Below are 140,257 nucleotides of genomic sequence, written 5' to 3' on the forward strand. Positions count from 1 at the left end.
CCCAGTCTGGAGAGCGCGGGGTGATCCCCCGGCCTCCGGCCCACTCGGGAGAATGGGGGAAGGAACGATCGGTGCGGAATGAATGGGGCGCAGCTGGCGTCCGGCCACGGTGGGGCTGCGGCGAGGCCCCTCGAGGCTCAATCTGCCTGGCAGGCTCTCACTTCGGGCGGCTGCGGCCTCCCCCGGCCCCTCCCGCCAAAGAGAGACCGCGGCCTGTCCCTTGCGGATACCGGGGAGCAGCCATCGCTTCGCGGGTCTCAACGGATCGCTGCAAAATCACCACTGCTTTATTGTTTTATCCGAGAGAGGTCTGGAGAAGCCTTCGCTGAGAAACGTCTTTGACCCAATAATAAAGCAAGAAGCACATTTCCCCACAGCCTCGCTATCCTGCTTTTGTAACACTCACTGTGCTTGTCTTGCACCTTGGAATAAAATCGATTGTTTCTCTTTCTGAATGTAAGGTCTTCATCTTACCAGCAGTCACCCTATGGAAATAGCCGATCTTAGCCAAGAAGTAGGGGTAATGAAGTGCTTTAATGACGACCCACAAGTCCCTGTGTACATATACATGCTGCTTATGTAACTTACTTTCAAGGTCATCATTTCCCTTCTAATTCATAGAAGTCTCAAAAAAATAAACATTTGGTGGCAAATTATACAGGAATATGGTGTAAAATATCAAAGGAGAATACCTGGAGTCAATAGTATACTTGCTACAAACTGCATTTAGATTTTCATGATGCTGAAATACTACCTTATTAAATTTGCAGGCCATGGCACCATGATTTGAACAATCTCCCGTTTTTATTTACCTCAAGAAAAGCCTTACCTGTAGTGTAATTTTAAACAACTCTCCCCAGAGCCCAGAGGACCTGGAGAAGCCATGGGTGAATCAGGACACATTATCTGTTTGTTTTTTTTTTCTGTGCCTCCCTTGCTTTGGCACCGGTGCTCAGAGAGGTCAGTGGAGGTGTGAAATCCACGGTCAAAGCCCAGAGATAAGGGAGGGACACAAGATGCATGTCCGATGCCCAGACCCAGGGCATTCTGCCTGTTCAGCTGGGCCAGGGAGCCAGAGCCTGTTGCAGAGGAAACAAACTGCCTAGAAATACATTTCTCTGCATGCCTGCAGACAAAGCAACTTTATTTTTTGCCTTTCGGGTTGTGGTGACATTTATTACAGCAACAGTGTTAACCAGTGTGGATATACTGGGCCACAGTATTGCAGCACACATCCCAAGGTCACATTTTAAGAGGGCATTGCCTCCCATACCATACTACAAGCCCTCTACCAGGGATCTCCAGAGCAGCCCCAGCCCCCCGCAGCGATTTAGCCCCCAGGTGCTTTACACTCTCTCCTGTTACAGAGTACGAAGGTGAGATCTGGGCCAAGTTTACTGCAGTTCTCGACAATTACACCTGACGCAGACACCTGGTGAACCTGTCATGACGCGCTTTCTGCGAGTACTGCCGTCAAACCTGCAATTTCCCATTTTTACCTTACTTCCCTTTCTTTTGGCCCCACTCCAACCCCGCCCCCAGTTTGCCCCATCCGTACGCCGAGGGAGACACGGCCTCAGGACCCGCCGCCGCCCCTCAGGCGGTGTGGGACCGGGCGGCCCCACGCTGCGGACGGATCCCGCGCGGAGCACGGCGGCCGCGACGCCGGCGCGCCTGATTGGCTGCCGCGCGCCTGGCTCCACATCGGCCCAGAGCCCGCTCTCCTCACGGCTGAGCTGACGACGGAAGAGCTGACACCAGGGTAGGCCAATTGGTGCAGAGTTTTCTCAAACGCTCTTATCTATCGACCAATGAGCGGCCGGACCAGAAGGAGGTGTGCCCAGTCAGAGGAGAGCTCTCATTCTGCTCAGCGGGAGGGGTGAGGTCTCGCTGTGATTCCCCTCAGTGCTGAGGCGACGGTTCCGGGGTACCTCGGCAAAGCCGAAATTACCCGATCTAAGATAAAAAAAAACCAGCATCAGAACAGCAGCCTTCCTCCAGCCAAAGCAACTTGTGCATCTAAAGTAAAATGCGCAGCCAAATCACCTGAGGAGGGACCCAAAAATTCTCTGAGTTGAAAAAAGGCATAATTTAAAACGAACTGAGCCGTTTACTGTGGAAGGGATGCGCTGGGAATTTGGAAATAAAACTCGGGCTTCAAGGAAAGCCTGACAGGGCTTCTCATTTAGCAACAACAGTTTTACTGTTGCATCCTTAGAGTGGGTGATGCCTTCACATTCCTTACTCTCCTTCCAGTTTTGCCTTATCCAAACTTGGTTTTCCTTCTTTCAAACGTGACTACACAAAATGGGAAGAAAAGGAATGGAAACGGCTATTAAAAGGATTATAGTGACTACTAAAAATAGTTTGCAGACTAGATTAGACTAGCTGGAGCAAAATAGCCTAAACAAGATTAACTGGAACTGACCATTTTCAAATCTTTTTAAGCTGTGCTTTATACCTAGTAATTGTAATAATAGATTCCAAATTAAATCACGTTTTCTGCTTTAGATTAGGCTAGGAGGCCTTCAAAAGATGCTTCAGAACCAATTAACAGTAATAATGATAACGATAGCACTACGTTGTTTGTGGTCTGTGAGGTAACAGCGGTCAGTGTGTGAAACTGAGTGATGAAATGCATGGACCTATGAGATGTTTCGTAACACCACCTCATGGCAATCTGTGCAGTGTGCTGAGATCACACCATTGATTCCACATCTAGATTAGGAAATCTTAAAGATTCTGGAAAGCTTTTTAAAAATCTTATGTTTAGAGTGGCCATCACTTGGTTAATGAGTCTGTATACCAACATGAAACCTCTGGCTCCCTTGCCATCTGTGACCTCTGCAATCCATACATGGAGGCAGGAGAATAAGTAGCCAGAATTAAAAGGAATGGAGAAAAGAAAGAAAGCAAGTAAGAAAGCAGGAAAGCAAGAGAGAAAGCAAGAAAGAAAGAAGAAAAAGGAAGGAGAAAGGGAACGACAAGGGGAAAGTGGAAGAGGAAGGGGAAGAAAGTAGAAAAGGAGCAGTTACACATTGCAACAAAAGCCTCACAGAGCTAGCAGCAAAACATGAAAAGGCCTAAAATTACAAGAGGTCATAATGCTATCAGCTGTGACAAATTGAGGTTGTGAGATGAAGCAAAGACAGAAAAATAAGGGTCACTGAGATTAAAGACTGGTCCACAATCAGACCAGCTGACTTTCTTTAAAGCTGTTGCATTTTTTTTTCAGAATAGAAATTATTTAGAAAAATAGACCCATATGATCTGCTAAAATTGTGACATGTAGAAGATCTCAATTTATTCTAAACATTGTTCAGATTGTTGTTAAATCTCTGTATCTGAGTAAAACATCTTGCAGAGTTTCTCATGCAGATCAGGAAACAGGGAAATACACTTCTGCTTCTTTTGTACAATAAGACCTTCATCAGAGGATCATTCTAGAAAACTCAGAGTTATTCCAATTAAAAAGTTCATTGTGGCTGAGATCAATATTTCATGCCATAATGCACTGTATTCTTTGAGCTGATGCAATTTCATCTGTTTAAACAAGTGTGAAATCCTGTATAATTTCATAAGAGCTGTGGATTTGGAGAGATTCATGTACCTGAAATAAACTCATTGAGACAGGTTAGGAAATCAATTAAGTATCAGGGAAGATTCCCAAATTATCCTGACCTCATAGAGGGGACAAACCTGAGCACAGACTTTTAAAGGTAGCCACTAAAAGAGGCCTCTGCACCTCTGTTAAGAATGTGTGGAAAGAAACAACAAGCACTTTGAAGAAGTGATTTTGAGGGGATGCCATGATGGAAACTCACTTAGAGAAAAAGGAAACATCCCCAAATTCACAGAAACAAGACACATCAGACCAGAAACACCTCGAGTGGACCCAGATAGGGCTATGCCAACTGGAAGCAAATTGAGAAATTATGAATGACACAGAAGGAAACCACTCACAGGAGCTAATTACATTACTGTTTTGTTTTTTACTGCAAGGTTGTATCAATGCAAGAAGTGCCCCAGAAGCTGACACTCTTGAGTGCTGGGAATCTAGGTACGACACAGCACGGAGGGCAGATAACCAGAAACTCTGTTAGAACCTCAGAAATATCTGTCGCAGCTGTCATCAGCTACTCTTCCATTTTGGAAAAGCATTAAATGGACTTCAGGATATACACAGGTATTAACATATTGGCAATTTCAGCATCATCTTAAAAAGAGAATGAAAACACCATTTATAAATATATAAAGAATCTATCTGCTACTGAAATCAAGTGAGATCCTAAGTACCTTCTTGGATCTGGGCCCAGCCCTTTCAGGGCCAAATATAAATAAATGCTAAAAGGTCTAGGCTATTCTGCTAAATGGGAAGATAAGTGGTTTGGCCAGATTAAAACAGGGAAAAAGGCCATAACCAAGATGTCTACATTCTAGATGTCTACTCAACTCATCAGCAACCAGGCTTTGGCCAAGCCATGAGCTTTAAATATCAAGGACACAGGGTATAAAATCAGGAGATACTTTGGGTTATTCCAGTGTCTGGGTGAGTTGTGAGCTGTACCCCTGACTCTGTGGGAACTCTCCAGGAAGGGGCAGGTAAAAGCAGAGCTCTGCCCTGTAATTTTCAGAGCAGAATTCCTGAACAGTGCACAGACATGGACATAGGCTGCCCACACCTTCCCAAGCACGAGAAGCTCTGGGGAGGGTGTCAGGATTCCCCATGCCTTAAAGTTACTGTTGAGCAATTTAGCAAACATTTTCTACCCCAGCTCACGTCATCACTATACTACAAACCTGTGGGTCTGGTTTTATATTGCCATTGCTGTGTCCCTACCTTGTCTAACTCAGGCTCCTGTCAACTAATGATGAATCGGAACGTGCTCTGAAAGCAATAAAATCTCCCAGGGATTTTTACTTCACTTTGCTAACAAACTGGTTGGGTTTCACTGCCCAGCAGGAGCTGATAACATTGTCTTGTCTGCACGTAGCCTATCTCTGGGGTTCAGCTACAGCAGCTGCATCACCACATGATCCCTCTCCAGCAGAGAGGGAGAACTGGGAAAAGATAAGACCTGTGGGTTAAAATGAAAACTGATTTAATGAGACAGCTAAACTAATACCAATGCAAATATGTATTATACAACATCAGCCTAGGAAATGTATGGTGGTCACAATAAAAGGGAACGCAGCCATTTGGAGCAAAAAAAAAGAAGAGTAGCAGGGTCAAGAGGAGCAACAGGCCCATCCTCAGCAAAATTCCCTGTACTGTACATTCATGGTCTGAGATACACCTGTAGCCAACAACCTGTAGCTGCCCTGGCTGACTCCAAATTGCTAATGGCCTGCATCCCATGGCTGGCCAAGGATTCTGTCCCAGCAAAACCAGGACATGTCTTATTTATACTTCCCAAGTGGTGTCCTGTTGACCTGGTTACTCAGGAGAGGTCAACATAAAACCTGTCAGGAGAGGGAGTCACACCATAAAGTGAGCTGAATTTCAGCATATTCATCTGAGTCAGAGTTTCTCAAGGGTAAAGGACAGAAGAGTCCTTCAGAATCCCTCAACCTGAAGTTGACAGTGCACTGAAAAGGTAGATGTCATTTTTTAATGTTAGACTTCTATACTCCCTTTGCCATTTGCAGATTGCTCCTGGGAATCTCCTTAGAGAGGGATACCCACATGGGAAAGGCAGCTCGCTATATTCTCTGTAAAGATTGTGATGAGTCTTGAAAGCCCAAACAGCTAAATCATTTAAAAGCTCTGCAGGAGAGGATCTGGTGGCCAAGAAAGTTAATCATGAGTTGGCAATGCACCCTTGCAGCAGAGAAGCCAAACAGCATCCTGGCCTGCATTAATAAGACCGGGTTGAGGGACAGGATCCTTCCCCTCAGTTTGGCACTTCTGAGACCATGTCTGGAGCAGTGTGCCCAGATTTGGGGTCCACACTGCCAGATGGATATTGACACTGGAGTGAGTCCAGACAAGGCTGCTGAGAGAGACAAGGAGCTGGAATGCAAGGAGTCTGGGAGGGCTTGGAGAGGGCAAATGCAAGACTTTTTCTCTGTTACACAAACCTAAGTGGAGAATATAGGGAAAATGGAGCCAAACCTTCCTGAAGGTCTTTGCTGACAGCAGGAGAGCTATGACCTTCCACTGGGAGATGGGAAATCCTGATTAGATAGTAGGGAAGAAACCTTTCCAGGAAGATTATTAAATACAAAATTGAATCTGGATCAGGATGAATCTGTGACAGGTCGAGTACTGGAAGAGGTTAAACATTGGGACAGGTCACAGAATGGGACAAGCTGAACACCAGGGCAGCATGCTCGGACGCCGGACACAGCAATACACCTTGAACAGTCCATTTTGGCTGGGGAGAAGCTGCTCAGGAAGACTTTCAGCTGGCCCAGTCCACCCTCACTCCCTATGTTGTGATCCTAACCACCCCATCGCTTTAAGGAGGGAGGGGGGGGGAAGGTGGGGTCCGGCCCCTTTGCGAATGCCCCGCCTCGGCCCGCCCCCGAACGTTGAAGGATTTCGCGACGCGGCCTCTAGACGGCGCCACAAGCGTGGCGCTGCCTGGCGCGGGCGGCCATGGCGGCGGGGCGGCTGCCGGCGCTGCTGTTGCTCCTCGCCCTGCTGCTGGCCGGCATGGCGGGACCCGGCGCTCGGGCGGCGCGGAGCCGCGGCGCCGAGAAGCAAAACAGCCTCCGCCGCGCCGCCAGCGGCCTCTACCAGGGCATCAGCAGCATCTTCGGCGAGGACAACGTGCGGGCCCTGCAGAAGGTGAGGCGCCGGCCGCTTCCCACCTCCCCTCCCCATAACCCATTCGCTTCCTTTCCCTTCGCGCCCTTTCTCCGCGCCGTAGCCCCTGGAGGTGACCGGGCGGCATTGTGAGGCACAGCCCTGCAGCTGGCCGCTCTACGTCCACTTACCGATTCTCCGGCCCGGTCCTCGGTGCTGGAACTGCCGGCGGCCTCGTCTGCTGGGCGAGCCCGGCTGTGGGTGAGGCGGGGAGAACGGTTGGAGCGTTGCAGGAGGTGAGGCTTGACACGAGCAAGCTGCAAACAATATCAATAAAATGAATATCTAAATACAGAATATTTTAGGTAGGGAAGGCGGCTAGGGCAAACCGGTGTCGATGGGGAGCCCTCCAACTGAAGTAAGGTCCATCTGCATCAGCAGAGCATCCTGTGTTTGCAGGGCCACACAGGAACTTGCAGATCAGTCATGCGAGCAGAGGGACCTGAACATTCTTCTGTTCCTTCTTTCTTCAGCCAGTAGGCAGAAATAATACTGTCAGATGGACCTGTAAATGCATTTGAGATATTTGGGTGTGATGCTGGAGACACCCCTCAGTTGCTCGATAAAACTAAATATCTGGTTTGCTTTACCAGTGTTCATTGCTAGTAGTAAACGTTTTCTTCAAACTTCAGAACAAAGATAAAGCTAATAAAGCACATTTTAAAATACTACCGATGTACATATATATGCCAAAATACCTGGACTAAGGGCAATTCTAATAAGCAAATTCATAACTCACAGAGTTAAAACCAATTTACAGTTACTTTTTTTTTTCCTTGGGGACTTCAAAGTAGCCCACCATTCTTGTTGAATATAAAGTGTGTTGAACGAATTGAGGGTTTTTTTTTTTTCATTAATTTTCAGTTTTGTTTCTCAGTTTTTTTCAAGGTTGACAGAGAGGTTTGTGAATGGGGTGGATGTATTAATGGACACATTCTGGAGAATATGGACCGATTTGTTAGATGTTCTTGGAATTGACGGTAAGTGTGATACATGTTAAATCTTGAACTATATCAGCCTGTATCAATATTTACAAGCATAGGCCGAGTGGGAAAATAATTACATTGTATTCACACTGCATTGCACATCCATCAGTGGTATCTCTATCTGCATTGCATGACTGATTTTTCTGTAAGTATCTTCAAATGAGAAGAACTAAAATCAGACATTCCATTTCTGTGTGGGTATGTACAGGGTGTCTATAGAATGCTTTACAAGTTACGGCAGGTATTGGTGTCATTATTAAATGGATATACACAGCCAGACACAGTGCAGAGAAGTAAAAGAGGACTAGAAGAAGGAAAGGTGCAATTAAGAGCCTTGAGAACATAACTTTTACAGAGCACCATCTTCAGTCTCTGTATGAACTTCTACCTTAGGCCCTGTGGTAATTTATCTTTGAAGAACCTTCAGCACCTCTAACGTAATTAGTTCAGCTGGATCATTGGAGCTGAGCCAACTATCTGCAAAAAAGGTCCATCCAGAAAAGGATGAACGAGCTTTACCTATGACTTCACAAAGCAGAGCTGTGACCCTGCTGCATGACCCTCTAAAGCTCTGTTTGCGTTTTTTCCCTTGCCACTTGGGCATTAATATTCTGTAAATTTTCCTTTGTTTTTCAGCCTCCAACTTGACTCATTATTTCAGCCCAGCTGCAATTGCCAACAACCCAACCCGTGCTCTTCTGCTGATTGGTGCCATTTTACTTGCCTATTGGTTTTTATCTCTCTTCCTTGGATTCTTCTTCTATCTCCTGCACATGCTGTTTGGCCGCTTTTTCTGGATCGCGAGGGTTGCCCTTTTCACTCTCTCATGTGTATACATCCTCCAGAAGTACGAAGGTGACCCGGAACACGCAGTCCTGCCTCTCTGCTTTGTTGTAGCAGTCTACTTTATGACAGGGCCAGTTGGATTTTACTGGAGAAGAAACAGCAACAGCAGCCTCGAGGAGAAGATGGACCACCTCGACAGTCAGATCAGACTTCTGAACATACGTCTTTCCAGGGTGATTGAAAACCTGGACAGGGGCAGTGACCAATGAACCAGCTCCTACAGACCACTGTACACCAGCTCTAGAAAATAAGTTCCTAAGCACTGTCTCATTGAAAGTTACAAAGCAACAAAACATCACATGGTAAAAAGTGTGGAGAGTTATAACTTTTCATCATGTGTAAGACTAATTTATCTAGATTATACACTCAGCCATTATACTTGTAGGAAAGAAAGAAACAAACAAAAAACCAACAAACATTTAAAGAATCAGCTGTATATTCAGAGAGTTTTATCCAGTACTAGAATTTTCTCAGTAGATAAACGCTTACTTTTACAAGCATTTAAAAACATCTTTTCTAAAGTTTTTATAAAAGCAAATTGAGTAGTCTTTCAACTATTGAAACTGAGCTAAACATATGCAAATTTGACACTTAAAAAGGAAAAAAAAAATCTCAAGCTACCAAACGCTTCCATGGAGAAGTAACTGCTGTGGGTCCACTTTTTTTTTTTTTTTATTTCTGAAGTGGTGAATGTTTTTGTTCTAATGTTTGCTTATATCATTGCCTTGAAGTTGCCTTTCATAGAGTATCAGATGAGGAATTTTCTGGTATCCAGGCCAAAAAATTCACACCATGGCTTTTAACAGGAGGTGGGGAATAAGGGAGATGGAAGATTTCATGCATTTGAAGTCCTTAAAAGCCAGTCCAGTGTGAGAAATTGAGAAGTGCACGAGTGGCGTCATTTCATTGCATTTCATCCTGAGAGCTCTAATTTGGTGTCTGAAAGGAAATCTGATTTAATGAGTTGACACAGAAGAGATTGTAGCGTGGCAAATTGAAACTTGTATTCATTCCTCACAGTGAAGCATTTTCCAAGCGTAACTGCATAGAATAAAACATGATTTCTGATCTCAGGACCCATGTACCTTCTCAAAAAAGGCAGCAGTGAAAACATTTGCAGATGTATTGTTGTTTAAAGCTTTCTCAGGACCAATAAGCGGCAATAAATTCTCTTCAGGAAGATCTGGATTTTTTTCTAAAGTTGTAATAGTTTTATAGGAGCTTTTTGCTTGAAGTCTGTTCTTGCCATGTTGGGTTTGGGGGAGTCACCTTATGAGAAGGGTGGATTAAACATTTGTGTTTCAAAGTAATACAGGAACTTTGAAGCAATTTTAATTTAAAGGATTCTGTGTATTTGTAACCTTGAGAATTAACTAGCTGGGTAGAGTACCACTGGCTTTGTACAGTGTGCTGAAATGCATTGAAACAGAGGTAAGCTCAGGGAAGGAAGTCCAAGAGGCTTAACTTTGTAACTTGGAGCATTAAGGCTATGAACAGGGGGCAGGAGGAGAAGTATCTGAACCATAGCAATGAGCACACCATGAATACTGTTGAGAGGTGAAATGGACCACAGCTGAATAACTACATAGTCCATAATATCAAAATAAACAAGTACAGTAAAAAATGCACCAAAATTGGGCCTATGATAGGGACTGGCTGAGAAGGCAGGGAAAGAAGTGTAGGTGCTGTGTGTGCTGTGCTTTGCCTGCCAGTGCTGGCTCCAGTGGGACTGGCCTGGAGTGGCTGAGCGCAGCTTGGCTTCTTGTTTTGTTGGGTAGGGCTTCTGTTGGATGTGACGCCTAACTGAATGTAACTGTGGGGTGAATTTATTTTTCCTCTTTATGCTGAAGTTTAATACTCTTCTTAAAGTGTCTGTTACTTGCCTGGCCCCTTTTGGGCTGTCTGTAACATTTACATGACGGATTATTTTTAAATCCATGTTAATGGCCTTTATCCTAACTGTGATCACTTCAGTTCAACACGGTTGAAGTTCATATGCACTTGGCACTGTTGTAACCCGCTTTAGTTTTCTGTCTCACCTGTAAATTCACCTGCACCCTGTTTCCTCGAGAAATGTACATTTAGAGTTACAAAGTAACTGCTTTCCATAACTTGCAATCTTTCCCTTGAACAGGAAAGTACTGTGGCAACAGAGAGCCTGCTTCATGGAGCTGGAAATGTAAATGACAGTATACTCCTTTTTACAGCTCATTTTCCATAGTATTACAGAGTCTTCCCTGTAAACGGTTTTCCCTATGGTTGTGCACAGAGGACTGGGATAAACCATCAACCTGGAGACGAGGAATTGGTTAGCAAAGCTTGTCAGGTCTTCATATGTTTGCTGAATTTGAGGCCTGAGGACCAAAGTCTGCAAACCTCACTTGTGTAAGCGTCTCCATCAGCTTCTGTGGGACGATGAGCACGGGTCGGGTTTGCATAGATTGTATTTTGTGTAATCCGTATTTAATGTTGAAGTTAAAAATATGGAGTTGTTTCTATATGAAGAGTTGTCTATGAGAAAGGTTTCTTTTACAATACTATATAAAAGTTAATTTGGATTATAGTTTCTTCCTGTCTCGCTCTAATAATTTACCTTAGTTTCGTAAAATCAGCCCTCCTATATTAATACTCTTTAATTTTGACCACCTTGCTGCTTGAGAAAATGTATTTTTGTATTTACTGGCATCCCATGTATAGCAAAATGTTATGTGAAAAGCTTATATATATGAAATTGGATATTTTTAATCAGTATTTTTCCCAGCGCTCAGTTTTCATGTTAAGTCAAATTCAGAAGTGAAGATTTTTTTTTTAAAGCACAATCTAATCTTATATATATATATATACACACGCGCACACACACACACACACACTTTAAAAATGCCTGTATTTTTAAACATGCACTGTAGTGAAAGCGCTTTTGGGACATGACTGTGGTATTGTATTTCATCTTCTTTAGCTTCTGTAAATACCTTTTCCCAGTATTTTCCATACCAAGCCATCTTGCTGATCCAATGAGGCTTGTGCTCTCTTTTCAGCACGTTCGTTGCGCCACTCTGGTATTGCATTGTAGAACTATCTCATACGAGTTTGCAGAGGTGTGCAGGTGTCACTGTGTTGCCAACTGATAAACCAAGACATAGAATTTGACAAGCTTGCCCCAGTTGGTGGCATAAATGAGAATAAAACTTGTCTCCCACAGCTCTCAGCATTTTGCCCTGACTGCTGAAAGATGGGTGGCACCTTTAACATCCTGCTTCCCGTGGTGTCCAAGCTGGCATGAGCTTCCATGCATCCTTGCCTGTAAGGGCCGCTCCTCCAGAACAGATCTGATTTACTGTCCTTGACAGAACACCCTGTGAGAGCAGCTGGTGTAACAGTTTTTAAGATGGTCCTCAGACTGTCCAGTGTCAGAAACTCCAGTGAGTTCCGAAGGGTTTTATACTTTGTACTTCCAAGACCTACCATTTCAAACTCCTGTTGTATTTTCGCATACATACACATTTTTGCAAAGCTAACTTGGGCAGCAGTGTCTTTGGGAGCCCACACCTCACCTCTAGATAACTGATCTGTTGTATTTGGAATGTAAACGCTTTTAACAGTGGTTTTGGGTGTCAGAGTACAACGTATACAACCTGGTGTAATTCAGTGCTGTACTTAATAGTGCGTCCTGCAAATTGTGATCTGCTTTTAGAGACTTGTTTGCTCGTTAGTATGGAAAATAGACCAGTATCAGTCTTAGCTCTTCGATGGTGTAGAAGTTTCTAAGTGTGATTTGCCTCACGTACTGATCTGTATTTGGCAGCTAATGACGTAAATGACCATAAGTTCTCTTTGTCTGGGTTGGAAAATAAGAGGTTTTGTTGTACCCGCATGTATTTTAAACTTTTGGATAATTCCATCGACTTGTGATGACAGCACATTTAAAAACTGATCTTTTCCTTTCTTTGCTGTAGTAGCACTTGTTATCAGCACTGATGTTAGTGACTTCACCTCCTGTTTTGTACATCAGATTCCAGGATTATAGTGTTTAAGTTTGTACACTTGTGTTTATCTAGAAAATAATTTGATCTGAAGAGAAAATGTATGTAACTTTTGCCATATGATCCATAGGGGAATCATAGATTCTACTGATAATACTGTTAAGTAGTTACAAATGTATCAAGACTTATTTTTTACAGAGCTATACATGCCTTTATTTATGACTTATCTGACCACCCAATCACTGTACTATGTAGTTAAATATTTGTAGACCAATTTCACAAATCAACTATGGTATTGTGACAAAGCTTAAAATAAATGTTTACTGAAACTTTGCACTGAGAAATGAATTGCATTCAAGACTTTGCTTTGCTGGACGTCTCCCGGGAGGGGAGGGCTGCAGCCCGGACTGCTGTTGTGAAACAGCCGGGCGGCTCCGCTCGGGGAGGCCGGGAGCACGGCTGGCGGCGCTCGGTTCGGGCAGGCCCTGGGACAAGCCGGCGGTGCCCGCGCTCGCGCTCAACGTCAGCGCGCTCCCGCACAGCTCCACCCCCGAGGAGGGAACCTCCATCCCAGGCCTGCGCACGAGCCGCACACCGCCCCTTCCCGCCAGCCCGCGCGCCCCCGGAAGTGGCGGCCGCCGGTAGCCGCACGTGTGGCCTGCCTGGGTTCTTCGCACCGCTCCCGCCGCCGCCATGGGCCGAGCTCGCCGTAGGCACAACTGGAAGGCGCGGCTGCAGCAGGGCACCACAGAGCCCCCGCCCACCGCCGAGCCGCTGGAGCTGCCGCTGGAGCTGGGAGGTGCGGTGGGCCCCGGTCTGGATGCTGTGTAGCGGCCGTCCGTCCTGGTCCCGTCCCGTTCGGTTCTCCTCTTTCTTGAGTAGTTTGGGTTAGGAGGGACCTCTAAAGGTCATCTAATCAAACCCCCAGGTTTTGTGATAATTCTTGCTATTGGGAAATAGCAACCACCAAAAGCAGTGTAGAGTCCGGGGAGACCTGGCAGCTCCAGGAGAGCTGGAGAGGGAATTCTGCAGAGGCATGTAGTGACAGGACGAGCGATAATGGCTTCAAACTGGAAGAAGATGGATGATATTAGACATGAGGAAGAAAATCTTTCCCGTGAGGGTGGTGAGGCACTGGAACAGGTTGCCCAGAGAAGTTGTGGAGGCTCCAATCCTGGAATCATTCAAGAATTTGTCTCTGCCCATGGCATGGGGGTTGGAGCTTAGATGGTCTTTAAGGTCGCTTCCAACCCAAACCATTCTGTGATTCCCAGGCGTTTATGTTTGTTCTTGTGCACTTGAGATCTTGATGTTGCTCAAGTGACAGTAGAGCTGCTGAGAGTTATTGTCACATCCTTACTGTGGTTTTATTATACTTGTATTGGAAGCATTAAAATTAAAAGTATTTTACAGGCTTTGCATTAAGAGCTCTTAAAGCAATGATTGTATCCCAGCAATTCTTTACTAACACAATTATAAAAAACATGTTTAGCATTCACATTCTCCAATGTTCCTTTAAATCCCCCACATTTATGAGACCATTTTTTTAATTCAAACTTTAGTAGTACCAGTTTTTAGTATTAAAAATGACTGATGTCAGGGAGAGGCAGGAGGCAGTAGGGTCACCTCAAGGCACGCTGTGTCCTGAGCCATGTCCTGGGCTGCCCCCTGACCCTTTGGGAATGAAATAGGCAAATATTTCATTAGTGCTGTTACATAAGTCAAGGAAAATTGCCCTTCTGGCTGTAGTGAGCACAGGAGTATCTAGTGCCCAGTTTCGTGGTCTTTTGCCCTTGCTGAATACGTGGGATTTATTTTTTGGCTGGGGATAAGAGCTGTGTTTGTCTAAACCAGATGAATGTGGTATGGTTTGTGATAAGACTGTTAAGCAGTGTGCTGAAAATAATCCACCTGGCACAGGTGAATAATCAAACACATGCTTTCAGATGGAGCAACGCTGAAGGGAATTGATGACAGTAATGCCCTGGTCCTGCCAGCAAAAAAAGCAAAGAAGAAAAAAGTAGCATGTGTTGTGCAACATCCAAAGAAGCCCCTGAGCAAGAAACAGAAGAAAAACCTGCAGAAAATTTTAGAGCAGAAGGAAAAGAAAAAAGAGGTATGTGGCTGCTTGCTGATACCTCCAGCTCTGTGACTCACGTTAAAAGGATAAACGAGAAGAGTACGGAGAAGGCTGATGCCAATAAGCAGCTGTCGAGGTTTCCCTTGTGCTGACACTGGCAGTCCCCAATGTGTAGTGCAATTGCATTGCTGTTGTGACCAACCAGAGGTGGGGTGACTGCACTGCACTGCCAGCAAGCAGTGTTGGGATGTGATCTGTCCAGGGCATCTCAAGGACATGGAGATGCTGAAGTTTTAGAGTTCATGTTGCAGCAGCATTAGTCATTCCTTTGCTGGGTGCTCTGGCAAAGCCATTGGACTCTTGAGTCTGACTCTGAAAGCATTCCTCTCCCTCTCCATGGATCAGGTGTTGCAGGACTACATCATTGCTGAGTCCTGGTTCCCATTTTCTCTTTGACCAGGTAGATGCATGTTGTGAAGTATGTCACTAGCAGAGTAACTGATGTTCCATTTTGAAAGTGTTCTGTGGAACAGGTTGTATGAGAAGCTTTGTCCTGCTGCAAAATACCAAGCTTGATGCACCCCAAACTCTGCCACTGCCCATACACAAGATTTCCAGCTCTTGTGTATTTTCTGTATGCAAATAGAGCTTTTCTGCCTCAGTAGAAGCTTTCCAGGCAAAAATTCTGATCATTTTTTTAGTGTCTGAATAATGTTTTTGACAAACTAATTCTGGTTTTGGAGCTTGTTTAAAACTACAGCTGTCTGACCTGCCAGTGCTGTGTGTCACATGATGGAGTTGAAGGGAAGCTTCCATTGCTCCAGCCCTCCAATATTTGAGCTTAAATCCATTTTCTGTGCCACTGTTTGAAGGGTGCTGCTGAGCTTTTTGTGGCTGCCATGAGAGGTCAAGTCTGCCTTTCTGGTTTTGGTCTTGTGCAGGGCTGAAGTCTTCATTGAGGGGTGAGTGACCACAGAGCAGCAGTAGTAAACATCTTTACAGCTTGACAGCAAGAGCTGCCAGGGCACAGCCTTTAGAACTGAAGCACAAATCTTGAAATGACATTATTTCCTGGTGGCAATTAGCACTGGTTTTGGTTGTTCTTCCCAAACAGCGAGCTGAGTTGCTAAGCAAGCTGAATGAAGTCCAAGCTTCTGAGGCAGAAATGAAACTTCTCTACACTACTTCCAAACTGGGTGTCGGGGAGCGCATGTATCAGACCAAAAGGTAAAGTGTTTTTTTTTTGGAGAGAACCATTCTGCTTTATTACTCTGGTTGAAATCTTGGCAACTTTCTTGACTTTGGTGGTTTTTTTTCTCTTGATTTATATTTTTTTATTCTTATTGCATACTGCATACATTCTTCAGAATGGATGAGTTAAATAAGTTATTTTTAACTGATAATATAGTTATTGTCTTGTTTGACTGATGTCACCTTCAGAAGATGTTAAAGTAACTTGGTCTTCCCTGTCAGAATGGTTGGCAGAGGGTGGACTAGATGACCTCTAGAGGTCCCTTCCAACCTAGTGCATTCTATGATCTTGAAGGTCTTTTCCAACCTTTTTCCAACCTAAACAATTCTGGTTCATAAGGGATGAGGTGGGTGACAATTAAACCTGCATACTCTTACAAATTATGCTAAACTACATGATGGATGGATTTACTTTGTGGCTGTATTGAAAAACATCAAGTGATGCAGTCCATCCTTACTGGATTTACCAAGAGCTGCATTTTATCAGGTGTTGAAATAAATTAAACTGCAGAGATACCTTCTGAAGAAAGTGTGCTTAGGGACGAATCCAGCAGTGGGGTCAGCTGGAGCTTTACCTAGCAGAGTTGTGAAAACCTTCAAGAATGGAATTCTTGGAGAACTGGGTTAACATGTCTGGGTAGCATCTTGTTCTGCACAGCACCCAAGATGTGGAAGCTTTCCCTATCTGAGTGACAGCTGGGTTCAGACTCAGGCAGTGACTTTGGATGATGTGACTTTTTGCGTGGAAGACGTGTCTGGCTTGAGGTCCTGGAGAACACTGACCACAGCACATTTCACATAGCAATGTTTTGTTTTAGGGTGATGCAGGAGCCAGAAACTACTGTACCTGAAAAGCTCAGGAGCATTAGCGGTGCAAACAAGAGGAGACACAGCTCAGATTCAGAGTCGGAGCCTGAGGAAGAACCCAGTAGCTTTAAGGAGGAGGAGGAGGAAGAGCAGAAACAAGAAATTGAGAAGTCCTCATCCAGTGATTTGAATAGTACTGAAAAGCCAGAGGAAGGTGTGAAGAAGGCAGTGGCTAACCAGCAGCCAGCAGGTCCTAGTGTGCCACTTTGCCAGGCAGCCTCCAACAAACCAGGCTGCAAGCCTGCAGTTTTCATTCCAGTGGACAGGTCTCCTGAGATTCAGGTGAGGCTCTCTGAACAGTGAACTGCTTATCACAGGGGCTGGAAATGATGGTGTCCTCCATCAGATTAGGTCACTGCAGACACTGTAGCATTATCTCATGCCTCTTGCTAATGCTGCATGGCAGCAGTGTGCGCGTAGGGTCCTTGTTCTGGGACATCGTACATGTCCAGGTCTGTACATGTACAGGTCTCTGGTTTTAAAAACAGACTCTATTAGCAGTCTTCTTTGCTGGCAAATCTTGTGAAGTCCCTTTTATTTCTGCATTTTGCTGTATCTTAGGCAGGGTAGTTCATTCCATTTGCTGTAGATAGGGTGTCCTGTAAAACAGGGAAAGGCTCTGCACAGACCAGCCAGTTGTGAAAGGAGTTTTGCCTTGAAGTGCTATAATTATAAACTCAGGAGCTCTGAAGTTTCACCAGCTAAAGTGCAGGGCTCACCAGCTGCTTTCTGGGAAGCTGCTCTGATGACTCTAGCTTTTGGACGTAATGGTGTGAGATTAGCTGGTTTAGAGCTTTTTGAGCCACAGAGCTGACAGAATTCGTTTTGTGGCTTTTATAATCTGAGGAAGGTAACAAGTTTTCAGTCCTGGGGAAAACAAAAAGGGAACAAGAGGCAAAACAATATATGTTTTATATTCTTCAGGAGGCAAGGCTGAAGCTTCCAATCCTTGCAGAAGAGCAAGTCATCATGGAAGCCATTAATGAGAATCCCATTGTGATCATATGTGGAGAGACAGGAAGTGGTAAAACCACACAAGTACCTCAGTTTCTCTATGAAGCTGGCTATGCCAGGTATGAGGCTTCTTCTATATGCAGCAAACAACTGGAAAAATTCAAGCTGAGCTCAGTCACTTCTGATTTCATTTCTTCTGCTATGGCTGAACTGAACCTGGTCTTTTCTGTGCAGTGGTAGTGGCCACACTAAAAGAGCTTTTCGAAAATCTATAGGGAATGAGACTGACCTGCTAAAGTCTCTCCACATAATCTCTTGAAACTTCTTACGTAAAAATTTCCTTCCAAGCCACTAGCCTGTTTTTTTCCATTTTTCTGTCCATCTCACATAGCCTAACCTCTGCTTTCAGAGGTTTGTTTTTACCTTTGCAACAAAATGTGCCTGTTTCTTAGGAACTTCTTTAAAAAATAGCTGTGGCTCACCTGGAACTATTCATGAACTCGGGCACCTCATAAGGTGTTTCTTGCAAGCTACATCAAGGTGCACCCAGCTTCTGTGCTGCTGCTGCCCCAGCCTTAGTTTCCTTTGACATGGAGACCATTGTCAGAGGGTTGTCCAGGAGGACTGGAGTTCAAGGAGCTGGAATGCAGAGACAACAAGACATTTCTGTGATAGATGTATTTTCAGATCAATACATATATAAAAGAAAGGTAATCCCAGAGCTTCCTTTCTGTCTTTTTCTTATGACTAGACCTAAAATTGATGTTGTATGCTGCTACATTGTGCAGCAATCCTGTTGCCGTCTTCAAAACAAGCAGCCAAACAACCCCTCTTTTCCTCCACCCCTTTAGTTCGAATGGTGCTATTGGGATCACCGAGCCTCGGCGAGTGGCCGCAGTGTCCATGTCCCAGCGAGTCGCTAAGGAAATGAACTTGTCACACAGGTGAGGATAAAAAACCCTGAGACTTGCTATGAAGCTAGCTCTGAAATGTTCTCTACATATCATAGCCTGAAATCAAGACTTGTATATTGCTTGTTCGGTCTTTGGTGAAGAGCTGTGGGAAAGTGAGTTACAAACTCCTCTGTGGGGTTGTCTACCAAAAAAAACCAAACCCCATAAGCAGGATTGTGATGGTTGTAAGTTACTTTTTAGAGAGTGCTTTATGGAGATGGTGTGTGGGAAGTGGACCCAGCTTGTCTCCATCTGAGAAAGCATCCCATAACAGTGAAATAATTCAGAGTGATATGGCCATGTATCCCAGTTTCTAGCATTCTGTCTGTCCTAGGCTCTGGGGAACTGATGGTGTGCTTTGTGTCTTGTCTTGGCATTCAGACTTAATGTAGTTAGGCTGAGGGCTACCTTCTGTTCTGAATGTGAATTTTCAGTTTCTCCCCATGCTTTTTCTTGTGGCCACCTTGGTATTTCCTCAGAGTGGTTTCCTATCAAATCCGATATGAAGGCAACGTTTCAGATGAAACACAAATCAAGTTCATGACGGATGGTGTGTTGCTGAAAGAAATTCAGAAGGTAAGTTGCTGTCCTCAGTGTAATGAAAAGTAGGAAGAGAGGCCTTGGATTTGTTGTTGGATTTGTTGCCAACCTTGCAAAGCAAAATCCCTTTTAACACTTGGAGATGTATTTTATCTCAACCCTTTTTAGTCTTGGCCATGTCCCTAAACATTAGGTTACCTTACTGTGTGAAATGAGAGCAAGCAGGAGACTCAGGATCAAAGCTGCTTCATGTAGGGTAAACACATTAAACTGTGCTCAGATATGTGGGAGAGACTACAGCCATGAGGATGGGGGTCAGTGTTTGTGTAGCTGTAGGTTGTCTTGACTTAAAGATGTCCTTGGATGAGGCTTCATGCAGTGAAATGGATCTCTCTTCGCAGGACTTTCTGCTTTCCAAGTACAAAGTCATTATTATTGATGAAGCCCACGAAAGGAGCATGTACACAGATATCTTGATAGGCCTCTTGTCTCGCATCGTGCCTCTCCGTGCAAAGGTAAGAGAAGCAGTTGGATGCTGGTGAGCTGGGGAGGGGGTGTTAGAGTGAGGAGGCTCTCTGGGAGGAAGGACTTTCTCAGTTGGAAGTAGATGGAAATACTCCACTCTGGTGAGACCCCACCTGGAGTGCCACATCCAGTTCTGGAGCCCCTATTACAGGAAAGATCTGGACGTGCTGGAACGTGTCCATAGAAGGGCCACAACGACAATCAGAGGGCTGGAGCTCCTCTCCTATGAGGACAGACTGAAAGAGTTGGGGTTGTTCAGTCTGGAGAAGAGAAGGTTCCAGGGAGACCTTATTGTGGCCTTCCAGTATCTGAAGGGGGCCTACAAGAAAGCTGAGGAAGGACTTTTTAGGGTGTCAGGTAGTGATAGGACTAGGGAGAATGGGAAAAAAACAGAAATGGGTAGATTCAGATTGGATGTTAGGAAGAAATTCTTCACCATGAGGGTAGTGAGACACTGAAATAGGTTGCCAAGGGAGGTGGTAGAAGCCTCATCCCTGGAGGTTTTTAAGGCCAGGCTGGATGTGGCTCTGAGCAACCTGATCTAGTGTGAGGTGTCCCTGCCCATGGCAGGGGGGTTGGAACTGGATGATCCTTGAAGTCCCTTCCAACCCTAACAATTCTATGACTCTGTAATTCTGATGGAAACCAGGAAGTAAAGCTCAGCTAATGTGTTTGCCTTTTCAAGAAACAGAATGGGAAAATAATACCTAGCAGTACCAACAGATAACGGTTCAGCTAATATGCAAATAATTTTACACTTACAGTGTAAATAGTTAAACTTAGCAGCCTGCTAGAAAGCAAGATGTGTACTATTGCCCTGGAATAATCCATAAACAGCTGTAGTTAGCAGGAGACACTGAAACAAGACATCGTCAAGTGATTGCTCCTGACTGATGCTGGGGGCTGGTGGACTGCAGGAAGGTGCTTGGTATCTCTTTTTTGTTTTAATTGTAGATGGAGAGGATGGAGGTTCAGAGGCAGGTCACTGTCAGCATCGAGACTGCCTGTCTGGGGTTTTTTGTCTTTAAAGACACATTGCATGTGAAGCTGTGTACATCCTCTGTCTCTTGACACAGTGCTTTTGTTGTCTTAGATTTTGAGTGTTTTGCTGCTGAAACTTGTACCCAGACCTGCTTGTCTCTCTGGGTTTGTGTGCTGTGTAGCTTTACCTGCTGCCTGCTTTTAGGCACAGAGTAACACACTTTTGTCCCTGCAGAAAGGGCTGCCACTGAAGCTGATCATTATGTCAGCTACCCTTCGTGTGGAGGATTTCACCAGTAACAACAGGCTGTTTTCTGTCACACCTCCTGTCATTCAGGTATCCTCCTCCTCCCTGGGACCTAACGGCTGAAAAGTACAGGGAGGGCTTCCTTTATAAAACCAGTTAAGAAAATAGAGGCACTCTAATCTTTCCAGTTGGTGCTGAGATCTTTCAGATATCAATTTAAAAACAGTTACTTTGTGCAGGGTATTGTTTCTTTGGGGACTTGGTGTTTTCTTTTCTGCTTTTATCAGAAAACTGCCCTGACAGAATCTGATTATCTTGAAAACCTGTAAGTCAAAGTTCAGGAGGACTAGAAAGCCTCAGTCTGAATTGGTGATCTGAAAGAGAGAAAATTTTTGGTATCTAGCTTGGGTTTGTGGTGTTCAGCACAGACCACACGGATAACTTCTGTGGGTCTGGTGTTTCGTAGGTTACCAAACACAAAAACTGTACAGAAATACAGGGTGAGATTTTCTACTTCTTCCCTGCAAGCTGTGATAATTGTGGTGGAGTTACAACAGCAAACCAACCCTTTTCTTTGCATTTCCTCTCTAGGTAGATGCGAGGCAATTCCCTGTAACTGTCCACTTTAACAAGAAAACTCCCTTAGATGACTACAGTGGGGAGTGCTTCAGAAAGGTCTGCAAAATCCATCGAATGCTACCCTCAGGTAAGCTCACTGCCAAGAACCTCTCACATTCTTTACACTTAATATGCCTAAAGTTTTCTGGGTTGTGGGGTTTTTTGGGGAATTTTGTGTTGTTTAGTTTTGGGTTGAGGGTTTTTTTAAGATGAAGGTAGGACTGCAGTGATGTATTGTGTGCTTTGACTTAGAAGGGTTTTCTTGTGAAAATTACCCTTCAGTGAAGTTGTAGCTCCATTAGCATGTTTCTCAAGGCATTAGTGGAAGACAGATGCAGTCAAACACCCTGTTCCTCCTTGTTACTTCACAGTATATTCCACCTTTCTTTTATCAAGAATGAGACCTGAAGCTTTCCAAGGTGAAATTCCTTCTGAGGTTGAATGATGTCTTCTCTTGCAGGTGGGATTTTGGTGTTTTTAACAGGCCAGGCAGAAGTCCACTCGCTCTGTAGAAGGCTAAGAAAAGCCTTTCCATTCCAAAAAAACACCAACACTGCAGGTAATGCTGTAGAATAAGGGACTGGTAAGCTTTAAATTTATCCCACTGAGAAGTGAGCTTGCTTTGCACATAAAAAGAAGAGCGCTTTTGTTTAAAACAAAACAAACAAACAAACAAAACCAAAACAAACAAAAAACCCACAAAGCCAAAACAAAAAACCCAAACAAACAAAAACATCACCACACACACAAGAGAAAAAGAAATATTTGAGGAGTTGACTCTTTGTGGATGATTTTGATGACTGATTTAGTTTGGGGAAAGCGTTTGTGTTCTCCAGAACACGTTTCTTTTTTTTTTTACTTCTTGATTTACTCTGTTAGCTATGAATTAAAGTGGAAATGTTGCTCCTTGTGGGTACTGTTTATTTTCAGGACAATGGTACATCCCAAGATGACTTTAGAAAGTCAAATTTTAATCTGGCTCATCTAATCATCTCCTAAACCTCAAGACATACAGTTGCTGTGTGTTCTCCTGTTGATCCTCAGCATGATTCCTAAATGGAATTATAATTTTAAACATGCGTGTTGTCCCTGTCCCCTCTGCCTTCAATGTGACTATCTGCTTCATTCACTCTGTGACACTTCCATCCCCCAAAAGATGGGAGTGGGACCAGATTCCCCCCTCTTAGTTTTTCTGTGGGGGAGGCATGCTCAGCTAACAGCAATTCCAATGGCCTTTTTTGTAGGAGCAGATGGGGACAAAGAAGAGTCAGTGGAAGAAACCAGAAGATTTAAGAAATCGAGGAAGCGGAAGAAAACAATGGTAATGTGTGATGGGGGAGAGCTTGTCCAAGAAACAGGAAGGAGCAGGTACCTCCCTGCAAAACAGCACTCCTGTGTGGCTTTGTTTCTCACCAGGCTGCTCCAGACTTGCATGAAGCCTTGTAGCCTACATATGTCCCCTCAGGAAACCCAGTAATACTGCCCAGCCTGGTAACTGCTACATTATGAGCAGCGCAGTGCTGAAGTGTTTCCCTGGATATTATGGGCGGGAGATTAATTTCAGTTGAGTACTGACCACTAAAATTTTAATGGAAGGAGTTCCCGACATGATGGCTCCAGGGCTTCTCCTCACCTCACTGTTTCTTACCCAAAATTGGGACTGATGTATCTATGGCAAAGGGTAGTGTTTGGGTTCCACTCAAGTGCTATGTGTGCTTTGTTAGCAGGAGATCTTGATGTTAAGAGATATCCTCTCCACTGACACTGGATCCTGGTAGCTGAAGGGACCTGAAGTAAAGAGATTTTACTCTTCCCCACTGTCCTCCAAGTGAAGAAGCTTAGCTTGGCACAAAATGGTGTTTAAAGTACTTGGGTTACTCCTCCCTGACTCTCACAGTTCCCAAATGCTGAACCTCAGCCTTAAAATACCAATGAAATCTCTTAATCCCTCTATCACCTTCAGGTCAGCAGATGTTTGGAGTAAGAGCTCAGCTCTCCTTTCAAAGCAGTAAAAGGTGCTCCCTTAATGTGTCTCCCCTTAATGGTCTGTTGTTTTCGGGGTTTTTTTCTTCTTTATCTTTCTCAGACACTCCCCAAAATTGATCTGGACAATTACTCTGTTGTACCAGTGGATGAAGGAGATGAAGACAGAGATGCTGATACTGATGATGATATTGCAGGGTCTGATATTGACCTTGATTTAGGTGATGGAGACTCAGAAGAAGGTTTGACACTTTTGAAATAAAAATTCCCTTTCTCCTGTTACCTGTGAAGTGTGTGACATAAGTTAGTTGTCCTTGCAAAACTGATGTGATAACACCAGGGAAAAGCTACAGCTTTGCACCAAATACTTGGCTGGTTTTAAATGGAGTTGTGTTTGTGAGGATATCATTGGAACTTACCCTGAAAATTGGCTTGCTGTCTATTTAACAATATTGTTTTTTCTTTTCTACAGATGAGAAATCTGATTCATCCCTTCCACTCTATGTGCTCCCACTCTACTCTTTGCTAGCACCAGAGAAACAAGCAAAGGTAAGGGATTTATTGTCACAATGAGTAAACAATCCTTACAGATCTGTGGGATTGCTGTCTAAAGTCACCTGTGCTTTGTGTGTTAATGTTTCCATCTCAGACTGTCCAGCAGTAGGCAGGTTTGACTGACCCAGTGGGCCCCTTGCTTGGCCTGGGATCACTCTGATGTGCCAGTTCTGCAGGTTGGGAGAGATGAAAAGTGACAGTCCTGCAGCATGTTAAAATTCATCATGGCCCCAGGCCATGTCAAGATCTTGCTGCCAACAGGCAATTGATACAAACGCTTGCGTTCCCTCTTGGGCTTTGGAGGTGGCAGCAGTGTGTCTAAATATGGCTCAACACTGGTGTCTGCCCCACCTGGAGCTCCTGAGGGTGTTTCTGAGGGATTGACTGAGCTGGGTAGAGTTCCAGACAAAAGAGTTAAGTCTCTGGTCTTACTCTTGGGTAAGAGTGATGCCACGATGTGTTGTCATCCCTTCGCAACCCATCCAAGCTGCCTGCCTGTCGCTCTGCCGCTGTTGGCAATGCCTGTCCCTTGTCCATCTGTCTCTTGTAGGTATTCAGGGCTCCCCCTCCTGGCACCAGGCTGTGCGTTGTAGCCACCAACGTGGCCGAAACATCGCTGACCATCCCAGGCATCAAATACGTGGTGGACTGTGGAAAAGTGAAGAAGCGTTTCTATGACAGGATTACTGGGGTGTCCTCTTTCAGGGTCACCTGGATATCCCAGGCCTCCGCCAACCAGCGGGCAGGGCGGGCTGGCCGGACAGAACCAGGGCACTGTTACAGGTTAGCTACTTGCCGTGGAGAGGCTTCGGAGAACCGAAAGCCCGACATGTGTCAGTGTGAATCACAGCTTCCCTTGTCCTGCTGCCCCTGTCACAAGCACCTAGTGCTGCTTGAAATGCCTGGGCTTGTCTGCTCTTCATTCAGATAGGACAGGTGAAGCCTATCATGAACTGTCACTGTGATACTGGTTTGACAGCGTGGCTTCTGGAGGGCCTTTCTCTTGCTGAAGGCCCTTATTTGGGTGGCCAGATTGTCACAGAATCGTACATATTGTCTCTGTTGGAAAAGACCTCTTAACACCATCAAGTCCAACTGTCAGCCTAACACCACCATAGCTATTAAACCATGTCCCAAAGTGCCATGGCCACCTATGTCTTGATCAACCCTGGTGAAGGGAACTCCACTACCTCCCTGCTCCAATGCCTGACCATTCTTTGAGTAAAGAAAATTGTTCCTGATGCCCAATCTAAACCTCTCCTAGCCCAATTTCAGCCCATTAGCATGGATTCCACTCCAAGTCAGGTTTTTTTATGACTAAGGTGTTATGTCCCAGCCACATAAATCATTACGTAGTTACGCAAACAGCACCCACAGCTGCCTTTGTTTTAAATCTAATGTCAATTTTTCATGCATATCTTTTAAGTTACACTTCCTTTTAAGTCTGTAAGCAGTCTTTCTGGTCTGCTAGGTTATACTCTTCAGCAGTCTTCATGGACTTTGAGAAATTTTCTGCTCCAGAAATAACAAACCGACCAGTAGAAGACTTGATTCTGCAAATGAAAGCATTAAATATAGAAAAGGTGAGGTGTAAAATGGCTTTGTACTACAGCACCCATCAAAGTGGTGCCGCTAGGAGCCAGAAACAAACACAGGTGTCTTCTATCATCATTGCTTGAGCCTGTGCCTTGTGTTAGACGTCAGGATCCTGGGACTCGATTTTGGTTCTGCAGCTTGCAGAAGCTGCTATGAATTCCATCAGGCCTTAACAGACATGTTTGCTCAGATAATAAGAACTTTCTTATGTTCTTAATGGTGGAGAAAAAACTTGTCCAAACAGATATTGTGTTTTAGAGATAGCTGAGCACTTTCAGAAAGTGTAGCGCTTGAAGTTAGACTTTCCAGCAGCCTGCCCTAGGCGGTGCCTGAGGTCAGAGGCTGATGCTGGTATTCCTGTTTCCTAATGTTTTTGTTCTAAGTGTTTCCTCCCATTATTTGTCCTTTCCTCTCGCCCTTGGCAAACATCCTAAATGTTTTCCTTTGGTATATGTAACCAGTGGGGAAGGTTTTGCTCCTTTCCAGGACTTCTTAACTGTGTTCAGACTGTTCTTCACAGGGAGCTGTGTCAGTGATATACTGAGAGGCATTTTCTCTTGGTGTCCTTAGGTAATCAACTTCCCATTCCCAACACCACCTCCAGCAGAAACACTTGCAGCAGCTGAGGAGTTGCTGATAGCCCTGGGTGCCTTGAAGGAACCCCCTATGACGGGAAGGTAACATCTGTGGTGCCCCCAAAATTTCCTCTCGGCGCTGCTGCTCAGCCTTCACCTTCAAGGCAGCAGGCACTGCTGTCCTGCTTCCTGCTTCTCAAACTCAGCCCTCACATCTGAGGGTTTGCTTTTTTACAGAGACTGGCATTGTTTTAGCAGTCCCTGATTAAACCTGTGTCCTTTTGACTGGGCCTGGGGTGTTTGGGCAGGGAAAGACTCTACTAGGAGTGTGCTATACAGGGCAGGTGGGGAGCTGCATGAGGAAGGGGAATCCTTCCCCCAGCCTTTGGGACCAGCACATAACAAATTCTGAAGAAAACACATCATATGAATTGGGCTGCCCAAACCAGCACCACAAACTTGCTCTAATGCAGAAGTTGCTTCACTACATGACTTTTCTCTTCCTTCCTCAGGCTGAAGCAGCAGCTGGCCGCAAAGCTGAGTTGCCCTATTAGTCCCCTGGGCAGAATAATGGCCACTTTTCCTGTAGCCCCACGCTACGCAAAGATGTTGGCCCTAAGCAGGCAGCAGGACTGCCTGCCTTACACCATCACCATCGTGTCTGCCATGACTGTCCGGGAGCTCTTTGAAGAGTTTGACAGGTGAGTGAGTTAGCCTGACAGCTCCTTACAGGATGCATCACCTTCTCACAGCTAAGGCCTCTCTGCATCTAATCACAATGCTCACTGATAGTGTTTGATGTTTCTTTTAGGCCAGCAGTAAGTGAGGAAGAGACAGCAAAACTGAAGGGGAAGAAAGGAAGGCTTTTACAGATGCAGAAGATCTGGGCTGGACAGGGCCCTATGCAAAAACTTGGAGACCTCATGGTGATGTTAGGTATGGCAGGCAGCAGTTTCCCTCTACTGTTAACTTCCATTCCGTTCTCCTCACCATCACCCTGAGCTCTCAGCTTTACACAAGTAAAAGCATCCTCATGCTGTAGGGTTAAGCCCAGCACTGTATTTTCTAAGAGGTGATTTTGGGGGGCAGCCTGCCAAGTGTCCCAGGCTTATGATGAGTGGGAGCTGTGATATGCACAAAGGACTAAGGAATTCATTCTGCCCCTGTACTCAGCACAGGTCAGGCCACACCTTGAGTACTGTGTCCAGTTCTGGGCCCCTCAATTCAAGACATATGTTGAGTTGCTTGAACGTGTCCAGAGAAGGGCAGCAAAGCTGGTAAGGGGTCTGGAACATGCCCTATGAGGAGAGGCTGAGGGAGCTGGGGGGGTTTAGCCTGGAGAAGAGGAGGCTCAGAGGAGACTTTATTGCTGTCTACAACTACCTGAAGGGTGGTTGTAGCCAGATGGGGGTTGGTTCCTTTCTCCCAGGCAACCAGTGACAGAACAAGAGGACACAGTCTCAAGCTGCACAGGGGGAAGTTTAGGCTTGATCTTGAAAGAAATTCCTCACAGACATAGAGATTGCCCATTGGAATGGTCTGCACAGGGGGGCAGGGTCGACGTCACTGGAGGTGTTTACGAAGGGCCTGGATGAGGCACTTAGTGCCATGGTCTAGTTCATTAGATAGGGTTGGACTTGATCATCTTGGAGGTCTCTTCCAACCTGGTCGATTCTGTGACTAGGACACACAGACTAGGACTGTCCCACAGTTGGTTTAATTAGGAGAACTGATAGGCTAAGTGGTTTTCTCCCCCTGACTGTTGACTGCAGGAGCAGTGGGGGCCTGTGAGTATGCTGGGTGCAGCCGGCAGTTCTGTGAGGAAAACGGACTGCGATACAAAGCCATGCTGGAGGTCAGGCGCTTGAGAGGGCAGCTGACAACTGCAGGTCAGTGGCAGTTGCTGTGATTATTCTGCCTGGGGCAGGACACAAATCACCTGGCCTGCTTTCTGCAACCTTTTTTCCTATGGAATCTGAACTCACCCCTGTTTGTTCCCCACAGTGAACTCGGTTTGCGCTGACGCTGGTCTCTATGTTGATCCGAAGATGAAGCCTCCGACAGAAGCTCAAATAACATATTTGAGACAGATCGTGCTGGCAGGGCTGGGGGATCATGTTGCCCGAAGGGTTCAGGCAGAAGAGCTCCTGGATGAGAAGTGGAAAAATGCCTACAAGGTAAACAGCTTTTTTTGCCTGAGTTCTCCTTCTCTGTGGCAGAAGGACACTTGTGTGCAGAGCCCAGTCTCCTGGCTGGATGCACCATTGGGGCTGCATGTGATGGCTTTCCCCACAGAATTGAAGTGTCCAGCGTTGCAATTTCTCAGCTTTTATGTAGGAGTTGTTATGAAAGGGCTAAGAAGCATCATTAGTCCATCTTGCACAGTGCTTGATGTCTCCAGAGAAGATGAAGCAGAAAATGATGGGGTTATTAAAAACCTCCATCACTCAAGGAAACCATATAAATGTACAGCTGAGAGAGCCTGAAATTAAATGCAGTCAAGAAACTGGATTTCCAGTAACTCCTCTTACTCTGCTTCAATCTTCTGTGCTCTCTTAAGACTGCTCTCCTGGATGACCCCGTGTTCATCCATCCAAGCTCAGTCCTCTTCAAGCAACTCCCAGAGTTTGTGGTTTATCAAGAAATTGTTGAGACTACAAAGCTGTACATGAAAGGTGAGACTGCTGTGGTCCCTGCTCGTTCTGCAGGTGTGGTGAGGAGTTCAGAAATGCCTCAGCAGAATTGTCCCTGGGTGTGGTGGGTGAGCGTGCTCCTTACAGAGTGGTCATGCCTCCTGGGGTTTGGATTCTTGTGCTTTCTAATCTAGATCAGGGGAAATATTGGCCAGATTTTGTCTAGCAGGATTGGCTGCAGCTAAGTTTGGCTTCTGAAATAGCCACTCTGTACCAGCCCTGTCAGCAGCTTCTTCCTACTGCTGGTCTCTGAGCAGAAGAACATAAAAGTTGAGCTGAAAAATGAGATAGGAGTAAATCTGTGGCAATGAGATCCTGACCATGCTCTGAACCCATAGGCTGTTGGTGAGTGGCAGCCCTTGGCAGCAAGCCTGCATTCAGGCCTCTCTTTTTCCTTCCTAAGGTGTGTCTGCAGTTGAACCCGAGTGGATTCCTGTCCTGTTGCCACCATACTGCCACTTTGGGAAGCCTCTGGAAAATCCTCCTCCATCTTACTGCCCTGAAACAGGCCGAGTTCGATGTCACAGACCAAGTGTCTTTTGTAAGTGTCCTGAGGAGTGTGACTGGGTAGTTTTGTCCAAGAGCTCCTCTGCAGTTATTGTAATGCTGCTTTTACCAAGACTATCAGAAAAGTCAAGTTCAGCTTGGACTGTTTCAAGAGCTTCACAGTGGTCTAAGTAGCTCCAAGGGATTCATAGCATTTAAATATCAGCATCTTCCCATTGGCACAGGCATTCAGTGGCCATGTGCTTCCCCTGTAGCAGAGCAAGGCTGGGTGGTGGCAGTGTCCTCTCCACTTCTCATAGTGCCTGTGTTGTCCTATCTCCCCTGGAAATGTACCATCCTCTTGGAGCATTTAGGACACTTGGGGTCGTCTTCTCTTTCCAGATCGAGTTAGCTGGCAGCTGCCTGCTGTGGAAGTTGATTACCCAGAAGGTATTGATCGCTACAAATACTTTGCCAGGTTCCTGCTTGAAGGAAAGGTGAGTGTGCTCCAGCTTCCTTACTTCTTTAATGTTATTGCCTAGTTTTCAGATGAGGTGAGCCTTTTGGTTTCTTTGTGTGTGTGTGCCTGGTCCTCATAACTTGCTGGAGGAGCTGCTGCAATTGGTGGGGTGAAGACATCTTTAAAATATGAAGCAACTTGAAATCATCATTTTTATGAAAGACACCTCCAAAATTTAAGTCCTGTTTTTCAAAGGATAAAAGCTATAATTCATGCTTTTGTCCATTCTGAGAAGCAAGAGTCATGTAGCAAGCTAGTCAGGACAGGGTACAGGATGGGAGTCTGTTGAGGTCCAAGCTAATGGATGACTGTCTCCACAGAGCACTGAATTTCCCTTGCTTGTTTTACATTTGTTATAACAAATCTTTCAGGTCATTAAAAAGTTGAGTTCTTACAGCCAGTGTCTGCTGTCCAGCCCACTCATAATGCTGAAGACATGGTCCAAGTAAGTTGCTAAAAACAAACTGAGATTTGTTGTCCCCACCAAGCGCTTTTAGCTTCCTTTTAGATTAAAAAATTTCAATGCTGGGAAGGGTGCTCTAGATAGTGATCTTGGCCATAGCTGCAGGGAGAGGAAAATGAGTTTTCTTACCAAGAAAAATTGTGCCTCAAGAGAATTGGGCAGTGTGGAAGAGCCTGCTGGCCACACTGACCTCTGCAGGCTGCTTTGGACAAAGGAATCACTCATACCTGTGGGAAACTGTCAGATGAGAACCACTGCTTTCCTTGCTGTTCTTTGTAGTCTGGCCAATTGAACATGTTTCCAACAGACCTTATTTCTCTCCTGCTTTTGGTTACATTTACAGAACTGTGACCCTCACGGGGACTGTCGCTTGCTACCCTGCTGATGTCCTCTCCTGATGACCAAATAAACTTGCTCTGAGCCTTCTGTGAATTGTCATGGAGTTGAGAGAGGCAAAGTTTGTGAAGGACCTTGTTAAAGATGGCTGATGCTATCTGAAGTGTTTTCCTGTTTTAGTCAGTTCAGAGTTGAGCATGGGCCCTATGGATTCTCTTTTGCTTTACTATGTGCTGTGCAGCTGCATGGCAGACAGCTTTCATGTGGTCAGTAGAGCAACCTGCTGTTCTTTAGACAGCAAAAAGTGGTCGTACTTCTAGTGAAGTTTCCTGAGCCAGTGGCATGTCTCTGCATAGAGAGGTCATGTCTTTCCACATCTGTATTTAGCCTTTTAAAAGTATTGAGAGTATTGAATTCAGACAGGTAAGCTGAATGCTGTAACACAGATAAAGTATGCTAACGAACATTGTTTTATTGCACCATTTTGTTTTGGACTGATGTAGACTTCAGCCCAGGACAGAATCCCTCCTGCAGGCTCTAGTTGCTGAAAATTGTGATAATCGTGATGCTTTGCTGGCTGCGTGGAAGAAAAACCCTAAATGTAAGTTTTCTCCTTGCTTAATTATTAGTCATATCATCAGTGCAGACTTTGTAGTATACCTTGAGCACTGCTGAATTAGAATTTTAAAAAGGGATTCTTTCACTTGACAACCTCCAAATATTTGCTGTTTTCTTAGCAGAAACAAGAGTAATACTCCTGTTTAGTTCTTGTCAAGAACTGGAGTTCCCTGTACTTCCGAGAACAACATTTATTTGTATTTTCTGTACTTCTAACCACACTTGAAATGTTTGGCTTGGGCTTTTGAAAAATTAAACTATGGTGATGCTGTCAGTGGATACAGAAATATTTTTTTCCCTCTTTCCAGCAAAACTGCTCCACTCCCTGAGTCCTGTAGATGTCTAATTGCTCATCTCTTCCATTACAGATCTGCTCGCAGCCTACTGTCAGTGGATTCCCGAAGCTATGCATGATGATCTAGCCAAGAACTGGCCACCAGTAGCACTGTGAAGTGCCCAACTGTTCTTGGTGGACTACATTTCTCCAAGATGTCTGGAGAGCTTGGGTTTCCTTGGATGGAACTGCTAACTGTTAGCAGTACCTTTTTATACATGAACTGGGTGTTATTCTGATTTTCTGGGAAGCTTAGTGTGTTCCCAGAAGCCCTACCAGCTGCTTTGCTGGTATTCTGTAATATTCATGTTTGGATAATTTTATCCATTGTATTTTACAGATTGTTATTTTTATTGGAAGTTTCTCTTTGGACTATATTAGTCATATGAACTATAATAAATATGTATAGTTCTTAGTTTGCATGGCAGAGATGTTTTCGGTGTGGGATGCAGCAATAAGCAGAATTTCAGACCTGGGTGGACCCTTTCTGAGGCATGACTGCAGATCTAAAGGCAGGTTGAACCTTTGGTCCTTGTAACGTGCTGACCCTGGCCAGCAGCTCAGGAGTACCCAGCTGCTCACACATTCCCTGTCTGTCTGGCAGGACAGGAAGTACAAAAGTGAGAGAACTTTTGTGTTGAAATAAAGGTAGTTTAATTAGTCAAGGGGAGAAAAAGAAGAAGAAGAAGGAAAAGTCCAAATGATGCAGAGACAATCCCTCAACACTTCCCACACAATAACCACCTGGTATCTGAGCATGACATTGCATGTCCCACACTGTCCTTTTGGCCAGCTCAGGTCTGTTGTCCAAGCTGTTTTCCCTCTCAGTGTCTTTCACACCTTCAGCCTACTCATGGAGGAAGCAGAGCGGGGAAGAGGAGAAAGCCTTGACTTGTGCAAGTCCTGCTCAGTAACAGCTCAAACAGGGTATGTTACCAGCATTGGTGTAGTCAGAAATCCAAAACACAGCTGTCTGTGGCCTGCTATGGGGAAAGTGACACCAGCCCAGGCAGACCCAGTACAGTTGTATTCTTTTCCTATATCTAGAGGACATGAATTCAGACTATCAATTAATCCTGCTTCCAGTATTTTTTCTTCAAATCTTTCCTTACACTTGACCTGGTGCCGCAAGGGCTTAATTTCCTGCCACAGGGTTTGTCAGTTTTGTTCTGTGTTATCTGGTGTTCCAGAACCATCCTGCACCTCACGGGCTGGAGCATTTTTTGGAATGCTGCAGCTTTTAGGAAATGAGGCAAACTTTAACCACTCCATCTACTCATTCTGCAGCAATAAATTTTGGTAGTCCCAGAAGAAAATGCCCAGCTTGAGTTTACCTTCTCTTCTGCCTAATCTTTTTCCTCCTTGGCAAACCTTGCACTCGCGCTGTGTTAATGTGCTGGTGCTTGTGCCACCACAGTGTGAAGGTGTGGGCAGTGATCCTGCTGTCTCCATGCTCTGGACGAAGCTGAAGCAACCCAAGCACAGAAAGCGCTGGATGCCAGCATCCACTGCTCCAGGCCAGGACACAACTGAGTGTTAAAAATGTCTAATACTGATGAAACATCAGCTTTTGTGTTTGAGCGAGAAGGAAAATAGCTTGTTGAGGGTGAGTATTTATAATGTAGATGCCGCAGCACTGTAGTGTTTAGCATTGACCACAGGTAGGAGGTTGCTGGGAGCTCTTGGTTCCTTTCTCTCACAAGAATTACAGCAAACTGCCCTGTGATTAGGGGAGGGAATGGAAAAAGGGAAAATATCAGAGCCTACTTACCAATTAAGGCTTCTTTGTGAAACTGGGCAAGGTAAAGCAGTTTTCTCTCATGAAGTCACCTGTACTCTAAACAGATTTTTCCTGAGGAAGGGATGTGGAGAGGGAGGTGCTGAGCTCTTCTCCTTGGGATCCAGTGATAGGATGCATGGGAATGGTTCAAAGCTGAGCCAGGGGAGGTTTAGACCTGGATATTTGGAAGCATTTCTGTAGAGAGGGTGGTCAGACCCCAGAAGAGGCCTTCTGGAGAGGGGGTCAGTGCCCCAGGCCTGTCAGCATTGAACACTTCCACAACACACCTTAACTTTGGTGAGCCCTGTGTTGGTCAGGCAATTGGACTAGGTGGTCGTTGTAGACCCCTTTCAACTGAAATAGTCCATTCTACATAAAAACGATCGGCTTCAGAGGAAGGAAAGGAGCGGATCAAAAAAAGAGAGGAAAAGAAAACGAAGTGGAGATGCCGGGGATTGAACCCGGGGCCTCATACATGCAAAGCATGCGCTCTACCACTGAGCTACATCCCCTTGTTGAGAACGGTTGTCTTCGCAGCTCATACAGATCGACTGCAGGCCAGATGTCGCGTCCGGCGAATAGATTTCGTACGTCACCCCTCGCACCGCGCAGCTCTGCTCCGCGCCGTCTGGCCGACAGCAGCTGCGGGAGCTGCGCGGAGCGGAGGGGCAGCTCTGCTCAGAACTGGCAGCTCTGTCCAGGGAACGTCCCGCACTGCTGGAGGCGTCCACGCCTATATAGCAGAAGGCGGGAAAAGTGGTTTGTGTGCCAATCCTCGTTAGTATAGTGGTGAGTATCCCCGCCTGTCACGCGGGAGACCGGGGTTCGATTCCCCGACGGGGAGATTGGAAATTTTGTTTCCTGGAGCCTTTTCCCGCACAGGCCATGCCTGTGGAATCGCGGCGCCTGCGAACCAAAGGCTGTGTCACCCTCTCGCCACCCAGGACCTCCACACAGGAGCAGACAGTGCAGGGTGAGGGGAAGAGGGTTGAGCTGCTTTAGTATACCCTGGATGGGATGCAGGGTGCCCCTCTTTTCCCAGGGTACCCCGCTGCTGGTATTTAGGGGATGTCTGTGGTCCCGTGTCCGCCCTGCCGGAGGTGCAAACCAGAGTGGAGGAAGGGGAAGGGTCTCTTCCGGACGGCCCCAGAAAGCGGCTATTGCTTCAGCATGAGTGATGCTCGTATGGTGGTCTGGTGGGCACCCGGAGCCAAGGGTGTATTGGGCGGGGTCGTATGGAACGGTCAGAAACCCCATGCGCCGGAGCCGAAATAGCTCAGTTGGGAGAGCGTTAGACTGAAGATCTAAAGGTCCCTGGTTCGATCCCGGGTTTCGGCAATGGCTTTTTATGCTTTAGTACCGAATTTGGCGGCAGTGCCTTTTGCTGCGGAGTGCGGAGGGAGCAGGTTCTACGCCGGGAGGGGCAGGGTATCACCGCACCGTGCACACATGTAGGGTGTGTGCGGCGGTAATGGCTTCTTCGTGTAGCACTTTGCTGAGTTTATGCCCAGGTTGCTCTGCACGGGCATCGCCCGGACCGCTGAGATAAATGAGGCAAGCCGTCCTCGTTAGTATAGTGGTGAGTATCCCCGCCTGTCACGCGGGAGACCGGGGTTCGATTCCCCGACGGGGAGGTTGCATTGTGTTTTCAGTGCTATTTTTTTTTTTTTCTGCACAAATTTTTCTAATTCTGAAAGGTTTAAAAACCCCACAGTTTTGTGTGTGCCAACGGAGTGTTCAGTACACCTGAAAGTCTGTGACGTTCACAGCTAACGGCGTATACTGATGTATCCCGCTCACAGCCCAATAACAGGCTAGGGAGCACATGGATGCCGCTGTCCTTTTGCTGAGCGGGGTCTGTTCGCGCACTGGTACCCTCTGCCCTGCTCTGCCCGCTCGCTCACTCCCTCGCTACTCCCCCATTACCTCCGTGCAGATCCGCACGCCGGGGCAGCTACCTGGGCACCAGACAGATAACATACAGCGGGGCCGGGGGATGTAGCTCAGCGGTAGAGCGCATGCTTTGCATGTATGAGGTCCCGGGTTCAATCCCCGGCATCTCCATGAATGCCTCTCTTTTCTCCTTTTTCTCTCTTTTCTTTTAACCCCTTGACATGTATTGAATAGAAAACTGCTACCCAAAAAGGCCCACGGTGGCAGTGTCCTGGTGGCACAAAATGGCTCCTTTTTGATCACTTGGTTCTCCTGAGGACTATGACAAACACTATTGCTCTCTAAGACAACTGATGGGCTCTCTACAGCTCTCTGAAAGGAGGTTGCAGCCAGGTTGGGGTTAGTCTCTTCTCCCTAGTAACAAGCAATAGGATGAGAGGAAATAGCCTCAAATTGCACCAGGAGAGGTTTAGGTTGGATATTAAAAGAAATTTCTTCACTGGAGAGGTTCTCAAATACTGCAACAGGCTCCACAGGGAGATGGTTGAATCCGCATCCCTAGAGGGGTTTAAAAGAAGCACAGATGTGGTCCTGAGGAACATGGTTTAGCACCAGCTTTGGTAGAGTTGCATAATACTTGATGATCTTAAAGGTCTTTTCCAACCAAAATGATTCTATGATTCTCATGTCTCTGGGTCTTTCATTGCCCTGCAGTCTCAGAACAGCTTGATGAAGGAAGAGTCAAGCTCTGACGTGCAGGGGGGACACTGGCCTCGCAGCCCTGCCTGACACCTCCCCAACCCAGAACCAGCAGAGATTGCTACAGGAAAACCTGCAGTGAGCCCAGAGCTAGTTCAGGGTTCTTAAACCACACTCCCAGATCCAAACTGAAAGGCACAAAAGCCAGGACATCACAAGTGACTTGGTGGTTGCAATGGTGGTTGCAGTGGTGCAGAAACTTCCCTGGATTTGAGGTATCCACTTGCATCTGCTGTCCTGCTGCAACCAAATGCTCACAGGCAGCACCTTGGTTTCACTCAGAGCAGGTTGGGAACAGCTCTTGGGAAACAAGCTCCTTGCTTTGCTCTCCTTGGGTTGACCAGGCTCATACTGTTCTGCCTTGGCCAGGAAACTCTTCAGAACCTGCCTGAAATGCAGAGCACAAAGAGACCACAGCCCATGCAGAGCTTCAAACAGCTTTTATCTACACAGTTCAGTTACCAGCTGTTTTATCTCTGCTGCTGTCACCAGCAGTGCACCCAACTTGCTCTGATAGGGAGAGCTGTCTAGTGACAGATGGAAAATTACATTTCCTGCCACAGTGGTTAAAATGCAACTTGTGCTATTTATTTTACTCCAGTTGTTATTTTGAGCCAAGCATTTAGCTCTGGCACTGGTAAGCATGAAGATCCCCGTTGTAAATGGCTCCCTGGACAGCTTACTTCTGGAATACACCCTGTACAAGAATACCAGAAAGTGATGGTTCCTGACCCAGAGTTTGTAGTAACAGGCACAAACTAACAGACTTCTTGGCACAGAAAAGCTGGATTACATCAGTGTAATCAGTTATGGTCTGCTAGGACCAACTTCCTACTATTCACCAAGCTCGTCTTGAAATCGTAGCAAGGGATACTCCTACAGACAGAGCCTTGCTCACAGAAAGCCCCTCCCAGCTCAGCAAGGCACGGCTCTGCCATCCAGCCAGACCTATTTACAGGCTCAGTTGCACTAGAGCCTAAAATCTGCCTGGCAATCTGGATGTAACACAAACCTGCACCTTTAGGGGCGTTCTGCTCCATCATTTGATTCAGACATCAGGCACAAATTCACTCAGGGTGCTCAGCAGCTGGCTGCCTACCCTAATGACATAAGAACAGCACTATGTCATCTTAATTTCTTCCTGTTAAAAAATTCCACCTTATCAAGAAATATACTGTTGTGTCCTTTTCAACTACTTCCAGACCAGTCCTGAGCATTCTGTAAATGGAGCAGTACATTTAGCATAAGGATTCACTTTCTGATGAGGAAAGACCTAAATCTCAAAGGCTATTCCAATCTTTTATATTCATGCACCTCCATGTGCACATAGTTATTATAAGCCACTGAGCACAACTCTAACGTGAGAAAAAAACCAAAAGACTGTTGTAGATTTTTTTTTCCCCAGCTAAATGACCTGGATGCTTGAAATTATTATGGCTATTGCAATGCTGATTTTTAACACTTACACAGGACAGGCTGAGAAGCTCCCCACAGTATTCCTCTCCATGTGTCAGGCAAATGCAAGCCACTTTCCCTCAAACCAATCACAAAGCTGTTGCTGGGCTTCTGCTGCCCTCCTACTGGTGTGCAGCCCTGCATGTTATCTGTGTCCGTTTGGTAGGCGGCAGTGCCGGCAAAGGAAGGATTTTCGTGGGCAGTTCGAACCAAATGGTATCTTCTGAATCCTGCAAACAAAGCTCCATTTTGTTCGCATCTGTGCCCTTGTAGTTTGACTGGGATGGTACAGGGGGCAACAGATGTACCAAAGTGCTCTGCAAATGATAATAGAATACAAAAATAGATATTATTGTTTCCATTTCTGACTGATTTTACCCCAGTGGCAAGAGCCTTAGTCCAGCATTATAAACTCCATTGTACCTCAGATGCAAACTCCGTTTTACGTGTGCATGTATATAGTCACTGATTGTATGCCCTGCAGACAGACTGCCTGCAGGTCTTGGATCTCTTTGTGCAGCAGTCCCTCTTTGTCCCTCCCTATTCCTCTCGCCTTAGGGGGCTGCCTGACCTCCATCTGCTTCGCAGGAGTCTCCTTCTGCCTCTCTGCTCTGGTGTGGGCTCAGTCCTTCAGGCTGCTCTAGCCTCAGGCCCCAGCAGTATTATGGCAGCTGGACACCGACTTGCTTTGTGGTGCCTTTCTTGCTTCGCAGGCCATGAAGGCACAAAGGGCCTGACAAAAGCCTGCCTGCAGGCCTCACCCTTGTCGGTCGCAGCAGGCCTGGTTCTAGGTGAGGGAGACCACATTCCCCTACCACTTTTCTCGGTCAAGCATGCTGAAATCCATCCTGGATAGAAATACACGGTTTGCTTGGGAGTAAATCCCCAGTCCGTACCAGCACCTCAGGAACTGCCTCCCAGTAAGACCCACAGCAGAGCTGCCCCTCCCTCTGCCCCAGGGAGGAAAAGCAAGGAAGTGCTTTTGGAACAGGGACGCTGCGTCAGGGGTTTAAATCCCTTAGAAAAGTGTAAGGCTATTAAAAGAAGCTTTAGGTACAGAGGTTAACTCCACAGGCTCGGCTCGCTGAGGCACCCCAGACCCCCTCGCCCCGGTCCTGCGGGCCCTGGCTCCGCTCCGCGAGTGCCAACCCAGGATTTCCTGCGCGCTGCGCACTCACTGCTGCCCCCGCCCACCGTTTCGGACGAGCGACTCACGAGACACTTGACTCCTCCGCACTGCCGGGCCTCGTTTATTTTTACCCGCACAGTGATGCTGTAGCGAGCGCCGCAAGGAACATAGTGCTTGGCGGAGTGATCCTATCCGCGGAGGCGGGGCACAGAAGGCCATATAAAGGACGGGAAAGGAATGTGTGGCGCACTTGTGTAAGGTTAGGAGGGTGTGTTTGTGTCGGCTTGACCTGTGAGCCTCTCGGTAAGTGCGCCGCTGCTCGACCTCACCGCCTCTCCGCGGGGAAAGCGGAGGGTAGAGATAATTGTCGTGGAGGCGGCAGGGTTTAGACGCATGGTGGGCGGCCAGACGGGAGGTGTGTGTATGCTCAGGGAAAAGGGGATGTTGCCGAAGGAGATGGTGGGTTCTAAGCCGAGAAGTTCGCTTTTAGCGGCAGCATTGCGAGCCGGCGGCGGAGATAGGCTGAGAGGAGTCCGGGCAGCCTCCGACAAAATGGCGACCGCGCAAGCGCAACAGCCCCGCAAAATGGTGGCGCGCGCGCCCCCTGGGCGGGAAGAGGAAGGGGGTGGGTGGCCCCGCCCACTGATGTGTCCCACGGTGCTTCCGCTGTGACGTCACAGCGTGTGGCGCGGGGACAGGGAGCGCAGCCGAGGGGTGCTGGACTGCTGCTGGGGCTGTCATGGGAAAGAGTGGGAGGAGTGACTAAAGTACAGTGATTTTTTTCCAGGGAAAATGCAGATCTTCGTGAAGACCCTGACAGGCAAGACCATCACCCTGGAGGTAGAGCCCAGTGACACCATAGAGAATGTCAAGGCCAAGATCCAAGACAAGGAAGGCATTCCCCCTGATCAGCAGAGGCTGATCTTCGCTGGCAAGCAGCTGGAAGATGGACGCACCCTGTCTGACTACAACATCCAGAAGGAATCCACGCTGCACTTGGTGCTTCGCCTCAGAGGTGGCATGCAGATCTTCGTGAAGACCCTGACAGGCAAGACCATCACCTTGGAGGTAGAGCCCAGTGACACCATAGAGAATGTCAAGGCCAAGATCCAAGACAAGGAAGGCATTCCCCCTGATCAGCAGCGATTGATCTTCGCTGGCAAGCAGCTGGAAGATGGACGCACCCTGTCTGACTACAACATCCAGAAGGAATCCACGCTGCACTTGGTGCTTCGCCTCAGAGGTGGCATGCAGATCTTCGTGAAGACCCTGACAGGAAAGACCATCACCTTGGAGGTAGAGCCCAGTGACACCATAGAGAATGTCAAGGCCAAGATCCAAGACAAGGAAGGCATTCCCCCTGATCAGCAGCGATTGATCTTCGCTGGCAAGCAGCTGGAAGATGGACGCACCCTGTCTGACTACAACATCCAGAAGGAATCCACCCTACATCTTGTCCTGCGCCTGAGGGGTGGTAACTGAACTGGCCAGTTGCTACTTGTTTTCAAGTAAAAGTTTCTCTGCACTTAATCATTCTAATAAAGCTGTTGCATCCAGAAAAGCTCTCGTGTGAAGTTCTGTGAACAACTGTTTCCACCCTTAAGCAAGCATAGCTGTTTAATGAAGGGCAATAACAGGGTTCCATCTCCAGTAACTGTCTAGTACACATGAATGACATGGATTCGCCTCCAGTAGCAGTCTCATACACAGTAATGATAGGATTTCACTTCCAAAGGTGTTGCAAAACCTTGTTATGTAAGGCATGCACACAGTTGGAAAGAGGAACTGTCCTTAGCAGTGGTTTTCCTGAACTTGTGTAAGTGTTTTCATAACTGGCTGAAGATCAGTGCCAGGCTGCAGATGATCTGCATCTAGTAGCATTGTGTAAGCCTGAACATGTAACAGGAGACTGCAATTGTTCTGGAGCTGGCAGTGCTGCTTTGCCCATCATTTGCTAGACCTGGTCTTTCTGCAGATAGAGTAATAGCAAAACAGTAGCCCCACATGTATCACAGCCCAGTAGCTGGCTCTGATGGCTTCAGGGTGGGCAGTGGTAGGACTTTACTGATGGTCCTGTAGTCCTTGGGTCTGGGGCTTTGGAAAGTTGCCTGGCCTAGTGAGTCTCCTCATCCAGTTCTGGGGTAGACTTTTTTTTTTTTTTTTTGGCAGTTAATGCATATTGAGCACACTTTGTCATTTCAGATATGCAAGTATTGGAAGTCTGGACTATGCTTGCATCCCAGCCATGCAACAAGTGGCAACAGGACAGTAGCAAGAGCCAAATGTCACGGAGCAGTTCCCATGTGCTGTAAAAACACGGATGGAAGTCTCCACTGAGGGGTTCTGTGGTGAGGTGGAGGTTGCTGGCTGTGGGAGCTCATGGGTAGTTGACCACTGTGCACACGGAACCAGGGAGGGGAAGCTAAGGCATGAAAGATGCCATTTACAGGCATGGTGATGTGACCTGATTTTGGGAGAGGGTGTCATGGGAGTTGGGGTGGGGGGTGTGGGGAGAGAATTCAGCTGCTGACTGATGTGATCCTACCCTAACCGGAAGGGTGGGATATAGCAGCATTTGAGTAATACCAACTTAATTCTTGATTGAAGGAGTGGTGGAAGATGCTCCTAGTGCTCTGTGATCCATAAAGAACAAATTTGCATAATCAAGCTCTGTGCTGAACTGGAAGAAGCTCCTGAGCAAGAAGCTTGCATAATCAAGATCTGTGCTGAACTGGAAGAAGCTATTGAAGGCTGCTGAGCTCCAGCCTCTGCCAGGTCAGAGTTGGTACCTTGCCACTGCTGTGGCCCTTGGGCACTGGCCCTAGGCCCTGCATGGGCTGGTAAATGCTGCTGTTAAGCTGGGTGGGGTGGTGGAGGGCCCTGAGGACCCTTGTTCACTTTATACACTCCTCAACAGTAGAACTTGTTCTGGTCTCTGAATCATCATTTATGCAGCAAGCAAAATGCTCCTTAAATGTAGCTGTTTTGTCTGGGGCAGACTGCTTAAGGATGGCACTGCAGCTCCTTTCTTCACATGCCTGGGAAGATTTTATTGGGGTAAAAAAAAAGCTGTAAACAATAGCTGCAAGCAGCTCTTATTTGAAGGTGGCATGATTGCTGTGGGGGCAGAAATGCAGGAGGACATGGGGACACTTGATGGATGTCACAAGCCTGCATGCAGGACTGTGGTGCTGTATTCTGAGAAATTAATTTTATTTTAAATCCCTCAGTGAGAAACAAAAACAACAGTGCTGTACCTGAAACCTACAATGCTGTACAGATACATAACAGCCTTCAGTGTGATCCAAGTGGATGTGGTGCAACCAGGCAAAGCAGCTTGTTGGAGGAGAAACATGCACCTTGGTCTCATAAACTGAGTCAAAGTGCTCATCTCTGCAGGTTGCTTTGTTGGATTTCACTGACTTCAAGGGATTGTTAACAGAGGCAGCACAAACACTCCACAGCACATCACTCATGAGTGGAGACCACATCTCGGGTAGGGTAAACCACAGAACAGCAACATTTGATGAAAACAGGAAAGCATTGTGGAAGCAGTAAGGATGTCTTTTGTTCTGTCATTTCTGACAACTTCACAGGGTTCATGGTGTCCCTCAGTGGCTGATGGTTACTTTGGTTTATTTGAAGGAAAACTGTTGACAGGATTTCTTTCTAGCAGAATATTTTAAAGCACAGGAGCACACAACAGCTGCTTTGTGCTGGGTCTGAAAGCTTTGCTGCTGGAGAACGGGGTATGGCCAGCAGCTGCCTCCCCTGCAGAGACCCAGACAAAGACATTAACTGGTATGGCAATTAGAGGCAACAAGTGAGGAAAAAGGTTTAGGATGACATAGTTAAAGACACAAACACAGATGTTCTACCAAGGTGAAGGCCATGGCAAGAGTTGGTCCTTTGCTGTGCTGTCCTCTGCCTGGATGGGAACTGTGGGCTTGTGTCTCCCCTTGGCACCCACACATCACACCATGGAGGATAGTGAAGGTAGGTGCACTCCAGTTTGTAGACCCTTTAGCTCAGATCAGCTTAAGAGTGTAGACAGTGGGATGGTGAATGTCATTGTTTTAAAATAGGCTGTCACAGACTGAAGTCTTCTCTTTTTTATTTGCTACTGAATTCTAGACACTTCAAGGGATGAGTCAACCAGGCTTCTATTCAGGACCACATTAGGTGCACAAGATACAGAAAAGCCTCAGTTCCTTGGAAAAACAGAGGCAGGTTAAGAGGTGATGGAGGCGATTGATGTTTTCTCCTTGGAGAGAGGCCGGGGTTCAGCCTTGGGTCTCGAGCTGACAGTTTGTCACTTGGCGAAGCCCCTTACAGCTGCCTGTGCTTGCTCCCTTTCCTGAGACACGAAGTAGCTCTCCTGCTAATATGTTGGCCATGAATGGACCCAGCCCTTCCCTGAGGTGGCCTGGGTTGTATATTATGTATATTACATTTTAACACCAAGGTTGATGAGGCACTGCACGTGTTGCCCAAAGAGGTGCTAGATGCCCTATAGGTATAAGGGGTGTTGTTGGTGGTAAACTCTCACGTTTAGAGCAGAGGTGTTTAATCTTCACTGTGTATTAAAGAGGCCAGCTCCAGAGTTGGAGTTACCTCAGTATCAAAATTCATGGATTGGCCTAAGACCTCTTGTCTAACATGAGTCCTTGAATCTGTGTAATATGAATGCTGTGGTCATGAGAACCAGTATAGAGCACTAAAACTTGGTCAGGTCCACCTACAGCAGAGCTGGGTCTCTATGCCACAACTGAGGATGATGATTGAAGCCCCAGGTGCTGCTCTGGACCTCAGTCATCTAGTGGAAGGTTTCCTTGCCTGTGGCAGAGGGGTTGGAACTAGACAAGCTTTTAAGTTTCCTTTCAACTCAAGCTGATTTAGGAACTGCATCCCAAACTAGAGGGTGGGAAAGGAACTTGCTATTCCTGCCTAAAGGTATGGGAGGGATACAAGGATTAAGAAAAGCTTGCACTGGCTTTGGAAGAATGGAGTTTTACTCTGAGAACTTATCTACTGGGAACAATGGCATTTTTGTGTTCCTTTTACCTATATTCATTGTGGTTCCTCCCTTACGTGTCTAGAGAGCACGACTCTGGAAACACTAGCAAAAATAATATTTTTACAGCAGAGCCATCTTAACGTGAAAACTGCTCATTTCTCAATGAGAGGAAGGATATTGGACAAAAATCATGAAGACAGATGCTTGTTTTGTCTTCTATGAGCAGAGCAAAATTAGTATTTTTCAAATACGATGAATTGAAATCTCATAGATTTGAATGAATGAAAGATCTATGACTCTATGAATGAAAGATTCATCTATGAATCATGAAATAGCAGGGGAAAGCAAGGACATAGAATCCCTAGGGATACACCAATACCTAGAAAGGTTGGACTAGATGATCCCTGGAGTCCCTTCCGGCCTGGGATTCTGAGATTCTGTGAACGTTATATATATATTTAAACACACATGTTTATATATTTTATCTACTTTTTATTTACATATTTTTATCTGTTTATATTTTATCTCTCTGTTCTGCTGTAAACCCGATCACGCTGTCACGGTAACCCCACGTGCAGGTCCCGGTCGCCTCCAGGCTCTCGCCCCGCCCGCCGCTCCCCGCCTCGGGCGCGCCACGGGCGGGGCGGGGCCTGACGCGGCAGTGTCCGGTCCCGGCCCGCCCCTTTCCCGCCCCCTCCGCCGGGCCGGACCGCGCCGCACCGCGGGGCCATAAAGCGGCAGCGGCGGCTGCTGGGGGTCGGCTCTATGCTGCTGTGCCCTGCCATGGTCGTGGCCCGGCGCAGGCTGGCCGTGGGGCTGGGGCTGGCTGGGGCGGTCTGCGCCCTCCTGGGGGTCTGCCTGCTGCTGGTGGCGCCCCTCATCGTGAGGGATCAGGTGGTGAAGGTCAGCGGGGCCGAGGGGCTCCCCGAGGGGAGCGGGGAGGGGTGCGGGTTTGGTGCATGAGGAGGCTGCAGCCGGTGCACGGCAGGGGACTGCTGCAATGTGCCGGGGTGATGGTGGTGCAGAGTGGGGTGTGCTGGAGCTGGTGCATGGCAGGGGTCTCGATGTGGAGCTGGTGCAGGGTGCGAGTGATGGTGGTGAAGCGTGGGGTGTGCTGGAGCTGGTGCATGGCATGGGGCCCGGTATGGAGGTGGTGCAGGGTGCGAGTGATGGTGGTGAAACGTGGGGGGTGCTGGAGCTGGTACATGGAGCTCGTTATGGAGCTGGTGCAGGGTGCTGGGTGTTGGCGGAGCAGAGTAGGGTGTGTTGGAGGTTGTGTTTTCCTGGGGGCTTGCTTTGGGACTAGTGCAGGGAGGTGGTGGTGGGGAGCAGGGTGTGCTGCAGCCCGGGCTGGTGTGTGGGCATGTTCTCTTGCGCAGCATGATCCAGCCCAGTGTGAGGCAGATCAGCACCCGAGGGTCTCTGCTTCACTGTGGTCTCTGTAGCTCTGAGCAGCTTCACGGTCCTAGCGTGGGTAAATCTGGGCCTGAGATGTCCCACGTCCCATCCCAGTGAACATGCCTGGGCTAAACGGGCTCCCATCCCTGGTTAGGAAGGGGTTTTTGCATAGCCAGAGTTGGCTGGGGAGCGCAGTGCTGGTTGTGCTGGACTGAGTTGCCAGGCAGGTTTGAGCATTGCTGGAGCACCAACTTATCCTCCTGTCCCTTCTGCCTTTATCTGCAGTTCTAGTTGTTCATTTCATATAGTTATGCAGCCTACCAAGCTCAGATGCACACTGGTGAGACCTTTTCCAAACTTGAAACGGGACAGATGAAGTATTTCAAAGGAGCATTGTATATGGGGGGGCAACCTCCAAGTCATACTCTTGTAGACCAAAAACTTTTTAAAAGAGTTACCTCTTGAAAACCTGTCTTACAAACAAGAGCGGTCCTGAGGCGTAAGTTGTTAAGCTGTGGCGCTGTGGATGGAGTTGTTGGTCTGCTCAGTAACTGCTGCACAGTCTTGGGAACCAGTCCTCCTGTCCTCACTGTCAGGGCACCACTTACCCTGTTGTAATGAACCAATTGGCTCATTCCCACATTTAGCCAAACCTTTTTCCGCCTTGGCTGAAGGAGATGTGCCCCCTGTCTGCACGTTTCTCCAAGCTTGTACCTACTTGGGTTAGCAGCTGGAAACGTGCTCCTGATGAAAGAGGTGAATCAACAGGCCATAGCCAATATTTGTCCGTGGTTACATGTGCTGCAAAGTCCCTGCTGAAAATGAACTTGTACTTGAATGTATCTTCTGAAACTGTTGCTGACTGGGCAAAGCCAGACAATCCTGTAGCATAAGCAGTAAAAAAAAAAAAAAAAATCAATGTTTGTCCAGTTCATGGACATCAGAAACTGGTTCATGCAAAGAAAAGGTTGAATGGCCCCTGCAGGAATGACATTTTTGGTATAAAAACCGTTCTGCCCTCTTTTTAGCTAATCCTGATCCTTTATACTTCATTAGCTAAATCCTAGTAACTTGCAATGAGGACAGAAGATGAGGAAAAGGCCAACTGTTGTTTCTCCTCCCTTCATCTCAAGCCCTTCATCTCTGCATCTTCAACATGAACCAAAATTGTCCTAAGCACTTAGGAGGCTTAATGGGAAATGGAAATGTGATTATATCTAGGTGAGAAATATCCAGGACCTTAGTGAAACTCCTGGGTTAGTCTTCAGACTGGTGGGTAATAGGAAGAGCTGGACATGCCAGTCCTGGCTTCCCAAGATCTGCATGGAGGATGAAGATTGTATATCCTGGTAGAAAAGCACTTAGTTGCAATAAATAAATAGATAAATAAATAAATAATGTAGTTTTGGGGAATACCTTTGAGTAAACTGTGTAGGGGAATGCAGAGAAGAAACAGAGAACTCGTAGCCCATCTCCTGCTCCTTTTGCAGAAACTGAGTTTACATTGGTAGCTGTCCTGGCAGCTGACCCTGGAAAACCTGGGGACACTGCTTTTGTTGAGTGCCGTGGACCTCTAAGACAGGAACTTCAACGCAGTGAGACTGCATCAATTTACCTGCCTGTCACTCAGCAGTTCTTCTCTACCTTGTAACTTGTACCATCCTGCCTGAAAGAGGAGACTGGCAGCACTGTCTTTGCTGCTTTAGCAGAGTGATGAGGATGAGGTCTGAGACTGAGGTTGCCCTTGCGTACAGCACGACTGCTCCTCTCCATCTGAAGAGGAAACCTCAGCTCTCAGTTTTACTGAGCAGGGTGGCTGAAGTCTTCCTCCTGGAGAAGCAGGATTTTGGACATTGTTGGAGCTGCTGCTCCTCTGCTCCTGTCTGAAGGTGATAAGCAGTAGCCAGTTCCTTTCAGCTCTTTGGGAACAAAGAGCATTCTGGTCAGGAGGGGTCAAGCATCTCAGTGACACCTTGTAACCTATCTAAGTGAGAAGTGTTCTATTTTCACATCAGACATAAGACCAGCAAGTAGCTTAATTCAAAGGCTACTCTGTTAAGCAGATCTTACTTAGCAACATCTGTGTAGTGCCTAGAGCTGCTGTGCCCAGATGGAAGATGGCTGAGGAAGGTAGCAGGGAGCTGGGATGCAGCTGGGATCTGGGATTCTGACTGGGAGAATGTTATATAAATAAGTGCATATGCAATGAGAGATCCAGGGAGTGCAAGATAAACAAGCAAGTAAGGGAAGGCAGATGTTGCTGTTCATGCTGTGCTGGGCACGCGGGAGTAAGGATTCTAGTCCCGTTTCTGTTGCTTTGCTATATAATCCTTGAGGGTGGCTGGATGTAGGCCTTCAGCAGCATTTGAGCGTTGATGTGGAGATGGGAAGGGTTTGCCAGGTGGGTTACAGTGCATTGTGGAGATGTCTGCTTGGGGGTAGGGCTTTGAGGACCCAGGTTAGAGTGAGGGGCTTGCAAAGCTCTGCTGCTCACAAGTGGCATGGCCTGGCCGTGCAATGGCTAGGGAAAGATGGGGCATTGCAAGGAAACCTCCAGCAGCTTTCCTTCTCAACCCACCATGGCAGCTAATATGTGCACATTCAGATTGAGGTGCTCCAAGGCAGGTGAGCCATTGTAGGGCTGCTGAGCTGCAGGCTAATGCCCACACACCTTCAGCAGTGAGTGGATCAAAAGCATACCCTTGAGCTGGCTGGTGTACTTAACCATGGCAAGGGCTTGTGCCTGCCAAGGATAAAGGATTCCAAATACCCAGTAGAAATACTCAAGAAGGAACAGGCTGTTATCCTCAAGAGAGTGCCCAGAAGGCAGGGGAGGAGTGGAAACATATGCCCAGCTCCTGGTCTGGGAAGCTCATGAGGGCTTAAGGTTCGTTCAGACTCCTGTGGGTGTTTCCCATCAAACAGGCCAGCAGTATGGAAACTGCAGTTGTACATTGCCTCTGATCTGCATTTGGACCAGGTGTTAGTCACTGCAGGATGGCAGCTGAGGGGAAGCAAAGCTGTCCTGCACAACACTGCCTGGACACACCTGGGTCACCATTCCAGTTCTCTCTCTGCATTTTATGAATGTAGTGAGTCCTCCCTACTAGTACCCAAACAGTTATGTTGATGGCAGTGCCACCTCTCCATCCCTTGCCTGCTTTTGGCTGCCTGGAGCTCCCAAACACAACAGGCAATTGGAGACCTTGGGGACAGGGTAGTTTCTGTCAGGCAAGTCAAACATGCAGAGATGTGAATAATTGAGTACTGGTTTGTCTAGCACAGAGTGAGGCTGCAGCACATTAAACGAGCTCTGAAATCCTGTGGGTAGGATCTGGAAAGCTGAGCCTGAATAAATAAGCCTGCAGACATCCTGTGGCATGAACTCCATGCTCCTGCGTATGTAAGAGTTGCTGGTTTAGAACTGGCTGGGTTTCAGTCTGTGTAACATGCCTGCGTCCTCTGCAGAGCTCTTGCTGGAACTGCTGCTTTGGCTGGGCCTGACATGGAGCTGAGGGTGGATGTGCTCAGCTGCAGCCACCAAGCCCAAGACTTGTCTCTTTACTCTTTCTTGCAGAATGTCAGGATTGACCCCAAGAGCATCTCCTTCAACATGTGGAAAGACATTCCTGTTCCTTTCTACATGTCAGTGTACTTCTTTGAGGTGTTGAACCCCCAACAGGTCCTCCAGGGAGCGAAGCCGATGCTGAACCAGCGTGGACCCTACGTTTACAGGTTAGGTACCACTTGTGGTCCAGCTAGGCATGAGCCTGGCCACTGCTCTGCCTGTCAGGCTTCTGGCTGACTCCTTGGCATTAACATACTTGGTGTGAGTCCAGTGACACAGGATTTTGAAGTGACCCAGAAGTGTTCTAACGTCTCTCATCCTACTAAAACCACAAATAGGCTGCTAGGTTGGTAAGGCTGGTCTGTGTTTTACTGAGCTGTAGAACTCAGCCCTGTGCTGGGACTTGTTGGGCAGTCAGACCTGGGATGACACTGTTCAAACATATGCATAAGGGGTGTTGGTGTGGTGGTGGGAAATTCTCACCTTTAGAGCAGAGGTGCTTAATCTTCATTGTGCATTTCTGGAGCTGGAGTTATCTTAGTATCAAAATTTTTGAACTGGCCTAAGACCTCTTATCTAACATGGGACCTAGTCATCTGCCTAACATGAATGCTGTCGTCATGGAGCAGAGCTGGGTCTATCTGCCATGGCTGAGGATGGTGATTGAAACCCCAGGTGCTTCTCTGGACCTCAGCAATCTGGTCTAGTGGAAGGTTTCCCTGCCCATGACAGGGGAGCTGGAACCCAGCCCAAGCCAGTGTCTTCTAACTCAAACCATTCTATGATTCTGTGAAACACGATGGTTGGTGTTGAGTAGGGTGTGTGAACCTACCCATAAATAGCAATATTCAGCACATTGGTGCCTACACATGTAGGCAGAGTTGGGTCAGCAGCCTAAGCAAGCTCATGTGGGGAGATTACTGGTTTAATCCAAAGCTGTTTGAGAAGTACTGGGGGGAAACCTGGCAGTATGTATATGCCCTTGTTTGCTCTGGGCTTGTCAGGTCACACCATAAGACCGTGTGGATTCTGTATGTTGTGATCACATCAGTAACTTGGCTTGGGGCAAAAGCTTCACTTACAGTAAATAAGAATAAACAAAGGAGCAAAGCTTATTAGTGTCCTTGTGTTCCTGCTGAGCAAGATTAGTGCCCTTCCCTAATGTGGGTTGTAAAACAGAGACTCCACAATAAAGGACTTTGTTTTTGCTGGTGGGTTGAGCTGCAGCTCCCTCAGGAGCTGTAACAGGCTCATGACGTTGAGGACTACCTTGTGCTACTGTGAAGCATTGTAGCCCTTCTTGTCAGCTGGGAAGAAACACTTGATGTCTGCTGATTGCTGCAGAATCCCGTCTGTCAGGGGTGCCTCACTGCCAGGCTGCCATCTCCTCCTGCTAGACCCTAACCCTGGTCGGGGTGTGAGGTTGATGCCACCTGTTTCCCAGGATGCTGCATCCCCTGGTGTCCCATGGCTTCTTGCTGGAGTTTGGTCTTTGTTCTCTGCTCTTCGGAAGCACGCCCAGGCATAGCAGGAGCACTGCACCGGGGAAAGGTTCCCATGATCTCTCCCATCTCTTTGCAGAGAGTTCAGGTTTAAAGACAATATCACGTTCCATGACAATGACACAGTTTCCTTCAAGGAGTACCGGAATCTCTTCTTCCAGCCTGACTTGTCCAGCGGCACTGAAGAGGAGTACATCATTGTGCCAAACATTTTGATGATGGTAAGGATGTGCTCCATGGATGGGGACCAGCTGGAGCTCTCAGCTTGTGGGGGGAGGGTGATGATGCCAAGTGCTGACTTAAAGCTTTCTTACTTGTAGAGCTTAAGGCTAACCAAGCTGTGACTTGGGTTAAGCGTTGTGTTTTCTTCAGTGTTTTGCTTTCTGGGTGTTGGTTGTTGTGTTGAGCTGTTACCTTTCCAAAATCATAGTGTGCAGAGGGGCTTTCAAAGTGGCCAGGCTTGAGTATGCAGCCTTGTCTAAACAAACAAAGCCTGTGATTTGTTTCCTCAACTGATTTCTTCCCAAAGTGGGCATAGATGTTGAACCTCAGTTTGTCCAAAGGATTTTTCTGGGGCCTGTGGAGTGGTGCAGCACAAGGACCGACCTTGCTGAGTGCTGAAGATGCATTGCTGCTTCTTTACTAAAGGTTGGGCTCTCATCTCAGATTTCTTTCCTAGGGAGCAGCTGTAATGATGGAAAAGCTGCCAAACTTTGTGAAGGTTTTACTGAGTGGAGCCCTGGCTGGCCTGAAACAGGAAGCATTCATAAACCGGACAGTGGGGGAGATCCTGTGGGGGTATGAAGACCCTCTAATAGACACATTAAATATGTTTGTTCCTGGTCTGATCCCTTTCAAGGGCAAATTTGGTTTGTTTGTAGAGGTAAGCAAACTGTTGCTTGGGAAAACTAAAATGACATCAATATTGGTCTTGGGTGTGAGTGCCTGGGCTATCCCCCTCACAAACTGTTTGGAGCAGCCACGTGTGGGTGGTGGTGGCTGTGTAAGGCCACCTTAATCCTCTCTTTAGGCAGAAGAACGTGTTAGAGGTGGTCACCAGCAACTGCAATAAGTCAAAGTTCAGTAACTTCCTGTGTGAAGCACTCCTAGAGCCTACAAAACATGCGAAGTCCTGAACATGTTGCAGTCTTGCTGTCTATAATGGATTAAAAAACAGTTTCTTCTCTGCAGATTAACAACTCTGATTCAGGACTGTTCACAGTGAACACAGGCATGAAGGACATCAGTAGAGTTCACATGGTGGATACATGGAATGGGCTAAAGAAGGTAAGTCTTGAGCAGCAAACCTGTGATAGTGCTGTTGTAGGTTTGAAAATAACTTTCCACAGGTCTTCAACTGCTGCAACTTTTGTTCCCGCAAATTGACAAAAGGCAGCTTTATGAGAAGGGGCTTGTTATGAACCATTAAGTTAGCTTATTGCAGGCTTGGACTCCTTTGAAGTCTTGTTGGAGCTGGTTGAAGTCCTAGACTCTTGTGCTTGTGTTTAGGGCATTATTTTAAATACCTTTGTTAACCTGCTTACTCTTCCCTTGAGGAATTCCACTCCTAACTAAAATCCACTCCTAGGCTCCTGTGGCCTGTGCTTTAGGGCACGGTTTTAAATATCTTTGTTAAAGGGATGCTTATTCTTCCCTTGAGCAATTCCACTCCTAACTAAAATCAGCTGAATCTGTGGGTCAACCACCGCAGACCATTCTGTGCAGGTGGAGCTTGTCCTGGTTTTCCATTAATTAGGCAAAGATCTGAATGGGAGAGATCTTGGGAGCTCTTCAGTGCTGCTATCTCAAGCTGCAATGGAAGCAGTGTACAGTGGTAGATGTCCCATGCAGGGATGGAAGCCAACTCTGTAGCAAGCTCCTCCTTCTGAGCTCTTTTCTCTACATCTGTCATACAGGTCAACTACTGGCGGAGTGATGAGTGCAACATGATCAACGGGACCTCGGGGGAGATGTGGCCACCCTTCATGTCCCCAACATCCCTGGAGTTCTACAGCCCTGATGCCTGCAGGTGAGGCCACAGCTTCCAGCTTGTCCTGGTGCAGGTGGCAGGAGGTGCAGTGGTCATCCTGTGTACACAGAGTACCTGTGCAGTGACACAGAGGACTTGTGACTCATTTCTGTAGCTGAAGTTCAGCTGCAACTCAGTGTTGCAATGTCTGAACTTTGCAAGCAATGTAGTTGTCTAATGAGCAGCATCTTGCAGCATTCATAAATACCTTCCAGATCACAGAGTAAGTCCAACTTGCCCCTATTGAATCAGTAGAAAACCACCAGTCTAGATAAGATGTGGGAAGTGAGAGGGAGAAGTAAGAGTTGTCAGAGGGAAATGGAGCTATAGCTGTGGAACTATTTCAGCTGACTAAATACTTGCAGAAGTGTTGTGGGGGAGGTATTATGTCACCATTTCCAGGCTGCTGCTTTTGTTTTGTTTTGTTTGGCTGCTGAGTTTGTTCCCTGCTGCGCCTGTCTATCCTGTGTGAGATACCCTGACCTGAGCTGCTCATACAGGGGTTAAAGTACCCTGCAGAGCCTGCTTGTGGAGAAACTCCCTGAGGCCGGGAGGCAGGCCATGAAACAAAACCCTGTCCCCAGCTTGGGGAAGATAATGTTAATTCAGGCTTTGTAGATAGTGGTGCAAAACAAGCAAATGCTCATGTTGAATTGAGAACAATGACCTCGTCAGCTGAGACAAGTAGTAATGCAGGAATTCCTCTACATAAGGGACATCAGCAAATACCAAAATGACCCAGAGCCAAGGACTTGCAGGGAAGTTTACCAATATCCGGAGTTTAAATACACACACATGCCTACTTCTGTAAAACTACAACAATCTTTTAGGGAACAGAACATGTTTCCAGGCAAGGCATAAAGCAAAGTGGAGGAAACATAGTTTCTTGTTACTGCAGGCAGTTCCTGTAGGACAGTGCCATAGGGGAAGTAGCTCTCTGCAAATCTGCCTCAGCCTGCTAGCCTAGTCTGGTTAGGAAGGAGTCACAAATATCAAATGATAGGCTAAGACCACATCTGCCTTGCTGCAGAGCAGGCAGGGCTTATCTCCTATGATCTTTGTACATTAAATGTAGCTGACTCTGCAATGTATATACCTGAATGTCCCTGAAAGGTAGACAAAACTTCATCTTGCTGATGTGCTGCAGCAGCGTCTGCTGGAAGGTGAAGACAGCCAAGAGATGTGCACCCTAATGCTGAATATACCCTGAATCCCCCTTCTTTGGTCCTGGTGTCAGAAGGAAGCTGTAGGAATAAGCATCCCCTTGGCCTACCCAGGCTGTGTGCATCCTTGTGAGTCCCATTGGAGTGGGAAAGGAGCAAACCTTCCTCCTGGAAACTTGCATCTGTCCTGGCCAACTGGTAGCTATAAAGCAGCATAGTATCACTAGCCTATTCTATAAAGGGAAAAGTCTTGCTGCCTAGCATAGTAGAATTTTCCACTCCCCTGGCAGCCTGCATGCTAGAGTTGTGCTGCAAAAGACTTGTATCCAGTGTCCATCCTCAGTGACATCACCTCGGAGCTCAGGCTTGCACAAAGAGGGTATTATCTCTTGGCGAGCAGCCCTGGGAGTTACTACATGCCTTTAAACACATCTCATCTAGATGCTGCAAACAGACTCATAAGCCTATGGTTTCTCTCCATAACTAGTTGTAACCAATCCTTTATCTTTGCTTAAAACATGGAAAGCAAGTGGCTTAAATATTCATTCCCCATCCGAAGCACTGCTCTGAGTGTTTATCTGGATCTCAAAGTCTAAGTTACATTGCAGCTTCATCTTATCCAGGGAAGATAAGAGCCCAATTCTGTTCTGGGAACCTGTTTGTAATCCTGATCCTTCTCCACTGAAACTCTGTTCCAGATCCCTGACACTGGTGTATGAACAGTCTGGAAATTTCAAGGGTGTGCCCACTTATCGCTTTGTGGCACCAAAAACTCTCTTTGCCAATGGCACAGACTATCCACCCAACGAAGGCTTCTGCCCCTGCTTGCAGTCTGGCATCCAGAACGTCAGTACCTGTAGGCTAAGTAAGTCCTCTCCTCTCCAGGCGCTCCCAGCTGTACCACTATAAAACTGTGGAGATGCATCAGAGCTTGGCTGTCTGGGCAGTCAGCTCCCCTGTCTTCTGGAGTGCTAAGAGGTTTTGACTTGCACTCCCATAGGCATCTCAGCAAGGAGGGAAGATCCTTGTGCCCAGGTCCCTTTGGTCCATGGTTCTGTGATAACCTGGCAATAGTGGGAATGCCCAGAGATATGATGGGAGCGTCAGGTACCCTGGACTGAGGAGCAAGAGTAGGAAGAGGCAGGCCAAACTAAATGTTAACTTTGGACACCGAGCGTAGGTCGTGCAGGAGTGAAAATTCAGACCCAGTGTCCTAACCTGTGCCTGGGTACAGCAGGTTACCATGGCATTGTGTGGTGCTTGGTGGCAGAGGGTGGGTTCAGCACTGGGTCTTATCCCTCCCAGAGCAATGAAATAACTTCAGGGAGGGAATGAGCTTTTGGATCGTGGAAAGTATAAAGGCCTGTTCAGAACAAATGCCGCAGCAGCTTAGAAACCTCAACAAAGTCTGCTGATGGGTTTGAATCAGCTGGAGGTGTTTTCCTCTCATCCAGACGCACCAATGTTCCTTTCCCATCCTCACTTCTACAATGCTGACCCAACCCTGGTGAGTGCTGTTGGAGGCCTCCACCCCAACAAGGACCAGCACGCACTCTTCCTCGACGTGCACCCGGTGAGTGAACCTGACAGGGCCTTGGTCTTGCCTTGCCCTGGGGGCCCAGCTCAGGCTGTGAGGGGAACTTGTCACCAGCTGTGTGGTGGCCTTCCTCTGCTTTTGTGCATTGATTTGAGCAGGTTCCATAGTGCAAAGACTGGCAAGGACATCTGCAGATAAAAATGTCAAAGCCATAAACTAATTGACTAATTAGTCTGACTTCTAGAGAATTGCAGAACTAATGATAAGCATAATTGTTTTGATAAGCACAACCAATTCTTTCCACTGACTCAGGTCTATAACACCAGGAGGTGTATCTAGCATCAGCCCAGTTACGCCCCAAGTCCGCAAACACTTATTGCCGTGAGAGCTGACTGGTAAAGTCTGAAGACCACAATGAAGCTGTCACCATCATTTTTGGGTTGTTTTCTTCTAACCTTTCAGTCTGCCCATCTTAACTAGCTGTTGTGTTACACTTCTCACATACCTAGAGTGTAAGGGTGAAGTTACCACACCAGTGGTGACAAGTTGAGTGTCCTAAGCCATTGTTGTCCCAGCTGGTGATGGGGAGGGGACTTTGGCATCTTCCACCCACGGCCTGTGTTGCATGTGGTCAGAGCTTCCAAACATTGTGATATTTGCTCAAGCTAAAAACCAGTTCTCCTCCAGAAGTAAGGTAAGCTGTGCTTGTTATGTAGGTATTGGGTTCTCTCTGCTTTTCTTATCAGAGTTATGAAAATCTAATTAAGTTTATTGCAGTACCAATCATCTACTGATAACAGTACAGTTAACTGTATTCTTATCTAGCTGTAGCCTGCTGAGTACAAACAGAGGGAATCCAATAAAAACTTTATGCCCTTAATGTGTTACAAAACTGCAGTGTCATGAGAAACCAGTGCCTTAATGGGTGTCAATAAGACAGTGCAGCGTGGTGTCCTTTTGTGGAGTGTTGCTGGACAGCAATGTCTGCTGGTTCCTAGTTACAAGAAATGTTTTGTCCTTTGCTGTCTGCATGAATCTTTGGATTGGTGTGTTTCCATCCTGCTGTTAGTAGGATGAACAACGGAAGAGGCTTATGTGGCTTCAGAAAAGCTGCTACTAGAACACCCTGCCTAGGGAGTCACTTACCAGTTGCATGTACTACTTGGTAGTTAGAACTTGCTTCTGTTCAGTCCCATAAGCCGTGGCTCACACAACACCTCTCTGGCTTGTGCTCTCTGCTCACTGAATGTGTGTTGCCATCTTCAGCAGCCGCATCTCTTCAGGTTAGCTTTATGCCTTCAGACCGCCCCAAGGGAGGTGCTCCCTTCTGGATGCTGCTGTGTGCACCAGTCTCACCAGCTGGTGAGCATTCAGGTGAAGGGGACAGACTCCCCACTGCTATGGGGACAGTGCTGTGCCTCTGAGCAGTCATCCCCAGAGCCTGGGGGACAGTGCTTGGTTGACTGATGTCTGTGCTTTGGTGGAAAGCCCATGCACGCTTATTGTCTTATGTGGTGACTACAGTGGATCTCTGGATGAGCCAATCCATTGTTCTGGAACGTGCCACCCAGATCAGCTGTGATGAAAGGCAGAAGGTTGCTCTTCCAGGGAAGCTTTCCAGACAAACATTTGCTTTACTGATGAACTGGTTGGTCTCATCCCATGCAGATGACAGGCATCCCCATGAATTGCTCCATCAAGCTCCAGCTGAACCTCTACATAAAGGCGGTATCTGGTATAATGTAAGTAGTCACTTTTTAGAAACTTCCATCTCCCTTCTTTGAGCAGGGAGTGCTGCTGATCCTGGGATCACTGCAGAGTTTACTTTCCCCTGAGATGAAGTAGCTTTAACATTACCAGTTGTTGTGGTTGCAGGAGCCAGCTGGCTCCTGTGGTGAGATGTCATCTGTTGGGTGACCTCAAAGCGTGTGCCTGCCTGTTTGCTTGGCTCCTGCAGCATTCCTGCTTCTCACCTGACAGCCAACGAGTGGTCTGTTCCTCCTGGTGAGGTGCAGGAGAGCTTCACCTGCCCTGTGCAGCAGCTCAGAAGGTGTTACATTCAACATGGAGAGGCAGAAGACATTCTCTCTACAGGGCTGACAGGCTAAGCCTGTGTCCGGAAAGACTTTCAGCTCCGTGAAAGCAAACGGAAGGGTTCGGTAACACAGTTGTGTGCTGCCAAATGTTAAGTACCCACAGGGGTGGGAGCATGCTTTTGCTGCTGGGACTCCCTCTGCTACCAAGCAGGTGACTGAGGTGTCTTGGAGCTGCATGAAGTTTAACATTCCAATTCACTGAGTTCATGTCCCTGGAGTCCAGACTTGGAATAGCACATGCTGCTGTTGTCAGGCAGTTCAGCAGGAATGGGAGCATAAGCTCTGCTCTTGCGTGAAAGATCCAAGTTGGACATGGTTCCTCAAGGGGAGGAGCAGTTCACTGAAGCAGTAGGAGCTGCTATCTCCTTACACACTGGTTCCTGGCCACTGTCAGTCTTTCAGACCTGTTCTTTTAGGAAGAGATCTGGGACTAGTTGTGGCCTGATCAGCCAGAGGTCTAAGTGTGTATTTCTTTCTTCTTCTCCCTCCGCAGTCAAACAGGGAAGATTAAACCAGTGGTCCTGCCACTGCTGTGGTTTGCAGAGGTGAGCTGCCTCCCTTGACCTGATTCTGCAGAGCTTTTCCTATGGGAGGGGGGAGCTGCTTCCTCAGTGATGGGGAAACTCCACTTTGGATAAAGCTTTAAGCCAGACAGACTAATTATGCACCAACAGAAGGCTTTGCAACACTTGGCTCTGTCATTAATTCCCCCTGAGCTGCACAAGCTCTGCACTATACTGGGTAAAACCTCTGGCTCTGTCCTAGATGTGGGGTTAAATAGGGCCCAGAACAGAGTTGCCAGCATCCCCATGCGAATGTGGGTCAGGGAGTGCAGTCTTCAGCTTTATGCATGCCCAGCTGCCTGCAGCTATTTAGGAAAAGCTTGCAGCCTGACTGAATCTTGCATAAATTCCCTAATCTTTGTGGTGGAAGGTGGTGGGAGAGGAGTTGAGCGAGCAGCTGGTGTGTCTCAGCCCTGGATGGGAGGGAAATGCCACTGACCACTTTGCTTTTTTGAGCAGAGCGGATCCATCGAAGGCTCAGTCCTGAAGCAGTTTTACACCAACCTGGTGCTGATCCCATCCTTGCTGGACTACCTGCAGTATATCATCCTTGGGCTGAGTGTGCCACTCATTATCTCAGCAGCTGTACTCATGGCAATGAGTCGGGTAAGAACTTGTAGATGCCTGATGGGAAGTGCTGTTATAGTCAAATCAAACTTAATCAGCTGATGCAGATTGGGCTGACAATCTAACACTCCCGAGGAAACATTGGCTGATGCAGAGAAACATGTCCACATGGGGCCATGTGCCAGCACACAGCAGGAGGACCTCCTCAGCCATGTAGAAATTGGGCTGCAAATAGAGAACATAAAAGCATTTCTGGCCTTCTCAGTGCACAAGTGATGGAAGTGAGTTCCTGTCAGAGGAGGCATTTTCTCAGCTCATCCAGCTAGTGGAAGAACAAGCCTAGCTCATCAGCCCAGCCTCCACAAAAAGCAGCAGGGCTGTGCCATTGCACAGATCTGTGCACCTCTGTGGGGCCCCAGAAGTCTTCTAATCTGAACAGAGCCTTCTCTAGGGGATGGAGCTTCTTAAATGCAGCTTGTTCACAAATGAAGTGCACTTGCTGTGTCCTTGCAGAAGGGGCACAGGTACACATACTGGACTCTGTCTTTCCCTGAAACTCACTTGTCTTTTCTCCAACTACTCCAAAGAGCTCTGAAAGTTAAACCCTCAGGTCCTTTGTGGATCTGGGGTTACTGAGAAGCAAAGACCTTTGAAGCCTGCTGGCAGCTGGGCAGAAGTTAGCCTGTGATGGGGCAGGCAGTGAGGGTGCCTCGTTGGCACACAAGTCTCACCTGAGCTGTAAGGACAGAGTACAAACCAGCTAAAACACTTGATGGAGAGCTGTGGTTCTGGCTGTAAAACATTCATCTGATAACACTAAGCTCTTTAAAAGCTTTAGCTCTTGAAGTAAAGACCTAGCTCCCTGCCTGAGCCTATATCAAAGGAAGCTTAGTTAGTTTTGCACTGTAGTCAAACAGCTTGATCTGGCTCTGAAGCTGCAGAAGGGAAGAGGCCACTTGTGGGGATGAAAAGGCAATGCTTAGGATGAGAGTGGGCAAATGGGGGAAGTATGTGCAAGGGGCTGCTTTTGCTGAAGCTGCTGAGACTGCACCGATGCAAACCCACTTTAAATAGCAGCAGGGTTCTAGGGGTATCACGTAATTGGATTTTAACCAAGCCTACAACTGCTTAATTGATTTAAACACATGATCCCAAATCTGCTTGTTCCTCCATGCACCTCCCTGAGGAGTGGGAGGGATGCTGGGGTCAAGGCCTCAGCAGTAAACCCTTACTGTACTCCTGAGGTGGTCAGGCTTTGTGTCCTGAATCTCTTGGCTTCAGGAAATGCAAGTGGGCACTGGCCAACAGACTTCACTCCACTACACAACTGAAAAATGTCAGTATTTGCTGGGCAAGTTATTTAGAAGAACTTAGGCATCCCTGGGCTGGCATTTCCTCACCCTGCTTTGTGCAAGTCTTAATTTCTGGTATCAAAGAGCCTTAACCATGACAGAAAGGGTGAGAAAGAAAAGCTGGATTTTAAATTAGCTCAAGTCAGCTGAGGATCTGCTTGTGAAATATCCCAAACCCAGCCATAAGCCAGCGGTATTTGGGTGCTCAGGCAAAAGCCCTCTGAAGTGCTAGAACTAGAAATCAACTGCAGGAGGTGCCTGACTACCTGGAAAGCAATTGAACAGCCTCAGTGACCTCAGATACCTCCAAGGAAGCTGTACCACAACAACAAAGTCTCTGCCTAATGAATAGATTAGAGCAGAAACTGGAAGACAGCAATTTGCAGCCAAGGTGTGTTCCTCATTTGATTAAAGTGTTGCTGATCTAGTGATGATTGCTCAATCACCAACAGTCCTCCCTCTTGAAGTTACAGGCTGTGCCAAATGGGACACTGGGCAGGGGCATTGTCCACACCTTCACGTGTCTACCACCGTGAAGATTTCCGCTGAACCCAGCTCCTGCCTGGAGTACCTTGTGTGCCTCTGGCTTCTGGAGGGAGCAGTGTGCTCTAAAGCCAGTCTAGATGATGTCCTGTGAAACACTTAAATCATAGTCTAGGTTAGAGTGGAGCCAGTTTGAAATGCATCTGTTGGACCGGCAGCTCTAAACAACTGTGGCATAAACCAAGCCCAGGTGCAGCATCATAGCTGTCCTCTGCTACTGTGGCCTAAAGCCTGTGAGCTGACATGTTTAAAAGGCAAACAGACTATTTTAAAACTGGCTTAACACTCAGCAAAATCTTAAATAGGACTTAGTTTAACCTAAATTTTTCAATCTCTGTTAATAACTAGATTCTAGTTAAACAGTGATTCAAAATCTCCTTCTAAAATTGGAACCTTCATGGTATTCATGTCCAAGTGCACCATAAACTAGCCTGATTGTCTTTTAGGAAAAATGCTCTTTATTTTGGAGTAGCAATAAAAAGAACTCAAACAGTAATAAGGCCAACCAGGCCACCTCTGCCAAAAAGCTGCCTCCGGTTAATGGGACGGTGTTGCATGAAGCCAGACTGTAGGTGGGTACCCAGTCAAGGTAATGCACTTTTCTCTCATCCTGATTTGATTAAACTTTGCTTAAAACCAATCAAACAGAAACATCTACTCTCCATATCCTCCAGACATGCCCTCTTGGCAAGCTTTCACATAATGATGTTGGCTAATGGCCTTAGATGTCTTAATACTCACACTAAACCATGCTGCGAGCACATGTGCTTATTGTTTCTCCTGGTGTACCTGATCTGCAGCCCTAATAATATCAGCAGGGATCAGGGTGAGAAGTAGGATTGGTGTGAGGAAACACTTTCCTTGCCTACTGATCCTTCTGTTTGAGAGCTAGAGGTAAGTGTTTGAATAAGTATAAACTTATGTGGATAACGGAGGTAGTCAACTGGTAGGTGTCACTCTCCTCCTGCATGCACCAAGCCTTGAGGGAGAGGCTGTTGGGAGGGAATTCCTGATGTACGAAATATCTGGGTTTGTATTCCAGGATCACAAAATCACTGAATCGTTGAAATTGGAAGGGATCTGTGGAGGTCATCTAGTCTACCCACCCTGTTCAAGCAGGGCCATCTAGAGCTGGTTGCCCAGGACCATGTCCAGATGTCTCTTAATCTCTCCAAGGATGGAGATAACCCCCAGCTCACTGGGCAACTTGTTCAAGTGTTTTACAGTTTCCATGGTTTAAAAATGTATTTCCTAATGTTCAGATGGAGCCTGGCTGTGGCCCCTGGCTCTTGTCCTGTCCTATGAACACTACTGAGAAGAGCCTGGCTCTGTATTTACATCCACCCTTCAGATACTTGTATACATTGATAAGATCCCCCCTAGAGCTATCTCTTCTCTGGGTTAAACAGTTCCAGCTCTCTTGGCCTTTGCTTATAAAAGAGATGCTCCAGTCCCTTAATTATTTTAGTGGCCCTTTGCTGGACTTTTCCCAGTAGCTCCATCTCCCTTGGCCTGGGAGGCCTGGAAATGAACTCAGTATTCCAGTTGTAGCCTCAGCTGTAGGAAGGGAAGGATTATCTCTCTCAACCTGCTGGCGGCACTCCTAACACAGCCTAGAAGACAGCTGCCTTTGCTACACAGACATATTGCTGGCTCATGTTCAACTTCCTGTCCACCAGGACCCTTGGGTCCTTTTCTGCCAAGCTCCTTAACCAGCATGTACTGGTACATGGAATTGTTCCTCCCTAGGTGGAAGACTTTGCACATCCTCTTGTTGAACCTCATCAGGTACCTGCTGGCCTGTTTCTCTAGCCTGTTGAGGTCCTTCTGGACACAGTGTGACACTTAGGTGTATCAATCACTCCACCAGTTATGTGCCATCAGCAAATTTGCAGATCAATAATAAAGATGTTAAACAGGACTGGACCCAGTATTGACCCCTGGTGTATACTGTAGTTACTGGCCTCTATCTGGATTTCTTGCCACTTCTCATGAGCCTCTGGGCCTGGCTGTTCAACCTCACTGCTCATCCAGCCCATGCTTCATAGCTTCTCCACAAGATTCATATGGAAAACAGTGTTGAAAGCCTTACTGAAGTCCAGGCATTCAATATCCACTACTCTGCCCTCTGATGATGGAGTCAGTCACTTAATCATAGAAGTTTATCAGATTGGTCATGCATGATTTCCCCTTGGTGAAGCTATATTTGACTATTCCTGATGATTTTCTTGTCCTTCATGTGCTTGGAAGTGGTTCCTTGGATTAGGTGTTCCATCATTTTCCCAAGGATTGAAGGGAAGCTGACTGGTCTGTAGTTCCTCAGGTCTTCCCTCTTGAACTTCTTGGTTTTCTCCAGTCTTTGGGTACCTCACTTCTTGGACTTGTTTCCTGTGGTCTTTGGGCACCTCACTTCTGGAGCTTGCTTTCCTCCAGTCTTTGGGCACCTCTCCCAATTGCCAGGATTGTTGAAAGGTTATGGGGAATGGCCTTGCTGTGATATTAGCCACCCCCCTCAGCTCTTGTGGATGCATCTAATCAAGGTCCATGGATTTATATATGCCTAGGCTGATTAAATATTTTCTGACTTCATTCTCCTCCACAAAGGGTATGCCTTCCTTCAGACTTTTCTGTGGTCTCTGGGGTCATCTACCTCATTCAGCAACAAGTCCACATGTTCCCTAGTCTTCCTTTTTTACTTTTAGAAGTATTCTTACTTCTATAAGTATCTGTGTACTTATAGAAGCTTTTCTCGTGGACTCTGACATCCCTGGCCAAATTCCATTCCAACTGGGCTTTGGCTTTCCTGACTTCATCCCCGCATGCTGGGAGAGTGCCTCTGTATTCCTGCCAGGTTTCCTGTCCTTACTTCCACCTTCTGTAGGCTTCCTTTTTGCATTTGACTTTGGCTAGGAGCTCTTTGTTCATCTGCATAGCCCTGCTGGCTTCTTTCTCCTGACTTGGGATGCTTGTTGAGATGGACCACTCTTAAGCACAGAGGAGGTGATCCTTGAATATCAATCATCTTTTTTGCCCTATCTCCCCCAACCTGAGGTCTGTAGTCACTTTTGATACTTTCCACTTGGCCCTGGTGTTATGCTTGGTGCCTGTACAGAAGTAGTAGGTAATAGTTAAAGGGTTGAATAAACCTCACAGTCCCTCCACAATGCCCTGGATCCAGGTCTTCAGCAAGTGGCAAAAGGCTGTAGATAACCAGTCAGATGAGCAGATGGGTGCTTCTGTCCCCAGCAGCAGGGAGTGAACCACTACTGTCACTTGCTGCTTCCTCCTGGGGGTCTTGCATGACTTGGGGTTGGGGGGGGGGCACATGATTTTCTTGAAAGCATATTTGGTTCCTCTTCAACCTTGAGGGTAGTGAACATATTTCGCAGTTGTAAGCGTTCAGGTGGAGCAGGAGCCTTCAGAAGGCACCAGCTTCCATCCTTCAGCTTCTATCCTGCACCTTCCCTAGAGGTTGCACTTTCCATTATACTAGGGATGGGTGCTGCCTGTGTCTCTACTGCAGCTGGGATCTGGGGGTCTTCAAGATGTTGTGTCTGCAAGAAGTCACTGCCCATCTGCCTTGCATTTTCTCTGATGCTGTGCAGCATGCCGACTTTGTTCCATAGATCTTCCACTTGGTGACACTTCTCTTCAGGATGAGCATTCCAAGGGTATCTCAAGTGTTGGGGGGAAGAAATGGAAATTTTGTTAGGGAAAGAGATGCAAAAATCTTCAAGAAAAGGTTCTTGGCCATGTGGAAGTCCAAGAAGTTTGAGGCATGTGTATCCCAAGTGGGGATGTGGTGACACCTGTGCACTGTAAGGTCTGTGCATGGTGTGACTTGCCAAATGCGTGGCTGTAACCACTGTCCTCTCCTCTTCAGGAGACCACCACTAAGAAGAGCCCAGGCCACCCCACTGCACAGAGCAAACCATGCCCTGCCTCTGAGACCACGCCACTCCTACACAATACTGACACACTGAGCCAGGACAATGCTGAAGCCTGAGCCACCAGCCCTGCCACGCTTCCCGCCAGGACACGTCAGTGCTGGGGGTGAGACCTGCGAGGTCTCTGGAAGGTGAAGTCCTCCTGGGCAATTCAGTGGAGACCCTGCACGCCATGGCAAAGCCACAGGACAGTACTGCTGCACCAGCACTCCAACACTGGGGAACGAGAGACCTCATCCAGACACCCAAACACAGTGTTCCAGAACCGTTGTCCCCAAGGGGCTGACCTCTGCCACAGCCCCTGCATCCTCATGGGCCAGCAGGAATAAAGACCATCACTGGCTGATGCCAGGAGTTATTTTGTAATCTAAACCCACCTGTTGCTGGGAATAAAAGACACTTTAAGAGGAGCCTTAAAATAAATGGGGTTTGTGTAAGTAGTGCTGATGGGATTTAGTGATCTTTTTAAAAGCCACCGTTCATCTCATGCCAGTGGGGCTCACTATCCCAAAGCCACTTGGGGTTTTATTGCCGCTTGATGTGACTGGACTACACCACAAATCAGCTCTGGGTGCTCTCACTTCAGTGATGGCTCTTCCCAAGGTCCCTGGAGTTGCTCCAGCTTTTGCAAGTGCTGGAGAGCACAGTGGTGACTTTCAAGGCCCCGGTTCTGTGCCATGACCTTGCACTCCAGTGACTGCAGCATTAGCCCTTTTAGTCTCTCCTTGCCTTAGGTGGCTCTGTGAGATGAGCCTTGCCAAAAAATTTAGTGCTACATCTGGCCTGTCACTCAGCTCCTGACAGTTGTCCCTGCTGCTGCCAGGTCTTCTGGTCATGCACTCTCGTACTGGAGGCCATTGCATCAGTCTGGCCCATATTGCCTGCAGGCAGGAAGGGAGCTGGCAGAAGCTCACCGGTGACCTTGAGCTCTAACAAAGGTACTTGTGCTTCTGAGCTGGAGGCAGCTGTGTGCAATCATGAAAGGACTGATTGCCTTAGAAGAGTTTGATTCAAATACTGCAGATTTCTGAAATGATGTCTTGGGGGATCTCAGCCTGGCTGTTAAACTGGGGGTAGATGGACTGGGGTCACTCCCTAGTGGGAAAGAAGCCCAAAGCCCAGGGATATTCTTGGCTGACTGCCACTCAGTCCCACACAAACAGCTACCATACCTACAGCTACCACACCTGCCTTCCCTGTTTCCCACCATGACCCAAAGTAGACCTTGGGAAAACAAAGGCTGGTGCCTCTGGCAAGGACAAAACAGACTTGGGGGAGCCACTGGTCACTCTTGGACCAGAGGACCTGTTGCACTGTATATGGCATGGATACTGCTGTAGTCTGGAAATGGTTGCAGTAGTGTAGGACAGCCCCATGACCTAGTCATGGAGCAGTGCTTACTAATGGGGTAAGCAATACTCTTCCTGTCACACTCTGTCCCTCTTACTGGGCATGCAGAGTGCAGGAGCTAAAACTGACACTAGCAGTTTTAGCCTGCCTGCCTGGCCACATCCCCAGTGCTGCAGCTGAGTTTTGGCTTGTTTACTGGAAGCAATTGTGATGTAGCCCAGCTCACCAGGTAAAAGAGTAGCAACTACCCAGAACTTGGTCCACAGGCTGGACTTGCCCAGATGCCCGAAGCATGTCTCACAGGTGGGACAGGTCTGGCCAACTCTCTTCTTGTGGCCAGTACTGTTGGGTTATTTCTGTGGCATTAGTCCTCACTGAGGGTGATGCTTAAATTACAGCTGTAAACATTCTCCAGCCTTGATTCCAAAATTACCCAGCAAAAGGACCTGCAGCCTTGGCACATGGTGACTGAAGCAGGAACAAGGCACTGTCTCAGACAAGGCACTAGAGGACCCATCACAGAGTCAGTAAGGTTGGAAAAGACCTCTAAGGTAAGTCCGACCATCAGTGGATGTATCAAGTTACACACAGCTGAGGCCCAGAGACATTCAGTAAAGCTAAGGTCGATCCAGGAAAGCTGCCCTTGGGCTCAGCTGCCGCAAGCTCTAATGACATATTGGTGCTAATGGCTTTTGTACAGGTGAGAACAAACAAAGCACTGCAGTACAGGTCCCTGTGCCAGCCTTAGTTTTGGTCTTTGCAGGAAAGTACGTTGCAAAAGCTCTTCTTTTTAATGCACAATGTGCCTGCTGCAGCCAGGCTCTGTGTGTGGGAGGTTCCTGGCTGCCCAGGGAGGTATAGCTGGGTGCAGGGGGTCTCTGGGTGCTGCTCGGGGGGAGGCTAGTTCGTGTGCAGAGGAGGTCCCTGTCTGCACAGGTGAGGGTAGTTGGGATACCGGGGGGTTAGGTGAGGTGCAGGGGGGGACCCTGGCTGCACGTGGTGGGTTATCTGGGGTGCAGGGGGGTTAGGTGAGATGCAGGGAGGGCCCCTGGCTGTCCGTGGTGGGTTATCTGGGGTGCAGGGGGGCTGGGTGAGGTGTAGTGGGGGTCCTTGGCAGCCAGGGGGGATTAGCTGGGGTGCAGGGGGAGCTCTGGGCGCTGCAGAGCTGCCGCCAGGAGGCGCTGTGGGGCCGCAGACGAGCCGGGTCGGGCCTGGCCCGGGCTGAGGCGGTGGGGATCGGTGCTGTCACCGCTGTCCGCCTCTCTGCGTGTGATTGCTGTCGTCCCCGGTGTCCCCCCGTGCGTGTGTGGGGGATGTTGGTGCTGTCTCCGGTGTTCCCGGGAGCCTCCTGAAGCCACCCAGCTGGAGGGGTGCAGGGAATAAGCCCCCACGCAGCACCGCGACCCGGGGGAAGGTGCAACACGAAGATGATCAGGGGCTGGAGACCTCCCTTGTGAGCTGAGCGAGCTGGGCTTGTGCTGCCTGGAGAGGAGAAGGCTCCGGGGAGACCTTATTGCAGCCTTTCAGTGCTTCAGGAGCTACAGGGTGGATGAGGAGAGACCTTTAACAGGGATATGTAGTGATAGGACAAGGGGTAGTGACTTTAAACTGAAAGAGGGTAGGTTTAGATGTAAGGACAAAGTTCCTCACTGTGAGGGTGGGGAGGCACTGGAAGCGGTTGCCCAGAGAATTTGTGGGTGCCCTCTCTCTAGCAGCGTTCAAGCTGGATGGGGCTTTGAGCAGCCTGGCTGGTGGAAGGTGTCCTTGCCCATAGCAGAGGGATTGGAACTAAATGAGCTCTAAGGTCTCTTCCAAACCATTCCATGATTCTATATAACCCATGCATTAACCTCAGGGCACTTGCAAGTCCAGCTCTACATGCCCTTGTGAAGATGGGGAAACTGATGTGGAAAGGGAAAGCCCCAGGTCCCAGCCCACTGACCAGAGCTTGGATGAGCAGAGAAAGCCCAGCAAGCTATTAGGCCATTTCCCACCCTCAGTGCGTTTCACTTGTCTGACTGACACCACTGCCAAGCTGGACTGATCAGCAGAGCTCCTCAGCATTCATCCCTCTCCCCATGTACTGGCTGAGGCCACAGCTGCTCAGCCATGCTGCAATATGGTTATTCATCAGCTCACAGCACTCCAATTCTCTCTCTCCTGTGCTTCAGTCACCTTGTTGGCTGCTTGTAAAGTTTCCAATTCATTTTAAAATGCTTCTCATAACCTCCAAGTCCTTCCTGGCTCTGACTCATTCTTGCTTGCCAATTCCCTTTGCCTTTGGACACAGTGTTCAGAGCTGTTACAGCCCAAACACCAGCAAGACACAGCCAGCCCCCCTGTTGCAACACCCTCCATCACTGCAAAGGAAATCCACACACCACCTCCTCCACAGCAACCAGATTAAAGCCATTTATATTCTCCCAAGGATTTTAATTGGCCTCCACAGGCTCAGTAATTATCACAATTCCATTTTATCGTTCAGAGCCTCCTTTCACCCAGCCTAGCACAGTCATAGCAGATGAAGAGTCCTTTCCATTCATGAGGTGCTTCCTCAGTGAGAGTGTCTCCAGCTGAGAGCAGTTGACTTTTGGTTTAGACAGCAGCACAGGTGAGGGGGATCAGAAGGGAAGGCAGGAACTTCCAGGGTTTGATGCCTACTTTATTTCCTTCTCTGCATGACAGACCCTCCACTAGTTCTTCTGTAAGACAGGATAGGGATAACACAGCCCTTTCTATTTGGACTGGGAGTAGGAATCTTTTATGGACATGGTATAAATGCAGCACAGGATCAGTCGACATTCCCTTTCTCCAGCCCTATGCCACCTTCCCTGAGGTACCTGCAGCCATCTTCTGGGCATCTACATTATCCCCTTCACCTGTGTGCCAGTGCTCTCAGGTGGCCATCACTGATTGTGCTGGGTTGAAAGCCCAGAAGGCAGAGGAAGCTCTGGTTTGAGACTCAGCAAGTTTTTGTTCTTCTCCTTTTCACCTTGTGATGCAGTACTTGGGTCGTGAATAGGTGCACACAACCAGCAGGTAAGCTGTGGGCTCAGCCTGGCCTTCTCTCTCTAGGCTGTTCACGGGGGTCTGCCCAGGTTTAAGCCCTTTCTCAGCCTGACACAGCGCAGAAAGTGTTTTTCCATTCTGCGCTGCAGTGCTGGCATGAGCGGTGCCCAGCAGCCCTGGCCCTCAACTGCCCTCTGTGCTTGGCCAGTGCAGAGCTCTGTGCAGCCTTCTGCTGCCTTGGCTGCCAACCAGCCTGCCCAAGAGGTGCCCCATACCACAGAGCTCTCTGCTCATCTCTTTTCATCCCTTCCCACTCAGTGTGGCAGAGGGGCAGCAGTGGATGACCCTGGCATTGCCTCAGCATGAGCTGTGCTATGGGTACAGCCTTTACACATGCAAATGCCTTGAGACCCCCATCAAGTGCTAGTGTTGCAGAAGGCAAATAAGGGCTGCTGTGCTTTGGCAGTGAAATCTTTGCTCCCAAGTGTGTGTTGGATGTTGGCATTCCACTTTATGGTGCTCGATGGGTCATTTAAAGAGCATGACTCAATGTCATTCTTTGTCCTGCTCGTGAGAACACAGGAGTTTCATTTTACTGCCTCTCTAGGCACCAGAATCAGGGCTGGATCACTTCTGGGGAACCTGTGCATGCACGAGCTCCTCTACCCAGGGCTGTCAGAAAATCTGCTGCCCTTCAAAAAGGGAAGGAAGAAACATAATGTACTCCTCGCTTTGAGCAGTTACTTTTACTGAAGTGCTGCTGGGTCCTGGCAGTGAGCCAGAGCCATAGCCCATTGCACAGATCATCAGAGATGCCCTATCCTTGCTGTGGTGGGCTTGGGATACCCCAAGTCACCCTGCCATCACCTTTCCATGGCAGCTCACATGCAGGACCTCGGTTCTGTTGGGGCAGATTGGATGGACCACAGTCCCTGTTTCACTTTCCATCGTGGTGCATGTGCATATGGGGGGTGGTGCCTGGTGGGGGGGGTCCCACTGCAGTCCAGATCCACAGGGCTTGGAGCAGTGACACAGAGCTGGCACACAGCCAGGGCTCCTTGTGCTTGGTGGCTTCCTGGGAGCTCTCATTTTCTGGAGCAAGAGAAACAAGTCCTAAAAAGGAGCAGTCAGATGGAAAATCGATACCAAATGGTCATATCAGTCCCTTGAGGAATAAGGTTTGATCTCTCAACTCATGGTTCCTGGGGGTTAGGACACAGACACATAAAGCTATTTTAGAGGGTTTGTTTTTTTTTTTAGGTTTATAATTTTCCCCTTTTGTAAGTTCATGATTTTCCCAGACATGAGCTGGCCTTGGATTTTATACTGATGGCCCAGGCTGCTGCTTTGGATGTATGCAGTGTTTGTAGGATGAGGAGGTTCTGCATGTGTCTGACCTATTCTGTCTGCTTGCTGGGCTCTGCAGGGCCAGGGATCATCCTCAGCAGCTGATACCAGATTGGGGGGTTTGCCAGCCCCACATAGTTGATGCTCTCAGTAGAGGCAATTCTCAGCTGGTGATAGCCACCACGAGAGTGCCTGCCTGGTTCCCAGGCTGGCATCCTTCCCATCTTCGCTCTCTGCCCTCGTGACTGCAGATGTTGCTGCTGAGCACTATTTCCAGGGACGTCCAGCAGAATTTCTGGGTTTAATAACGTTGCTTGTGTCTGCACTCCTCTGTTAAAACCCACACACCCCAACATGTCCCAGCTGCTGTCTGCCTTTTCCTGTACGTTTTTTTGCAGGCAATCACTTGCCAAGTCACTGGTACAAAGGACAGGAGGCTTTGCCTCGTGCCCACAGACTGTGGGGCTGTGGGTTGTGGTGGCCTGCTGCACACAAGGCAGAACACAAGGCATCACACAGGCTTGGCAGTCATTGGGGTGGGGTGGGAGGGAGCTGAGCTTTGCAACTGAGCTTCTAGGGAAGGAATTTCCAGCAAATGCAGATCCCATCCCCAAAGACAGCATTTCAAGGAATTACTCTCTCCTGCTCACTGCAGACTTCCTCTGCTTTTCCAAGTAAGTCTCTGGCTCGGGGCCATGGATGTAGAAGCCAGAGCTGAGCAGATCCATGGGAACATTGGGGGCTGGAGATCGGTGCTGGCCAGGTTCACCCTGCGTGGCTCTTATCTGCTTTGAGTGCTCCTAATTAAAAGGCTGAGCCACCCCCTCTCAGCTATCTCCCCTGTGAGCAGCATGTTTCCAATGTGCTGGATGCCCCGAGGAGCAGTGAAACTACCTTCAGTGATAACAAAAATAACTGGTGATTAGGGTTTTTATTCTGAGCACTCTTAGCAAATAGCACTTCCTGGTGTTGGTATCTCAGTCCCTCACTTGTGGGACTCTGGCAGGGCTGCTTTGGGTCCAGATGTGCTGAGCGTCCTGGAGTAGTGTAGAGTAAATCCCCTGTGGGATCCCTCTCGCCTGCACCCCTTATCATAACAAGCTAGGTTGTCTGATCCTGAGACCAAGGGGCAGTCCCTGACTGCTGCAGAGAGCTGCCCAACAGCCCATTCTTTGCTTTTGCCACTTGTCTAAAAGATGATGTGTGCGCAGCATTAGTTTCCATGCCCCCAGTGGAGATGGCTGGTGGGCTGTGGCTAGGCTTTTGAGGAGGTGACCCCTCTCCCTGGCAGGCAGGGCTGTAGGCAAGGGATCACATTCCCTCCCTGCTTGGTGCGCTGGCGGGTGCATCCCCAGAGACATACCTTGTGGATTTGCTTTGGCTCATAAATATTCCCCTGCCCTCCCTAGTGCCCCTAGCAAATAAATTATCTGAAGCTACATTTCCCCATTTCAAAGCCTTGTGAAAGAAACCAGAGGGTTTAGCAGCCCTGGCTGGCTGGAGTAGTTCACATACCATCCAGCCGTTTGCATTTGATCTACTTCATCCTGTGTTAAGTAATCCTTGAAAGCCGCAGTGGGTTGCAGGCCCTCTGCATGCCTGTAAATCACTGGGGCATGTCACATGCTGTAAATGAGTGGGTACATGAGCCTGTCCCACCCACCCCTTCGTCTAGGCTGAAACATCCCCCTGCCTCAGAAAGAAATCATCCTTGTTAAATCAGAAATGCAGCTTGCTGGGATCCTTACAGATGGTGGGGTGGGAGCATGCCTGGCCTGGGAGGTGCATTTCCCTGTGGAAGTTGAGCAGGGTGCTCATCTCAAGGGGCAGGTCCCCAGGGGTGCAGTTTCGGGATGATTTTGGTGTCCTCCAGGTGCCTGGATATGACTTGGTCTGGGTGTTCCTGGCTCACCCCTGCCTGCATCCCCCAGGACCTCCTTCAGTTTCCCATTTGCTTTGTGGCTAAGTGCAGATAAGGACTTGTGCACCTCCTGCACCTCCCACTCTACTCCATTTGCTTTCTGTCACTGGAAGTCCTCTGGGCCAGAGAAGAAGTCCTCTGGGCCAGAGAAGAAGCCCTGCCCCATGCAGCAGCCCTATATTACCCCCAGCCCCTGTTGTGCAGTAGGGTTTTAAGTCACTGAGCTGGGTGTGACTCCACAAGTCCCATCTGCAGCTGGGCTCTGAGCGCTTTCTCTCTTGTAATAAATCAAAGATCATTCCCCTCTTCCCCCTCAGCTCCCCCCTGAAGGTCGCTGTTGCTCAGCTGTGGCCTGACTTTAATTAGGAAGTAAGAGCAGCCGGAGCAGGCACTAGGTGCTGTTAATTGGCTTTCCAGGAAAGGCTTCAGCAGAGCAAGTTTAACGCACCAGCGATCGATGCGCTTGGTGCCTTGCCTGCGTTAGCTCAGCCTGATGCAAGCCCTTTGCCAGGTCCTAAATTCAGTGTACTGTGTGGCATTTGCCCAAGAGCCATGGCCAGCCTTGAAGCTTCAAGGTGCTTTTCCCCAGTTAATTGAAACTTTGAGGGCTCAGAGCTCCACTGCCTGCACCAGAATGGGTTTTAGCTGCTGAGAACAAATTCCAAGGTGGGGATGCTGAAATAAGGCAGCTGGGATGATTCTAGAGGTCAGAGCAAAGGAGAGGATGCCCTGCCAGGCATCATGTGATGAAAACGTCGTTACTGCTCCAGCAGCTGTCAAAAGCTTGAACAGATGAGGCAAGGTGCCCAAGGAGTGTGCAGGGATCTCATTTACCTGGTAATTAATGGAAATCGTGAAACAAATCAACACATGCTCCCTATGGAGAGCTTCACGCTCTGGTTTCAAACCGCTGATAGAGAGCAGGGTATGGCTCGAATACAAGAGCAGTAAGTGCTACCATGAAGCTGAGACAGGACTTGGTCTCCACCAGCCAGAAGTGATGGAGCTCCTACTTATCTGAGGGATGTCCTTACCTGTTGGTGTGTTCCCCATAACTTGTGACTGTGGGATGCTGACCCTGCCCACACTGGTAGGGCACTGCTAATTGTTCTGTCTCGCAGCACATTGAGGGACTTGCACTGCTGCTTGTCACCAACAAAGATGCCTTGGTTTAAGGCTGTGGAGTAGGAATGAAGATGTTATGATGAGCCCCATCATCTCCCTCTGATCCTGCTTGGCTGAGCATATCACAGCTGATTTTTTTTTAACTGGGCCAGCCCTCTTGCCACACTACACAGGCACCTACAACCCATGCACCAGCCCTGCTGGGAGCGAGGTGTTGATGGGAGCCTGAGCTGGCCACCAGACAGGGCCTTTTGTTTTCTGCTGGAGAGAAAGCTCATCCCAGTACCAAATGCCGTGCCATTTTTGCTTGCAAGTTAATTAAGTTGGCTCCGTTTAAATACAAACCCTGCTGTTCTCTGACACTCTCCTTCCAGAGCAGTGATGTGCAGTGCTCTTGGACGGGAGCAGGCACGCTTGCTCTGATCAGGGATTTAAGGATGAGAGAGCATTTTGGTTCCCCGTCTTGTTTATTCACTGTGTGCAGCATGGCTTTGGAACACAAAACCTTGCAAACAATTAATGCCAATCAGTCTTGCTGACAGCCAGCCCTGGCTGCTCAGAGCATGGGCTGAGCTGTGTACAGCAGCACCCAGGCTCTGCTTGCTCTGAGGTGCATCCGGGGAGGGGAGCTAACCCCAAATTAGGAAAGGTGAGAGTGTAACTCATGTCCTCAATCTCCTGCTAGTGGTTAGTAACTGGCATAATTCCTGAAGCATAATGTTTATGATCCCTTCCAAAAACTTTATCTGAATGTTAACTACATTCTAAGGTACAGTAAATGCCAAATCCCTTTTGAATCATGCTAAAAGTCTCATTTTAAAATATGCAAGCATCCTTGCTGTCTTTCTAAAAAGTTCCCTACTGCTGTGTAGCAAAAAAACCCACAAACAACACAGGACAACAAAGCAAAACCATTTGCTACTGGATCACAGTATCACAGTACATTAGATGCTGGAAGGAACCTCAAGAGATCATCAGGTCAACCCCCCTGCCAGAGCAGGATCACTTAGGGTAGTCCACACAGGAATGCATCCAGGTAGGTTTTGAAGGTCTCCAGAGAAGGAAATTCAACAACCTCTCTGAGCAGCCTGTTCCAGTGCTCTGTCACCCTCACCGTAAAGTTTCTCCTCACGTTGAGGTGAAATCTTCTATGGTCGAGCTTGAACCCATTGTTCCTTGTCTTATTACTGTGGCCCCCTTCACTTGACACCCACCCCTCAGATATTTATACACATTGATCAGATCCCCTCTCAGTCTTCTCAAGACTAAACAGCCCCAGGATAAAAATAATAGTCTCTCAGCTTGAATGACGTGGTGCAGGTCCCCTGGCTGCGATGGAGGTGTGTCAGGAAAGGATCCTACCCCTCCTCGACAGGCACTTTATAGGCTGGACTTGAGCAGATCAGTGAATTGCTGTGGTAAAAATCTATCTCAGATACCCTGACAGGAGAAACTGCAGAAACTCTGCCTGAGGAATTGGTGGGCTCTTGCTCTCTTTGATATCACTCACATTATAATTAAGAGATAATGTCAATAGAATAAAACATTGTCTCAGGATAATGGTCTCCTGCTGCTACAGGAGTGTCAAGGCAAAGTCAAATCATTTATCAGAAATGAATGTTGAGGCGAGGCTGGGACGTTTGTTTTCACAGCAAGAGGCATTAATCCTGGGACAACAATATTCCGGAGCTTTTCTTTCTGCAGCGCCCAGTGATTGATGCCGAAGCATCACCGCGCCTGCGAGCCGCGGCTGAGCGATGGCCGCTCACAGCAACGCTTTTCACCAGCTCAGCTTTCACTTGTGGGCGTGCACCACAGTAAATCCAGGAGGGCTGGATCGTGTGGTGGTGTATCACACAGCATCCCAGGATGCTGTTAGGGGTTGGAAGGGACCTCCGAAAATCATTGAGTCCAAAGCGCCTGCTAGAGCAGGACCACAGAATCTAGCACAGGTCGCACAGGAATGCATCCAGATGGGTCTTGAAAGTCTCCAGAGGAGGAGACTCCACAACCTCTCTGGGGAGCCTGTTCCAGTGCTCTGTGACCCCCACAGTGAAGAAGTTTCTCCTCATGTTGAGGTGGAACCCCCTGTGCTGTAGTTTATATCCATTGCCCTTGTCCTAGACGTTTATAAACATTTACAAAATCCTCTCAGTCTTCTCTTCTCCAGACTAAAAAAACCCAAGGCTCTCAGCCTCTCCTCATAGGGCTGTGCTCCAGTCCCTCAGTCATCCTGGTAGCCCCCTGTGTCAGTAGGTGTGATTTTTATTTCAAAAGGGGAATAGTGCTGTGTGTCTGCTGGCTCTGGCTGCCCAGGGTGTGTTTCAGGGCTGTGCCTGCCTTGATGCTGCAGCTGCTGAGGGGTTGCTTGTCCATCCACCATCCAGGGCTAATCACAGAGCCTGCTCCTATCCCTGGCCTGATTTCCCATTTCTTTGGAGGGGTTGTGGGCCCTTCTGTAACCATGCCCTCTAGGTCTTGCCTAGGGTCTTGGCATTAGACTCAGCACCTTGCTGGTTTTATGTGTTTTTTTAAGTGCTGTTGTGTTTAAATGTCCAAAGCCCAGTCAAGATGAGTGTCTGTGGGTCCAGGTCATTCAGCAGAGGCTGGGGCAGCCTCAGCCCTATTTCTGACACTGTGGAAGGCCAGGAGGTTGGGCAAGCTGCTGCTATCTGACACAAGAGGGGCTAAGCAGTCCAGCCTCTGAGTGCATTAGGAGAAGCTGCAAGCTCAACACCTGAAATTAAAGACATATAAGTAGCAATTAGACTTGAAACAAAGTCCCAGGAGGGCATGCAAAAGCCTTCCATAATTATTACTTTCCTTTTTTTTTTTTTTTTTTTTTTTTCTTTCCTTCCTGGATATTTTACTTGGGAGAGTTGCACATGCAGCAAACATTTGAGCTGCAGAGGAGCACAAGTGCTTTGTACCATCTCCAAATGCCAAATTTGTAGCTCTGAAGCAGCCGCCGGCACCTTGTGCACAGAAGCCGCCGGCTGGCACAAGCACGTTTGGTTCTTGCAAGCCCCAGCCAAACTGGGGGATGGCCCCTCTGCCAATATGCTCTCCACTGCTCTGTGCCTTTTGTGGGAGAGGCAGGGTGATTAGGCTGGAGCATAAAAAAATTCCATACACAAGGTGGTTCTGGAAGCACTTACTGCAGCTAACTTTGACTTCTTTAGGTAGGGTTGCTCTTAAATTGTCCCTTGGCCTGAAGAACCCAAACCCAACTGAAGCGCTAGTGGCAGGCAGTGTCCAGGCAAGCAGTCTGCTTGGTTAACTTGTCCTCATCTCTCCCTGGGTTGTCAATCCTCCATTGCAGTATGTTGCACTGAGATGCTGTCAGGAGCTTGAGCACAGGACAAGGATTGGACTGCGTGTGGTGTTTGGGGAGAGCAGACTGCCTTATGAAGCTCTGGGTGGTCCTGGTCTCCCTGCAGCTCCCGGCTGATCACCTGAGCTGAGTTTGGCAGAGAGGCTGCCTGTTGTGGGGAGGTCTGCAGAGCTGGCTGTGCAGGAGGGAGAAATGAATGCCCTTGACATGTGAGCAGCAGCAGAGATCTGCAGGGATCAGTTAGTGACTGTGCCAATGCAGTGATGGTCAGTGCTGCAAGTCTGGAACCAGGCTTTTGCAGCTCTCTGCCCCTGGTGAAATGGGGTTAATAAGGAAATAAGATTCCTAGATCTAGACATCCAAATCCATAGGCTTTGGTACTTTTGCATGAGGATAGTGGAGATGGAGAACTGGTTCTCCATCTGGAGATTGAAGACACTGAACTAGGAATTTGTAACTGTTATTACATAGCATGGGGCAGATAAACTAAAAAAGGAAGGGAAGAAAGTAGGCATCTTCTGCAGATGTGTTAAACTCTGAGAGCAGAGAGCTCCAACTTGTTTGAAAAGGGACAATTTCCACTGTCACCTACTCAGCCTCAGAGAGCAGGCACTCAGACCAAGCTCAAGTTGATCGGTCTCTTCTCCCTAGTAACAAGTGGTAGGATGAGAGGAAACTGCCTCACATTGCACCAGGGGAGATTTAGACTAGATATTAGAAGAAATATCATCCCTGAAAGGATTCTCAAACATGGGGACAGGCTTCCCTGGGAGGTGGTTCAATCCCCATCCCTGGAGGCATTTCGAAGAGGCAGAAATGTGGGACTGAGGGTCATGGTTTAGCACCAGACTTGGTAGTTAGGTAACGGTTGGACACGATGATCTTAAAGGTCTTTTCCAACCAAAATGATTCTATTACTCTACAAAATAATACTCTACAAAATTCCAGAAAAAAACCCAGAAGGAAGCCTTGCCCTGTAGCTGCCAACCCCAGGCTGAGGCACAGCGAGCTGCTGCACACACTGTGATCCTGGCAGCCAGAGCCATGCAGCAATTTAGCCAGGAAATGATTCACTCCAAATCAGGGATGCTCAAGGCCATTCCGAGCCCCTGGAGGACCCTGTGCTGGGCATTGGAGAAACACCATTGCGTGTCAGGATCTGTACGTGCACTCCCTCTCCTGTGCCGAGGCCTGTCGCTACTGCAAACACCAATAAAGTTGTCAAGCTGATGTGTGCAGGGAAATAAATCACAGCAATTTTTTCCCTGCCCAGAGCATCAAGTCTTCTGGTGTGGTGTAAGGGGGAGCAGAGAAGAGATGAGCTGTGATTGCAGATCTGGGTTGGGAGCAAGGGCTTACATGTGCAGCGCATGCTGGGCAAAGTGGCTCACAGCCCCTTCCCACCAGGACTGCCAGCTGTGGTTGTGCATGGCCACTGACTTGACCCATCCTGGACATTTGGGATGTCACCACCAGGTCGCCACGGGGAGGGTCACACTGTTCTGGGCTGCCTGTCACCATGGCCTCAGAGTGAATATGAATAGCCACTCACACCTGAGAGGCTCTGTGTCCACTCGCCTTCGCTGTGTGCTGCAGGAGGGTCTGACTGTAAGGCAGTGCTATTGCCTGATGATGGTCAAAGAAAAAAATTAATAGGTGGAAAACTTAAGATGATGAAGTACTTTGAGCCAGACCTTTGCTGTCAGTGTGAAACAGCAAGCCCTGATTTAAACGGCCCCTTCAGTAACTGACCTACACCGAACAAATCCATTTAGAGTGTCTTGTTTCTCCTCACTGTTTAACTACCAGAGTTCAGAGACGATTCCTTAAATGTTAATGGTGCAGGAATTTGGAAACTTTCCCAGAGTTGCTAGGGGAGCTGTGCAGGAATATGTCTGCCCTGCTTGTGCAGTTCAATTTCCTGCTGAACATCAGGCGGGCTGTTCTCGCCTACTGCTTTGTAATTAAAGTGCTGAAAGACCATCACTCTTTGAGGCTGATCGTGCTCAGATTCACCCCCTGGGTGAGGTCAGGCTTTGTGCCTAGCTGTAAGCAGGGCAGGTTGAAAAATAGATAAAGCCATGGTCCCAGCCTGCTGTCATCCTTCTCCCGCTGCCCCACAGCTCGATGGGAGCTGGGGATTAGTCTCTGTGCCCCAGACCTCATTGTGGCCTTCCAGTATCTGAAGGGGGCCTACAAGAAAGCTGGTGAAGAACTTTTCAGGGTGTCAGGTAGTGATAGGTCCAGGGGGAATGGGAAAAAATAGAAATAGATAGATTCAGATTGGATGTTAGGAAAAAGTTTTTCACCATGAGGGTGGTGAGACACTGGAACAGGTTGCCCAGGGAAGTGGTAGAAGCCTCATCCCTGGAGGTTTTTAAGGCCAAGCTGGATGTGGCTCTGAGCAACCTGCTCTAGTGTGAGGTGTCCCTGCCCATGGCAGGGGGGTTGGAACTAGATGATCCTTGAGGTCCCTTCCAACCCTAACAATTTTGTGATTCTATAGACCACTCAGTCCAAACCTGCATCTTTGCTGTATGCCTTGTGCTGCCATCCATGGTACTACTCATGGTGCCCATCACTTGGGAGCCAGAGTGAAGGTTTCCCCCCATCCTTCCAACAGCCTTTTCACAGGGCTCAGCATCAGGAATCTGGCAGGTGAAGGTCTCCCAGAATGTCTGTGAACCTGACCACTGGAATAAGTTTGAGCTGTTCCTGAGGGTGTCAGAACTTCTCAACAGCTCTTTTCCAGAGGAAGCTTTGTGCAAACTAAAATACAGGTTTTCATCAAAGCTGAGCACAGGGTACTGAGCCTTGTGTGAGCATCAGCCTGAAAGGTCACTGTTGCTCTTCTTCCTGCCATGGGATGAGTGTGAACATAAATGCACCCAGTGCCTGGGGTTGGAAGACAAAGAGTAGAGTCTCCCACTGGGCATGCAAAGCCTCTTCATTAGACTTCAGCTCTGTGCTCACAAAGTCATGCCTGGGGCACCATCTTGCCCATGGGGCTGCTGAGGTCTGTGCTGAAGGATGCCCTGACAAAGTCACCAGCATCTTCTGGCTGTGGTGAGATGGGGACAGGTCCTGGTTTGGGAGCAGGGAGAGCCAGCCATCCATGCTAGGGGAATGCATACACCAGACACTGCTGCAGAAGGACTGTTTACAAGGGCCTGTAGCAACAGGATGAGGGGCAATGGTCTGAAACTGGAGCAGGGTAGATTTAGGTCAGACATAAGGAGGAAGTCCTTTACAATGAGAGTGGTGAAATACTGGAACGGGTTGCCCAGAGATGTGCATCCCTGAAGACATTCAACGTGAAACTTGATGGGACCCTGAGCAACCTGATCTAGTTGGAGGTATCCCTGCTCACGGCAGGGGGGTTAGACAAGATGACCTTTGAGGGTCCTTTCCAACCCAACCTGATCTTCTGAAAACAGGGGCTTTAAAAGGAGCCACCAGTGGTGAGCTGGCATGTCCTCCTTGGCTCCTTTGACTCTTAAACTGCATCCAACTCTTTCCTTTGGCTCGTTAAGAACAAGTGCTTGGCCCAAGCTGGATGGCAAATGTTGACATTTAAAAAATGGATGCCTTTTTCTGCTCATAGCTTCAGCTGTCTGGTTTATCAGAGACATATGGAAAGTTTATTACATTCTTATTACAGATCCAGCCAAGTGAGCTGACTAATGAACGTGATTTTTTTTTTTTCAGTTAGAACTTGGCATGGGAGGCCTCCTCCAAAAAGGATAGCTTTGGGTTGAGATATAAATCACCACAAGTTTGGTTTTTTTTTTTTCCCTCTGTCTTAAGAGATCAGCTTGGCAAAAGCCACAGCATGCCTGATTTGGGGGTGAAAAGTGAAGTGGAGGCAGAAATCAAGGGCTGGCAGAAGATTTAGTGTGTTGCCCCATGACAACCCCAGCATGTCTGGCATTGTGGCACCCTTGGTGCTGCCAGCTCCCTGCCACCATCCTGCTCATGTTGTGGGCAAGGAGCACAAACAGGCTGCCAGGACAAATCACATGAATTCCTGGGAAAGCATAGTTTTGTTGCTTAGCATGAACTCAAGGTTATTATCAAGGAGCAGAGGCACAACTGTCCTGGGTGGGTCTTGGGTGGCCCCCAACAGCTGGAGCTGTGAGGGAGCAAACCTGCTGTGTTCTGGTGGCTGAAGGATGTGTTAAAGTCTTTGCAAGCTGCTCTGGGTGAGTTTATCTGGGTGCCAGGTATGAGAGAGTGGAAACAGAGGCTCATGCTGGCCATCCTCCAAACCCTGCTGCTGGATGGTGCTCCTGTGCCTTGCAGTGGCTGCAGAGCTCCTGGACCCAGCATCCCAGCGTGGTGCAGCAGCCACCACCCCGAGCAGCCCTTTTCCCTAACCCAGGCTCTTACCTGCGTGTGGCTCTACTAGAGATTTTAGGTTGAAAACTGTGTGTTTCTGTTCTGTAGCTGTGTTTGGAGCTGGGAGGCTGTGCTAGGAGGAGATGGTCCATGTGCCTTTCTCCTCCTGCCCTGCAGCAGAAGACCATCAGGCTGGTCCTCTCCTCCTGTGCAGCTCCATCCCTTCAGCCCCAGGTGTCAGAGGGTGCAACCTCACGTTTTTTGGAGCTGATGTCACAGTTTCACACTTTCCAGCAGAAACTGTTTCTTGCACTTTAAAGCTGTTCCAGCACTTCCATCAATGCTCTGGTAAACCCTAGTGCAGATCTCTCTGGATCCCAGCAGTTCTGAGTGTGAATTTTGGTTTTTTTTCCACTCACTTTAACTTTGGGCTCATCTGATTCATGAATTTGGTTGGTTATAACTAATATTAGTGCTGGTTTTCCACTGCTCAAAATATCTGGCAGTATCTTCCCTCTGCTGTTCTGCACTTTATGGTGCCTGCTGGGACAATGACAGCAGCACTGCAGAATGCAACTTCCTTGGCTGAGCTGATGTTTTACTGCCCTGCCTTGCATAATGCAGAGATCCTCAGGCCAGCTCCCATGCTTGTCCCACTTTTACAGCTGGCATTTGGTGGCTTGCTTTGTCTCTTGGTGTGTCACCTCATCTGGTGTCTGTTCTCACCCCCTGCTTGCCCCCTTTGCATCTCGCACGCTCTGTGTCACATTTATACCATCTATAGGCAAAATCTCTTCCCCTGACTCACTGCTTGGTGCTTTTCCCCCCGCCTTGGTCTGCTAACTTTGGCAAAATGTCCTTGTGCTTGAAGCATTGTAGGGGGTAGCACAGGCAGGGCACTTCTCCAGGAGAGTTTTTTTTTCTCTGTAGCAGCACACTAGGGACCAGTCTTCGCTGGTCGTTGTTTTCTTTTTTTTTTTTAATATATTTTTTAAAAATCTCCTTTGTTGTTTACTACTCTTGCATCTGTATTCTGCTTTTATGCAGCATAAGAGGTGTATTTCCCTGTGGAGCCTGGTAAATCCTCTCTCCTCTAGGCTCTGCTTCTTCCCTGGGTCCCTTTGTAGACCATGTTCACCGACTTCGAACACCTTTGGAGGTCTTGGCAGAGGAGGAGCTTCCCTGTAAGGGCACTCAGCGCCGTGTTATCTCTGCATCCCTTTCTCCTCGTGGCTCCATACCCCAGGCACTGGCTGAGCTGGAGGTTGCTCTGCTCCTCACCCCTGCTCCTCTACAACAGCTTAGCACATCTCTTAAACTTGGATCCTCACAACGTCAGCCATCTGGTGCATTTTAGCAATACAAAGAGCTATTGTTTGCTCCTGAATCCGTGTTCTGGCAAGGTAGGTCTGCTTCTGGAGCACTCTGTGGGATTGCCAAGGGTCCTTCTGCTCTGCTGGCAAGTGCAGGTGTGTCTGCAGCAGCCTTTGTCCCTTGACAGAGGCACTGCTTGGATTTTCTGTCTTGTCCCTTGTCTAGTCACAGTCTTCAAGTTTTCCACAGTGAGCCTACACTGAGAAGTGCCCTTGGCAGAGACAGAATCTGAGGGTTCCCTTGGCTATTTTTTTCACGGGAGTGATTTTCTGAGCTTTGGGCTTGAAATCTTAATGTCTTTTCTAGCGTTAAATCTCTAAGTGTCCTTTAGCATCACACTCTTCCTCAAACTCAGGGTCTCAGTCAAAATGCAACGTCAAAGCTTGCCCCTTGAGAAGCTACCTGGAGAGGAAAGCAAAGGGTTAAAAGGCGAGCCCTGCTGCCAGCTGGGGACACTGGTGCATGACAAATGTGGCTTTTTTGCATTTCCCTCTGCAAATGAGCCCGCGTAGTCAGCCTAATTTGGGAGAGAGCCGCCTCTGAACCGGAGTGACTCAGAGGGATTTGTTTTGCGAGGGGTGGCTGTGGCTGGCGGGGCTGCGGCAGGCTCGCAGGTTTCATTTGTAAGTGCTGACACATGGCATTTCCTCAGCGGCTCGTTGGGAAGGGCGCTGTGTCTGCCGGCACTTCCAATTTGTCACTGTCAGGCCTGGCCCCATCTCCTGCTCGTCTCTGAAATGTCTTTTGACTAGTGCCGGGGAAGTTATTGGCACATAATTCATCATTTAATATTACCAGAGGGGTTTCTTCTACAAACATTCCCCAAATGATTATCTGGATTATCTTGGGTAGCAATTCCCTTCACCTGCAAAGATCTCTCTCTGTGTCTGTTTGGTCTTTCTTATGGAGCTGGGGACAAAAACTGCCCTTGAAGTGATGTCTCCTTCACCAAAAAGCTTTATTAAGCACCAGCCAAGTCTGGCCCTATGTGGCACCTTCCCACACCCATGCTCGTGCAGAAAGTGTTGCCTTAGGGGCTTTCAGGACTGCCCCTTCCCACTGGCATCTCTCTTCAGGCAGCTGGAGGAAACATTTCCTTAGAACTTATTCATTTCCATGGAGGAAGGATTTGGGGGTGAGTAAGGGCCACCAAGCTGCCTGGACACCCCTGGAGGGTGCAAGGGGGCTGGCACAAGGGTATTGTGTCCCTGGAAACAGAAATCTTCTGCATGCTTAGCATGGTGGTGGTGACAACTTGCTCTTGTAGATAAGTGCTGAGGTGTTGCTTGGCACCCAGGTGGAAGCAAACCTGTCCCCAAGGGCTGACACAAGGATGGGGCAGAAGGCACCTGGCTTTCTGCTCTGGCTCAGACTCCTCCAGTGCAGAGGATGGGGCTGATCCTAATGCTCCCCAGCTGCTGCTGGCATACACGAGGACTTGGATGCTGCAGGGGCACTGTGTGGGCTGTGGTACACACACAGGAGACAGTTGACTTATGTGTGGCTTTCCCCAACTCAGAGCCAAAGGTAGAATGTGGCAGCTGCTTTTGGAGCTAAAACAGTATTTCTCAAGAGGGACATCACAAAAAGACCTTTTTGCATCTGCTCCTTTAATGACCAAAGCAAATCTGCTGGGTGAGACCTGCAATGCAGTGAGCTGGGAGCCCTAGTCCCAGCTGCAGTGCAAGACTGGCAGAGCTGGCAGGGGGAGCTGGCTCCCATGCTGGGGTGCACCAGCCTGTGTGGGATGCTCTGCGGTATGCTGGCAACACCCAGAAAAAACATGCTGAGCACTCTTCTCAAACTGTGACTTTCATCTCTGACTTTCAAAGTCCCACCTTCCTCCAAGGTGTCCAGCACCCTGGGGCAGTTAATGCTTCCCTCTGCCCACTGGCTTCGCCAAGACACAGCACCCAGGGCAAAAACCTCAGCTGCAGTAAGACTGAGTCCCAGGGCTGTGCTGCATCCCTTGTGGGTATGGGACATGCTCCCCTGGCACAGCCCCTCTGCTCCTGTTTGTCCCAGTTTCCTCCAGCTCCACCTAGACTCCCCAGAAGAGCCAACCCCAGCTGGTGCCTTGACTCACACAGGGCAGCTTTTCTTGGGAGCTGGCTCCTGGTTTTATAGTTCTGCTTTATGACAGACATGAAAGTGATGTTTGTTGTTGTTGCTGTTTTATGAGCTAGACTTCAAAGGACACAATTATGCAGACTGGGCAAAGACCTGCTGGTATCTCATGGAAAACTGTGGAAAATCCCTTCTCTTCAGAGCCTGTTCTACAGCTAGACTGTACTTCTGTTATTTTGGTTGATAGTTTTGATTTCTGTGGAAGACTGCAATCATTCAAGGTCTTTGGTGTCTGTGGTTATCAGTGCCTCCCTTGGCTGGACATTCTCATTCCCCGTGATGTGGTAGGAGTGGCTGTAGAAATCACTGTAGTGCTGCCAATGTTGGATGATGGTTTCAGGATCAAAAAGGGTAAATTTATGGGAGACAAAGGAGCTGTTGCTTGAGAATTCTCAGGAAAGTGCCAAATGGTTGGAAAGGGGAATGTCTTTCCCATAAGAGCTGGGCAGTGCTCCCACTGCAGGCAGCACCAGGCACTGCTGAACCTCGACTCTGTCTTGCCTCATGTCATCTCTTCAGATGGGTTTTGGCTCTCTGATGAGGTCCTTGAGGTGGGAGTTTGCTGTTCCTTAGGAACCTCACACCCAGACCCTGGTCCCAGCTCAAGGAAGGGGAAAGGTAGGGTAGGTACTTGCTAACTGAGCATCCCAGGAGTGGTCAGGTATCTCTTCCAGGAGACGTTCATGCTGGGCTGGTCCTTCACATGTCCTCCAAAATCATGGGAGCTGCCTGCCTCTCTGTATGACCAGGGAAAGGTTCCTGCTCTTTCTCTGCAGCTGAATGCAGTGTGGCACCCTGCCTGAAATGCAAGCAATGCTCTTGGGGGGCATGGAATTGGTTCCCATTAGTAAGTGTGCAGGGTTGATGACGTTTTGGGTTGGGATTGCAGAGGGACTGTGCTGATGATTTCTGCTTATGTGACAGTTTTCCCTCTATTTCCTGAGCTTCCCAGTACAGATACTCCCCTAAAGATCCCTGCCAGATTCTTAATTTCAAAAAACAAACAGTGGGCACTGGGTGGCTTCCCGAGAGGTGATGGATCTCTCCTCCCTGGCTTCATTGCACTGCTCTTCCCCAAGCCTGTGGGCGTGGGGAGCCAAGTCCTTTATCAGCTTCTGTACACCAGGAAATTTTGTAAGTGTCTGAGAAGACCCTGAGGCTATATAAAAGTTCAACTTGTGATTCATTTCCTTCCTATTCAGGGATAGGCTAATTTGAGAGTATGTGCTGAACATTAATTACCTTCCTTGCCACGGTTTCCTATTCAGGCATCCTTTCCCAGATGACTTTCTGCTCGCTCAGGTCCAAGGCCATAAAAGCTCCCCTATTAGGAAAGGAAATATTTTACATCAGGTTTATACTGTATGCCTGAGGTCATCAGAAGTACAGATCGAGTGGCAGAAATATACACTGTGTGCTCTCTCCTTCCAGTGTGAAAGAGGAATCAATAACTCATCGATTTAAATTAAAATGTCTGCCTTGCAAAATGCCTCTCAGCCTTCCCATTTGCAGCCTCCCCTTCCCCCCGCCCTGTTTTGTGAGGACGATTGGAAATCTGCTGCCCCTGCGAGGAGTGCAGGGATCCGTCTCTGCTAACGGCATGCAACTGCTGACACCCAGAAAAAGAAACAACCCTGCTTCCCCTTCCCCTGGAAGGATCCAGCAAGGTGAACTTTTGGAAATTGCCTCTCCAGGCGCATGAATTATGGATCCAACAGGCGGCAGTCAATGGATCTGACTTCTTCAGGAGGTAATTAAGAATAAATGTGGGAATTCAGGCAGAACTGTTGGCCTGCATGAGAGAGGAGCATAACCGTATGGAGCAAATGGTTTTGTGGTGGGGACGCTGCAGGGGGATGTATGGCTCAGGGAATCCTTTACCCTTCGCTCTGTCCTCCTGGTGCCCGAGCACAGTGCTGGACCAAGCTGCTGTTTGCATTCCTACTTCCCTCCCAACAGTGGGAACATCCCACATTTTCCATAAGCATGGAATCATAGAATTGTTTCAGTAGGAAAAGCCCTCTAAGATCATTGAGTCCCACCCTCAACCCAACACCACCATGGCCATTAAACCATGTCACAAAGTGCCATTTCCACACATCTCTTGAGCACTTCCAGGGATGGGGACTCCACTGCCTCCCTAGGCAGACCACTCTTTCAGGAAAGACATTTTTCCTAATATCCAACCTAAACCTCCCCTGGCACAATTTCAGGCCATTTCTCTCATTCTATTAGGGAGAAGAGACTGACCCCACCTCACTACAACCTCCCTTCAGGTAATTGTAGAGAGCAATGAGGTTTTCTCTCAGCCTTCTCTTTTCCAGACTAAACCACCCCAGTTGCCTAATTCACTGGTTGTACCTGTGTGTGCTGCCATCCATGAATGGTGAAACAAGCCTGGATCCAACTCTGCCTGGATGAGGCTGTTACCCCCAAACCACTGGGCTTGGAGGGGGAAGGAGGCTGCATGCTTTAACTTGTGCTGTCTTGGATACCTTGGGATAGTATTGACTTCCATTAAAGAATCTGAGGTTCTCTCTCCACTCAAATCTCTTCTTGTGAGCTAATTAAAAAGTAGCTGTATTAGGGTACGTGTTTATGGTCATTAGCAAGCAGTCAACTAACTAATTTTAAAGATTTATGGCATTGGCAGCAGGTAAATTATAGTCTTCTGAGAGTTTTCTTGCAAATAATCTCAAAGTAAGGTTTGTTCTAGCCTCAGGGAAACATAAAGGAAATGCATTTAATGACCACAAATTGTATGTGCTGATAATCTCAGTAAGATATTTAATGTGTACTTGCAATTTTATCTGTTAGAAAAGTACAAAAGCCTTAACAGCAGTGTGATGGCTCTGTGTCCTCTCTGCCACTCAGCTGGTTTGCTCTGGGATCTCTCATCTCTAAGCAGCTCATGAGGCCCTGGGGGAAGGATTTCCTCTTCTTACCTGGTTAGGGAAAAGCTGAGAGGTATTAAAAATAAGTGTGAGACTGTTGTTCTCCAGATTTGGTTATAAAAAGCTGCTAGTCTCCAGCTATGACATGTATTATGGTCTCAGTTCCACAGTTAGAATAATGTTTAGCTTGGCAATGAAAGCCCTGAGTGTGCTTGCAGAGGAAAAGACACTTGCTGCATTCGCTGGAAATGGCTTTCAGCCACTCTGCTCTTTATGTCCCCTCTGGGCAAACCTCTTCACCTGCACTCACCGGTCACTGCAGTGCCTCCCTGGCCTGACTGAGGTTTGGGGCTGTGTTGCAAGCTTGGATGATACATTAGATGGGAGGAAGGTGAGGGAATGACATCTCCTCCAGATCCCCTCTTTCCAGGCGTCACGGCAGGGGGACGCTGAGAGCAATCTGGAACTGTCAGGCTGGCTGTGAGTCACGTGTGGGCTATTAAATCCCCACTTGTGATTTTCTTCCCCAAAACCCATGCGTGAGCAAGAGCACCAAGGCTGCTAATGAACAGCTCTGGGTCCAGAGAAGCTGTAGATGGTCCTAAATGATTGAGGAAGGCAATTTCCCTAACGGAGCCGCAGGCCCCTGGCAGTGATTAGTGCTGGAGCAGAACGCATCGCTTAGCTCATATTATTTAAACATAAGATACTTGAGCAAGCACACAAAATTTTGTTTGCTGTATATTCCTTTTCTCCTTGGAAGGAGCCATTATTTACACATGCAAGTGCCTGTGGTGTGTGTGGGAGCTTCCTTGCCTGCTCCTGGACCCACATGGAATATAAATGACCGTGTTTCTCCTTGGAAGCAGTGACTCCATCCAAGGGCTCACTTCCCTGCATGTTAACTGTTAATTATAGGATACATTTAGATCATTAAGGTCTATCTGTGGTCCTTTCCCTACCCCTGTTAACTCGCTAATATATCTGACACAGATTAATTTCCTAGACTTTCCTTTCCTTTCTGCCAAGACAGGAGGGATGCCCAACACCACTGGGAGTGGGGCTGTGCTGAGCTGGAAGATGACCCAGTGCAGCCAAATGGCTGCTGGGACACAGCACTGATGCTCTTGGTTTATTTCCTGCAAAAAAAAAAAAACTCCAGTGAAGTGATGAAAAGTGGAGACAAGTGGTCTCCTGGATGAGAAAAACATGTTCCATGGCATGGGAGAGGGGCTTTGGTGTGAACCCCAGTGCTGCTCGGGAGCTGGAAAAGCTGTTGCTTTCCCTTCCCTTAATGAAGAGGCATTTCATGGGCCTGGGGACGTGCCTGGCTTCAGCAGATTATTAAATAACCAATGTGCTCACCGGGGAGGATACCTCCAGGGATGCACAGCTTCACTGCCAGCAGGAAGGACTCCTCTCTGCCCCCAGCTGCAATTAAGCTCTTGTCAGCCTGAAGCTGACGGGGTGCGGGGGGAGATGGACGCCAGTCCCATCAGTCCCCCGGCACCTTCAGCTGCTGGTTAAGCAATTTGTATTTCAACTAACCCATTAATTGGCATAAGCCCTGGCAGGGGCTGCTTCCCTATCTCCTGGGATGTGGGAAGCTGCTGTGGAAACTCATCCTCGCTGCTGGAGGCTGAATTCTCCTTTTCTATGACAATCAAAAGGCTTTTCATGCCTTTATTTTGGGATGCCCAATTTCTGGCATATCATGAGAGGGCTTGAGATGTCATGGGTGGCCCTTGGCATGCCCTTAGAGCAGGGCAGGTCCCAAAGCTGTGGGAAGCCAGGGATTCACAGTCTGACTCTGTATTTATGGTGCCTTTCTATCTTGTATTGCAAAAGGAGTTTTCCTGGGTTTACAGAACTTGTCTGTGTCTCTTTGTCTTCTTTTCCTTTTCTTTCTGTAACTGCTGCTGGTGGATTTCTGCCATACCTGAAAACCTGTTCACATAAAAACATTAAAGTGAGCAAATTATTTAAGAGCTGGGAGCATGGGTGGGAGAGGAGGCAGAAGGCCAGAGCTGCATTTTTTGGCCATTGAGCTGTGTATCACGCTTAATATAGAAGGTGATATCTTAAAGTGCAGGGAAAGAGCCAAGAAACAGAGAAACTGGTTCTTGTCAAAACCAGCTCACTTTTACTAGGTGCTGCCTTTACATGTATTCCTTTAACTATGTGGCCTGAGCTCTGTGGGTGTTTGCTGGAGGAATTGCTCTTATTGCAGAAGATGTGTCCATGGGAGCTGGCAGTTGCCAGGCAGATGCTGCTTCTCTTATTCTACCATTCTGTGCTGTGGGAACGCAGGACACGATGCCTGGTCCCACATGTGGCCGTGTGAAAGCAGCTCTGGAGAATCCTGGATGCTCTTCCATGGTCCACCCATGGGCTGCAAGCCGTGTTTGAGTCTTGGAAACATCAAGCCTGGGTGTTTCCCCAGCCCCAGAGTCTGTGTCACAGAGCCAAGCTTTGGAAAACGTCTTTTGCTCTTTGGAGGTTTAAAAAACAACCGACTCCCCCAAACCCTGCTTCCTTAGCTATCCCTTAACTCCTCTGGGCTTTGGGTTTGAGCTGAGCCAGAGGGACTCGACAAGTCAGTGTCCCAGGGCAGCCACCTCCCAAGAAGCCAAAGGCAGAAGTCCTTGGACTTTGGACATCTGCAGGTTTTCCAGCAAGTTTCAAATGCATTTGAGTGTACAGAGCCCACTGAGTGCCCTTGCTGGCACTCGATGGTATGGGTACAGGTGACATGAAGTCATGGTGTGTAGCAAAAACTAGACCTTGCAGCCACCTTGTGAGGCAGACAGTTAAACCCCGCATATCTTCAGGCCCTGTTTGCATTCTTTCTGCTAAAAGGATCGTAAAACCATCACCACAAACCCATTTGTATGTATTAATAAACAGAGACAGGCTTGTTACGTGGCTGCTCTTCCAAACAGGGCTGGGTGCCTGGGGAACAGACTGACCAGGGAGGACTGCTTGGCTGTTTGTGAGTGTGATCTGCCAGATCCTTGCCTGTCCTTTAGAGGATAACTCTGGCACTATGGAAAGCTTGTTCCTACAGCCAGCTTATAACTCTGTCAGATGTTTTGGCATCAGGCTCTGCCGAGTGTTCCGCACATCGTCATTTCTACACATCCCCTCCATCCATAACTCTGTGTAGGATTGCACCTGGATGCCAAGGTTGCTTAAAATATTCCTGCTTGGCATGTGTGTGTGTGTTACAGCTTGAGAGATGTGAATGTTCCAGAGATGATGGCGATCTGGCAGAAGGCACATGAAGCAGGGAGAGGAAACCCAATGCGTCAACCTCCAGACTTTCCATCCGGAGCTACGCTTGGGGCTTTTCCAGGCCTCACTAATTGGAGGGAGGGGATATTTCTTTAACCATCCCCAAGGCCTGGATTCAGCCCCTGTCTTCCTCCCTCATCCTTAGCTGATGACTTCATTGGGGCAAAGCAAGAAGTCAGAGGTATCCTCTTAAATCCAGTACCATGGCTCTTCTCACTGCATTTTCCCTCCTCTGTTTGGACAAGGAAGAAGGGGGAAGCTGAAGGACTTTGTGCTGTACTGTGTGCTTGCTGTATCTGTGCCTAAACCCCAAGGTCTGTTCTCTGCCATAAGCCCGTCCCTTTTTCAGAGTGAGCTTTTCACCCTGGCTGTACCTGGTGATCCCTGAAATGCTCTGTTATCAGTTCAGGGCAGTCTACATATGGTTACTATTTTTGCTCAAGGACTTGGACGGCTTTCCCTGGGACAAGAGCTCTGCTGGCTGTTCCTCTGCTGCTCCACATCTCTCAGTCCCATATTTGCAGTCTTTAAATAAGTTTATTTTCAGCATTAACATATTGGGGGACTGTTGTTTTTTTTTTTTTTTGTTGTCCTCAGGGATGCATGAAATTTGGTGATTGGAGCAGCTGAACGAGGAGCTGAACGGGGAGTGAGGGTTAAAAATGATTAGAAGGTGGTGGTAACAACTTCATTGCTGATGCATGGATGAGGCCAAGCCCCTGAGAGATGGACAGGAATTTCCTCTGTGCAGCTGAGAGCAGGAGCTGGCCTCTCTGCTTGTTAAATCATTTTATTGTGGAAATGACCTAAAAACTCACAATCCCACAAAATACAGTGTAGGGGGAGGAAGAGAGAGAGGCTGTTGATGCCAAGAGGCCATGGTGAGAGACACAGGCCAGGATGAAGGGGAGTGAGGAGCAGCCCAGACTCACAGCTGGGATGACCCCATGAGGGGCAGGATCTGGCCTGCTGTACTCTGTGCAGTGGTCCTGAGGGAGCATCTCCTGTTTCCAGGCATTTTCAGGTTGCTTTTCTCCTTTCCATAAAACCTCTGCCTTCCCTTGCCACCATCAATCATTTTGGCTGGGGATGGGAACTTTATCTTCATTTTTGCCCTTGAAGAAGATGTCATCACTCCAGCGTTACCACAGGAACATTGCCTTCTGCTCGCCAGTGCTTGCTGTTCCTGCACAGCCTCCTCACTGGCAGCCCCTGCTGCAGTAGGCTTTTTATTGTTATTATTCTGAATTTCCTGAGATGTTCTGAGGCTGAGCTAGGAGTACAGGAGTTGCTTTGGGACACAGGCAACCTCATTCACCAAAAGAAGCCTATGCGTGGGGTAGTATAGTTGATAGTTTTGAGGTCTGGTTATCACCTCTGGTGGGACCCAACCCCATCTGCGTGTGTTGCTGAGGGTGTTGAGTGGGTATTTGGTGTTCCATGCCCCAGTTTTGTGTTACTACTTAACCCCTAAGAGAAATAACCATCTGCTTGCCCCAAATGACGCTCCTAAATGGTTATCTCCCATCCATGCAGTTCTTCATGGATGCTCCAAGACTTACTGCCTGGGCTACCGGCAGGGAAAAGCCACGGGCAGATGCTGAGCATCCCTGTGAACTAACTCCCCACTCCAGTGTTGCTTCTGCTTTTTGATCATTTTAATTCTTTAGCAAGAGCCTTCCCATCTATTAGCTTAGCACGTTGCTAGAGTAATATCCGTGATGCTGATAAAATTAAAGAAAGGTTTCTGCTAGAACTGAGTTTTGATTGTGTGTGGTAATCCCCTTTTTCCCCCAGAGGAGATGTTCCAGGGAGCCTGGTAGGTGCTCCCCTGCTGTGCAAGGCTTTCAACCTGTGGTGTGAGTGACTGAGGAATTAAGGCAATGGGAGGAGATGCTGCACGTTTTGGCTAGTCAAGAAAAAGGAACATTTCCTTCCCAGATGGGAAAACTTCACTTTACACTTGTCTCTAGTCTTCAACTTAACAAGACTTTGCTCGTTTATCTCTTTAATAGAAATGGAAGTATTTGTTGTGCCATCTCCCCAGCAGTGCTGAGAGTAGAGATAGAGGAAAATGGCAGTGGTTTTATTTAGTTATTTTTTTTATCCCAGGAAACCTTGGGAATGTCTTCATCCATGTCTGGGTAAATGCTGGCCCAGGACACCGACTTTTTAATGCTCGGAGCGAGCTGCTGTCCTGCACCGACGAGTCTTTTATGGCATTGGGCTGTGTTTGGGCTGCATTGAGCAGGGGGAGAGGAAACCAGGAAGCTTGTCTTGGTCTTCTCCCTGAAGGGTAATTTTCCTCCCTGACCCATGCCTTGGAAGCAGCACTGAAGGTTTTCCAAGCACTTTAAGAGCTCCTATTACAAGGTACTATCAAAGTGAAAAATGTGATTTTCTGTGCACGGCCCCACCTGTGACTCATCCATCTCTATTAGGGTACAGTCACAGTGACTTATGGGAAGTCACTAACCTCAAGAGGATTTTTTTTTTCCCTAATTTTGGGGATGTTTTTGCTTGCTGTGGAGATCTAGCAGAGGATTCTCATGGAAAAAAAAATAGTTTAATGCTAATATAGCACAGCGTTTATTAAAAGGAAATACTTTACACTTCAAAGAGTCTATCAAAAGCATGAAATTAGAAAGAAAAAAAAATGACTTTATCTGACTATAAAAATCTTGTCAATATATTATCTGTTTGTGATGGGTAGCCAGATTTGCAACTAGGTTTTCACCAGGGTGGTTGTTTCCATCCTTGGTCAGGGAATGAGATAATGGGTTTTGAAAAAACTCTAGACTAATAAAAAGCCAACATTTAGTTTGGCCTAAAAAGTGGAAACCACTCTCTTCTGCAAGACTGCTTGCTCCCCAGGATGCTGTTGACCTCAGGGAGGTTATTTTCAGACAGTCTCAGTTTTAGGCTTCTTCCTGCCAGAGTGGGATGGGGCAGAAAGCAGGATCTGTTCCCAAGGCATCATTGAGCTGCTTGAGTTTGTTGGTGTTGGTGCTGGGTTGAAACCCATCCTGACTCATCTTTACAGGGGCAAGAGGAGAAGCAGATCTGTAATGGTCATGTTGGCAAGTCGAGAGGGGCAGTGCACTGGGCAGCTTCTCTGTGGGACTTTGTGCTGTAGCCTTCAAGTTATGTAGCTGATGGGTTTGGACTGTTTATTTTAATTTATGAAGTTGGTGTGAAAGTGTATTGAGTCAGAGTGGTGTTTTGCCAAATCAAAGCACTTTCCTGAAACCTCGAAATGAGTTCTTGCTTTTTTTCTGCCTATTAGAAAGAAATATTATGATGTTTGTCTGAGGAGGAGGAAAAAAAAAATCTATAAATTCCTGGGTTTAATCTGAAACTGCGTATTTCTCCTTGCTGCTGGTGGTTGTGAAAAGTCTCATTTGGGAATGGGGAAGCATCACTGCCCTGTGCTGCTGGTGCAGGTTACCCTGGGGGGAAGCTCATGCCGTTTTCCATGTCGAGAGGGTGGAAATCCTGGCCAAGAACCTCTCCCCATGTTCCCCCGAGACCCTGGCATGCTGTAACACCCTATATTTAACTTCAGAGCCTGCTTAGGCTAAATAAGAGCCCTTTTATAGGGAATGGGAAAAGTTAAACATATTGCTTGGGTTTATAAGTCGTCATTAAATATTTGTTGCTGGCCTGTGATGGGTTCCCATTCTGTCTCTAGCTCACTGACAAGTCTGTTTAAAGGGATATAAATAAGCCTGGAGGGGCTCTGCGGCCATGGTGGGGTGCCCTGCCAGGGACAAACCCCCAACTTTGAATTTTTGGAGGGATTTTTGGCTCTTCAGGTTTCTGCTTCCCCCCCTGCCCCCATACAAAGCTGCCTGATAAAGCAATAACTCAGCTTTATTGATTATGTCAAAGGCAGTAATTCAAGAAAGCTATTTAAATTCACAAGAGGAAGCTATGGCAATTATAAGTGTCTGCAGCAGATTATTAATCATTTTTGTTATGGCTATCAAGCCATGAGACAGACATTTTCTGTAAGGCTTTACGTGAGTGCCTGCTTGTCAGTAATGACTTGGGTTTCTCTCACTTATTGGTTCATAATGCGGAATAAAAAATAAGCAAACTCTTCTTTCTCTAAATCAATATGCATAAGGCTTTATGGGATATTGCTGCAGGAGCATACCAACTTCCCAGAGTTTAAGTTCATATTCTGTTTAATCCAGCCAAATCCCACTGCTGGCTTTGTGCTCCCTTTCCCTTTATTCTATAGAATCATAGGATTGTCAGGGTTGGAAGGTTCCTCAAAGATTGTCTAGTTCCAGCCCCACTGGCATTGGCAGGAACACCTCACGCAAGATCAAGTTGCTCAGAGCCACATCCAACCTGACTGTAAAAACCTCCAGGAATGGGGCTTCTACCACCTCCTTGGACAACCTCTTCTCCAGCGTTATTCCCTTAGTGATTTGGGGCGAAGCAAGTTGATTTCTTGTAGTGTTTACCTGCATGTAAGTGTTAGTGAGAGGCTTGCTGTGGGCAGTGCCCTCAGAGGAAGTTTGTTGTGTCTTACCAGTTGGGAGAGCGCCTCAGGGTCTCACCAGCAAGTTGCACCTGGCTATGACCATGTCGTGGTCCCTGGTGGGGTTTTGGGTCTGAGCCTGTGTGTCTGGTACTTGACATCACCTACTGCTGCCCAAATTCCTGTCCCAATCTTGTCCCCACCTCACTCCCTGGCCAGACTCCCACAATGTGCCACAGCTCATAGCAGTGAGGAAACCACCATTCCTTCATGCCAGGAGAATCCAACAAATTAGAGGAAATTTAGGCAAGGGGAATGAAAAACAATGAAGTGATGGAGAATGTGGCCAATGGGGAATATCAATAATTGACTGAGGACCTGTGTGGGAAGAGGGACATCGTGTCACCAGAGGGTTGTGATGGTTTGCTGGATGGAGCTGGATCTCCTGTCTCCATGGTCCATTGATGCTTTGGGTGCAGAGGATCCTGGTCCAGGCGATGCCCAGCTCCCCTCAACTGGAGCTGATCTGAGGCCATTCCTCCCCATCTCCTTGCTCAGGCTTTGCTGCAGATGGATGTTTTAGGAGCTGATTGTTACTGTTCAGTTCTTTTGTGAGTATCTAGCTGTTCCAGGCAGGGAAAACGGGCTTTTACACCACTCCTTTACAATTCCTACTTACCTTTGGTACCAGTGACACCCTGAAGCTGATAACACTAGCAGGTTAAAGCTGGGCAGGCTTGGCTGATGGCCAGCCCCCGTTTATATCCTGAACGTTTTTTTTTCTCCAGAAAGGCAGTTAAGCAGAACATTTCTCTATAAAAAGCTGCAAAAGAGATCAGAGCAGCTCTCCCTCTCCTCTTCCATCTCCTCTGCTTAGTGACCTAGAATTAAATGTTTTATTATTAGAAGGAAATTATATATATATATATATATATATTCAAGGCAGGTCTTTGATACAGGGTTTTCTACAGCAGGATGAGGTGATACTTGTATGGGTCATCTGTTGAAAAGAGGCCTGAAGCATCCTCTTCAGTGAATGAAGGGGTGTGGTGTCTGCCCCCTGCTGAACTGGGGCTTTGAAGCAGCACTTTTGGTTTGGGAAGGTGAGAATCTGGTGGAGTGGGGTTCTCTGTGGGACCAGCCCTGGGTCCCCCATAAACAAACAGCTCTGGTCCCCTTTGGGCTTCTGAGGGGAACCCAGGGTCTGGTTACTTGCCTTTTGTAAAATCAGGATGGTGGGATGGGAAGCACAGGGCAGTCAAGAAGATACTGCTCCAGTGGTCAAAAGAGCCCTGTGTGTCCTGGGCCAAGGGGCTTTGTGTCCTCCAAAATGCAGCAACATACCATCTCAGCACATTCCCTTTCCCTTTCTCAAAGCTGTGCTGGTTTTGATTAAATTCCTCATCAAACGTTTATTTTGCCTGAAAGGAAGCTTTTGTTCTTGTTCTTGGGCCTTTTGGTTGTAAAAACTTCAGCTGCAAACACTTAATTAAAAATGTCTTTTCCCTCTGCCCATTGGGAGACACCAAGGTGTCTACAGGGATAGCAAAGTCTGGACTCGCAAGCTAGGAGTTTGTAGGGTTTGGGGCAGTGATGTCTTCTCTGGACCCCAAACCAGCATGGACTTTCATGGAATCATACACCAGCTTGGGTTGGAAGTCACCCATGAGGAGCATCGAGTCCAACTTGGCAGTGAGCAAGAGGGGACAGGTGACAGCAGTCTTGAGGAAGGACAGCACTGTTTTCCTTTTGGGTTGCATTTATACGTAGAGGAAAAACGTAATTCATAAAGTGGTCACATCAGCTCAGGTTGCCACTGGATGTGTGACCATGAGTGAGCAGGAGACGCAGCTTATTGGAAACAAGAGGTCTCTTCCTAGAAGCTGTTCTCTGCTGCTAGTCACAGCCCAGGCACAGCGTCCCCGCAGCCTGATAGGGCTTTGGCTTTCCCTCCTCCATCGGTGTTTGTTGTTCCATGACTGAGAAGTGGACCCTTCCCTGTCACTCTGTGGCTGAGAAGTGGACCCTTCCCTGTCACTCCATGGATGAGAAGTGGACCCTTCCCTGTCACTCCATGGGTGAGAAGTGGACCCTTCCCTGTCACTCTGTGGTTGAGAAGTGGACCCTTCCCTGTCACTCCATGGGTGAGAAGTGGACCCTTCCCTGTCACTCTGTGGTTGAGAAGTGGACCCTTCCCTGTCACTCCATGGGTGAGAAGTGGACCCTTCCCTGTCACTCTGTGGCTGAGAAGTGGACCCTTCCCTGTCACTCTGTGGCTGAGAAGTGGACCCTTCCCTGTCACTCTGTAGCTGAGAAGTGGACCCTTCCCTGTCACTCTGTGGCTGAGAAGTGGACCCTTCCCTGTCACTCCGTGGCTGAGAAGTGGACCCTTTCCTGTCACTCTGTGCATGAGAAGTGGACCCTTCCCTGTCACTCCATGGCTGAGAAGTGGACCCTTCCCTGTCACTCCATGGCTGAGAAGTGGACCCTTCCCCAGGCTCTGCCTCTGAGCGCTCCTGTGCATCGGGAGAGCTAAATCGGGCAGCGCAGAGGCGAGGTGTTCCTCGCCTTGCCGAGTGCGGGAGGTTTATTCTCTCTCCAGCACATCAACTGTCAACAACTACTGGAGATTCTCCTGACAGACTCAGCATACAAAGCACTTTGGTCTCTGGCCCAGTTATAGAGTGGCAGGATAGAAAGAGTTAATGCTGCAAGAGCAAAGGTCAGGCAAAGAGGTGTTTCCAGGGCAATTACCCTGAAAACTTATTTGATGGTGGCCTCATATTGCCTCTTGGTGCTGCCCTGCTCCAGAGCATGGAGACAGGTGTCTCAAGGCTACATTTTGGCCACCTCTGCTTAGTTTTGCAGTACATTGCCCTCTTGAGACACCATCTCCACAAAGGAGCTGGTGCTGGCACATCCTGATGGGTTTTGTTGTGGTGAACTTGAAGCTGTGCTCCGCAGCACTGCCAATCCTGCATGGGCTGGGGCGTGAGGCATTGCCTTTCTGGCCTTTCCATCTTTCCTGTTTTAATTTTCCATGGCTTTTCCATCTTTCCTATTTTAATTTTTTCAGATATCCTTTTCAGTTAACCTTTTCCAGATAATCTATCTACCTATCTACCATCCTGTGATTGATCAATCAATCTATCTATCTATTTATTTATTTATTCATTATGGCTAACACTGGGCCGTAGACCAATAGAGCTTCACTGGAGGTTTCCAAGAGATGTCACCTGATTTGTCTTTGGGTATCATGATGGCTGAGAAAAGGATGTGGTGTGTTCTTTACTGAGCTGTAGGCACTGGGGTGCAACAGGGTTGGGGGAGAGGAGCAGCAGCTAAAAACTCTTCTTCGTTTGGGTATGGATTTAATTTCCTTTCCTAAACATAAACGTCTGCTAAATAAATGGACTTGGCTTGTGTTTTAGTCACCTGGTTCATCTCTCTTTGTCCTTTTACACCTTTTTGTGCAGAGAGACACAAGTTGTGCTGCACAGATGGGAGGAAAGCCAGGCTGAAAAAGCACGGTCATTTCCCTTCTTGCTTTTGTAATGGTCACAAAGCTAACAGTCAGCGCCCCCGCTTTGCAAGCAAACATCTCAGCACTGATGGATGCTGCCTTTTTACTGTGCATCACTTGGATTGTGTTTTTATTTGTGCTGTACAACCTCTGCCTTCCATTAGCACCAATGTTTTTAGGTCTTGTTTTCACATAAATTTTGCTCTGCTGGCTCCCAAGGGCAGTGATGCTTTCGGGTGCTCGTCACGACTGCTGTCAGCACGTCTTGGAGGAGCAGTCATCCTGCTGGGATGCACAGATGGATGGCACTGCCAGCACTGGCATCAAGGGTGAGATGGGAAGAGCTGAGGTTAGAGTTTGCAGTGGGCAGGAGGAGGATCTGGAGTCAGGCAGGAGATGCTCTAGCTGAATGAGGCACCAATTTTATCTTTCTTTCTATTGTTTCATGTGAGATGAGGACTCAGTGTTGCGTATGGTCTGTGCTGTGCCAGTTCTCAAGATGTGGGGAAAAAAAAAAGAAAAAAGGGAAAAAAAAAAAGACTGCAAACAGCCCCCGAACAGTCTGTTCGAGCTGAAAATCTCATCACTTATTGGATGTGACCTTTTGGGCTGTGGAGAAGGGAAAGCAGGTTGGTGTTTCTCTTAAACAACAAACTCGTATGGCAGCAGGAGGTGCAGAGGGAAGTATCTCCCAGAGCAGCCCAAGGGTAACCCTGCTTTGCAGCTGAGGTCTGCTGGGCAGGCTCCTGCCTGCTGATGCTGGCACACCTTCTGTAGCACCTCCTCTTCTGGGCTTGAAATTCAGCGAGTGATGGCAGGTCAAGGGGTCCTCATAGCAGAAGTGTTCCAGACCCTTGACCATCTTCCTGACCCTCCTCTGGACTCAGTCACTCAGAAAAGCTGTGGGAGTCCTAATGCAAAGAGCTGCCTCCTCCCTCTTTCCTTTTTTTCTGCCTCTAAGAAAAGATGGGAAAGGTGAAAAAAGAGCAGATAACACTTTAAACTGAAAAGGGTTAGAAATGTCTTGTACTTTGCAGGATTTAATGAAAAAAAAAAAATTCCTCCCTGACCCTTTTTTTTTTTTTTTTTTTCCTATCAGCTTGTTCTTGAATAAGCCTTCCCTGTAAGCCCAGGCTGTCAAGCCTTCAGAAAGCAGGTTTCTCCAGTCTGTGGGTGAGCTCTGTGGTTGACCACAGGGACCAAAACTGTAGGGATTTACCCTAAGATGAATGTCTGGGCTCTGTGGTCCAACTTGGTATCTTTATTGCTCTCCTAGAGCTCTATCAATATCATAAGGCTGAGGAGGGAGCAGGGCAGACCTTTCCAGTCATGGCCACATGGTCAAAGGGATTTCAAAGGATATGTGTCTGAAAAACCCATGGGCTGGCAGTGAGGATTTGTCTCCAGCCAGCAGCCAGGAACTGGTGGTGGCTCTGGGCACCTTTGGTGGGTCTGGCCACCCTGTGGGATGTCCCCAGGGCTGTGCCACAGGTCTGTGTGCCTGCCGGTGTGTGCACCCGCAGCGACACAAGGTCCTTTCTCTTTGGCAAAGCGATGGGGTAATTAATTTCAGGGCCATTGTGCTGCAGTGGCAGGCTCTGATTTATAGCCCAGGGAACAGCTTCTGGTTCAAAGTGCACATCCGTTGTGTTAATGCTCCATGATCTTTACCCCCTTGAGGAAACGGCAGAGAATGAGGAGATTATTGCCACCAGACTGGGCTCCCAATATTACCATGATAAAGCCAGCACAGAAGATGAGGGGTGAGCTGTGCATACAGAGCAGCTTCCCCTCCCTGCAGTAAAGAGTCCACAGTGGCTTCCCCAAGGACAGGGCTGATGACGGAGAGTTGGTCACACAGTTTCTGTACCCAGCTGCTGCTTGGGGCCCTATTTTTTCTCCTTCCCCTGCCCTCCCTCCCCTTCCCCCAATCACTTTTTGTCTATTGATTGTGCTGTGAAAACACTCTTTAGGAAAGGAGTGTGATGGGATAGGCCAGGGATGCAAAGCCTGGTGGTTGCCTGGATCCTCTGGGGCTTGGGGTTTCCAGATTCCTTCTTTTCCCAAAGGAATAGACTCTGAAGCTCAGGGGGGCAGGTGGATAAAGAGCTGCTCTGCAGGGTATTGCCTATCCCCAAATACTTCTACCCAGCCCCACTCATGCAAGCATCCCCCCCTGACACACCCACCCCCCCCCAGTTCAGCAGCTTTTGGAAGCTGCTTTTTGATGTACAGAGTCTGTGAGCCCATTCACCTGCTTAGAAAGCCATCTCTTTTTACTGGGTATTTTTACTCACCTAGTTTTCTGCTGGTTTTTGCAAGCGCAGTCCTGAGAGCCAGTGAGGTGGGTGGGCAGTGCTGGGGTTTCCCCAGAGTGGCTGTTGGTCTGAGATGAGTCTGTCTCATCTTTCTTGACACCAAGTGCTGGCTGATTTTGGCCCCACTGAAGCTTCTGAGGGGTTTGGCTTTCCGTTCCTGCTGAGGATGCTTTCACTTTTTAAAAACAAGGGCTAAGTTTCTGATCCTCATCATGTTTAAAGTAAGCCCAGTAGTGACCAAGGCCTGCCCAAATGACTTGGGGCAGGTCATGAGATGGCTGCAAGGAGGTGAGGGTCATCTTCATGGCTGAGCTGGCACCCAAGATAAAACAAACCCTGGGCACCCCAAGCCACCTGGGCTGAGCAGCACTTTCCACGGTCACAAGGATCTCTTCCAAATGGTACCTTGGTGGGAAGAGATGCTGCATCTAGGTCTTGGGGATGAGGACACAGAGCTGTTGTATTAGGCAAAGTATGACATTGGGTTTGGAGGCTTGCAGGGTGAATGCTAAGAGGCAAGATCTGTTTTTGGAAACACTTCCTCAAGCCCTGCTTGAGATTTCATTTGGGAGAGACTTCATGTGACTTCACTCAGGTAATTTGGGGTAATTTCAAAGTTATCTGGCTGGTCCTTCTTGTTGTGCCTGGTTTGGGGTTGCCCTGATCTGCAGCAATGGAAACAAGGAGTCCCTGGGAAGCTCATCAGCACCTTCCCTGGGTCCAGCCATCCCTTCCAGGGGCCTTATTCTGACTCCAGGGCTCAAATTCTGGGTCACTTCAGCAGAAATCGGATCAAACCCAAAGTATTCAGTGCCTTGAAGAGAAGGGCTCTGCATGCTGTGAGGGGTGCTTAGGTGTTATTCTATTACTAATAATTAATACAGTGATGTGTATAATCCCCTGCAAGGAGGGCTGAAGCATTCTCCAAAGCTTCTTTGCATCATAAAACTCCTAATCAAACAGTGAATAGATCCCTGCCCTCTCCATAGCTTTAATCCTACTTCTTTTCCAGAACTAAACAGCTTTAAATTCCTCAGCCCCTGGTGTATTCAGCTGCAGAGGCAAAAACTTTGCCATTTTAAAATCCTCCCCTAGTGCCAGACCAAAATCTCTGCAAACATAGACTCCATAATCCTCACTAATTTATCAAAGATGCTCCTGAATGCTAATTTTCCTGTGCTGCACTCCTGGAACAGAATTACAATTGATTGACTATAAAATGATAATTATACACTGGGAGCTTTGCATTGTGTAAACACCTTAAATTGATTCTTCTGCCCTGCCAGTTGTGAAATTCTTTCCATCCTGTGCTGGCTCTATCTGAGATTGAAATGATGATGCCTTTTAAAAACTTTCCTACCATGTATGGATTTTCTTGTTCAAAGCAGGCAGCGAGCGTGCCTTCTCCTCTGCATGGGGCTGATGCTGGGGCTCCAGAAACTCTCCCTGAAAGCAGCAGGGTTTTTTCCAAGGGATGTAGGTACATAATAATTTCCCTGCAAGGACTGGAGCACCTCTGTTTGGAGGGCAGGCTGTAAGAGAGTTGGGGCTGCACAGCCTTGTGGTCTTTTGGGATTTAAAAGGAGAAAGATGAGCAAGATGGGGATGATCTTTCTAGCGGGGCTTGTTGCAACAGGGCAAGAGGTGGTGGTTTTAAACTAAGAGAGGGAAATTTAGGCCAGATCTAAGGAAGATTTTTTTTTTTTTTTTTTACACTGAAGTTGATGAGGTACTGGCCCAGGTTGCCCAGAGAGGTGGTTGATGCCCCAATCCCTGGTAATATTCCAGGTCAGGTTGCATGATGCTGTGAGCAACTTGCTCTAGCTGAAGACGTCCTTGCTGTCTGTCAGGGGGTTGGACTAGATGGCTTTTAAAAGTTCCTTCCAACACAAACCATTCTATGACTCTGTGATGATTACCAGCTCCAGGGGTGACAGATGAAACACTGCAGTGGCTTGAGTGCCTCTTCATGTCCTCCTTACAGTCTCAAGTTGTGCCAGGGGAGGTATAGGCTAGATATTAGGAGGAAGTTCTTCACAGAGAGGGTGATTGCCCATTGGAATGGGCTGCCCAGGGAGGTGGTGGAGTCTCCATCACTGGAGGTGTTCAAGAGAAGCCTGGATGAGGCACGTGGTGCCATGGTCTAGTTGATTGCTTAGGGCTGGGTGATAGGTTGGACTGGATGATCTTGGAGGTCCTTCCAACCTGGTTGATTCTATGATACTATGTGCTCTGTGGGAACTGCTGGAGATGCTGTGCCTGGAGTGAGCCTATCCCATGCTTACCCAGGCACAGGACTGGCACCTGGAGACGCTTCCTGCTACTTTAGAGGCTGTCACCAGCACAGGTATAATAGGATCAAGTAGCTCAGGAAAGGATCTACAACGATCATCTAGTCCACATGCAATATTACACATCCCTTTGGTGTCTGTGGCTCATCCAGGGATGCCCTCCCCAGGAATCCCTTGGTTTTGCTCCAGCCTCCTGTTTCCTGCACACACAGGTCTACCCTGCACTGAAATAGCAATTTCCTCTGCAGAAACAGGCTCTTAATTTTAGACATTTTAGGAAATGCTCATTTTACATCAATATTTGTGCTATAAAAGGAATCCCAGGACCACAGTGGTGAAGGGGGAAAGCTGTCCTTCATTGCTTGAGACATCTGCATTTTCAGTCTCCTGCTTTCAGCAGAAAAGATTCCTGCAATATATGTCTTTGGGCTTTAATGTTAGTTCACATTTCCCATATTCCAGGGAAGGCTCATTCTGTGAAAGGTATCAAGAGACATCCCCAGACAGCCAAACCATCTGGAAAACCCAGAAATCTGGAGTGAGCTGAGTTGACAACTAACTTCCCTTCCAATCCTCCTGAGTGCTGTGGTCAGCCCTGCCAAAGGGAGCAGCCACAATGACTGCTGGGCTGCTCTACAGCTCCTCTGTCCCAGCTGGGGGCAAGGAGAGGTTTTTCTCCCTCCACTAACAGGACATTAATGTGGCATTCAGAGGACCAGGCAGCTGAATCAATATTGCAGCAGCATCAGTTATTTAAATGAATGTGAACGATGGTCTTTAATGTCTCTTTGGTGGGGGCATGTGTGGCAGGAGGATGCTGTGGTGCAGGGGCACTGAGGATGGCACCAGAGTGACAGAGCCAGGACCAGTACAGAGTTAGTACCCCAAATCTGCATCATGACCCTGCTGCCAGGCAAATAAAAGCGAGGGCAGGCTCCCTTCCTCTTGTCCCTCTCCTGTTTGCTCAGGCCTCGCAGGCTGGTGGCCATCCATCTCTGTCAGTCGGCTGGGAGCTGGGCAGGCAGAGAGTGAACCTTGGGGGTGGATGTTGATGTTTCAAAGCCCCCCATGTGCTCAACAGACAGAGCATCCTGTCCATGGGGCCACAGGGGAGGACACCACTGCATCCTGCTGCCACAGAGGATGAGGAGTGGCTGTGGTCTAGAAACAGAGGACCAGAAGGTGGGAAAATTGGAAAAGGAAGATGGGCAGGTAATTAAGGCTGGCTTATCCACAGTCCCCAGGGACTCACACTCACTGGGAGGCTGTGCTGTGGTCTGCCCTGCAGAAAACATTTCATGGTGGTTTGCTCAAGGGCAGGACAAAGGACCTCAAACTTCTTCCAACATGAAGAGGGCAGGAACTGGTTTTGCCCTTTTCTTTTTTTTTTTTTTTTTTGCTTTCTTTTTAAAGCTGCTATGTATGCCCTGAAATTGTTTCTGTGGTTTCTGTTAGTGGGTAACCACTGGGCATACTCAGAAAAAAAGGCAGCCTTAGTGGGCATCAGAGGCTGTTAGGGCAGGCTGGGGTATCCCAGCACAGGGCTGAAACTTCAGCTCCTGGGAACACTCAGACCAGCTTTCCCCAAAGAGCAACCCTTTGTGCTTCTGGATATTTGGAAATCTTCCCTTCAGTTGTTCCCCTAAGTATTTGTTGGATGCCTTCCTTTTTAATTTTTTTTATATATATAATAGTGTCTTCATCCAAATCCTTCACTCTGTTATTCCCCTAAGGATCGTGTTTGCATTTGGCAGAGAGGGAGCTGTCTTGGTAAACACAGACCTTGGTGAAATGAAGCCAGAGGGATTGCAGAGAGCTTTCTGAACCTCTGTCTGCAGCTCGAAATCATCTTCTTTTCTGTCCCACCCATGTTAGAGCTGGGCAGGCACAAATCCTGGCATCCTGCTGCTTGCCAATAGCTCTCTTCCCTGAACCTTCCCTCGCAGGCAGCAGGCAAGGGCTGGAGGGTAGTGTTTGGTTATTCCTTGCCTCCCTGAGTGCCCAAACACAGCCTTGCCTCACGTGCCTGCCTTGGCTTCGTGGTCTGGGAGGAGCAAATTGCTCTGATTTAGCAATTTTTGTTGGCTGGAGGAAGGACAGTGTTAGCAAGGGCATGTTTGCCCACATCATTTTGGATCTTCAAGTCAGTCTCCATCCTATCCTCTGCTTTCTCAAGGGTGAAAGTTCCTTCAGCAATGCTGGGGAGAGCAGGGGAGAAAAAGTGACCCAGTTCCTCTGAAATGCCTGATGGGTAGCCTGGAGATTAGAGGAGGAATGTGAACAATTTGGGACCAGACTGCAGTACGTGAGTGCTGCCTGGCACAGCCAGGTTTCCTTTGGCCAGCTGTGGTCCCCAAGGCCCTACACCAGCAAAACACCAAGCAGGGCATAGGGCACCGAGGGCCTCCCTTTCTCTAGAATTGCAGGAGAGCCCTGGGGTGTGAATGTGATCAGTACTCCAAGAAATCCCATAAAATTCCACTTTTTTTTTTTTTTTTTTATTAAATGCATGGCCAGGCTTTTTTGCAGCATCTCCCTTCCCTCTGGGGTGATGTTGAGCCCCTCTAATCACACCGTAACTGGGCAGTAATCTAAATCCTTGTCACAAAGTAAATTGACTTTAATCCTGTGATCACAGTTCCTGCTTTCCCTTTGCTGGGCAGATTTGGCTTCAGCAGCAGCTACCCATGGTGCCAGTGGGCTCTTTCTCTTTGGCTGGGCTTTTGATGGCTGTCCCCAAAGCCCTGGGACCTGGTTTTGCAGCAGCACCTGGGCTCCCATGCATGGTGTCGATGGGACCTGGACATGCCAGCACTGCACTGAGGGATCCATTTCACCCCCAAGTTACATTTAAACACATCTTTAAGGTAGAGTCATTGCCCAAGTGCCTGGGTAGTGTTAACATGTGCCAAACACACATGGAGATGCTTCACATCCATTTTAAAACAGCAGAATCCATCCTGGCAGCACTGCATGGTGCCCATTCTGAGACTATGTGGGGCCTCCCAGTATCCCATCTCAGCCCTATATTAAGTGAAGCCACCATGTTGGGTGGCCTTTGAGACACTGCCCTCAGCTGAGGAGCAGGATCATGCCTGGACTTGGTGTTTTCTCCACGAGTGTTCTTGGCAAAGCATTATCGCCGTAGTCTAAACAAAGCCATTTCCGTGCTCGGTCCTCGTATTGTTGCAGAGTTTTCATATGTGGCTGGTTCTGGTTTTCCTTTCACCTCCTTCAAATGACTCATCTTTGCTTGCATCTGGTGTCCTTATTTCAGACTAATGATTCATAACGACAGTAAGGCATGGAGAGCAAAGGGAGAGGTACAGGACTGGTGCCTCCACAGGGGGACTCGTTGAGTGAGTCACGGCGAGATGCCGGGCAGGATGCGGCACGCTGGGCGCTCAGGCTTCCCACGGAAAAAGCAGTGACTCGAAGGCAGCAGGAGGCTTAGCCTGCTCCAGCAGCACTGGCATCACCTGGGGAGCTCCAGCCTTCACTCCTTTCCCAACCAGTTATTCATCAGTGTAATAGCTGAAAACAAATCTGTTATGGTATCAGAGGGAATTTTAATCGCCTTTTATGAAATATCCCGGGTTTCAATCCCTTCATGCAATCAGTTGTTTAGTCCCATCATGGGTGTGGTTGGCTTGAGATGGGCTGCAGGAGCCCAGCTGTCCCTCATGGATTTGGTCATCCTGGGACGTTCAAGGAAGTGAGTTCTGGCCAGTGCTGCCTGGGTCCCACTACAGCCATGTGCTGCTGGCAGGCAGGTGCTGGCTGGGTCTGGTGTGGCTGTTGAGAAGGCTTTCAGGGGCTGCTTGGGAATTATTCAATGCCTGAGCTATGTGGCAAATTGAGCACAAAAATAGATTTTTCTGTTAGTTTATTCTGGCCAAAGCACTGAAGAAAAGCCACAAGCTGCAGGTGGGAGGTGTCCAGTGGGCACAGAGCTGAAGGGGCAGCTGCTGTGTCCATGGAGGCATAGATGTGGTCAGCCTTAAACCAGGGATACCAGCACCTCATGAAGGAGGGATAGCCCTCAGAGTAGCCATGAAGTGCTTTGGTGCAATATAGCATTTCTGAATCCAAATTGCCTCGCTTTTAGCCCAGGAGTGGGAGAGAGGAGGGTTCTCCCTCTGCTCCTGCACCTCGGGGCGAAAGGATAGATCTGCACAAGAGCTGGAGGAACAACTGCTGAAACAAGATTCCCAGTGACCCATTGTAAAATGACTTCCACGAGTAGATAAGTGACATACTGCAGGAGTCAAATGCGAGGAGCTAAGTGAAACTGTAGCATAAGCCTCTGGGGCTCGGTGTGGTTGTGGTGGGGATGAATTTGGCCCAGAGATTTTTGTTCAGCTGCCTCGAGTTAGCGGCCATCTGGCTCCGCGCGCTGTGATCCGTGGTTGCTCCAAGCCCATATGGGGAAGCAATATTTTTTTCACTGTATATGTTATGTTTCCCAGAACGTATGGCCCATACGTTTAAAAGATTGGAGAACTGCCTCTCCTCTACTAGCAGATAATCCATAGCAGTGGCACTGGAGATGTGTTTGAAGGAGAATTTATTTCCCTGTATTTTAGGTGGCTTTAAAACACAGATCCTGGGAAATGCAGAGCTGGGAAGGGTGTGCTTGGCTTTGTGCCCCATGCCCAAGTTGGTTAGCATGCAAATGCATGGGGCCACAAAGGGGCTGGCAGCATGGGCACTGCCTACACCTGCTCTCTAATACCAGTGCTCTGACAATAATACCCTTTTTGTCCTCTCCTCTCTCCATTTGCAGCAATTTGGAGACCTAAATCCTTGCCTGTTTACAACCCACCTGTCCCTGGGAGAGGGGAGGTAGCACAAGGCGTGGGAAAGTGCATATGAGCTCAGGGTCAGCCCAGCCCAGAGAGGGGATTGAGAGGACTCTGGGCAAAGGGGGCTCTTTCTCCACTCAACAAACAAGCTCTGGCTTTACTGCACTCTCCAGCCCTATATCCACATGCCCTGAAGCCAAACCATCCCCTGCCAGAAACAGGTGCTGCCTGGTCTTGGTGCCTGCCTCTTGTGCTAGCAAAGAGGGTTGGGAGCTTTCAGTCAACTGTGGATGTGGCAGAGCATTGTGAGCAGCATTCCCTGCAAGGCAGTAGCTCCAGACAGGGCTCTGATAAAGCCCAAGTGTTTAAAAATATGTTTATGGCATTATTTTATACCCAAAATATGTGGTGGTGCAGTGTGCAGCTTAAGTGTAAGTGAATGATTCCACATTACTTGGAGAATACAGGCAGCATAGCTTATGAAATGTATAACTCATCCAGTGTATGGAAAACCCATACATCTTCCATATGGGCAGCAGCTCCAGGATGATTATCCTTGGGGAAAAAAATGGCCATGCTGTATGGAGTATTTTGACTTGGAGTAGATGCAAGTTTTCATTCCTGTTTCATGACTAAATTTCCTTAAGCTGAACAGTCAAATATAATGATCTCACTCCCTCTCTGTGCTGTGGCACTGGTCTGCTGAAAGCTTCTTGCTCTGCACAAGAGCTGGAGCAGGCTGGATTCCAGCCAGGGAGGGCAGTGGAAGCGTTGCCATCAGACCCTGGTTTGTGCTTGTTCAAAGGCAAAGGGTTGTTGGTGGTTCAGCACTGGATTTGTGGCTCTGGCATGATGGACAGTGCTGATGCCTGCCAGATGTGGCAATGTTTGGTGCTGGTGACAAGGAGGAGGTATGAGGTGGGAGCCAAAGTCCCATGAAAAACATAAGGAAGACATGAACCTGCTGAAGCAGGTCCAGAGGAAGACACAAAAACGATCCAAGGCTGGATCACCTCTGTTAGGACAGGCTGAGAGAGTTGGGGTTGTTCAGCCTGAAGGAGAGAAGGCTCCAGGGATACCTTGTTGTGGCCTTTCACTTAAAGGGGACCTATTAGAAAGGTGGAGACAATCTTTTTACCAGAGCCTTATCCAACAGGACAAGGAGTGATGGCTTTAAACTAAAAGAGGGAGATTCAGGCTGGACAGAGTGAAGACATTTTTTTACACTGAGGTTAATGAGACACTGGCCCAGAGAGGTGGTAGATGCCCCATCCCCAGAAACGTTCCAGACCAGGCTGGACAGAACTCCTGAGCTACCTGATCTAATCGAAGATGTCCCTGCTCCCTGCCAGGTGACATTTAAAGGTTCCTTCAAACCATTTGGCCAAGGATGCCCAAAAAGTGGGAAAAGCAAGGTGCAGGCAGTGCCCCCCCTTACCTCCCTTGGTTCTGACATCTGAGGGCCATGACCACTCGGACATGGTTCCTCCTCCTGGTACCAGCTTGTAAATATGTCAAGCTCAGAAGATGATCTTGTTATGGGAAGATTATGCTAATGAAATGTTTCCTGAGATCAAACTCATTTTGTGTTCAAAAGCATTAAAATAAATGGCTTCTAATTGAATCTTATAAACGGTCCCCTCCTGATAATGAGCTGCTATTAATTATAATTGAAGGAAGGCAGAACGTAAACACAGCGGCAGCGCGGGGGGAGGATGCGGCATGCCATGGCTCCATGCTGCCCGTCTGTGAAGGGTCCTGACCTTCCCCCCCCCCCCCCTGTGCCTCCCATACCACTGGGACTGTGAACCCTTGGGTGATGCACTGGGCCTTTGCCAGGTATGTGCCCAACTGCCTGGAGATGTCCCAGGGGACTTTATTTGGGTCTTTGGAGAGGAGAGGAAGCAGCTATAGAATCATAGAAGGTATCGAGTTGGAAGTGATCCTTGAAGGTCACCTTGTCCAACTCGTCCTGCTGTGACCAGGGACATCTCCACCTATATCAAGTTGCTCAGGGCCCCGTCAAGTTTGACCTTGAATGTCTCCAAGGATGTGACCTCAACCATGACTCTGGGCAACCTATTCCAGTATTTCACCACCCTCATTGTGAAGAACTTCCACCTAATGTCCAAGCTAAATCTACCCTGCTCTAGGTTGAAACCATTTGCTCCTTGTCCTACCTCTACAAGCCCTTCTAAACAATCCCTTCCCAGCCTTCCTGTAGGTCCTCTTCAGATATTGAAATGCTTCTTGGAGGTCTTCCTGCAGCCTTGTCTTCTCCAGGCTGAGCAACCCCAACTCTCTTAGCCTGTCTTCGTAGGAGAGGTGCTCCAACGCTCTAATCATCTTTGTGGCCCTCCTCTGGACCCATTTCAGCAGGTCCATGTCCTGGACACAGCTGAGTGTGCTGATCTTCTGCATATGCTCTCCTGCAGCCTTTAAAACCTGTCCTTTACGACTGCTATTATTGTTGTTATCCTTTTTTTCCCCTTCCATAGGCCCAAATACCTGCCAGGCACAGTGTGTGCTGTCCAGCCAGGGTGACCTCATCTGCTTCAAAGCAGAAAATGGGCATCTGAGCTCAACCAAAGAAAACTTACAGGAATTCATCTGTCAACGGGGACGTTTCCATTTAATAAGTGCTCAGTTTGAGATTACATTAGCCCTTCAATTATTCATAAGCTGAAATTGTACAACTTCTCTGCTTGGGTCTAAAAAAAGAAGCAAATGTATTTTGCTTTCCCTGCACTGATCCCATTAGCTGCAAATTAGGGGGGCCACAGCTGATACCCTTGAGGGGTGATGGGGGTGACAGCCATGTGGCACTGTCCCTAGTGCAGGACTGAAGGGTTTGGGTGCTGTGAATACGGGCTCAGCAGAAAAACCCACCAAGGATGCTCAGCCCATGGCTGCTTTTTGTAATGGGTGCTGGTGTCTGCAGGCTGGGGTGCCCCTGAGGGGGTGCCAGGGCTCTCTTGGCACCTTCCACCTGGTTCTTCCCCCTTTGACCTATTAAAGTGCTGCTCCCTCTCACATGGTTGTCCAACGTGGAGATGGTAGGTGGGCAGCACGGTCTGGTTTGGGATTTGCTCTGCCTGCCAGGCTCATGCCCCTGCACATCGCTCCTGAGTCACTAATGGCCTTTGCTTTTTATGTCTCATCTGCTTGAAGGGATTAAAAGGGAATAATTAAATAGGCAGCACTACAGCCATCGATAAAATTACACTGGTAATGATGGGAAAAAGTACCACCAGTGGAACATCAAGCTGCCCTGGCTTGTGCAGAGTGAGGGAGTGCTCCACAGCCACAGCATGCTGGCAGAGGTCATTAAGCTGGGGCAGGCAGTGCCAGAGGAGCTGAGTGTCCCCCAGGCACTCCTGGTATCTGTGCATTTAGCTGCTGTGAAATCAATGAGAGCAACTCAGATTTCCAAGTCAGAGCGAGCCAGCTATTAGACAGCTCCAGGGCTGTGCTTAAAAATGTGCTCATCTTGTGCAGCCAAGGGGGTGAGAAGAAAATTCCCTGGGAAGAGGCATTGATGCCACCCCACCTGTGCTGCTGGCAGCATCGTACCTGCAGGGTCCTGTTCTGCAGATGGGGAAAAGGGGCTCCTGCAACCTCTGCAGGGCTCAAACATCCCCAGTTTCAGCAGCAAGGGCCACAGAGGGGAGAATGTTGATTCAGCACAGGGGATGCCTACCCAGGTGTAATGTGGACTGAAAAGTACCTGGCAGAGGTCCCAGCAGAACGTGGAGAGGTGGATGCAATTTTGGAGATGTTGCTGTGGATGTTTGCAATACCCAGAGGAAGCCCTTTGGGCTCCCCATTGCTCACAGGTTTTGTGGGGATTACAGGATGGGAAAGAGGGGGAGGACTTAGGGCAGCTCCCTGAGGATGTGCCCCTTCTCTGTCAGGATGCTCAAAAGTCTCTTTGTGAAAAGATCCTTGTGGCCCAGAGTAAACATTTTGCACTGGGGAGGTCAAACACTGGGTTGAGGAAATACATTTTGATGCTGGAGGATGTCCAGAGAAGGGCAAAAAAAGCTGCTGAAGGGTCTGGAGAACAGGTCTGGTGGAGAGCAGCTGAGGGAACTGGGGTTGTTTAGCCTGGAGAAAAGGAGGCTGAGGCGAGACCTCATTGCCCTCTACAACTCCTTGAAAGGATGTTGGAGTGAGGTGAGGGTTGCTCTCTTCTCCCTAATATTAGGTGATAGAATGAGAGGAAATGGCCTGAAATTGTGCCAGGGGAGGTTTATGTTGGAGATTAGTTAAAGTTTCTTTGCTGTAAGAGTGATCAGGCATTGGAACAGGCTGCCCAGGGACGTGGTGGAGTCACCATCCCTGGAGGTGTTCAAGAAACCTGTGGACATGGCATTTTGGGACATGATTTAATGGCCATGGTGGTCTTAGGTTGATGGTTGGACTTGATTACCTTAGAGGTCTTTTCCAACCAAAACAATTCTATGATTCTATCCTCTTGGGTTGAATTTTGCTCTGTCCCAACAATGATTCACTGTGAACTTCAGCTCAAGGTCTGTGCACAGAACCAAATGACTTCTGCTTACCCCATGGTTCTTTCTGGGTACTTTCCCACTCAACACAACAGCTCATGTTTATTTTCCTGGACATGGGAGGTTGAGCAACCAGTGCCTTTGTCCATTGTGCTCCACTTGGAGGTGAAAAGCAGCTTTCTGGGTGTGGGAATGTGGGGAAACCCTGAAGTGATGCATGCCTTTGTCTCCAGCAGTTCATGGGGATTCCCCTGCTAGTTTATGGCTGGGAAAGGCAGCACAAAGGTGGTAATTAGATTTAGTATCCCAGCTAAGGCCGTGGCAAATTAGCCAGAGCCTCCCAGTGTCAACCCTCTGACACAGCTGGGCTTCTGCATCTCTCCCCAGAGCGAGCTGGGAGGCAGGAGTATGGCATGGATCACTGGCACATCTAGCCAAGGGGGAAATCTCAAGGTGGTGTGCTGTGTGTTAAGCCTCCTGCTCCACTCTTGATGCCTCCTAATGCAAATCAATTTGTCAGGATCAGAGAACAGTTTGGGTTGGGAGGGACCTTGCAATGTCGTCTAGTCTAACCCTTCTGCAGTGAGCAGGGACACCTTCAAGTAGATAAGGTTGCTCAGAGCCCCATCCAACCTGACCCGGAATGTTTCCAGGGCTGGGGCATGTACCACCCCTCTGGACAACCTGGGCCAGTGTTTCACTACCCTCAGTGTTGTTCCTTAATCTAGTCTAAATCTCCCTCTTTCAGTTTAAAACCATCACCCTTTGACCTGTCACAACAGGTACTGCTAAAAAGATGGTCTTCTCCTTTCAATAGGCCCCTTTGAAGTACTGAAAGCCACAGTAAGATCTTCTCCAGGCTGAACAAACCCAACTTTCTCTGCCTTTAAGTTCTCTTTCCTGTATCCATTTCCATCTCTCTCCATGAATGAAGCTGTGTGAGTAGTGAGGTGGAGAGAGGAGGGCAGGAGCTAGTGCTGCTCACGTGGATCCCCATCACCGATGTCCCATGGGCGATAATCAGCCGACGAGGTTCCTCCTCAGGTCTTGGAGTTGCTTCAGCTCCTGGGTGGAAAGCACAGAGAGCTTCCCTCAGCAGCATTCCCAACTCCTGCACCACAAGGAAGAGGCATGGGGGATTTTTTAAGCAGCCCATAAAATCCCCTCATGCACTGGCTCAGCTGCTCGTTTCAACAAGACGTGGCAGGGACGGTAATTGTATGTTGAGTGCTCTCCGGTTGATTAAGAACATATTTATTGAAGTTTATCTACTGTAATATGTATGAGTCTCTTATTAGATAATTGCTAAACCTCAAACACCTGTTTAACAGATCATATATATAACCCATTACATAGTTGTTAAACCACACTGGGTTTAATTCATCAAACACAAATGTGAAATCCCTTCTAAATTAAATTCATTTTGAGGTACTTTGAGGCAACTGTTCCCTCCCCTGCCCTTCTGCAAAGGGGATCTCAGTGCTGTATTTCCCAGTGGTGGTGATGTCTCTGGACAGCTTTAGCCTCTGAGCCCTTGGTTTGTTGAGCAACCAACATAGCCAAGATGTGCACAAAAAGCAGTCAAGTGTTTTCATAACCCCCTGCCCCCAGAATTAAAAATCTCAGTGTTAAACCCAGGGATGCCTGGTCCTGCCTGCAGGTAACTGGAGCAGGGAGAGGGCAGGGCAGGGGAAGGGTGGATGGGCTGTGGGCAGGCTGTGTGAGGATGAGGGTCACTAAGCCTCACACAAAACTGAGATGGTTTGCATGGCTCTGCTGCTTTTAGCTCTAAATCAGCGAATTCCCATTTACTAGAATCATGGAATGGTTTGGGTTGGAAAGAACCTTTCAAGGTCATCTAGTCCAACCCCCCTGCAGTAAGCAGGGACATCTTCAACTAGAGCAGGTTGCTCAGAGCCCTGTCTAGCCTGGTCTGGGATGTTTCCAGGAATGGGACATCTACAAACTCCCTGGGCAGCCTGGGCCAGTGTCTCATTACTCTTAGTGTAAAAAATGTTCTCTTTATATCTGGTCTGAATCTCCTTCCTTTTAGTCTGAAACCAAACCCCACCCTGTCCTGTCAGAACAGGCCCTGCTAGAAAGATTGTCCCCATCTTTCTTTTAACTCCTGTTTAAGCACTGAAGCCTCCAAGTGCTGCTGACTTCCCTCTCTGTGAGCACAGAGGTGCTGAGCACCCCCTTGCTGCTGCTGGAGCACCCCATCCATCCCACCTGGAGGGTTAACCCTCAGCTTTTATTTCTTGAGCTTAAAACCCTTAATTCTCCCATCCAGCTGGGCAGGGTGGCACTCACCCAACATGCCCACTTCAGGTGGGGTAAATCCTGCTCCTCCTGGCCCCGCAGTGCTGCCTGTGATGAGAGATCTTTGCTCGTGCAGGGATGATCTTTTGTTTTCTTCTCTCTTTATTTAACTGTCCCATGGGGTAATCACTGAGTGCCCTTCATTTTGCAATGCAGAACTGGTGTTGACACGCTGCTTTATTAAATGAGTAAGGGGAAGGCCCTTGGAGACACTATTTAAATAAGGGAGAAACTTTGCTGCTGGTCTAAGAATGAATAAATACACACCAGGCTCTGATAACCCATATACTTCTATCCTGGTCCTGTGAAAAAATTTGCCAACATGCTTATTTTGCAACTCTTCAGCAAACTGGGCTGTGAAGGTACAGAGCCTTCACATCCAACCATTGACCTGTCCCTGCAGAGAGGTATCCCTCCATCCAGCCATAGACATGTGGTCTCCATCTTCATCTTTGGAGGAGTTTGTAGCAAGACATTGAACAGCTTAGTGATATTTATTAGTCATGGAATAGTTTGAGTTGGAAAAGACATCATCCATCAGGATCATAGATTGGTTTGAGTTGGAAAGGACATTTAAAGGTCATCAAGTCCAACCTTCCTGCGGCTAGCAGGGATAGATTCAACTAGAATAGATTGCTCAGAGCCTTGTCCAACCTGACCTGGAATTTTTTCAGGGATGGGGCATTTGTCATTTCAAGCAGAGGTAGGTGTGAGTTCAGGAAGAGACCCTGAGGCTGGAACAGCCTGACCTGAGATCAGCATTGCTGCGTTTCTGGATGGCTGTCTGCACAAAACCAGCACAGCTGTGGTGTTGCTGCCTTCAGTCTCAGCTTGATGGTCAGTGAGAGGGCAGACTGGTACTGGCTTTGCTGCAGCCCCCACTCAGAGTCATCCAGGGCTTTGGATGCTTTGTCAAGGGTTTCAGTTCTAAAGTCAACATAAATCACACAGTTGGCAGGCTCTCCCTTTCTGTCTGTCTTTGGTTATTTTCTGTTCGTGATAAAACAACGTGGAAAGGAAGCATGCAAGCCAAGGGGAGGGTGAGAAGAAACAAGATCTCTTATCTAATGCATGCTGAGCTGCTCAAATGTTTCTGTATCAGCAATTATTTTGCGTGGCTTGGGGTTTTCATGAAGCTCTTGAGTCTTGCAAGTGCAGTCTGAGATCACGCTGGCAAAGCACAGGCCCAAATTCTTCCCTTCTCTCTGGAAATTTCAGTAGCCTTTGGAAAAGACCCATGAAGCATCTCACATGCACACCAACACCAGGGAAATGAACTGGAGAAAACAGGCCAGGCTCTGGGGAGCTGCTGAGCATCTCCAACTCTCTGCCTTGTTGCCCTCATCTCTGGCTGTCCTTGTCCTTGCTGGATTCATTAAAAGCTGGGCAGGATTGGGCAGCTCAAGGTTCCTGACTGCTGCAAGAGCAGATGAATATAGTCCACACATAGCACTGTAGATGCACTGTAGGTTAAGGCATTACACTTGGTGTAGGCTTGCAGGGGGAGTATGTGTTCCAGGGATGATTTCTGCCCATGGCTGATGGCCCAATTGTTTAGAGCGTGAGCTTATAAACCTCTTGCTAAGCAGAAAGAAAAGAGGGGGAAAAAACTGCCTTGCCAGTAATGGGAAAGGAATAATATCTCTTCACCTATGTCTGGAAGCACCTTTAAAGTCATACGTATGTGCTACGTTTCAACTGAAGCAACACACAGCGCTCAGAAAAGCAATATCACCAAGCTCTGCTCCAGCTCTCGTGTTGATCTTGGTATTTTTAATATCACATCCAGACAAGGGAGCCTGTCAAGCGCCGTGCGAAGCCTTCCTTTAACTCAGCCAATTTAGAACGTCTAACAATTATCAAGAGATGGGCTCAGATGAGTCAATTTGTCTCGAGTGTTTTTTAGCTGAACTTAATAATATTGGAGATGTGAGAGAAATTGGAAAAAAATTCACCCTCTGTGTTCAATTCTTTTGAGAAGTCGAAATGCCTAATTCACTCTGGCAAATGATAAATGTTCCTCCCCTCTTCTAATTACATCTTGCCTTAGTCACAGCAGTGTCTAGTAAATTCTCCTTTTGAGGCTATACACATCACACAGTGGCCTTGTTTAAACACACACACACACAGAAAAAAAAAAAAAAGAAAGGAAAAGTTCTTGATTAGATTTTGGTGGCTCCTTTTTTTTGGTTGGTTTTATTGTTGTTGGTTTGTTGTTTTGGTTTTTTTTAAAGAACAATTCATTCTGCTAACCCAGGATCTGGAATTGACTTTTCAGGTTGCTAACTCTCTGCTTGGTTGCTACTCTTTTGTGTGCTGCATTCTAAAAATGTTCAGCCTGGAGAAGAAATGGGAGAGCCTATAGTGGTATTTCAACTTCTGCTTAGGCTTAGTGGTGGACTTGGCAGTGCTGGGCTAATATTTGGACTCGATGATCTTAAAGGTCTTTTCCAACCTAAGTGATTCTATGGACTGTGCAGAGTCCCCATGCTCCCCCTGCCCTATGCACTGAGGTTGTGATGCTTTAGTGCAGGGTGATACTGACATTAGACTGGATCTCCTCAGCAGCACAGCTCCCAGCTGGCCACCTTCACTCTTTCTCTATATGTAACAACCTTCCTACCTGTGTATGACCCTGCTAAATGTATCTGATCTTGTGGGCTATGCACTGGGAGGACCTGTTGCACTGCAGCAGGCACTCTGCAGACAAGCACGTTGGTGGCTCAGGCACTGAATCACTTCCCATCATCTTCCCATCCACTTCTTTCAAGCCCTGGCACAAGGAATAACTGGTGTTCCTCCAAGATGGAGAAAAAAGGAATAACAGCACTTTGGTGCTTCAGTGGAAGCTGGGCACTCCTGTCCCCATGCCCTACCACCCTGTGCCATAGCAGGGTGACCCACAGCCACACGTGAAAGGGGCCCTGTGCCACCCCAAACCGCTTTGACTCGGTGACCTCCGCTCTGCAGCCAGAGACAGAAAAGAGGTTTAGAAATCTGCTTAGAAGTCTGGCTCATTAATACTCTGCCCAAAGCTTTTATCAAATAATTAGCTTTTGTGTTGCACTTCCCAGTCAGCAATAAATAAAGAGGCAGATAAAATGAGCATTACGCTTAAACCATGCTTTTGGAAACGGCTCCTCTGACCCTGCCTGAGGCCACATCCCTGAGTCCCAGGGCTTGGCCACTAGCCCCTCAGTGTGGAACTGAGAACCTGAGTGACCCCTCTGGAATTCAGTGGATGGGGTGAGCTATGCATGCCTTGATATGAGTTTTGGTCCAGGTTTGCATGCTGGGGTGTGCTGTCCCTGTAGAGATGTGTCAGAAAAGATGTGTGGCGTGGTGGTGGTGGCTGTATCCTCCCTGCATCCCCACTGATGGCTTGGGTTTTGTCCCAGGGAAATGCTGGGTTGTGAGGTAGCTCTGCTCCATGTGAGACATGGGGACATCCCTGCTGCCATGCAATGCCTCAGCACTGGGCTCAGCATGAGCTTGAATGGGCACCATGGCGTCAGTCAGCAATGATCCATGATCCCCCTGCTCCAGGGATGTCACTTCTCACATTGCTCCCCACCACCATCCTGCAGACATGCTGTGGATTGAGCTGGGAGTGTAAATGTGCCAAAGCTGCAGTTGCTGTTTGGACTGTTTATCTTGTTTGGTCTAATTATGCCAAGAAAGTCATTATAATTTTATGCTCTTTGGATTAACGTTCTTGCCGAGGGCACCATAATTAGTGCATGGTTTGTAGCTTAATGATTCTGAGCACAGCCAATGCAAACTTTCTAACTGTAAATCAGGGGACTTGGGATGTGGGGACTGTCACAGTGGCAGATCTTCTCAAGAAATAAGCATTTATTGGCCTGCTTTTAAGCTGGGCGTTATGCTTCTCAGCACCCTTGAGCTCTCACTCCATCCTAATGCAACCGAGATAGTGCTGAGGAATTGCAATGAGTCCCAATCCTCTTCTGAGCCCAGAAACCTTCTCCCGGAGTGTCTCCTGGTTTGGGGGCATCTCATGGGGTGCTACTTCATCAGGGTACTCAGCCCTTCATCCCCTCATCCTGATGACGGAGCCATCCTGTTCGGGTGAGCACAGAGCATCCCCCTAGCTGCCCAGGGAAACAGGATCCACCACATGGAAGTTTGCCCATCTGAATAAGCATCTTTGCTTTCTTCATAGTATTGTTGACAGTGGCCAGTGTTGTCCTTTCTGAAGTGGAGTGTCTCACCACATGGGGCTGGGTTGGACATGCTGCAGTCCAGGTTTTGAAGGACTGCAGCACTTCCACCCCAGACATAAGTTTATTGATAGTTTAAAGAACATCAGTACTGAGATCCTTGGTGTTTTAAAGAAACCCATTGTCCAACACTGGGGTCTTGCATACTTGCATCTCCACCCACCTCAGGTCTTCTTGCTGAGGGGTACTGATGGAGCCAGAGACTTCTCTGCTCATCCTTGCTGCCCAGCCCCAACCTGGTTTCTTATTTATTGCTCATCAGGCTGGTGATGAGCTCAGAGCCTGTGCAAGACACCGAGTGGCCAGACTGCAGTCAGCTTGACTTGACTTGATGAATTGTTTGGGTTAAATCAGAATCTCCCAGGAGAATTTCACAGTTTCTTTTCTTCTGGAAAATGTCATTAATTCATTACCAAATTGCTAACAGGATCAGGGGCTCTGGTTTTAACCCAAGGATATTCTTGTGATAAATGTCATTCCTTTCCTTGAGCACAGGTCCAAGGGAAGGTTAAAGAGCTGAAGCCCACCACCTGCAGCAGTGGATGTCTCACCACATCCATTCTCTTTCCACAGAGAGCTTTTCCCTGGCAGTCTGGGAGTGACTCATGGGACTCCTGCCTGGAAAATGCTACCATCCTGGGGTGGTCCAGGCCCACTCCAATATGCTTCACACTCTACCAGACCCCCCCACTGTGCTCACACCAACATTCACAGAGGTGAAAAAAGCTCTTTGCACCTAAAGACCCCTTCAGCTCCCGTGGCAATGGAGATGCTCTGTCACCTTTTCTCTGCAGTGCTGAGGACCAGTGCTGCAGCCCCTGGAGGGGCTGGGATGGTGCAGGTACTGTGTTTCCCTGGGGATGGCAGAGCTACCCTAAACAAGTAGTGAGCTTGAAACCTTTAGCAGAAGAATAAATGGTGGTGAAGTGCATGTGTGGAGCAGCTACTCCATTTTGTGCCGAGGAGATTAAATTTTCATGCCGTTTTTGCAAGGCTGTCTTAGAAACAAAGTGTTACCATAACCCAGGGAAGGGATGCAGGGGAGGGAGAAGCATCTTACTTTGCTGCCAAGTCTTAACCTCAGGGTTTTTCCTTTCATCTGCTGGGGAAGTTGGACTTTTCAGTGCCTGGAGCCCGGTGCTGGACTGGGGTTAACTTGTGCTGGTGGCACTGTGGCTCTGGCAGCTGCTGGCGCTGGGGCCACCGCACAGTGGTTTGGAAGTGGTACGGAGAATGAGCTCACTGGATGGAGAGGTGCCAGCCTGCACAAGTGGTGGGGAAGTGTTTTACACCACTGAACAAGACATGCCTTTTTGCACTTTCCCCCCCAGCGCTGGTCTGCAGCCTGGTTGCTGGCAGGTTCCTGAAGACACGGTGTCTGGCAAGTGAAGGACTCCCCACTTCTGCCACTCACTGTCTTGTGGCACTTCTGCAGTGGTTGGAGAATTTTTCTGCTCTGCTTTCTGCTGAGGGTTAGCACTTTGCTGAGCTCTGCTGCCTCTCAAGCTGGGGTGGCTGCATTTCAGGAAACTAATGAAGCACTGATTTTCCTAAATTGGTCTCTCAAAGTTGCTGATCGCTCCGATGCTCTCAGGTTAAAAAGAAAGCTGCTGCCCCTTGCATGGGGCTGTCTAGCGGCCAGGGCAGGTGTGGAGGAAGGTTTTGATGCATGAGCTGGGTTTTTTTGTGCTCTCACAGACACACAGTGGCACCTTGCTGTGGTCCCCAGAATGGATAAATCCATAGGAGTGTTTGGGAAGTGGAAACCCAACCCTGAGATGTGGTGCCAGTGCCACACTGTTGGATGGGTAAACTGTAGTCATGGTCATCCCCACATGAGCCAGGGGCATCAGGGCATGGATGCAGTGGGAAGCTCAGAAGGGACGGATCACGCTTGAAAAAACACCAGAGAAAACTCCTTCCCATCAGCAGTGAGCTGCCTCTGCACTCACCCTCATGATGATCCAGAGAGATGTCCTGACATGGAGCCCTGGGGGAAGATGGTGATTCTGTTCCAGGGATGACAGTGGGTGTAGGAACCTGGCCAGCTCCCGACCCACCAAGCTGTATGAACACTCACTTCAGGTTAATGAGAGGTGACAGGTTAATGAGAGGTGACGGGGACAGGGTGCTGGGACCCGCTCCCTGCAGGGCCTCTGATGCAGGACCTGATCGGCCCTGACACCGTGCCTGAGGGACTTGTGCTGCCACCAGCCTGCCTGGGAGCCTGGCAGCAGGAGAAGGGACTTAATAACCTTCCCCCAGGGCAAGAGCTGGTGGGCACATGGCTCTTGGGAGGCTGGGCAGGATGGCAGCCCCTCACCACCAAGCTGGGTAATGTGATGAGAAGGGCAGTTAGTGGTTCAGAGACCTCATCAATCCTGCTCCAGGCTGCATCATCATCACTGTGGTGTCAGAGGAAGGAGACAGTGGCTCATTTTGGGGGCATGACCTCACCCTCCAAGTGCTGTCCCCCATTCTGTCACCCTGCCCTGGGCTGTGCCTTGTGTCCAGGGCACATAGAATCATAGAATTGTTTTGGTTGGAAAAGACCTCTAAGATCATTGTGTCTGTCAACCTAACACCACCATGGCCATTAGACCATGTCTTGAGGTGCCACTTGAACTCCCCCAGGGGTGATGAATCAACCACCTCCCTGGGCAGCCTGTTCCAATGCTTGACCACTCTTTCAGTAAAGAAACTGTTCCTAATCTCCAAACTAAACCTCCCCTGGCACAATTTCAGGCCAACATGGAGCCTTGTGATGCAAGGGGTGAATTTGGGGCAAGACCCAGGGAGCTATTGCAGTAACAATAATGATTTTGCAGAAGAGGCAATGTCAGAGCCACAGCCAAGGTCTTGGCACAGGCTTTGCAAGGCATCTCCCTGCCTGGTGGTGCAGGACTGGGTGAGAGGGGAAAAACGTGCTCAACCAGCACAGAGGAGGAAGCTGCTCCTCTCCAGAGTTTGCATCTTGTTTGGCTCGTTTGGGTAACAGCAGTTTTGGAGAAGGGCAGGGGTTGGGACTGTTGCCTCCCAGTTGTGAGCTCAATGAAATCCAAGTTCGTGCCACTGCCATGGGGTGGCCCAGCTGGCTGAGGACAGACATCCAAATCCCACATTTCATTCACACTAAGTGCCAGTCCTGGGAAGTGAATTTTGGGAGGAATCTGGTGCTTGTGTGAGTGTGGAGGAGGCCTGCTGTGGCTGAGCAGCTGGAGCCCAGCCCAAGGCACAGCTGCAGGGAGTTAAGTTACTGGGCTTCCAAAAGGACATTTTTCTGTGGTTCCCTCATCTGAATGTGGAATAGTGGAGATATTGTGAGCACAGCCTGCCTGGGAGGCACACAGAAAACTGAAGCCATAGTGGGTGCACATGGTAGTTTTAATGTTGGGGGGGGGGGGAATTTTCAACCCACCACATTACACTTGTGCTGCTGGTGGCATTTTGGTGGGTGGCGGTGGGAACAGCAGGCAGGTGGGTGTCCCAGTCTGTGAGGCTTCAGGTGGAGGCAGGAATTCAGCCAAACACTTTTCAGAGAAGAGAGTCTGGGATAAGAAAGCTGGATGCTAACTTTACACATAGGGCTAAAACTGGAGCAACCCCCAGATCTCCCCTGTGCATGTCTGAGATGGCTTTGTGAAGAAAAGGATCAGGAAAACATCCATTGCCAGGGATGGTGCAGAAAACAGCCTGCACACAACAAAGGGACACAAACTATGATGTCCCTTTTTGCAATGGAACATAAGCAACAACATCCCAAACAGCCTTCTGCTGGCTCTGCTCACTGAATGGAAGCCCTGGTCCCCTGTGGCAACAAAAGGTGCAAAATAACTTCCTTGGGTCTGTGTTTCATAGAATCATGGAATATTCTGTGAAGGAAGGGAAATGTCAGTGTAATCTAGTCCAACCTCTGTGCCAGGAACAGGGACATCTTCAACTAGATCAGGTTGCTCAGAGACCCATCCAACCTGACCTGGAATCTTTCCAGGGATGGGGCATTTACCACCTCTCTGGCAACCTGGGCCAGGGTCTCACCATCCTCACTGTAAAACATGTCTTCCTTAGATCAGGCCTGAATCTTCCCTCTTCTAGTTTGAGCTCATGTACCATCAGGTATGTGCATTTACTATCCCAATGGCCCGGTGCATCCCTCTGGCTGTCCCACATGAGATGTTGGAGGAGCAGCTGGGTGACAGAGGGTCCTCTGCACATGCATCATCCGCAGAGGAGATGCTTTCACAGTGCCAGGAGGGAACTGGCAAAGGCAGGGATGCTGGCTCAGGCAAAATGATTTTCAAGGTGAATTTGCACAGCTTAATCTCTGAACTCTCATGTTATACATGCAGCAGCCCAGCTCCACATCTGTCAGGCTGCCAACCCCCCAGGCAGATCCGGGACAGGTTCCTCCACACAAACAAGCCGGGCTGTGCTCTGCTGAGGATGCAAAACCCCTTATGGGACCTTCAGCATTTCTGTCATTCCAGAGATGCCTGAAAGGTTTCAGCTCAGCCCAAAGGCAGCTGTGTCAGGGAAAACAGCACACATAAATGCTTCTCATTCCAGGCCATAACCCAGTGGTCATCTTAACCACTCTGTGCCCATTTTTATCCTCCTGCCAGCACAGAGCCCATGGCAGGGTCCTGGCTTGCAGTTGGCGGTGTTGAGCTGAGAGAATCTCCCCATCCCACTGCTGCTGGTCACCTTCATGGATTTCTTCTACCTTTTAAATGGGGAGGAGATCCCCATGTGACACGAGTAGGTGCCTTTCCCATCACTGTGGTCTGTGCCTGGTGGCCAGAGATGTGCCCCATCACAGAGTTCACCACTCAGGATGTCAGGGCAAGAGCCCTCCACCCAGCTCTGGTCATCATCTGGAGCTAGACATGGGGTCAGGCTGAGTCTCCAGAGAGAGCAATTCCTCCTGCCACTTCCTGCATCCCCCAACACTTTTTGTTTCACAGCATGCTGACCATCCTGCTTGATGGTTGGACTTAGTGATCTTAGAGGTGTTTTCCAGCTGAAACAATTCTCTGTTTCTATGAGAGCCCCCTGCTCCCCAGGGTGTACTGTGTGCATCCGTATTATACTCCCCAGATCTCCATCCTACTGTATGTGCTTTACTCTGTGCTGTAGCCCGTCAGGATCCTTGGTGCTAAGCTATCCACAAGATGATAGATGGACCAACCTGCTGGCTGTGCCCAGGCTGGCATCAAGAAGGCAAGGCAGGGGCACCAAGGCCCTCTCCCTGAGAGGCGTAAATGAGAGAGGCATAAATGCCCACCACGGGCACAGAGCTGGGGGCGAGGAGGAGGCTCCAGTCCCCATGCAGAGTGAGTTCTGCCACTTCAAAATGAAATGCAGTTGCCATAGAAATATTAATTGGGAACAAAATCTGAAGATGACACTTAAGCAGAAGAAGGAGCATTATGGAGAGATAAGGACAAGGATGAAAATAGAACAGTTAAAAGGAAAATTCTTCAAAAGAAGTATCATGTAGGTGAATATTTAATGCACCATCAGCAGGTTGCCACGTCAGCAGAGCTTTTAATATTGTAGGGCAAAGGCTGGGAAGTGCTTGCTGGAGGATGGAGCACCATTCTTCTCTCCAGCCAAGGTCACTGGGGACTGGAAAGAAAACTTGAGGATGGATCCTGCAATGGCAGCAAGTTTCTGCTCTTGTTTACAGCAAGGCCATGGTGCAGGATCTGGCTGGGTGCTGTCACTGCTAATGAGCACCCACAACCCAGAAGTCAGATGAGGCACATGGTGGACATCCTCCTCTCAGTGTGGATTCTCTGCCTCTGGGCACAGACTGGCAAGAGGTTCCCAGCACTTGGCAAGGTCTGTGACTCCTCCTCCTGGGAACATTTGCATGGAGGGCAGAGAAAAGTTCCCAGCCCTGCCAGATAATGCTGGGGAGCCAGCTCTTTCAGGTCCATCTTGCCCGCAAATGGTTGCTTGGCCTGGGTTTTTGGAAATGTGGCAGAAAGGCCCCTAAGTGGAGAGGTTTTTTCAGGTGAAGCAGAGCTAATGCAAGGCAAAGTGGTGCCAAAGTGCCTCACTGAGCAAAAGTCCTGCTGGGACTCTCCTACAAGGGGTACCCAGAGCTCTTCAAGGAAGGATGCAATGCTGGGCCACTTCTTCTCAGGGTGGTAATGTCACTGGTGGGGAAGAAGAAAAGAACATTGCTGCAGAAAAATCTTGCCCAGCAAGAGCAAGGGCAGCTCCATCTTGCCACCCTGTTGTGTGCTTGCTCTGCCATCTCCAAACCCATCAGCACCAACTCTTATTTTAACTTATGTTACCAGCCTTTCACTCCTTTCCACCACTGGGATGGTGCTCCCTGAGGACTGTGGTGTGGGATGGGACAGGGATGGAGGCAGTGATGGTGTTTGGGATGGGATTGGGGATGATGATAGATAAGGATGAAGATGGGAATGGGGACAGGGATGGTGTTGAGGATGAGGATGGGGACAAGGATGGAGACAAGGATGGAACATCTCATGCAGGACCATGATGTCCCATAGTGGAGGTGATGACTGACCACAGGCAATCAGACACAGCCCAGCCACCATCCCTCACCCTGCCAGGGCAGCACTGGAGGGGTGCAGTGTGGGGCTGCAGCTTTAGTTATCTTCACCTCCTCCAGGAAGGAGCAGGTGTCTGTGGCCTGTCAGGGAGCAGCAACTGCCTGGGCACATCTATCTCTACCAATCTTTCCACTTAAAAGGAGGGAGGATTACAATGAAGTTGTACTTTTCCCATGAACCACCTCCCACTGTGTTATACTCTGAAGTTAATTGCAAATGAGGAGATGGAAATAGCTTATTTTGACTTTCCTTAAACAGTGCTTCACTGATTTTTTCCCTTGTTTTTTTTTTTTCCTTCCTTGGGAGGCAGGCCTGTATCTATTGGAAAATAGCAATTATTTCTCTAATTCCCTAGAATTAGTGGAATTAGTTGAATGGGTAAAATTTGAAGTGAAATGCTGATTAGAAATATACTGGAGTTCGAAGCACCATACACGTAATGGGTGAGCATTGGGTGCTCCTCCTCCATCCCAGGGCACAGCAAAACTCAAGGTTTCTTGGGAAATAGTAAAATGTATTTCAGTTATGGCCACAAATATGATCTGAGGGATGGAGCACAGGTCCCATCAGGACAGGCTGAGAGAATTGAGTTTTTCAGCCTGGAGAAGGGAGGGCTTCAGGGAGACCTTATTGTGGTCTTTCAGTACTTAAAGGGGGCTGCAGGATAGATCACAGAATCACAGTGTTAGGAGCTGGAAGGGACCTCAAAAGATCATCCAGTCCAACCCCTCTGCCAGAGCAGGATCACCTATACCAGGTCACACAGGAACGCATCCAGGTGGGTTTTGAGTATCTCCAGAGAAGGAGACTCCACAACTGCCCTGGGCAGCCTGTTCCTCCCTATGTTTACATAGATGGGGAGGGACTCTCTTGATCAAAGATTGTAGTGAAAGGACAAAGGGTAACAGTTTAAAACTGAAAGAGGGTAGATTTAGATTAGATGCAAAGGGGAAGTTCTTCACTGTGAGGGTACTGGCACAGGTTGCCCAGAGAGGTGGTAGTTGTCCCATCCCTGGAAGCGTTCCAGATCAGGCTGGACAGGGCTCTGATCAACGTGATCTAGTTGAAGATGTCCCTGCTCACTGCAGGGGGATCAGACTAGATGATATTTAAAGGTTCCTTCTCACCCAAACCATTCTATGATTCCATTCTCTAGGGGGAACCTGTACAGCCAGACCTGCTTGTCCAGAGCTGGAGAGGACACTGTACCCTTCAGCAAGCCAGCATCAGGCTGTGGGCATGCCAAGTGGCTCTGCAGCTCCAGTGAAGGATATGATAACACAGCTGAGGACAGACTTGTCCTCCTGCTTCAGAAAAAGGAGGAAAAAACCTACTCCAGCCACTTTTTAAAACTAAAACAAGGTTGGATTGGTCCTTCTTGGGCATCTCCTGCAGCATGCAGGGCACAATGCAGGTTTCGGGATCCTTAGTTCTGCCAAAGATGTGGAGCTCACAGTACTTTATAAAAAACCTAAAAATGATCCTGTGGTATTTTTAATAACCTGCTGGTTTAACTCAATTATGAGAGCATAATTAACTCGCTGAGATGAAACAGCAGATAAACCTTTGATTTTTTTTTTCTTTTTCTTTTCTACTTGAAGGATGCTGCAGATAGATTCTGAACTTTGTATTCAATTACTTAAAAGAGAGAGGGGGGAAAAGAATTAACAGGTTTCTGATGAGGAAAGCACACTGCCTCCTTCATAAAGAGAGATTTATTAAGGAGCGTACCTCAGGGCTCAATCATCTACTTTTTTTTTTTTTTTTTACAAGGGGCAATTCAATTACTTTAAGATGTGTTGCCTGAAAGAACAAACCAGGCTCTGTTACTTGGCAAATTAATCAAGCTCCTTTAGTGGTTTCTCTGGGTTAATAATTTCATTTAGGCAGCCTTCTGTTTCATGGCTTCATCCCTACCAAGAAAACTCTCAAACGAGAGGGAGGGAGGAAGGAAGGACAACAACAACAGCAGAGTGCTCCTCAGTTTCTCTACGAGGCAGCAACACCACCGCAGCAGGAGAAGTTCTCCCCATGTTGGCTCCTTTGGAGGTGCCTGTGAAAGCAGCAACTGGTTGGAAGATCTTTAGAAACAGAAAAAGAGGGGGGAGAAAAAAAAGTGTTAAGGCTAATATTTTCACTGTGTAGAAAGGCCATTTGGATTTGTTGTCATCTCTGAAGGGCTGTGGATTTTATTTGTAATTACTGCGAGTGATGTTCTCTGGCTAGCACGAGCCAATCCTGGAAATGTCACCAGTCTTTAACACGTTTTGCTCTTGAATATTCACAGCTCTGCTATTTGATACAGATGGAGACAGTGCAACAGGAAAGAAAAAAAAAAAGAGTTTGCAAACCAGAGCTGGCCATACCCTCCTAATTAGGATGTCCTGCCTTAGGCAGGGGGAAGCTGCGACAGGACCCCGCACCGGGAAGGCTGCTGCCTCTGGGGCAGCCTGGGCACATCTTCCTGTTCCCAACAGCCTGTGGTCCTGCCAAAACCCATCATGAGCTGGTATTTTGGGAGTTATTCCCAACACCCTTTCTTGATAGCAGAGTTTCCTCAGAGGAAAACTAACTGCTGCCACTGCCATTGCCCCGAGGGCAGAGGATGGGGATGCTCAGTGGATGTGGGTTCCCCAGCACAGCCAGACCATCCCTGGCTGGTTGTTCTCAAATCCCATGAGGGAGACTTTTGGGAAAAGCTTTAGAGATATTTTTGTGCATCATAAGACATCTGTAAAAAGTGTGTGTGTGCAGTCTGGTTTTATTCTCCCATTGGTTGGTTACAAACACAAAAAATCTTGAAATGTGGTGAGCTGCACCCACCTCACATGAAATATGGATGTGGAAATGCCAAACTCTGCAGCCAGCAACATTTTGGTGGGGGGCAGAGATGCTCAGTGTGACCTTTCCACATAAAAACCACAGCTCCTGCAGGCACCCAGGGCTGCACGAAGGGCTTAAACTTCAGCCTGAACCATAAGAGCAAATATTGACCCTACCATGGGGACACAAGCAGCCAGACTGGTCAGTGAATGAGCCCCATTAGTCCTAATGAGGGGCTTCATTAGGGGCTGGGTAAGCAAAGCCTCCATCCCTCCTGCAGCTGGGACACGGATGCTCGTGTCACGGCTTATTGCTTTTCATTTGGGCAGGGTTCAGTGGGTGATCCAGTCAAAGGGAGGGACTCTGGCTGTTCCCAGAACAAGGGTCATCTGTTTTCTTTCAGGGGATTTGGCTCCAATTTCAGCATTTTGAAGAACAGTGAGGCCCTTTTATCTGCTGGGGAAGGGCTTTTGGGGAGGGGGGCATGGTAGGCTTGTTTCTCCCTTGTGTGATAACTCATTTTAGACCCTCACATAAAACCTGACATCTGCTTTATGACTTGGGGAGCTGCCCTGATGGCTGGGGACGCTGAGGAGCCATTGCAAGTCCTATCTCCAGGACCAGGCAGGTTGGTGAGTACTAACCATGCACCACACTGAGCCCCCCACTGCTTGCACAATGCTGCAGAAATGGCCAAACTGTCCTTTTCCTCCCCCTTTATTTTCCCTGCAGAGCCTGTAGTAGCACTTGTCAAGGCCACAGCACCCAGTGCTAGTCTTAGCCTCCACCTTCCAAGCACATTCTGGGATGAAGTGGGGTGGATATTTTTAAAGCATCTGGCAGACTTCAGAAGGCAATTATGCTCCAGGTTCCCAAACAGCCCTGAGCTTGGGCACTGTCTGAAAACACCAGGTTGGTCTGCTTCTCTTTCAGGAGCTTCGAAGGCAACCCTAAAGGCTGTGATTAGGCACGGCTGGAGCTCAAGGGAGGCCAGAGAAGCCTCTTTCCCAGCTGCCCAAGCCCACATGAAAGGGAATGGCTCCCAGATGTTGTGCTAAGCCCACCTCTGGAAATAAATCTCTCTCTGATCTTATTCTTGGGACTCCAGGAATTAACTTTCCCTTCTTTCCACCCTTCATGCCAACAGCAGAGTCTTGGTGCTGCTGAGCATCTTTGGACAGGAAAGTTCTGTTGTGTCTGGGTAATGATGGCTTTTTATGCAAACAATTACCTTTTTTTTTTTTTTTAATACTTTCCCACTTAAATTTAATGTGCTCATCCTGTTGTGCCAGCAGCTGCTTTTACACCAAGAAAAACTGGCTAATTTTTAAGATGTTGGATGCTGCACTGCTGGGGATGCTCTGAGGTTCTCGAACACAGGTTTGTGGGTGCTGGAGTGACTACTGGTTTTTAGGACAGTAATTTCTCCTTGCTTTCCCAGGATGGAGGTCTGGGGAGAGGATCTTACCAAGGAAGTTTTGTTGGCCCTTTCCGGCAGCTCTCCAGAAGTATCACTGCAACTTGGGAGCTGCAATGCCTGGCAGACAGCCCAGATCCTGGCAGTGCCCAGGATGGCTTTTTATCCTGCATTGGAGGATATTTTGGGAACAAAGTGCTTGCAGGAGACCAAGGGCAGACAGGGACACGGTGAATCCCAGAGCATTCATCCCTGGCTGCATTTTTTCTCTCTCCTCCAGTTTTCTAAATAAGTTGGTTTTCCCATGTGAGCAAGGGAAATGATGATTTGCTTTAATTATCACCGTCCTTCTCTGAGCAGGGGATCATGGAATTAGAGATGGCACTGCACAGACACTCAGCTCCACCTATTCTCCTCTTTAATCCCTCTTTTTTCCCCCACTGTATTTGGAACTGGTGAGGCCACACCCCAAATACTGGCACTGAGGTGCTGGAGCATGTCCAAAGAAGGAGAGCAAAGCTGGTGAAGGATCTAGAGCCCAAGTCTTGTCAGGAGCAGCTGAGGGAACTGGGATTGTTCAGCCTGAGGAACATCAGGTTGAGGGGAGACCTCATTGCTCTCTACAACTCCCTGAAAGGAGGTTGGAGTGAATGGGGGGTTGATCTCTTCTCCCAGGTAGTAGGTCAAGAGGAAAAGATCTCAAGTTTCACTGAGGGAGGTTTAGATTGAGCGTTAGTAAAATTTCCTTCCCCAGAAGGGTTGTGAAGCCCTGGAACGGGCTTCCCAGGGAAGCAGTAGAGTCCCTATCCCTGGAGGTTATTTAAAAGGCATGTAGATGTGGTGCTGAGGGACATAGTATAGTGCTGGGTTAATGTCTGGATGATGATCTTAGAGGTCTCTTCCAACCAGAATGATTCTGAGATTCTGTGATTTTTGCAGCACCAGATGCTCCTGGCCCCAAGTTTCTCCAGTTGCCCATCACTGCCCTCTCCTTGGCTGGCTGTTGCAAGCAGAAACATAATGTGGCACAGCCCTTAGAGTTCCTTTGCTCTAAGGCTTTTAAGACATCCAGGAGGGCTGAGTGTCCTGCCACCACCCTGTCCCCTTGGTTCTGCTCTGCCTGCCAGGCTGTGGCTCCTGCAGTCTGCAGGAGGATTTATTGCTGGAGAAGTGCAGTGCTGCAACTTACAGAAGTAGGATGTTTGCTTGGCAGCTTGAGAAATAATGGGAGATTGGTTTAATTATCCCACAGAAATGCTCAGATTGTGTAGATGCCTAACTTAGGTTTAATATAATTAAGATAACTCATGTCTATAAACATGTCTGGGACTGAACCTGATGTTTGAGCCATGGATCCAAGCCTGTGATTTTCCTTCCTGATTTCAGCTGGAGCTTTATTAATCCAGTGACAGCAAGATGTACCCAGGCTCATCCTGTGCCTGACCCCTCTGGACACCACCAGAGCCTTTGTTTTGGGTCTGTGATGCTGAGGAAGGTGTTTTTCCCTGGTTCTAATCTGTTTTCTTCACATGGATGCTGGGGGGAAGCTGGGCAGTCAGGTCTCAGGCTGGGGCATGCTGCCAGCCTCGATGCTGGCATTGGTTGTGCTTGATTGAACAGGACAGGAAAGGGTAAAAAAATCCTCTTGCTGGCAATATCGGTGCTCTAGGGTTAAGCTGAGCCTTTCTTCTTCTTCTATAGATAATTGCCCTTTCTCCCCAGCATTTGGGTCCAGCCAGATCACCCTCCTGGGGGTAGTTTTGCAGCCCAGATGAGCCCAAATGCTTCTCCTGGGGTGAATGCTCAGGATCTGCTTCCCAAGGTGAGCATCTCCTTGGCATGCCACATCCAGGAACTTGTTAGGCACTAAATAGCTGAAATATGGCCTTGTTTTTCTCCACTTCCACCTCCCTCTGGCTTCTTTCCTCCCCCAGCTTGGCTTGTTTCTCCCTCCCTTGCTGTGTGCTGCTCTTCACACCTTCAAAATGCTTCCTGACACCCTTTAATGGTTTGTCAGTCCAAAATACGGAAGCTGGGATGTAACTTGCCAATGGGCACCTGGGGCTGGGGGGTGGTCTGAGGAGGTGCTGCTGAGGAACTCCAGGGGAGCTGATGCTGGGGAACACCAGGCTAACCTGGGCCCCTTGCCTTGCTGGGGGTGCAGCATCCTTCCAGCACCGGCTGCTGCCCATCCCCAGCAGTCCAGACTGCGATTAACCTTCTCGTTTTTAGCTTTGACTTGAAAATCCCAGGCAGCAGGGAGGTAAATGTGGGACTGACACACATCACTGCGGAGTAATTAGACCAGCACACACACACACAGAGGCACAGCAGTACTGATTTCTGCATTAGCATGATAATGAATGTTCTCACTAGAAGCTTGTAATTATGTTTCCTCTTTTTTTCCCCCTCCCCCTGAAAGTATAATTAATTATGAATAGAGCCAGAGTTTGATGCTAACATTTTTTTCCCTTTTTCTCCTTTTTTCTTTCTTTCGTGGTTTTTTTTTTTTTTTTAATCCCTTTTGGTTCTATTTCTGCCCTATTAAAAATTTATGAAGGAACCAGAGGTAAAGTCATGTTCCCAGAGAGTTTCTCCTATAAATTCAGTGAGAATGATGTTGAAAATAATAGAATCATAGAATCACAAATGTTGGAAAAAACCTCTAAGATCATCAGGTCCAACCATCAACCCAACACCATGTCCACTAAACCATGTCACAAAGTGCCATGTCTACACAGTTTTTGAACAGCTCCAGGGATGGTGACTCACAGAATCACAGAATGTTAGGAGCTAGAAAGGACCTTGAAAGATTATCTAGTCCAACCCCCCTGACAGAGCAGGATCACCTAGAGTGCCTCTTTGGGCAGCCTGCTCCAGTGCTCTGCCACCCTCACACTGAAAAAAAAATTAATTCTGTTTAGGCAGAACCTCCAATGCCCCAGCTTGGACCCATTGCCCCTTGTCCTGTCATGAGACATCACTGAACAGAGCCTGGCTCCATCCTCCTGACACTCACACCTGAAATTTGTGAAACTCCACCATCAGAATAACAGAAGAAGGTAGGAAGGGACTTTGCAGAGAGTTTTCTCTCCTCCTCTTTAGGCCATTGTCCACTTAAGATGCTGCATTTGCCCTCCATGTGGTGGTAGCTAGAGGGAAGCTCTGCAAGTGGCCGTGGCTATGCCTGTGGGTATCACACAGTGAAAACCAGCCCCTGTAGGTGCCATCCCTTCAGGTCCCCTCCTCAAGGCCACTTCAGCCACACGGGCTAGAGGTCTAAACAGGGTGGTGACATGCTCTTGGGGACAAAAATCTTTATTTGTTTAAACCAGGAAAAAAAAAAGCACACAAGTACTTCCAGTATCATGGAAAAGTTAGGAATACAAGATGCAAAATGAAGCACTTGTAAGGAATTGCTTTTCTTTTTCAGCTGGTTCACAAAGAAGAAAAAGATGTGATTCTTGCTGAGGGAATGCAGCTGGTGCCTATGCACCTGCAGAGCACCAGTGCCCTCCTCTGATGCCCATTCTAATGGTGTCCTGGCTGCACAGATGCAGGACAAACCCTGTGGCTTGGTCTCACAGACTGTGATGGTGTGACTGCTCACAGTGGGGAAAGCTGCTTCCTCCCCACCTCCAGTGTGCCTCTTCCTTTCCCTGGAAAACCTGTGTTTAACTGCACCATGGACGAGCATGTCCAAAGAACAGCAATGAAGCTGGTACACTTTGTAGAAGCCTTCCAGAGGGTGCTGTGAAGGATGTAGAGAATGAATCTTGTAAGGAGTGGCTGAGAGAATTGGTGGTGTTTAGTCTGGAGAAAAGGAACTGAGGGGATACCTTCTCACTTTTTACAATGACTTGAAAGGAGGTTGTTCAAGGTGAGGGCTGCTCTCTTCTCCCAAGTAACAAGTGACAGGACAAAAGGAAACGTCCTCAAGTAGTGCCAAGGGAGGTTTAGGTTGGACATGAGGAACAACTTCTTCCTCAGAGGGGTTGTCAAGCCCTCAAATAGACAGTGGTTGAGTCTCCATCTCTGGAGGTATTTAAAGGATGCATGGATGTGGTGCTGGGGGACATGGTTTAGTGGTGGGTTTGTCAGTGCTGGGTTAACAGCTGGGCTTGATGAGCATAAAGCTCTTGATTCTGTGTTTCCATGATCCCTTAGAGTCTGGTGTGACTGGTGTAAAGATCTAATGCATGGGGACAGGGACCAAGGATGAATTATTCACAAGCTCTCCATCCTTCCAGAACCCTGGAGGAAGCCTCTTGCAGTGCTGCAGGCTCTGCCCCCCACCGCCAAAGCTTGTTTTGTTTCGCCCTCCTCCTCCGCTGGTTGCCATTCATACCACCAGCCTCCCCTTGCCGTAGGTGTGAACTGTTTTTCTTTCTAAATTGCATTTATTCTAACAAATGTCTCATGCAAACACAATTGCAGGTTTGCTAGAGGGAGATGCTATTTGCAGGCAGCCTTGCACAAAGGCAGATTTATTCTCCTTCCATTCATTTGAAGCTAAAGTAATAGCTCTAACTACATCTGACTTATAATAAGAGTGTTACTGGGAACAAACCTGTCCTCTGCATGTATTTCCCTCTTTGTCAGCTTCATCCAGGCACTTTTTCTCCCTCTCTCTCTCTTTTTTTTCTTTTAATATATTTTTTTTCTACAATAACAAAATCAGAGCCTTGTCAGTTGAAAGTTTATGTGCCCTATTTATGGCTCTCCGCTGTCTCCCAGCTTTTATGTTCCAGCATAAGTGGCTCTTTACCCTCGGCTTGCGAGGAGCCTAGCGTGAGCCTGAGCACATCCACAGCAGCTCTTTTATCCTTGCCTTCAGAGGGAAGCATGCCCTATGTGCTTTGGCTCCAGCCTGGCCAGAGGTGAGCATCTCTCCCTGCAGGCCTGGGTATTTTGATATCTCCTTTAGAGTCACAGAAGAACCACAGAATTGTTTTGGCTGAAAAAGACTTTGAGATCATCAAGTCCAACCGACATCTAAATCATATCCCTCAGTGTCTTTTAAACACCTCCAGGGATGGGGATTCAAGAACCTCCCTGAGGAGCCTGTTCCAATGTTTGAGAACACTTTTAGGGAAGAAATTTCTTCTAATATCCAACCTAAACCTCCCCTGGTGCAACCTGAGGCCATTTCCTCTTGTCCTGTCACTTGTTACCAGGGCAATCGCTCGATTCCCACCTTACTCTAACCTCCTTTCAGGTAGTTGTAGAGAGCAAAAAGGTCTCTTCTTAGCCTCCTTTTCTCCAGACTAAACAATCCCAGTTCCTTCAGCTGCTCCTCATAAGACCTGTTCTCTGTTTTGGTCAGCAAGTCCTTGAACTTGGAGGGTTGCTTTAGGGAACAGGGGGTGTTTGCTGACACATAAATTTCCTTGCCATCTGCTTGATGAACTCCATTAATAAGAAGAATATGCGTGTTCTTCCAGGGAGCTTCAGTGGTTACTTCAGTGATTGTTGTAGATAAGCTGGTATCTCAGTGTAGTTTGTGTGTTCAGGAGGTCTTCATAGCCAGGCAGGCTCAGATTCAGCAGCAGCTGTGGACCCTCTAAGGCCTGTGACTGATTCCTGAACTTCTTTATTCTTTGTCTCTAGATATTATTTGGGATGAGGCCTCAGGCCAGGGTCTGGCAGAGATCCTGAGGGAGGGCTCCCTCCCTGCAGGCAGCAGCTCCCAGCACAACAGTGGCTGAGATGGAAAGATGAGAGGGTGGTTTGAGAACAATTCAGCATCACTGTAACCCACAGCAGTCCTGGAACACCCCCAACCCAGAAAGCCAGCTCTCCTGGGTTCTTCCCAGTCCTCCGGGTCCCTCTTGTTAATCCTGGCTGGTGGAATGAGAAAGTGGAGCTGGTGGAAGCTGGGTGCTGGAGCTCCTGTCCCGTCCGGTGCTCCCATGCCAGCACACACTGATGCTCCTTTCCCCTCTCTCAGCAGAAGGTACAGTGTCTCCTCTGTTACCATGCCCTTCATGGCATGCCATGGGGGCTCAGGTAGGGCTCTCCCATCTGTTCCAGATGGAAAGATTAGGAAAAAAGGGGATGTTGTGCTCCTCTCTCTCCAACTAACTTCAAACTCAGTGAAGGGAAAACTCAAAATGCTGAAAAGACCTGAATGAAAGGTCTGCTCTCCTGCTCAGAGGAGTTTACAGGATAAGCAACAGTTACAAACTACAATGGCAAAATAATTTAAAAAAGGGCAAAATAATCAGTGTTTCAGGCAGTACCACAACTGGCTCTTGCCTGGTCTGGAAAGGCAGGGCTGGAGGAGCACAGCACTCACAGCCCAGCTCCTCCGCATGAGGAATTGGCCCGTCTGTTAAATTTAGCTGATGAGCTGTTCTTGAATTGCACCTAATTATGTCTCCTCTCCAGCACACAGGCACTTCCCAGCTCTTTTGGGCTACAAGAAGCTGCATGATTGCAGCTTGAACTCCTCAGGTGGAGCAAGATGCTCATTTGTTATCCCCTGTTTGGCTGTCTGGGACTTGGGAGGAGGGAGATGAAAAGTTGAGTTCTCTGAATAGGGAGGAGAAAAAAAAAACAACAACCCCCCCCCAAACAACAAACCAAAAAAAAGTCCTGGTGAGATTCCTTTTGAAGTCTGTGCTCATTAAGATGTCAAAAGGTTGGGTGCCCTGGCAATTGCTTCTCCTCTCTAAGCAGGGCTTGAAATTGCTGCAGCCATCATGCAGGGAATTCACAGGCACTTGCCCAGCTCACTGTTCATGGGAAGGTGCCTGTAGCTGGGTGCCTTGCAGCTATGGCATCCCTCCTGAGAAACTTTTCTAATTCAAGCAAGTGCAGCTCTCCCAGCTGGGAGCAGCCATCCCTTGGGGACCTGGGTGCCAAATCCCTGTCCTGTGCCACCCAACACTCCATGTGCCTCTTTGGCACCTCCAGCCACATGAAAAAAATCAGTCCAGGACCCTGTGGATCATTCTCATGGACTTCATGTGGAAAAAGTCATTACCTCAAAGACAGTTGGGGTTGATATTTTTTTTTTTTTTTTTAGAGATTGACTCCCAAGCATGGGTTTGGTTTTGTCGAGTTTGTTTTTCAAGATTTTGCCAAATTTCTTCTGGCTTCTTGCCATCTGCTCCCTCCATCTCCCATCTGCAGGGATTGCAAAATTTCTGCCCCATTTTTTCTGGGTCCTCCTTGGGCTGCACATTTTTTTTTTTTTTTAATGTTAAAAGATGCTTATCCACCCCAAAGCAGGGCTCTTGCTGGAGTTTACAGAAGAGGGAAATATGATTTTGCCCAGTCTGAAAAAATACCAAATATCTTAAAATGAAAAACCTCCACAGGCAGAATATCCCAGTTCATGCACAACGTAGCACATCCAAACTGGGGAAGCCCTTGTTTTGCAAGGACAGCATGGGAGGAGTGAGAAGGGGCTTTGGATCTGCTCAGATTTTGGCTTAGCTTTTTTGAGAAGAAAACCAAACCCTACTATCCCTGTGTGGTTGGAGGCTGGAAGCACAGGGAGGTTTCCTTTGGCAGTCTGTCCAGTGGATTATCCTGTCCAATGGGAGTTACCACCCCAGGGCCACGTCAGGTCCTCAAGGGCTGCCATGGGGGAGGAGGAAAAAAGTGCAGACTGATGCCATAGGCTGAAATGCTGGTGAAGGGGTACCTGAGCCCCCAGCAATGGATGCATGATGGGGCATCACCACCAAATTGTGGGGCAAGGCTGGGTCCCCTTCTCACTGCTGTCAGAGAAGGCTGCTGTGCTGCTGGCTGAGTTTGTTACAAATCCAGACAGAGCTGTCGTTACAAACACACTTCAGATCTCTTCCACAGAGGAGGAAACGTGCCAACACAACCAAAAATATGCAGAAGATCAACTCTGGTTAGAAGTGGCCTGGCTACCAGTTTCAGTCTCAGGCATTTGGCTTTGCTGTGGGAAGCCCTCATCATTTTCTACTGTTTTATTCATACCAAAAATGCGATGAAACCAGAGCTGAATCTGTTTTTTTTCCCTGTCTTATTACAGTAAGCATCATAAATTAGTCACCCGTGAGTCTCAACCACATTTCTTACTCCAAAGGAGCTTCCTTTTGTCTTCAGAGGCTCAGACCTCAGAGCCTCCTTGGGCTGGCAGCAATGTTGAAGAAGCCTGGAGGTGACCTGCATGTCCAGCTGCCCAAGGGCCCCTCCACAGGAAGTCTGGGGCTTTCCCAATCACCACAGCCCAAACACATGAGGATATCACCACCAGCTTTTATCCAGTGTCCTCACAGTGTCCTGGACCCAGCTCTTCCTGTGGTGGAAGCAAACCTCATTAGATGGTGTAGGTGCAGGGGCAGAAGTGAGTTCTGGGGTAGTTATCAGCAGGCAGCAGGGATCCCCATCACAACACCCATGCCCTGGCACCAGATCCTTCTAGAAATGAGTGTCCTAGGACAATGTCAGTCTAATCAGCATCCTCTTCGTTAGCAGGGACCTATAATTAGAAGCAGCAGCCAGCCATCTGCTTTTATCTCGTCACATCACACAGTGTCTCTCTGCTGTCCTTTATTACCGGCCATCATTTCAGATCAGTGTGTCCCTCCACTCCCAGCTGGCTCTGATCTCACTTTCATTATTGCTAATGACTGGCACTGCTGAGGAGCAAGAGCAGGCACTGTTGGGAGCACTGCAGAAAGCAAGACCATGTTTGCTGCCTGCCTGCTCCTTATTCCCTCCCATCTAAACTTTTGGGGGTTCACAGCCCCAGTGGATCTTCCCAGAGCCCTCTCTGCTTTTAACTAGGCATTGGGGCTGAGAATGAGAAATTATTGGAGAAACCAGACCTGCTCTCAAATATTTTTCAGCTTGTAAAATGTTTTCCTGTGTTTCCTATTGTGACCTGCTCCCAGCAAGGATGGCATCTGCCAGGACGTTGAGAGGACACCCTTGTCGACATCAAGCAGCCATGGGCTGCCAGGTAGTAAGATCTTGGAGGAAAGGAAGGAGAAAACCCCTTTTTATGTATCTTTACATTTGGTGCCTAGACAAAAGAGTAAGACATATAAATGGATTAACAGCCATGGTTTATTAGTGCTCCTTAATTCACTTCACAGGGCTGAGGGAAAAGTTATTAGCAAATGTATGGCCGGTAATAAGCTAATTATAACCCTGTCAGATCAGAGATTTGAAGAGGTGGGTAGTATTGTGTGTGAGATAACTATAATTGTCTGCTAAAGATTATGAATTAATATTGATTTAATAAAGCTGTGGCCATTTATTTCTCCCGTAAAGACTAGTTAGTTATTCTGTGAGCTGCCCTGGCACCATGAGAGGCAGCAACCTGTCTGCTGGGTGGCCAAAATGCCTGTGGAATTGGTGGCTTAGCCTGTGCCCTGCTCATCAGTGTCCCCATCGCTGGCTTTGATGGGGACAGCTGTGGCACCCAGCTCCAAATTTGCACCCCATGCCCTGCTGCACCACAGCAGCTTAGCCCTTGGCTCGTGATGCATCTTATAGTCAGGAGAGCATACCCCTGCACCCCTCCAGAGAGCATTCCCTGGCACCCCTCTAGATGAGCATCCCCTTGCATCCCTCTGGATGAGAGTCCCATCCCTGTGCACCCTTCTAGCCCCCAGGGACAGCACCCGAGGGGGTGAGCTGTGCCAGGTGAGCTGTGGGGCTGCAGTGCTGCTGTTGTGGGTAGGAAGCAGAGAGAACACCAGGCTTCTGCAAAGCATGTTAATCACTGCTCTGATCTTCCACTCATTTTAACCATTTCTCTGACTCTACAGAAGTAAAAGACATCTTTATTTGGCACCAAAGGAGAGCATACCACTGCCTGCTGAGGGCGTTTCTTTTTTCTCTCTTGTTGGAGGAGAAAGTTTGCTGCACTGCCATTACACACATGCCCACTGTAGGATGCCATGCTGGACCAGGGTACCTGGGCATGGCCAGCTGCCCTCCATGTGGTGCAGGATGTGCTTCTGCACCCCATGCCCTCATTGCTGGGATGCTGCACAAGTTCTTCATCTTCAAGGCTCTTCTCCAGTGAGATCCATTGAGCGATTTTGAGTATTTTGTAATTTTTTAAAGTGACTTCTTCTCCACACTGACTTGGAGCTGAATGCATTCACTCCATCCACTCTGCTATTATTTCTGTGCTATTTACTGAAATAACATGGTAGGTGTCTCTCACTGCTACCTCTGCATCTGATAGTAGCAGGCAGTGCCAAGAACTGACAGATCCTTCAGGAAGAACAAGAGACATGACCCTTTTGGGGTTCAATCTGCCTCCTGATGCATTAAAATCTGAAAGGCAGTCTCAGCATAGCTTGCAAGGAATCAATGTGAGCATGCAGGTCTGATGGTGAAAGGTGTTTTGGGGTGGCCAGATGGAGCATTACCCACTGCTGGGCCCTGGCACAGCACTTGCAGAGTCAACCCAAACTCTCTGTGCTGGGGAACGGGGCAGCTGCTCAGGACCACTGGGCCCAGCCATTTAAAAGAGGGAGGCAAGGAAATGGCCAGAGAGAGAGAGGCCAAACCTTGTGACCATGGTCAGGTCTGCCTGGGAAAGAACCACCTCTCTGCAAATGGCCAAGGACAGGTTGGATGAAGCTTTGAGCAATTGGTCTAGCAGAAGGTGTCGCTGCCCATGGTAGGGGGTGGAAGCTAAGTGATTTTTCAGGTCCCTTCCAATAAAACCATCCTATGATTCTATGAACTACAGGATGCTGCATTGC

General features: G+C 48.2%; 4 protein-coding genes and 5 non-coding genes across 10 annotated transcripts; 8 read left to right on the forward strand and 1 right to left on the reverse strand.

The window, feature by feature from the left end:
• Positions 1–6,601: 6,601 nt before the first annotated feature.
• BRI3BP (BRI3 binding protein) lies at positions 6,602–12,958 on the forward strand. The gene is made up of 3 exons (XM_054392493.1): positions 6,602–6,793; positions 7,689–7,791; positions 8,434–12,958. Exons 1-3 carry the CDS (start codon positions 6,602–6,604, stop codon positions 8,850–8,852), a joined length of 714 nt encoding a protein of 237 aa, XP_054248468.1. The 3' UTR covers positions 8,853–12,958.
• Positions 12,959–13,316: 358 nt separating this feature from the next.
• On the forward strand, positions 13,317–32,066 carry DHX37 (DEAH-box helicase 37). The gene is made up of 27 exons (XM_054392652.1): positions 13,317–13,422; positions 14,570–14,739; positions 15,818–15,930; positions 16,773–17,103; positions 17,746–17,894; positions 18,627–18,719; positions 19,208–19,304; positions 19,670–19,783; positions 21,010–21,111; positions 21,613–21,727; positions 22,100–22,198; positions 22,884–22,960; positions 23,726–23,864; positions 24,095–24,171; positions 24,728–24,960; positions 25,649–25,760; positions 26,344–26,450; positions 26,861–27,049; positions 27,160–27,284; positions 28,121–28,237; positions 28,353–28,525; positions 28,909–29,023; positions 29,445–29,582; positions 29,930–30,024; positions 30,419–30,492; positions 31,350–31,447; positions 31,833–32,066. Exons 1-27 carry the CDS (start codon positions 13,317–13,319, stop codon positions 31,913–31,915), a joined length of 3,441 nt encoding a protein of 1,146 aa, XP_054248627.1. The 3' UTR covers positions 31,916–32,066.
• Positions 32,067–34,018: 1,952 nt separating this feature from the next.
• Positions 34,019–34,090, reverse strand: TRNAA-UGC (transfer RNA alanine (anticodon UGC)). Its single transcript has one exon. It is a non-coding gene; the product is annotated as a tRNA-Ala (tRNA).
• Positions 34,091–34,350: 260 nt separating this feature from the next.
• Positions 34,351–34,422, forward strand: TRNAD-GUC (transfer RNA aspartic acid (anticodon GUC)). The gene has a single exon. It is a non-coding gene; the product is annotated as a tRNA-Asp (tRNA).
• Positions 34,423–34,843: 421 nt separating this feature from the next.
• On the forward strand, positions 34,844–34,916 carry TRNAF-GAA (transfer RNA phenylalanine (anticodon GAA)). The gene has a single exon. It is a non-coding gene; the product is annotated as a tRNA-Phe (tRNA).
• A 224-nt stretch (positions 34,917–35,140) lies between these two features.
• Positions 35,141–35,212, forward strand: TRNAD-GUC (transfer RNA aspartic acid (anticodon GUC)). The gene has a single exon. It is a non-coding gene; the product is annotated as a tRNA-Asp (tRNA).
• Positions 35,213–35,570: 358 nt separating this feature from the next.
• On the forward strand, positions 35,571–35,642 carry TRNAA-UGC (transfer RNA alanine (anticodon UGC)). The gene has a single exon. It is a non-coding gene; the product is annotated as a tRNA-Ala (tRNA).
• A 3,283-nt stretch (positions 35,643–38,925) lies between these two features.
• UBB (ubiquitin B) lies at positions 38,926–40,369 on the forward strand. The gene is made up of 2 exons (XM_054392989.1): positions 38,926–39,117; positions 39,602–40,369. The coding sequence occupies exon 2, from the start codon at positions 39,607–39,609 to the stop codon at positions 40,294–40,296; it is 690 nt and encodes a 229-aa protein (XP_054248964.1). The 5' UTR covers positions 38,926–39,117; positions 39,602–39,606; the 3' UTR covers positions 40,297–40,369.
• Positions 40,370–44,614: 4,245 nt separating this feature from the next.
• SCARB1 (scavenger receptor class B member 1) lies at positions 44,615–64,514 on the forward strand. 2 transcript variants are annotated; one of them, XM_054392553.1, is made up of 12 exons: positions 44,615–44,734; positions 48,807–48,964; positions 50,379–50,520; positions 50,979–51,182; positions 51,491–51,586; positions 52,216–52,328; positions 54,190–54,356; positions 54,946–55,064; positions 56,697–56,770; positions 57,618–57,669; positions 58,147–58,293; positions 64,033–64,514. In XM_054392553.1, exons 1-12 carry the CDS (start codon positions 44,615–44,617, stop codon positions 64,153–64,155), a joined length of 1,515 nt encoding a protein of 504 aa, XP_054248528.1. In that variant the 3' UTR covers positions 64,156–64,514. The 2 variants fall into 2 exon arrangements, with proteins under 2 accessions (XP_054248528.1, XP_054248529.1); XM_054392554.1 differs by lacking the exon at positions 64,033–64,514 and adding an exon at positions 60,596–60,721.
• The last annotated feature ends 75,743 nt before the right edge of the window (positions 64,515–140,257 follow it).

Source organism: Indicator indicator, chromosome 26 (assembly GCF_027791375.1).
Source record: "Indicator indicator isolate 239-I01 chromosome 26, UM_Iind_1.1, whole genome shotgun sequence".
Classification (NCBI taxonomy): domain Eukaryota; kingdom Metazoa; phylum Chordata; class Aves; order Piciformes; family Indicatoridae; genus Indicator; species Indicator indicator.

Bases quoted from the DNA above. Each gene is read 5' to 3' on its own strand.
- UBB (XM_054392989.1), top strand. From the start codon at position 39,607: ATGCAGATCTTCGTGAAGACCCTGACAGGCAAGACCATCACCCTGGAG.
- DHX37 (XM_054392652.1), top strand. From the start codon at position 13,317: ATGGGCCGAGCTCGCCGTAGGCACAACTGGAAGGCGCGGCTGCAGCAG. The intron at 19,784-21,009 runs GTAAGAGAAGCA...TTGTCCCTGCAG, and splicing joins TCGTGCCTCTCCGTGCAAAG to AAAGGGCTGCCACTGAAGCT. The intron at 28,526-28,908 runs GTAAACAGCTTT...TGCTCTCTTAAG, and splicing joins AGTGGAAAAATGCCTACAAG to ACTGCTCTCCTGGATGACCC.
- BRI3BP (XM_054392493.1), top strand. From the start codon at position 6,602: ATGGCGGCGGGGCGGCTGCCGGCGCTGCTGTTGCTCCTCGCCCTGCTG. The intron at 6,794-7,688 runs GTGAGGCGCCGG...TTTGTTTCTCAG, and splicing joins ACGTGCGGGCCCTGCAGAAG to TTTTTTTCAAGGTTGACAGA. The intron at 7,792-8,433 runs GTAAGTGTGATA...TTTGTTTTTCAG, and splicing joins AGATGTTCTTGGAATTGACG to CCTCCAACTTGACTCATTAT.
- SCARB1 (XM_054392554.1), top strand. From the start codon at position 44,615: ATGGTCGTGGCCCGGCGCAGGCTGGCCGTGGGGCTGGGGCTGGCTGGG. The intron at 48,965-50,378 runs GTTAGGTACCAC...ATCTCTTTGCAG, and splicing joins CGTGGACCCTACGTTTACAG to AGAGTTCAGGTTTAAAGACA. The intron at 55,065-56,696 runs GTGAGTGAACCT...CATCCCATGCAG, and splicing joins TCTTCCTCGACGTGCACCCG to ATGACAGGCATCCCCATGAA.